Raw genomic sequence first — 144,179 nt, 5'->3', positions numbered from 1 at the left:
TAGATGATAGATAGATACTTTATTTATCCCGAAGAAAATTATTGTTTTGTCTGGTCAAGTTCATTTCATTTGTCAATTGCCTATGTGGTAATATCAGTTATTGATGAATGACTGTTCTTGATACAGTGCTGTCTGATGGAATTGAAGATCAGCTTTATTTACTAAAGATTTCTTGAATTATTTAATGATATTTTGCACTGTAGAAGGAGAAATATCCAAATCCCTTCCAATCTTTCTTTAAGGAACTTTTTTCTTTGAAGATTTTAATAATTTTCTCACACATTTGTTGACAAACAGGAGACCTTCTAGCCATCTTTGCTCCTCAAAGACTGTGAATGCTGCTTTTGTTTCAAATTACGGTTGCAATCACCTGTTTAACTCACATAATTATTTAGTTTTTTACCTCATTACTAGCCCTAAATAGCCCCTGTCCCAAATACTTTTGAAATGTGTTACAGACCTGAAATGCGGTAAATACAAACAATAATAAAGTGGTACCTTAAAACTTGATGTCAATTGGTTTTGGGAGTGGTGTAAAGTAGAATGTATTTTTTCCTATAAGGATGTATTGGAAACCTGTTAATGTGTTCCATGGTCCAGTGGAATCCTAATGTAAAATAATGTTGTTTTTGACACTTATACACTGAAATACAGTTGAAAACAGTTTAAAATCAATGAAGAATACAACAAAACCTGCATTTACCTTTACACTTTATTGTTTTCTTATGCTTCTTAATTGTTGAGATTCTTGATCTTGGAATATCATGTTCCTTAGCAAGTTAAGTAAAGGCGTATTCACATGAGAAGCGGTGCAATAGCTTTTGCACTGACTGGGCTGTTACAGTATTTCCTGTGGAGTGTGACAGTGAACAAAGCTTAATGTGACTTATTGTACTAAAACAATGAGCAAGGAATTTCATTAGTGGAGAGAAATTATGAGCAGTAATAATTAAGAGAGGATTAGTGTCGTTCTTTTAATACATAAGCGTTTTAGACTCTCTCAAAAAAAAGCTGATTCTTACAATTTCTCAGCACCCCGAGATATAACACAAGTTTTAAAGTGAAACAGCAGGAAATCTAGATAAACATGTGGAGCTTTCAGAGTGAATTTGATGGTTATTCCACACAAATGCAGATTCGTCTCATAGTCGCACTTTGATGACGTTTTACTGCACCCCTCAAGCCGAGCACTGAACAAAACAGCAGTTGCACACACGTTGAGTTTAAGGGTACAAATTTCTCAACAAAGGGCGTCAAAGATTTTGAGTTTATATGATGTCGAGTTACAAGGTACCACTGTATTTGCAATAAAATCAATGTAAAAAACACAATGTAAAAAACATTTTTTTATTTTCCATACTGTCCCAACTTATTCTGCATTTTATCTAAGAAATAAGGACATCATTATAATGTTTTAGTGATAAAGGAAATATACAAGTTTATAAAATAAAGAAAAGAAGTAACAGTGCAGTGCAACATAGTGCTAAAAATTAAAAGTGCAGGAGACCTAGATGCTCTAAATCAGGGGTGTCAAACTCATTTTCACCGAGGGCCACATCAGAATTATGGTGGCCCTCAAAGAGCCGATTGTAATGTATCCTGCTGTGATTGCAGTTTTGGACAGTATGTTGTTTTTCTTGGAGTCTAAATTCTGTGTTTGGTGTCAAAATGCCAAATTGATCCTGTATATGTATAATGTATATCTACGTACATTTATATTGTACTCCTTTACCACAGACACGGCCTCATAACACATAATATTTTCCTTCTGCATCAACTTTCTCTTCTTGTACATTTTGGGATTATTTGTAAATATTTCACAACATCATCTAGTGGCGGGATGCGGTCAATTTGCAGGTCACAAAATCGGCATGCATGGTGGGAGTTGCAGTTTATGTACGATTTTACAGTGTACTTTAAGAAAATTGTTCTTCTTTCTTTAAGAGTACACTGTGTGGATTTGACCCGCGGGCCTTGAGTTTGACACACGTGCTCTAAATTGACCCTAATGGTGAATGAGAATGTGTAATGTCCTACGACCGACTGCTTTTCTGTCCATGCTGCACCTTCATTTATTGATTAATTATTTTAGTGCATGTCAAACCATTAATCTAAGTACTATATATTTTTTGTAATTATCTGACACATGTAGACACACTCACTAATGCACTATTGTGACACTTTAAAAGAAGAGACAATAAGGACACCACCCATCAATCACAAACTCTTCAATCTGGAAACTGTCATGAATATATCTGTGCAACCTTGGATAACCATCAGTTAAGCCTATACACAGCTATTCAGGTCTCTCAAACATGTCACTGTGCGGACGTGACAAAGAGGCGACGCTTAACTCACATGTCCTCGGGCTTCAAACTTGGCTTTTTCCACTGATCACTCAAGGCTATTTGTTAAAAAAAATTAAAAACTAATTTACTGATGTTTACACTTGATCAGCTAATACAAGCTTATAGACAAGAGGCCTATTCCACATTTCTATTCTCGACTGATGATTATGTACTGTTTAATTTGTATATTTGTTTATTTAATTCTTGTAAGGATGGAGGTATAAGGCCACTGTCCAGTATAGGGTGCCACCCTGTGACCTTGTAAAAGAAAACCCATGAAAAATTGATGCGAGAAACATGAGCGTGCTGTTTTGTTTTGGCCATTTGAAAGCTCTTGGGGTCATAAATTATGTTCACTCATTCCTCCTCTCCTCCTCCTCCTCCTCCTTGAGGAGGGCAAGGGAATCCGAGGTAGGGAGCACTGCTTTGCGTTTAAGGTTTAGCGCCAAGGGCTCAGGTGACCGTACACTGATTTATATCGCAGCATATTGTAAGATACGGCGGGCCATATGCTGATAGAGTTTTACAGTCGAAACGAAAGCGATGAATGACCTCATCATTCTGCGCTATCCATCAAAACCGCAATAAAAGAACCTGAGCTGAGGGCAACGTGCAGAGGCACGGATGTCTGTCATCATCGCCGCTGAGGATTAGTCAACGTCAACTCTGCACCAGCTTGGATAATCCCCTAAATCCCACCAAGATATGAATGTGAAATACATTCAGCCTGCCACTAAAGCACTCTATCAATTAAAAATGTAAATGTATACCTTTACTTCAGAAATAATAAATACAAAATATTTACACGTAGATACAATTCTTTAATCTCATTTTAATTGGTAATTAAATATAATTTTCATTTGCATTCATTGCTTTTAACTTTAAATATTAACATATGAAAGTATATATTCATAAGCACTGGTTGCAAAGCTACATAAAACACATAATGCATATAATGCATAAAGCATATAATGTTTAGAGTGCAGTAACATTATGTGTTCATTAATAATCCTGTTTACGAAATGTATACAATTCAACTATTCGCAGAAGTCTTTTCCAATCCCAGTATATGCATGTAAGCACTAGAGTAAGCTTTAGGTTCAAAACAATAAAAAATAAAACCTTTAAGTAAATACAAAGGAAATTAAATAAACTAAGCTAAGCATTGTTAAAAACAGTGTGAAAATAATCCAACAAAAATGACAGTTTACACAGCTATAAACAACAGATTTAAAACACTTACATAGCTAATTTACTTAACACCACAGTCACACCTCTGATCAGCAGCCTAGATCCTGATGATTGTCTTTTCTGTTGTTCAGAGTTCTACACACGCAAACTCACACTACTGACCTCTGGCTGCCAGTCATAACGTAAGCCTATAAGAAAATCACTACAATAAATCCTCTAGATGCGAACCTTCAACTAACAAACTTTCAAAGATGTGAACATGTGAGTGCAATAAATTGCAAAATGTAAATTTGTGGCAGAATTTCATATTGTGCGACATCGCGGTAGGTTATTTTGCATCTTTGGTGCTTGGTGGCAGCAAGCAGATCGTTGTTATTGTTTATTCAAGCTCAGTTACATCTTTATCAAGAAGTGGCTGTGTTACCATTTAGGTACCAATTTTAAACCCTTGATGCCTGGAATTTTTGGACATGCATTTACATTACATTTTCAGCATTTAGCAGACACTTTTATCCAAAGCGACTTACAGTACTGTGACAGTATACAATCTAAGCAATTAAGTACCTTAACTACTAGGCTACAACTGCCCTGTATGTGAAACCCACTCAATATACAACTGGTTTGTATCTAGAGGACTTATTGTATAGACTTTATTAAAGCTAATTTTACATATGAGGCAGTGCATCAAGAATAACGTTGTCCATTCCTTTTTTGTTCTGTATGTCTAAGTTGAACTCACAATAACCATCACTTGAGCCTTTGATGATGGCTGTACAAGCATTTAAGAAATACCAGTATACTGTGTTCTGTAAAGGCCACAACAGGTAAAGACAAGGACCCCCACATAAACTTAGTGAGTCTAGTGAGTCGAGCTTTGGGATATCAATCATAAGGTTGAGAGTTCTAATCCCAGCTCTGCTATGCAGCCACTGTTGGGCTCTTGGGCAAGGCCCTTAACACTCTCTGCTCCAGGGTTGCTGTACAATGGCTGACCCTGCGCTCTGACCCCTGCTTCCAAACAAGCTAGGATATGCAGGAAAAACATTTTCGTTTTACTGTGCACTTGTATATGTATACATGACAAATAAAGCTATTCAAGTGAGTATTATTGTCATACTATTGCCATATCATATTATTGTCAACCATATACAGTGTGTACAGTACACAATAAAATAAAACAACGTTCCCCCAGGACCTGCAGGTGCTACAAATGACACAGAACTACAAGATACAACATAAAGCGTACATGTGCAAACGTTTGCAAGACAATACAGGGACAGTGCAGGACAAACAATGCAGACGACCAGCTGTTGTGCTACAGTGACAAAAACCAATACACAGTACTGTATTGGATGTATGGATGAATACGGTGTAGGAATACTGTATTTAAAGACAGTATGGTATACAGTAGTGTAAAAATTTAAACAAAACCCTTTAGCAGCAAATTCTATCAACAATAAAAAAAACTGCAAAGTTGCAGAGGGACATGTGTATGTATCTGTGTAAGTATTGTTTGGTCCACTTCAGCTTATCAAGTTGTGTGTGTGTTATCAATGCAGTGTCTGTTTATTAATGAGTATCATGGGTTGTGGAAAGAACCACTGCGGTACCTTTTTCCAAATGGCTGGGGGGTGAAGACTGTGTGTGGTGGCATTTACAATGCTAATGGCTTTGCAGATGCAGCATGTGGTACATTGCTAATAAGGTCCACCATGGTCATGTCATCTGCGGACTTGCATTGGTGCACAGTTGTATGTCAGGAAATTAATCAGCAATGGACTGAGCATACAGCCCTGAGGACATTTATTTCTGAGCAGACTGGTTAAAAGATTAACAACAAAATGTTGGTTGTAATATCCAGGCATACCCAGAAAGCATTGCTTATGCCCAGTGGTGGGGACAGTAAATTTGCAATTCCTGAACCTTTGTCTCTACAGAACTCACTTTACATTGTCCTACTTTTATACCTACAAGTATCTCACTGTGTATGTCAAAATCAAGTTTAGCCAAGCTAAGTGTTAAGTTGGCTTTGGCTAAGCAACTAAACACTAACTTTATTCACTTGCAGATCAATAAATTATGATATCATGACATATAGGTAAGCATTGCACTAGCACTGGACTCGACTGAAACGTAGTTAAAAATGTGGGGCATTGTACAAACCAAAGGTTATGACTATACTGGAGAAAATGGTCAGGCAGTCAGTGGAACTTGCCAGTGTTCCATTCAGCAAATGAATTTCACTGACATATTTAGCATAACCTAAGTTGTTAATACAATCCTCTATTCTTAGCAAAGGGTGAGAATTAGATATTATAGCTACATTAACTTTAGACTGCCATCAGATTTTATCTCCAAAAGACATGATAAACTCAATGCAACTGCCAAACCATGCTCAAGTGATTAACCTCCTAAGTACTTGAGACATGCTTATTTTGGCTCACAGATGTTGCTTAATAGGTTTAGCATCCTCTATATGCTGTCCCATATGAGTTTGGCTTAGGCATCTCTAAAAAGTGAAGGAAAATCACTGACTGAAGAAACATGTCCTCTCCCTTTTTTACAATGAGGTGTTTTAAGTAAGAAGGTAAAAGTACTAATACCATTAAGTTATAAAGATGGATGCTTAGAAAAGCTTGAGCATGCTCAAGAGCTCTGTAGCAACTCGACTCTTTTGCAGTCCCTGTATGGTGTTTCGATGAGTAAATTGTACTATGTTTATATATATATATATATATATATATATATATATATATATATATATACTGTATATATATATATATATATATATATATATATATATATATATATATATATATATACAGTGGGGGAAATAAGTATTTGATCCCCTGCTGATTTTGTAAGTTTACCCCCTTACAAAGACTTGAACAGTCTATAATTTTTATGGAAGGTTTATTTTAACAGAGAGAGACAGAATATCAACAAAAAATCCAGAAAAAAACATTAAATAAAAGTTATAAATTAATTTTTATTTAATTAAGGGAAATAAGTATTAGATCCCCTACCAACCAGCAAGAATTCTGACCCCCACAGACCGGTTATGTGCCCATGAGGCACACAAATTAGTCCTGTCCCTGTATAAAAGACTCCTGTCACAGAATCAGTTTCTTCCGTTCAAATCTCTCGACCACCATGGGCAAGACCAAAGAGCTATCAAAGGACGTCAGGGACAAGATTGTAGACCTGCACAAGGCTGGAATGGGCTACAAGACCATCAGCAAGAAGCTTGGTGAGAAAAAGACCACTGTTGGTGCGATAATTCGAAAATGGAAGAAATACAAGATCACAGTCAATCACCCTCGCTCTGGAGCTCCATGCAAGATCTCACCTGGTGGGGTAAGAATGATTCTGAGAAAGGTGAGGTCAGTCCAGAATTACACGGGAGGAGCTTGTCAATGATCTCAAGGGAGCTGGGAGCACAGTCACCAAGAAAACCATTAGTAACACACTTCGCCGTAATGGATTGAGATCCTGCAGTGCCCGCAAAGTCCCTTTGCTCAAGAAGGCTCATGTACAGGCCCGTCTGAAGTTTGCCAATGAACACCTGAATGATTCAGAGAAAGCTTGGGAGAATGTGATATGGTCAGATGAGACCAAAATTGAGCTCTTTGGCATCAACTCCACTCGCCGTGTTTGGAGGCAAAGAAATGCCCGGTGGGGATGGTGTTCTTGGGGTCATATCCAGCATTTCTCTGCTCCCAGCTCCCTTGAGATCATTGACAAGCTCCTCCCATGTAATTCTGGACTGACCTCACCTTTCTCAGAATCATTCTTACCCCACCAGGTGAGATCTTGCATGGAGCTCCAGAGTGAGGGTGATTGACTGTGATCTTGTATTTCTTCCATTTTCGAATTATCGCACCAACAGTGGTCTCTTTCTCACCAAGCTTCTTGCTGATGGTCTGATGGATTCCAGCCTTGTGCAGGTCTACAATCTTGTCCCTGACGTCCTTTGATAGCTCTTTGGTCTTGCCCATGGTGGTCGAGAGATTTGAACGGAAGAAACTGATTCTGTGACAGGAGTCTTTTATACAGGGACAGGACTAATTTGTGTGCCTCATGGGCACATAACCGGTCTGTGGGGGTCAGAATTCTTGCTGGTTGGTAGGGGATCAAATACTTATTTCCCTTAATTAAATACAAATTAATTTATAACTTTTATTTAATGTTTTTTTTCTGGATTTTTTTGTTGATATTCTGTCTCTCTCTGTTAAAATAAACCTTCCATAAAAATTATAGACTGTTCAAGTCTTTGTAAGGGGGTAAACTTACAAAATCAGCAGGGGATCAAATACTTATTTCCCCCACTGTATATATATACAGTGGGGTCAAAAAGTATTTAGTCAGCCACTGATTGTGCAAGTTCTCCTACTTAGAAAGATGAGAGAGGTCTGTAATTTTCATCATAGGTACACTTCAACTATGAGAGACAAAATGAGAAAAAAAATCCAGGAAATCACATTGTAGGATTTTTAAAGAATTTATTTGTAAATTATGGTGGAAAATAAGTATTTGGTCAATAACAAACAAGCAAGATTTCTGGCTCTCACAGACCTGTAACTTATTCTTTAAAAAGCTCCTCTGTCCTCCACTCGTTACCTGTATTAATGGCACCTGTTTGACGTCGTTATCTGTATAAAAGACACCTGTCCACAGCCTCAAACAGTCAGACTCCAAACTCAACCATGGCCAAGACCAAAGAGCTGTCGAAGGACACCAGGAAGAAAATTGTAGACCTGCACCAGGCTGGGAAGAGTGAATCTACAATAGGCAAGCAGGTTGGTGTGAATAAATCAACTGTGGGAGCAATTGTAAGAAAATGGAAGACATACAAGACCATTGATAATCTCCCTTGGGGTCAAGAGCTCATCCCGTGGGGTCAAAATGATCATGAGAACGGTGAGCAAAAATCCCAGAACTACACGGAGGGACCTGATGAATGACCTGCAGAGAGCTGGGACCAAAGTAACAAAGGCTACCATCAGTAACACACTACGCAGAGAGGGACTCAAATCCTGCAGTGCCAGGCGTGTCCCCCTGCTTAAGCCAGTACGTGTCCAGGCCCGTCTGAAGTTTGCCAGAGAGCATATGGATGATCCAGAAGAGGATTGGGAGAATATCATGTGGTCAGATGAAACCAAAATGGAACTTTTTGGTAAAAACTCAACTCGTCGTGTTTGGAGGAAGAAGAAGAACCCAAGAACACCATACCTACTGTGAAGCATGGGGGTGGAAACATCATGCTTTGGGGCTGTTTTTCTGCAAAGGGGACAGGACGACTGATCCGTGTTAAGGGAAGAATGAACGGGGCCATGTATCATGAGATTTTAAGCCAAAACCTCCTTCCATTAGTGAGAGCATTGAAGATGGAATGTGGCTGGGTCTTCTAGCATGACAATGATCCCAAACACACCGCTCCACGGAGTGGCTCCGTAAAAAGCATTTCAAGGTCCTGGAGTGGCCTAGCCAGTCTCCAGACCTCAACCCCATAGAAAATTTGTGGAGTCCGTGTTGCCCAGCGACAGCCCCAAAACATCACTGCTCTAGAGGAGATCTGCATGGAGGAATGGGCCAAAATACCAGCTACAGTGTGTGCAAACCTGGTCAAGACTTACAGGAAACGTTTGACCTCTGTCATTGCCAACAAAGGTTATGTTACAAAGTATTGAGTTGAACTTTTGTTATTGACCAAATACTTATTTTTCACCATAATTTACAAATAAATTCTTTAAAAATCCTACAATGTGATTTCCTGGATTTTTTTTCTCATTTTGTCTCTCATAGTTGAAGTGTAGCTATGATGAAAATTACAGACCTCTCTCATCTTTCTAAGTAGAAGAACAATCAGTGGCTGACTAAATACTTTTTGACCCCACTATATATATATACAGTGTATCACAAAAGTGAGTACACCCCTCACATTTCTGCAGATATTTAAGTATATCTTTTCATGGGACAACACTGACAAAATGACACTTTGACACAATGAAAAGTAGTCTGTGTGCAGCTTATATAACAGTGTAAATTGATTCTTCTCTCAAAAAAACTCAATATACAGCCATTAATGTCTAAACCACCGGCAACAAAAGTGAGTACACCCCTTAGTGAAAGTTCCTGAAGTGTCAATATTTTGTGTGGCCACCATTATTTTCCAGAACTGCCTTAACTCTCCTGGGAATGGAGTTTACCAGAGCTTCACAGGTTGCCACTGGAATGCTTTTCCACTCCTCCATGACGACATCACGGAGCTGGCAGATATTCGAGACTTTGCGCTCCTCCACCTTCCGCTTGAGGATGCCCCAAAGATGTTCTATTGGGTTTAGGTCTGGAGACATGCTTGGCCAGCCCATCACCTTTACCCTCAGCCTCTTCAATAAAGCAGTGGTCGTCTTAGAGGTGTGTTTGGGGTCATTATCATGCTGGAACACTGCCCTGCGACCCAGTTTCCGGAGGGAAGGGATCATGCTCTGCTTCAGTATTTCACAGTACATATTGGAGTTCATGTGTCCCTCAATGAAATGTAACTCCCCAACACCTGCTGCACTCATGCAGCCCCAGACCATGGCATTCCCACCACCATGCTTGACTGTAGGCATGACACACTTATCTTTGTACTCCTCACCTGATTGCCACCACACATGCTTGAGACAATCTTAACCAAACAAATTAATCTTGGTCTCATCAGACCATAGGACATGGTTCCAGTAATCCATGTCCTTTGTTGACATGTCTTCAGCAAACTGTTTGCGGGCTTTCTTGTGTAGAGACTTCAGAAGAGGCTTCCTTCTGGGGTGACAGCCATGCAGACCAATTTGATGTAGTGTGCGGCGTATGGTCTGAGCACTGATAGGCTGACCCCCCACCTTTTCAATCTCTGCAGCAATGCTGACAGCACTCCTGCGCCTATCTTTCAAAGACAGCAGTTGGATGTGACGCTGAGCACGTGCACTCAGCTTCTTTGGACGACCAACGCGAGGTCTGTTCTGAGTGGACCCTGCTCTTTTAAAACGCTGGACGATCTTGGCCACTGTGCTGCAGCTCAGTTTCAGGGTGTTGGCAATCTTCTTGTGGCTTTGGCCATCTTCATGTAGCGCAACAATTCGTCTTTTAAGATCCTCAGAGAGTTCTTTGCCATGAGGTGCCATGTTGCAACTTTCAGTGTCCAGTATGAGAGAGTGTGAGAGCTGTACTACTAAATTGAACACACCTGCTCCCTATGCACACCTGAGACCTAGTAACACTAACGAGTCACATGACATTTTGGAGGGAAAATGACAAGCAGTGCTCAATTTGGACATTTAGGGGTGTAGTCTCTTAGGGGTGTACTCACTTTTGTTGCCGGTGGTTTAGACATTAATGGCTGTATATTGAGTTATTTTGAGGGAAGAATAAATTTACACTGTTATATAAGCTGCACACAGACTACTTTTCATTGTGTAAAAGTGTCATTTTGTCAGTGTTGTCCCATGAAAAGATATACTTAAATATCTGCAGAAATGTGAGGGGTGTACTCACTTTTGTGATACACTGTATATATATTAGGGCTGTCAAACGATTAAATTTTTTAATCGCGATTAATCTCAGAATTTCATATAGTTAATCGCGATTAATCGCATTAAAAAAAATCTGTGTAAATGTTATAGAAAACAAGGATTTGTAAGTGAAATGTTACAATTAAAATGGTGAACACATTTTATGCTAAATGTACTGATGTTAAAAACTGCTGGGACAAGAGAAAACTGTAAGGGAGTTTTATTCACTCACATACTAGGCAGTAAATGTCAGATTGTAGGTTAGAATTTCTCCATCAGCAAACATTGTAGATCAGCGGTGCTTTAGGTGGGATAAGGCGTAGTTATTGTATCAGACTTGTCTGTGGTTGTATCGTGACGATGGTTTGATGGACGTTTCTACACGAAGTGAGTGTGTTTTGACCCTTTGGGGCTTCCATAGTTCATGAACTAACGTGCTCGACTCAGCTTTCCGGTATTCGGTACAGAAGAAGAAGTTAATTAAGTGTAATAAAGTGTTCTGCTCCCGACAACTTGTGAATATAGCGTGTATTTATTTCTTTATTATGCAAGTGCATCACTACCACGATCGGTTACATTATGTTAACAAACCGCAAATGAAAAACGGTGGCAAGTCCGACATTAAAACGTTTGTTCTACCAGTCAAGTGTCAACATGAACTAGAATTTGCGTTAATGGCACTAATTTTTTTAATCGCGTTAAATTGAGATTGCGTTAATGCGTTATTATCGCGTTAACTTCGACAGCCCTAATATATATATATATATATATATATATATATATATATATATATATACACGTATATATTATATATATGCCGATCAGCCATAACATTAAAACCACCTTCTTGTTTCTACACTCACTGTCCATTTTATCAGCTCCACTTATCACTTAGAAGCACTTTGTAGTTCTACATTTACTGACTTTAGTCCATCTGTTTCTCTACATACCTTTTTAGCCTGCTTTCACCCTGTTCCTCAATGGTCCGGACCCCCATAAGACCACCACAGAGCAGGTATTATTTAGGTGGTGGATCATTCTCAGCACTGCAGTGACACTGACATGGTGGTGGTGTGTTAGTATGTGTTGTGCTGGTATGAGTGGATCAGACACAGCAGCACTGTGTTTAAATACCATGTCCGCTCACTGTCCACTCTATTAGACACTCCTACCTAGTTTGTTCACCTTGTAGATGTAAAGTCAGAGACAATCGCACATCTATTGTTGCTGTTTGAGTTGGTCATCTTCTAGATCTTCATCAGTGGTCACAGGACACTGCCCACGGGGCGCTGTTGGCTGGATGTTTTTGGTTGGTGGACTATTCACAGTGTAGCTGTGACAGTTAGGTGTTTAAAAACTCCATTAGCACTGCTGTGTTTTATCCACTCATACCAGCACAACACACACTAACACACCACCACTATGTCAGTGTCACTGCAGTGCTGAGAATGATCCACCACCTAAATAATACCTGCTCTGTAGTGGTCCTGGGAGAGTCCTGACAGTTGAAAAACAGCATCAAAGGGGGCTAACGAAGCATGCAGAGAAACAGATGGACTACAGTCAGTAATTGTAGAACTACAAAGTGCTTCTATATGGTAAGTGGAGCTGATAAAATGGACAGTGAGTGTAGAAACAAGACGGTGGTTTTAATATTATGGCTGATCAGAATATATATACGTATATCCCATTTTCATTTCTTCATTCACCCCTAAAGTGAACATCATTTCCAAGCATCATTGGTTATGTCTATGTGAGTGTAAGTAGCTATCTAGCTATATTGCTTTCTAAGTTTCTAAATTAGATTGTGTCCACTGCATATTAACGAATGCTAACATCAGCTAGTTTCTAAGTTTAAATGAATAAATAAATGCCTATATTGTCATTGTATATAAAATACAAATACATTTTCTGTGTAACTCCCTGGAAGCATACATACACTGTCACAAACGCATACATACTAATGGTAACTACAATGGTAACTAAAACATACAACAATTAAGTCCTTAAAATATTTAGATGGTCTAAAAGTATGTAGAAAAGTATATAACACAAAGCATAAAAAATATATGCTATAGGTTTTGCATTTTGCACTTCAGTACAATTGTATTACAATGATGTTGAAGTGAGAGGGTAAGAGGGCAGTTTTTAATCAATTGAGCAATAGCACTTGGAAAAAAACAACTGTTACTCAGTGTGGAGGTGTATGTGTCCGAAGTTAGTTTTGCTAATTAACGACCATCTGGACTGTTGGTTTTTTTTACCTTTTTTGGGGTGTCCAAGTATTAATTAGGAGGATCAGACCCCCCAATTCCCCTCATAATTTGAACCATGCTGAAAACAGTATCAGGACTTCATCACCAGCTTTAAAAGAGTAAGGCCCTGCCTTTCTGTTACATTACTGTTTCATGGACCGCTGCGAGACAGACAACATTTGTCTGGCTAAGTAGCAAGCCTGGTGAAGCCATTCTCAGAATTCTCCATGATAGTCTAGGAAATTTGTATTAGGATAGGAGAGGTTAGACTAAACTGTTTCATTACAACCTTAAGTGGACCCTTAACTACATGAACACCAGTTCTGCAAGACTGAACCCCAACAATTCTGTCTGCAAGTAAAGCAAAATGAACTTTCTCATCCAAACTTCTTCCTGACTCATTAATTTTAATGACTGATGCCACCTTTTGACTGCACGCTGAGACTCAGCACGGTAAGGACTAGATACTTTGCAAGTTACTGACAAGGATTTTAGCACTTGTTTAAATACTGATTACCAGACTGTGACCTTGGTAAATAACCCACAAAGTTTCACATCATTTGCTCAAGTGGTTCACTGATTGCCAGAGTATAAAGTGGACTAGCTCGTATCTTACTGCTCGTATTGTACTCGCAAACGAGGCTCCGATACTAAACATCCGATACCTTGTGCCTAGTGCACGTTGCTGCATTAACGCAGGGATTTTCAACCTGTGGGGCGCGAGTGCCTGACCGGGGGGCGTGACATTACGAGATTTTTTTGACTTCTAAAACTAAAGCAATTTATTTTTCACCAACGGGAGACAGATTGAATTATTCTCACTGACCACGCTCACACGCACGTTTAATGTTATTTGATTGACAAAAAAAAAAAAAAAAACTTAAAATAGAGCTAACAGCGAAGATAACCGGTTACAAAAGCAGCGACCGCTGTTATAGGACGTGTTTGTGTTCAATACTCTGTTCACAGTGTCGATACAAGTGATTCAGGAGTCGACTCATTTTCAGCGCAGCATAAGTTTCTTTTCTGTCATCTCTCCGTGTTTACTGTTATAATAAATGATGCGGTTGTAAATAAACACCAACTACTACAGAACATTTTGTGTGACTCGCTTACCTTATAAAGCCAGTGATAGCTCAGTGGTTAAGGTACTGGACAAGTAAACAGAAGGTTGCCGGTTCAAGCCCCGCCACCACCAAGTTGCCACTGTTGGGTCCCTGAGCAAGGCCCTTAACCCTCAATTGCTCATCGTGTTGCGCTCATTGTGTAAGTCGCTTTGGATAAAAGTGTCTGATAAATGCTGAAAATGTACAGTGGGGTCAAAAAGTATTTAGTCAGCCACTGATTGTGCAGGTTCTCCTACTTAGAAAGATGAGAGAGGTCTGTAATTTTCATCATAGGTACACTTCAACTATGAGAGACAAAATGAGAAAAAAAAAATCCAGGAAATCACATTGTAGGATTTTTAAAGAATTTATTTGTAAATTATGGTGGAAAATAAGTATTTGGTCACCCACAAACAAGCAAGATTTCTGGCTCTCACAGACCTGTAACTTCTTCTTTAAGAAGCTCTTCTGTCCTCCACTCATTACCTGTATTAATGGCACCTGTTTGACCTTGTTATCTGTATAAAAGACACCTATCCACAGCCTCAAACAGTCAGACTCCAAACTCAACCATGGCCAAGACCAAAGAGCTGTCGAAGGACAACAGCAAGAAAATTGTAGACCTGCACCAGGCTGGGAAGAGTGACTCTACAATAGGCCAGCAGGTTGGTGTGAATAAATCAACTGTGGGAGCAATTGTAAGAAAATGGAAGACATACAAGACCATTGATAATCTCCCTTGGGGTCAAGATCTCATCTCGTGGGGTCAAAATGATCATGAGAACGGTGAGCAAAAATCCCAGAACTACACGGAGGGACCTGACGAATGACCTGCAGAGAGCTGGGACCAAAGTACAAAGGCTACCATCAGTAACACACTACGCAGAGAGGGACTCAAATCCTGCAGTGCCAGGCGTGTCCCCCTGATTAAGCCAGTACATGTCCAGGCCCGTCTGAAGTTTGCCAGAGAGCATATGGATGATCCAGAAGAGGATTGGGAGAATATCATGTGGTCAGATGAAACCAAAATGGAACTTTTTGGTAAAAACTCAACTCGTCGTGTTTGGAGGAAGAAGAAGAACCCAAGAACACCATACCTACGACAGCCCCAAAACATCACTGCTCTAGAGGAGATCTGCATGGAGGAATGGGCCAAAATACCAGCTACAGTGTGTGCAAACCTGGTGAAGACTTACAGGAAACGTTTGACCTCTGTCATTGCCAACAAAGGTTATGTTACAAAGTATTGAGTTGAACTTTTGTTATTGACCAAATACTTATTTTCCACCATAATTTACAAATAAATTCTTTAAAAATCCTACAATGTGATTTCCTGGATTTTTTTTCTTATTTTGTCTCTCATAGTTGAAGTGTACCTATGATGAAAATTACAGACCTCTCTCATCTTTCTAAGTAGGAGAACTTGCACAATCAGTGGCTGACTAAATACTTTTTGGCCCCACTGTATGTGCTGATAGAATCGGCTCAGATGGGATCGGACTGTATTATCTTTTTAAAGTAAATATTTCAATCAGCAGAATCGCATCGCATGTATGATGTGCACAACGTGTTTTTTTTTGTTTTTTTTTTACAATTAGTGATGGCAACCCAAGCAACTGTTCCACTGCACTATTTTACACTAAAAACTACACTATTCCATAATGCTCCAGATTGCATCATTCTAAATAGGCATAGGTAACGGTATCGGCGAGTACAAAAATACATGTACTTGCACTCGTACTCGGTTGGGAAAAAATGGTATCGATGCATCCCTAGTTTTGTTATACATAAATGTCCTGCCCATGAATTGTAATGGGATCTATTCAGCACCATTCAGAACTGTCAGTGACCACTTGTAAAAAAAATTAATCCATAATCAATTGCATCTCAGCTTCAGCCCATTGTGAGAGTGTGAGAGTGTGAGAGTGTGAGAGTTCTTAAATAGCTGTAAGTTGAGGGCAGCTCAGGTGGCGCAGCGCTAAAAATACACACTAGCACATCGGAGTTGGGATCTCGAATACATCGTATCGAATCTTAGCTCTGCCATTTGGCTGGGATGAGCAGCCACATGAACAACGATTGGCCTGTTGTTCATATAGGGGTGGGGTAGTGGTAAGCCGGATAGGGTCTCCTCATAGCTGATGCTACTACAACCTCTGTTGGCTAAATGATGGCGCCTGCACAGGGAATTGGAAGGAGTGTATTGATCAGGGTGTGTCTCTCCATACACAGAGCTGATCCGCATTAGCACTCACCTAGTGCAGGTAAAAAAATGCATACGTCTGCTGCCCATGTGTCAGAGGGAGTGTGGGTTAGCTTCATTCCCCCCCAATCAAAGCGGGGATCAGTGTTAGTGGAGAGGAAGTATGATGCAATCAGGCAATTGGACAAGCTAAAAGTCAGGAGAAAAAGGGGAGAAAATGCATAAACAAAATACAAAAAAAATAAATAAATAAATAACTGTAAGCTGTTCCGGTGATGGCACAGCAAAGCATCCACACACCAGCACAATGCCACCAGCATGTTTTACTTTTGGTAAAATGATTTCACTATAAAATGTTGCATTTGTGTTTCAACAAACAATAAAACATCCTTTCAAAAAGATCAAATTTTGATTCACTTCCCCAAAAGGTGAATTTTTTTGTGCCTTGGTGCTTTTTTACAACTGTTAGATGAGCAGTGATGTTTCTTTTTACAAGTAATGGTTTTAACACCCATCCACCCACTCCCAAACAGGTTTGTCCAGTCAATTTCAGATTATGAAATCGTGAACAATGACCTTACACTATAAAGATGCTTGTATAGGGGGCGTACATTCCTTCAGATGTATATCTTGGATTATTTGTGACTTTCTAGGGGCATTTTTGCTGATCCCAATTATTGGTACCCCTGGGTAGACTGACCACTGGTAGACTGGCATAGCATGACTGATATATTTGGACTCTTTCGGTGGAGATGACCATGGACTTCAGAAGGAGCCCCCCAACCCTGCCAGCACTCACCATCTTAGACAGAACTGTGATGGCTGTGGAGTCCTACAAGTTCCTGGGTACAATGATCTCCAAGGACCTGAATTGGGACAGCAACATCAACTCCAGCATCAAGAGGGCTCAGCAGAGGATGTACTTCCTGTACCAACTGAGGAAGTTCAACCTACCCCAAGAGCTGATGGTGCAGTTCTACACAGCCATCATAGAGTCTGTCATCACCACATCCATCACAGTGTGGGGCAGCTCAGCCACCAAACACGACACCAAAAGACTGTAGCTCATCATCAGGTCTTCAGAGAGGACCATTGGTGTAAAGCTGCCCACACTGCTGGACCTGCATGCCTCCAGAACCAGGAAGCGTGCAGGGAAAATCATCACTGACCCATCTCACCTTGGCCATCACCTGTTTCGGCGCCTTCCATCAGGCCGACGCTAGTCCCTGTAGTAGTATGCATTTTAGTATTGAGTATGTGACAAAAACAAACCACATGAACATGAACAAACAAGGTATTATTAACTTTTTAAATGTCATGTTAAAACTGCCAGCGTTGCATGACGAGCTAAGTACTCTACATAGCTAGCTCTGGTCGTGTACTGGAAATTTGGGCCGGACGGTCATCCCGGTATCATTTTGGTACCTACATGTACTGTAGTAGGCTGTTTTGAACACAGCCCATATGCTGTATTCAAATGGATCTTGAATAATGCTCAGGGGTACTGTCATTAAAAGTCCTAGTCTGTTATTACAAAGCTGAAAGCACATAATTAATTGAATGTAAATGAGTTAATACACCTTTTAGCAATGTGTTTGGCTGGAACACTTGAACTTAATGTTTAGGGGAGGTGTTGTCTTACTTTTTTACTTTTGGTCAGATATTAATGTTACACAAGATTCATCAGTTTAAGTCTTTAATGTCAAATCACTCCATCTGGGAATCAAACCCATGATTGAACTGAACCCAGGAACCCACAGATTTCCCTGAATATAAATAAACAACAAATATGTTTATGTAATATGTTTAATATCTAGTTTACTTTAGTGTTGGGAATATCATAAAATGTCCCAGTTTTTCAGAAAATCGGGTTTGTAATAAATGTTTTTAATGTTGAAATTATGTACTCATTTGAATTCTATTAAATGACTGCAACACCTGTTTAGTAAAGTGTGTTTAGCAAAGGTTTGTTGCGATATGTAAATATTTCAGTTTTTTATTGTTCATGGATTGTTTGCTATCTTGCTTTCCTATTGTTTTTTGCAAATACAGTGAAACCTTGATTTAACTGACCTCCGGATTTCAGACTAGAAAATCGAATGTCCGGTCCGATTGTTTAAAATTCCAGCAAGCAGCGTACCAAGACCAGTAGTTCAGTAATTGTCGCTAGCCCGCTCACATCTATCTGTTACGTGAGTGATAGGTTTTATTTTAATGGGAGGCTCGCTTTGTTCTCGCCTTTTTCTCTGTGTTTTACACTTAATTTTTGCGAGTTCTAGTGCTTAGTTATGCACCAGCTCTGCTCCAGTAGCCACCAGCAGTGCTACAGTCCTCAATATATGCTCACGGCAAAAAAAATACATCTTCTCCACCACACAAGAGAAAATGAAGTTTCTCCTCAGTAGCACAGTACACCAAAAAATTGTTTTTTATTTTTTCAACCCCCCCCCATTTTTCTCCCCTAATCTAGTCATGTCACATGCCCCCTCCGACACGTGCTCAGTACAGACTGCATTTTTTACCCGCACGAGTCGAGTTCATATATACCGATCAGCACTGTGCATGGAGAGCCACACCCTGATCAGCATTATTCCTCAGCCCTGTGCAGGTGGCATCAATCAGCCAGCAGGGGTCGTAATTGCACCAGTTATGAGGACCCATGATCCGGCTTGTCCCTGACCCTATGAACAACAGCCAATCGTTGTTCATGCAGCCACCCAGCCAGGTGGCAGAGCTGAGTTTTGATACGATGTATTCAAAAATCCAACTCTGGTGTGCTAGCGTACACTGTAAGCCCGGATAAATTCAATCTACTTAAAAAATTTTAGGAAACCGGTTGCCTTAAAAAAGTATAGTACAGTATAATGAAAACTTAATGTATAATGTATAATGAAAACTTGAGTTAGCATAACTTAAAACATTAGGTTATTACACCTAAAAGGCAAGTTGATTAAACTTTATTTTTTTTGTTATACCAACTGCTTTTCCCAATAATTCTACTTATTATCTTGAGCTCAATGGACAAAAATATTATGAGGGGAAATACTAAGATTTCTTCTGTGTTCATGTTAATTACGTTTTAAATATCAATTAGAAATGTTTATAGAAAAACAGACAGAATAATAAAATTCTTTTTCTTTATTTTACTTCAGAAGTATTTACTTAAAATACAACATGTCAAGAAAACATCTTAACAACTGTACAAACTGTATATAAAGTTCTGATGAAACACAAACAGCTCTTCACTGTAACCATGAACCTGTACTCAGTTTCACACAGCAAGCTGATTTCTTAACGTTTGGCTGCAGCTCTCTAAAACAAAACAAACATTAATACCATTCATTTAAGGATTAAAATAAAGCAAGCCAGCACACTCTTTGCTCTTTTATGAAGGCTAGCGTGCTAGCATGTAGCCTAAACACGGCAAATAAAGCAGCGCTGTTTTATTATTTATTTAGTGTCAACATTAAGATCATTTATTTTAAACAAAATTGTTAAGTAAATTAGATGAAAGATGAGATGAAAAAGTCCCATCAGACTGGTGTACATGCTACTCAAAAATAGCATAATGAGTAAGAAAATGTTCATCCATTTAGTTTAACAAAGGTTCCACTTCACAAAAGAAAAAGCCTTAAAAGAAGCCTTTGCAAAAAGCCTTAAAAGAAAAGTAAAATGTAATTTGCAACAATTAATTACTTACTTTACTTACACGTAAATGATGGGCGTTTTTCTGTTTAATTACCTTAACTTTTTTTTTTTAAGTTAATCTGATAGAAAAGTATTTTTTTTGTTTAGTAAACTTAATTCTTGTAGCACATTTAAATGTGTACTCAAATGAGTACAATGTACTCTGCATTTTATAGTAGAGCAAAAAAACTTAAATAATTTATGTATGTTGTACTAAAAATGTTTGATTAGATATAAAGTCCGGGCTTACAGTGTATTTTACCGCTGCGCCACCTGAGCGGCCTTGGTACACCAATTTTAATATTTATTTACAGGTTTCACATTACATATTTACATACCTATTTACGTTGTTTATTTTGCTGTTTATCGTATGTGCATGTTTAGCTTTTTTGTGGACCTGTGCTGTGTTTTTGTATATTTTCGCACCCCCTGAAACAAAAAATCATTGTTTTGGACAATCGCATTTTCTGGACCTGTGGTCCTGCCTTTTAGTCCGTTAAATCAAGGTTCCACTGTAATTTGATGCTAACTAGGTTAGAAATATGCAACCCTATTAACAAAAATGTTGGAATAGTAGATAAAATGCAAAAACTAATAGCAGAGAGTATTTTATGTGTTACTATTACTACTGTAATATTTTTTTTTAAATATAGTCTAATTTCTAATTTAATTCATGTAACAATGTTGGAACAGGACTGGGAAATAACTGTGAAAAGCTCATTAATATCAATAGATGACATCATCGCTACTGCCTAGATCAGTCAGCTTTTATAAAAAGCTCTATTAGTTCAAGTTAGCATAGATGACTATATCAAAAATCTCAATGTTATACTGCTAATCACCTCATTAACTTTTAATGTGTTTCCATACAGTACACTAAGCAGTAAAGTGCATTTCTCCAAACCACACATCCAAGCTTTCAGTGCTTTATGGTATAGCACAGATTCTGATTTACTGGTTGAGCTTGGAGCTATAACTGTTTTATTGAAGTAAGTGCAGATAGTGCACCTTGTCTCATTAACTTTTTTATGTTATAGTTAGCATTGATTTCCTATTTAAAGCCATGTTATGCTTTTTACTTGATAGTGAAACAGTAATAAAATACAACTAAATAACTGGATTCATGGCATTCTTTAAACTAATAATGCAAAAACATTTGGGACTGGGCTAATGCAACAAAACAGCCTATTTATGGTGACCAAACAAGCCTTTACCAGTCATGGTTTATAGTTATAGATTAATTTATTTTAAAATGCTTCACATAGCTGTAATTGTGTCATCAGCAAAAAAGACAAGGAGCAAATTAATTTATCCATTGTCTGTTTTACCACTGTTTTATTCTGCTCAGGGTTACGGTGGGTCTGATTTACAATGTGAAAGGTATAGGAAACACGCTGGATGGGTTGCCAGTCTATCACAAAGCAAAACACACAGGGTAATTCTAGTAGCTCCAATTAACCTGACTGCATGTCCTTGGACTGTGGGAGGAAACCAGAGCTCCCAGAGAAAACCCAGACAAGTGCAGGAAAAACATGCAAACTCCACAGAGAAAAGACCTGGACTGCTCCACCTGGAAATTGAACCCAGGACCCTCTTGTTGTAGGGCGACTGTGCTACTCATCATGCCACTGTGCCGGCCTGGGGGGGAAATTAAGAATCCAAAATTGATATCTCTGGCACAGACTGCAAGGGTTACTTTAACAGTTTGCAAAATGGAACAAGAAGGTTCCTGTGGGAGTTGTTTACAGTATAAGTGTATGGGGTTTTATGCATTATTTATTTGTGATGATGGATTATCTGTTTTTATAGCTGTTGGTAAAATACTAATGCTAAAATACTTAAAATAATTACCCTTTTACAATGTAGTAAATCATTTAATAGATTATTTCAGGTCAGGTGTTCCCAATTGTTTTGCCCAGTGACTCTATATAAAGGACTCAACATTTTTGTGGCTTCACCTCAAGTGCATTATATTCCAGTGTATTACCATAAAAGGATACATACTGTATATAACAGAATGTTAACTAAAGAACATGCTAAGTTAAATATTATTATTTAAGATTAAAAGTCATAATCAGTGCACATCAGTGCTGTTATTGTTGTTTGAATGTACTGAAAAACTAAAGGTTTTCAAATAGTGATGGACTGTGTAAGCTTTACATTATTCTAAATTATATGCACTATAAATGTAGTCAGATTGACTTGGCTTAGTGGCTATTTAAGAAACTTTTAAAAACTACTACAGAGAGTTTACAAAGCATCTTGTAACTGACTGTGACTGTTCTTGTCAGTACAAAGCTACAGAGTGGCACACCATTAAAGGTTTTAATTTCCCAAAATATGTCTTATGTGTTATATGTGTTAGAATGTCTGGGTCAATGTTTCAATGTGTAATTTGAAAAACACAGTCCAAATAAATAAATGTAGCATTTCTTAATTTGATAGTAGAGTCCTGACTGAGTGAAAATGGCATCCACTGAAGTAAAAACTATTACTGGCCAAAACTATTTGGACGCCTGACCATGAGCTTGTTGGACATCCTCATTTCAAAAACAAATAGTATTAAAATAGACCTCTATGTGATCTTTTCAGCTATAACAGCAGCCACTCGTCTGTGAAGGCTTCTCACAGGACTTTGAAGCATGTCTGTGGGAATTTATGTTCATTCAGTCAAAAGAGTTTGTATGACTGAGCACTGATATTGGTCAGGAAAGCCTCAGTTGATGTGCCAGTTCATTCCAAAGCTGTTCATCAGTGCTGAGGTCAGGGCACAGTGTAGAACGCACACTGTACCAGTGATGGGGACTCGAGTCCGAGTCGCACATAAGTTGCGCACACAGCGACTTCAGACTCGACTCGGACTCACAAAAAATGACTTGTGGACAGCTAAAGTCAGCAACATTAGTTACGTGTGACAATTGTGTCATTTTCTGCTCTCTAATAACGCTCCAGCCGTCTTAACCAACAACGCACGCAATGGGTAAATGTTCCAGCTTCCGGCAAAGTGATGAAGTGTCGCTCCCTACTTAAATTTTGAAATACGTAGTGCACTTCACAGTAACAGATAATGTGAATGGAACACGCCTACAGAATTGGCGTGTTCAGAACCACTTTCTGAACCAATCAGACCTTTTGATTGTAATTGTTAGTAAGAAATGCTGTTATTTGCATGTATTTAGTTTGCAGTGTCACACAGATGATTGTCAATGAAACACTTGATTGACTTTCTAACGGGTTCGTGTTTTACTTCACAACCGGGAAAAGTTTGGAGGGTTTTAATTATAAGCAGCTTTACAAAATAACGGATTCTATTCCTAATGGGACACACATTTATAAATTTAATAGCATCTGGAACAATGTAAGGTAAGCAGTATTATGAATTTTTTGCTGTGTTTGGGATTTTGGCCGCTGTGCCATAATTTGCAATGAAAACAAAACGTCAGTTTAAGCTTTTAACTGGTACCTAGGAAAGTAAAGGCACGAAGTAAAACGGCAAAATACAGTTGCTAATTTGTTGTTGTTTTTTATCTGAACTTTCAGATTATTTGTTTATTTCTATGATACACTCGCAATATATGTTTTGTGTTTATTATATTGACTCGTGACTTGACTCTGACTCGTATTTTGTGACTTGTGAACATCTCTGCACTTTAAATCAGGCTTTCCTTCATGTCTTTATAGAACTTGCTTTGAGCACAAGGCCAAAGTCACACTGAAACCAGAAAGAGCCTTCCCAAAACTATTGCTGCAAAATTCGAAGCATAATATTTCTTTTATATAATTGATTTGTTAAACCTGTTAGCAATTGATGTGTCTGGAGCGCATAATTTCAATAATTAGAAGGGGGATCCCAATATTTTTGTCCATATAGTGTAGCTAATAGTAGACAAGAAAATGTGTTAACTAACAGAGTTTTAAATTAGTCCCTACAAAAGTAGATACCAAGCATAAACGTCACAATATATCCACAAAAAGAAGCTAAGAAACTAAACGGTTTTAGTCTGGTGTAATTGAGATCATTAGTTTATTTCATGGTGCCCCCTACTGTGCACAACGTTTTATTACAAACCCACTTCACAGAAAGAGGAAACCTACACCGATCAGTCATAACATTAAAACCACCTCCTTGTTTCTACACTCACTGTCCATTTTATCAGCTCCACTTACCATATAGAAGCACTTTGTAGTTCTACAATTACTGACTGTAGTCCATCTGTTTCTCTGCATACTTTTTTTAGCTTGCTTTCACTCTGTTCTTCAATGGTCAGGACCACTACAGGACCCCCACAGAGCAGGTATTATTTGGGTGGTGGATGATTCTTAGCACTGCAGTGACAATGACATGGTGGTGGTGTGTTAGTGTGTGTTGTGCTGGTATGAGTGGATCAGACACAGCAGCGCTGCTGGAGTTTTTAAATGTCCACTCACTGTCCACTCTATTAGACACTCCTACCTAGTTGGTCCACCTAGATGTAGATGTAAAGTCTGAGAGACGATCGCTCATCTATTACTGCTGTTTGAGTTGGTCATCTTCTAGACCTTCATCAGGTGTCACAGGATGCTTCCCACAGGGCGCTGTTGGCTGGATATTTTTGGTTGGTGGACTATTCTCAGACCAGCAGTGACAGTGAGGTGTTTAAAAACTCCAGCAGCGCTGCTTTGTCTTATCCACTCATACGAGCACAACACACACTAACACACCACCACCATGTCAGTGTCACTGCAGTGCTGAGAATGATCCACAACCTAAATAATACCATTAAAGAACAGCATGAAAGATGGCTAACAAAGAGCAGAGAAACAGATGGACTACAGTCAGTAATTGTAGAACTACAAAGTGCTTCTATATGGTTTATGGTCTATATGAGAAAAAGAAAAAGAAAAATATATAATTAATAATTAATTAGTTTATTAATTTAGCTAGATCTGGTAAGTAGAGAAAAATTGCATGAATTATACTGAACCTCACAAACAGGCACATAGACAGGAACACAACACTAAAAGGCTGCTTATAAAGGACGACCTCCAGCTAAGCAAATCACTTAATTTACTAGGCTTAGAATTGTTATTAAGTGCTGTTTAAAGAGAAATGCACTTTCAGTTTTTTGTGCCTTCATGTCCTCTGCCGGCCAACATGGGGCATTACAATCTGGATTTGCAAATCCACTTTGAGATGTATTTAATTAAAAACAGCATAAAGACAATATATTTAATGTTTCAAAGAATTAAGTCTATTGTTTTTTTTTATATACCGTATATGCTAAAATGTGAATAATGCAACACATTGTTGGAACAACAACAACAATTGATTATGAACTGAAGACACCAGTTGTTGAAGTTTTGAATGTAGTACATCTACAGTTTGGGGTCTTGAATGTTGTCCAGTATTGCACTACATAATGCGATTTGATTTGCAATGGGAGACAGGTCTGGACTGCACTCTCTTTAAAACCTCACTTTTCTAGAGCCATAAACGTGGCTTGGCATTGTCTTGCTGAAAAAAGCAGATGCGTCTCTAAAATATGTCATCCAGATGGAAGTATAATTAGCTCCAAAATGTGTATGTATCCCTGAGCATTAATGGTGCCTGCACAGATATGCCAGTTAATCATGCCATTGGCACTAACTGACTTTTGAACTTTGCATTGGTAATTACTAGGATTGTCCGTTCTTTTTGAAGTGGAAAGCACACCTTTGAAAGATTGTTCCATCAGACCACAACACACATTCCTTGTTGCATTAGTCTATCTTAGACAAGCTTGAGCCTGGCTTGAGAGTTTATTTATGTTGATTTATGGCTTCTGCTTAACATAATAGTCTTAACATGTATTTTTAAATGCAGTGTCAAACTGTGTTTACTGACTAGAACTTTCTGGAAGTATTGCCATGCCCATGTGGTCATATTTTTTTACATAAGCACATCAATTTTCCTCGCTGTACCTCCTACAGATTCACAAGCAATCAAAATTGATTTTCGGCCTTGCCTTTTACCCATAGAGATTCATCCACCTTTTCTAAATCTTTCAATAATGTTACTGACTGTATATGGTGAAATCTCTAAATAACAAAAAACTGTCCAAAGAACATTGCTCTTAAAGTGTTGAATTTTCAAACAGATGCTTATACACAACTGAGCCTTGCATTAATTAAGCAAACTTCCCAGTCGTACATCCTTTCCCTAAAGCAGAAACTGACAGGAACAAAAAGTGAATTGGCATATAATGAGAGTTTGAGTAATGTTTGGTGTTAGTTTGTTCCATAATTCCATAATTACTACATTGCTTTGGGGTATTAAACAACAACATTGTTTATTTTGATAGATATTGACATAGTGTGAGTTTGAGGTGTTGACTTGGCCTCCAAATTCCCCAGATCTCAATTCAATCGAGCATCTGTGGGACGTGCTGGACAAACAAGTCCGATCCATGGAGGCCCCACCTCACAACTTACAGGAGTTAAAGGATCTGCTGCTGACATCTTGGTGCCAGATACCACAGCACACCTTCAGGAGTCTAGTGGACTCCATGCCTCGACAGGTCAGGGCTGTTTTGGCAGCTAAAGGGGGACCAACACAATATTAGGAAGGTGGCTATAATGTCATGCCTGAAAGCTATTTCGACAGAATGTGGCATTATCACAGTGTTAACGATAACCTCTATCATAGTACGCACATTTGGAACTGTTTTGACATAGTCTTCCATGAAAGAAATGTAGACCCCTAAGGGTTAGTGTGGTACAGTTTCGTAGCAGGTAGAACAGGTGCCGCCCGGTGGCATGCATCTTGTCCCTTTTCCACGTGACATGCCCATTTACCACTGCACGGTACCCTATAGTATGGTACTTTTTAAAATCCCTGGTCCCCCATTTTTTGTGGTTTTCTTTGCCTCGTGACATGTACTTACTGATGCAGACTCCGTGGGTGGAGCGAGAAACAGTGCAGACCATCGACTGGTCAAACACAATCTCCATCTTTAAAACCCAGCTGCAATCAATTTTATTAAAACGGTGTCATGAAAAGCTTTAAAATTGAACATTAAACACCACAAAAACAGAGGCAGGGCAAACCAAAAATTGTGTCTGGTAATAGTATTTGCTCTCAGATGCTGAGATAGAGACTGTCATCACAGCCTCACCTATAGTGAACTGCTCTATTATTAGGGTACTGTGCAAAAGGAAATAGGCTTAGTATGCGAATATAGTGAGTGAGTGGGCTATCTGCTGTCCAGTATTGTCCAGTGCTGTCATGTCCTGTATCCCTGCGTTATGTTCCAGGGTGCAGTAGTTACTAAAAGTAGAAAAAGTAAACAAATGGGGTATTTATAATAAATGCATGGTGGATTTGGGCTGAAACTTAATCACTCTATATTTAGAAAATAGTGCACTATGAAGCTTGCAGAAACCATTATTATATTCCCTATATAGTGCACGTATGTAGCCAGTAGGGAGAGATTTGAGATTCAGCATCGTACCGTCATTTTTGATCTTACAAACTATGTTTAGAAGCTATAGTGGATGGCAGGGAGTGACTCCTTCACGGTAGGTGGAGGTGTTGTTTCATTTACCCTTCTCCCTTTACAGTAGGGAAGAAGTGAACAACAACAACAAGCGCAGACATGTCTATAATGTGTTCATGTCGTCTGTTAGAACGTTACGTTATAAAGCTGAATTTTAGAGCGACATTGTTACTGTCGGTGCTGTGAGAGGATTCAGGATTAGTTACAGTGGGTGGAGCTTCTGGTGAGTGATGCGCTCTGCTTTAGCCATAATATGCGAAGCACCCGGCTAACTCGCTAACTGACTTCGTGACACGCCTAATATCAAATACTTGTAGCTTTTAAATTAATATTAGAATAAAATGATACATGTTTATGTACATTAATAAATAAATTGGGTCTTGGGAGGGCACTAACCTGCATTAACTTACTAGCTAATTTACTTAGTCATTTGTTTATTGGGGTGTTGCTTGCTAGCTAGGACAGTTATCAAGTGCAAATAGTTAACGTTTATATATAGCTAAACATGCATGCTAATACAGGTTTGTATATAAACGTTTATATATTTCAGTACTGTTTTATTTTTCTATTTACATTTTAATATGTGGTGTGGAATTGAGTGTTTATCAAACACTGTCTAGCTTAAATACATGAAGCCATAGAAACCCTGGACATTTTTCAGCATTTTTCCATTGTTAATCTGCTTAGAATGTAAGCAGTCATAAAAAGGTTTGTGCTGAAACGACCACTGACAGGTGAAGTGAATAACACTGATTATCTCTTCATCACGGCACCTGTTAGTGGGTTGGATATATTAGGCAGCAAGTGAACATTTTATCCTCAAAGTTGATGTGTTAGAAGCAGGAAAATGAACAAGTGTAAGGATCTGAGTGAGTTTGACAAGGGCCAAATTGTGATGGCTAGACGACTGGGTCAGAGCATCTCCAAAACTGCAGCTCTTGTGGGGTGTTCTCGGTCTGCAGTGGTCAATATCTATCAAAAGTGGTCCAAGGAAGGAACAGTTGTTAACCGGTGACAGGGTCATGGACGATCTACTTTAAATCAAATTACTGAAGAAGTTAATGCTGGTTCTGATAGAAAGGTGTCAGAATACACAGTGCATCACAGTTTGGTGCGTATGGGGCTGCATAGTCGCAGATCAGTCAGGGTACCCATCGCCAACAATGGGCACGTGAGCATCGGAACTCGACCACGGAGCAATGGAAGAAGGTGGTCTGGTCTGATGAATCACGTTTTCTTTTACATCACGTGGATGGCCGGGTGCGTGTGCGTCGCCTACCTGGGGAACACATGGCACCAGGATGCACTATGGGATGAAGGCAAGCCGGTGGAGGCAGTGTGATGCTTTGGACAATGTTCTGCTGGGAAACCTAGGGTCCTACCATTCATGTGGATGTTACTTTGACACGTACCACCTACCTAAGCATTGATGCAGACCATGTACACCCTTTCATGGAAACGGTAGTCCCTGATGGCTGTGGCCTCTTTCAGCAGGATAATGCACCCTGCCACAAAGCAAAAATGGTTCAGGAATGGTTTAAGGAGCACAACAATGAGTTTGAGGTGTTGACTTGGCCTCCAAATTCCCCAGATCTCAATCCAATCGAGCATCTGTGGGATGTGCTGGACAAACAAGTCCAATCCATGGAGGCCCCACCTCCTAACTTTATAAGTTAAAGGACCTGCTGCTAACATTTTGGTGCCAGATACAACAGCACACCTTCAGGAGTCTAGTGAAATCCATGCCTCGACAGGTCAGGGCTGTTTTGGCAGCAAAAGGGGGACCAACACAATATTAGGAAGGTGGTTATAATGTAATGCCTAATCAGTGTATAATTTACTGTCTTTACTTCAGAACTTTCTATAAAGGTCCAATGGTGTTTAAATAGATGGCACTTGGCAGGAATTTTAAACAGGAAAACTAATGAATGCATTTATGGTCAGATTACTTTCAATTCAGCGTTCAGCCCTAAACAGTAACAACAACAACAACAACAACAAATAAAATAGTTCATCAGTATAGATAGCATGACAGAATGTGGCACTATCACAGCGTTGACAATAACCTCTATCATAGTACACAGGCGGCACGGTGGCTTAGTGGGTAGCACTGTCGCCTCACCGAAAGAAGGGTTCGATCCCCAGGTAGGGCAGTCCGGGTCCTTTCTGTGCGGAGTTTGCATGTTCTCCCCATGTTGAATCTCAGACATTTTTGGTGATTTAATATGTCCGGGAAAAAGAAGACGTATGGTCATCCTAGTTTAAATCCTGTTTTTTTTTTGGAAGCCATGGAAGGAACTTCACTTTATTCTGCAGTTTGTCCAACTACTGTTGAATAATCTTAGGATGGGCATTATTATTCTATTTATTCTACCTGTATTAGGAAAGAACACACCATAGGATGTAAATGTCTAGGTTTTAAGTTTTTGTTTATTATATAAGCAAAAAAGCAACCACTGGTTCTGAAGTTCATAGGTGGCAGCACTTAAGGTGCTGGACTATTGATCAGATTATCACTGGTTCAAGCCTTACCGCTGCCAGGTTGCCACTGTTATGACCCTGAGCAAGGCTCAGCTGCTTGTGGTAAAAGCAAATGTCTACTAAATGCTATACATGTAAATATTTGCACATTTTAAAGCAGTGATTAAGATACTGAACTAACAGGTCTGTGAATTCATGATGTCAGTCACTCAGTAAACATCCTCACATCATCACTGACCCACCTCCATTTTTGACTATGGGCTTTTTTTTCTTCATGAGCTTTTTTCATGAGACAAACTGCTCCTGCTAATCCTTATGGCCGAACAGTTCCAGTTTTGATTTACCACTTCACAGAGCTGTGTCCCAGAGTTCTACAAGCCTATTCAAATTCCTTCTGGTGCATTTCCAAGCCCGGAGTGGCTAAGCGGGAGATTCGGGAGGATTCCCGATGGGCCGGCTCATGTCAATCTCGAGTTTGGGCCGGTTGGGAAAAGTAATTTTGACACTTATCTGTCTCTTATCTAATCTTCTTCTTGCATTAATTCTCCATTCATCTGACAGCGCAGCCCCTACATCGCAGTAGATTAGATGGGTTCTACCATCTGAGGGAATTCTCCCCTCCCAAATGTTTAAGTTGGTTTGGCCCATGAGGCGTCTTTTCTGGAGCGCCTGGCAAACCATCAGTCCATGGTGATGGAGGGCAGGAAGAGGCCAGGTGGAGCCGAAAAGGCCAGGTTAAAAAAAGCTGCCAAATGTGCCAAATGAACAGACCTGTTTTCCAGAGGACAGACCCCAGTTGCAGCCGGTAAAGAGAGATATGGAAATAATGTTGTATTGTCACTGTAAGGCTATTGCGCAACATTTGCAATGTCAACTTAGCGTAGTTTATTTTGTAGAACCCAATACACACCATTAATCACAAATATCCAGTTTCAAGCTGAAAATAATAAACATAATTTGAAGTGTAATATATTAAATAGCCTACCTCATTAATGGAATGTTTTTGTTCCGACGCTACTGTACTGATGATCCCGAGGAGGCCATGACTACTGAAGGGATAGGTAGATGATAGTCTAATAGAGTTATTTAAACTAACATAGTTATCTGTAATGTAAAATATAACGTAGAGAATATACATAATATACAGTGCCTTGCAAAAGTATTCAGCCCCCTTGAACTTTTCAACCTTTTGCCACATTTCAGGCTTTAAACATAAAGATATGAAATTGTAATTTTTTGTGAAGAATCAATAACAAGTGCGACACAATTGTGAAGTGGAACGAAATTTATTGGATATTTTAAACTTTTTTTAGAAATAAAAACCTGAAAAGTGGGGCGTGCAATATTATTCAGCCCCTTTACTTTCAGTGCAGCAAACTCACTCCAGAAGTTCAGTGGGGATCTCTGAATGATCCAATGTTGACCTAAATGACTGATGGTGATAAATAGAATCCACCTGTGTGTAATCAAGTCTCCGTATAAATGCACCTGCTCTGTGATAGTCTCAGAGTTCTGTTTAAAGCGCAGAGAGCATCATGAAGACCAAGAAACACACCAGGCAGGTCCGAGATACTGTTGTGGAGAAGTTTAAAGCCGGATTTGGATACAAAAAGATTTCCCAAGCTTTAAACATCTCAAGGAGCACTGTGCAAGCGATCATATTGAAATGAAGGGAGTATCAGACCACTGCAAATCTACCAAGACCCGGCCGTCCCTCTAAACTTTCAGCTCAAACAAGGAGAAGACTGATCAGAGATGCAGCCAAGAGGCCCATGATCACTCTGAATGAACTGCAGAGATCTACAGCTGAGGTGGGAGAATCTGTCCATAGGACAACAATCAGTCGTACACTGCACAAATCTGGCCTTTATGGAAGAGTGGCAAGAAGAAAGCCATTTCTCAAAGATATCTATAAAAAGTCACCTGGGAGACACACCAAGCATGTGGAAGAAGGTGCTCTGGTCAGATGAAACCAAAATCGAACTTTTTGGCCACAACGCAAAACGTTATGTTTGGCGTAAAAGCAACACAGCTCATCACCCTGAACACACCATCCCCACTGTCAAACATGGTGGTGGCAGCATCATGGTTTGGGCCTGCTTTTCTTCAGCAGGGACAGGGAAGATGGTTAAAATTGATGGGAAGATGGATGGAGCCAAATACAGGACCATTCTGGAAGAAAACCTGTTGCAGTCTGCAAAAGACCTGAGACTGGGACGGAGATTTATCTTCCAACAAGACAATGATCCAAAACATAAAGCAAAATCTACAATGGAATGGTTCACAAATAAACGTATCCAGGTGTTAGAATGGCCAAGTCAAAGTCCAGACCTGAATCCCATCGAGAATCTGTGGAAAGAGCTGAAAACTGCTGTTCACAAACGCTCTCCATCCAACCTCACTGAGCTCGAGCTGTTTTGCAAGGAAGAATGGGCAAAAATTTCAGTCTCTCGATGTGCAAAACTGATAGAGACATACCCCAAGCGACTTGCAGCTGTAATCGCAGCAAAAGGTGGCGCTACAAAGTATTAACGCAAGGGGGCTGAATAATATTGCACGCCCCACTTTTCAGTTTTTTATTTCTAAAAAAAGTTTAAAATATCCAATAAATTTCGTTCCACTTCACGATTGTGTCCCACTTGTTGTTGATTCTTCACAAAAAATTACAATTTCATATCTTTATGTTTAAAGCCTGAAATGTGGCAAAAGGTTGAAAAGTTCAAGGGGGCTGAATACTTTTGCAAGGCACTGTATGTTAAATTGTTCAGACATTCAGAAAGATGTCAGCACCATAGCCTAATTTATTTTAACAAATGGAGACAAATAGCCTAAATCACTATCAATTTTAAATTGTTAAAAAAAAAAAAAAAAAAAAAAAAAAAAATTCAAGCATGTTATTTTATTCAGCAAAATAGGCTAACCCTTAATGAAATGTTTTTTATAGCCTCAGAGCAGCAGATAAGCCATGTCTTATGTTTTTTATGTCACATTTTTTTTACCTTTTAAATCTTTATCTGATTTAAATTTGAATTAAACATGTTTAAGTGAAGTGTTTTCTGTTATATACCCAATAAAAAGGCATTGTAAGAGCTAGCTGCTGTTTCATTTATTCAAATTCTCCCTCCATGGAAAAATTGGGCCAGGTTTGGGCATGAAACTCCCGGGCTGAAAAAGAGGCCCACTCCGGCCCTGTGCATTTCCAACATGCACTTCCTGTTCTTAGTGGCACAAGTCATTGAGTCTCGCCCTGAGTTCCCTGGTTGTTAATTGATCTTCTTATGGTTGCCACTGACACATTCGTCAGAGTCTTCATCAGGGCATCCTGTTGGTCTTTTGTCCAACACAGGGTTTTTTTGCTATAATGATCAGATATTTTGGGTTTTCTGCCACATCCAGGCAGGTTTGCTGCTGGGTGGTGTGTATATAACACCAGTTAACCAAATTCACCTGAAATTTAGGTTTAATGTCACTAGTCAAATCCAGGCATGATTACCACCAGACTTGTTCAATTTAAACATCACTAAAATAGAAGCTGTGTGGTCTCAAAAAGCTGTGCACAGTGGCACATTGTTAAAGTCTCTTAAAGTCACTGAACTCTACCAGCAATTGCTAAGGCTCTGGGACTTCAGTGAACCACAATGAGAGCTATTATTCATATATTAACTTGGAACATTTTTTGGAACACTTTTTTTTCCAAAAATAATTTAATACTTCTTTAATCATTCTCAAAATAATAACTAAACTAATGCTGTCAAAAAGAGCTTACATTTACCAGCTGCATCTTTATTAATTGTGGTTAGCATGTTTAGTTAGTCCTAGGATTTAACTGTTTGCAACTGACTGTGCTTAAAATATGTATATCTAAATCAGTGGTGGGCAAACTTTTTGGCTCAAGGGCCACACTGTGCTTGAAAACTTGACAGACGGGCCGGGCCAGTAACAGATGAGGGGAGGGAACTAATATAAATAACATGTTACCTAATAAGGACAGATTACCTACCTACCTTATTCAATGCAAACGTGAAGAATGGATTTATATGTGTAGAGAAGTTAGACTGCTGTAGCGAAGACTGCATTTGTATCGCCTTTTTCCTGCAATACCCTGCGTTTCAGTTTATTCCACTAGATGGCGCACTTCAAACAATACCGTTTGAAGTGCGCCATCTAGTGGAATAAACTGAAACGCAGGGTATTGCAGGAAAAAGGCGATACAAATGCGGTCTTTAGGACAATTTTGTAAATACTCGACATTTTGGATCAAACAGCCGTAGTTTGTTTACCACTGGTCTAATGCTGAACTGGTTCCGCTCACAGTGTTTATATCTTTCTGTTCTATGTTACTGCTACGTTTGAATTGTTGCACCGGTTTTGTATAAATAAAATATAAATCTTGTTACTATGAAAGTCAGTGATGTGTTTTATATTGTAATGGGATGCTATATGATTGTCAGATAATCGTCAGCTAGTAATGATCAGTTAAGGAAATTGGCATCCCTAGCTTATCCAAACGACAGCATCCAAAGGACCTCAACAGCAACAGGCCGGTGTCACTGACTTGACTTCACATCTGATGAAGACGCTGAAGAGGCTGGTCCTTACCCATCTCCGCCCTCTGGTGAGCCCATCCATGGACCCTCTTCAGTTTGCCCATCAGCCTGGCGTCGGAGTGAATGATGCCATCATCTATCTGCTACACAGGGCTCTTTCTCACCTGGAGAAGCCTGGGAGCACTGTGAGAATCACCTTCTTCGATTTCTCCAGTGCTTTTAACATCATACAGGCAGGGCTCCTGAAGGACAAACTGGAACATGTTGGAGTGGACCTGTCAAACTGGATACTGGACTACCTCACCAACCGACCACAGTATGTGAGGGCACGGGTCTGTGTGTCTGATATGGTGGTCAGCAGCACAGGGGCCCCTCAGGGAACGGTCTTGGCACCGTTCCTCTTCAGAAGTTTTTTGATGACTCAGCAATTGTCGGACTCATAACTAATGACGAGGACATCTTATGCATCTTATGCATTCCATTCCATGCAAGATTACCTTTGCACCTTTTGCAGTTAATGAACCTCTCTTGTATAGGGTTTGTATTTCAAATGTTCTCACACTTTGGAATTTTTGATTGTACGCTTTTCTTAGTTGTACACAGTGCACAGAAGCCCATTGTGAATTTCTGGATTCGGTTAATGCTAGTTTAAACAAGACGACTCATCAGCGGTTTCACATTTAGCCTTCTTAGCCTCCTTGGTCATTAAGGAAGCACTTTTGTAAGTTGCTCTAGATAAGTGTCTGTAAAATTTGAATGTAAATGTAGTGTGGAGCAAACAATTAACAGATTAATCGCTACTAAAATTTTTGTTTATTTTTTTATTGATTTTGTCGAATCATTGTTGCAGCCCTAGACATTTGTGCAGAATTTACCACTTAAACCAAGCACAGATTCAAGCAGCAAAGGGTTAAGGGTTCAGAATGGTTCTTTGATAGCCTGGGATTTTTCAGTCTCTTGAGTTTCATCTGGCTCTTCACTGGCTTCATTATATACCACACTGCAGAACACTAGGGCTCATACACAAAAAATCTATGCAACGCCTGAATCCCTGAATCTCACTAAGATGTTTCTTGTCATTTACCATTTGCATTTGCAGTAAACAAAAGGACCGCACAATGATGGCAGCCAATTCACCCTATCTGCCCTTGAGGGAATTTTGCCCCCTGTACTACCTGCTGAACTCCATCCCTGCCAAAGTTCAGAAGGGCTTCCGCTCCGTCCTCGTCTATCTCACCGCGCTGGACAGCAGCAGCGACTACATTGCTGTGGGTAGCAGCATCGGCATGCTATACCTGTACTGTAGGAGAGTAAGCCAGATGAACAAGTACAACCTGGAGGTATGATCACACCTTCATTTATTCAAGTGGTTATGAACAATGTTGTGAGAAATATTTTTGCATGTTTGTTACACTACATAGATTTAGGCTTGCTTTTAAAATGTAATATGAGATGATGAGCATATAAAAAAACACAAACCATGGTTTTCCATCAGGCCTTTCATTTATTAAAGTGAATTGGTTATGTAAATGTTAATTACCACCTTTAACTTAACTACTGATTGTTCCACCAGACATTTTAGCCCTTTTCACATTAATACATGGTGTTCTAATTTAGCAGAGCTGGCACTTACCTAGCCTTGGTGTCAAGTCTAATTAAAAACAATAATTAAATTTGGTTTGTTAATGTAACAAGTAACATTGAGCAGGTGTGGCATAACGGTAAAAGCCACGCTGCTGGTAACAGCAGTACTCGAGTTCTGGGGTTCAAATCCCAGGCTCACAAATACAGAAGGTGCATGGTGTAACGTGGGGGGGCACATCAGTGCACCTTTAACCATCTTAAGCCTGGATTAATAGGAGGGTTGCGTCAGGAAGGGTGCCCGGCGTAAAAACTATTCCAAGTCAAATACGCAGACAAATGATCCAAAATGGTGACCCCTACTTTGAGCAGCCGAAAGGAATCATCATTTATTGAAGTAATTAAGAGGAGATCACTTTTTCATTCAGGGTCAACTGATAGATTTTGTGTTGCAGGTTATATTCAATTTTGTTTAAAGGTCTGAAACAATGGGTGCTCTGGTTATATGTTGGTTAAACATGCTAACCCACCACTGCTGAGATCTCAAGCTCTCGAGTATGAATAAAATCTCTGCTATCAGCCAGCCAGGTACCTACATTATTAACATGATGTTTGGGATTGGGCACGCCAAAGACGTTCCTCATTGTTGCTGCAATTGCAGCCTTTGCTGGCTGGACTATGGTGCCGGAATAGAGACTGAATAATGGAGATCAGGCCATGACTTTCAGTATGCAATACCAATTCCTTTGTGAACCGGCACCATTCAGGTAATAAGAAGCGGTTGACTACTACACACGTTGGAGGGGGAAGTGTTATGTCTGGCCCTTCTCGGCCTGCGTAGGGGTCTGGAGCATTAGAGGAGATACAACTAGAAAACTGGATATGACTAGATTGTTAGAAAAAGGCATAAATAGAAAAATAAAAATGATAGAGTAATAAAAGTATTTTTGTGTTTGACCTTAACAGGGGAAAAGCGAGGCCATCACTGTAGTGAAATTGCTGAGTTGTTTCGATGACCTGGTGGCGGTGGGTACAGCGTCAGGTCGGGTTGCTCTCTTTCAGCTGGTGTCACAACTGCCAGGACGGAATAAACAGGTATAAATCAGATAAATTTCTAAGTAGTTTGATTAACAGCAAATACAATATTATTATTCTGAATATGATGCCAAAGATGAACTAATCTGTGATTTTGAGGCTGATACTGAGTACCAGTTGAACACTTGCACAAAATGTAACAGTTATAATTGGTTTAGAAGAACCAAACTCTTGTAACAGTACTTCTTTTTAAACAATATGGCTGAACGTTTGTGCACACACTAAATTCTTATGTGCAAGTAGTTGCAACTCCATATTTTAGTTCTTGGTTTTAGAATAGAATGTCCATCAACCTCAAGGATAGGTGTCCACATACTTCTGGCCATTCAGTGTATTCATTTGTGATTAAAGACTTTTAAATAGCTAAATCTATATTGTTGTGTGTATACATATGAGCAATGCAATTATTTATGTATTTATTTAGCATTGTATTGAAAGGCACATGTGGGGAAACAATGGGGAGTTCAAATCCAGGCTCTGCTATGCTGCCACTGTTGTACCCTTGAGCAAGGCCCTTAAACCTGTCTGCTCCAGGGCCGCCGTACAATGGCCGACCCTGTGCTTTGACCCCAACCTCCAAACAAGCTGGGATATGTAGACAAAAGAATTTCATTGTACTGTACACATGTGTATATATACAGTATATATGACAAGTAAAGGCATTTTAGGCTCTCTGTAACAACCTGTTTATAGTAATGCTCTTTTGCATAGTCTGACTGAAGTATTCTGATCTGACCTTCTTAATGGTGTCTGCCTATGATTTTATTACATCACGTAAAAAGTCGGTCAGATTTACAGATTTCCATTTAGACTGGGTTTTGTCTTGCATGTGTGCCACTGTAAATACGATCTTGACTTTCCGTGGTCAGATAGAATTTTTATATTGAATTAGGTTGAGTCTTTCTTCTCTAATGTGAATTTTGCTTGCAGCTCAGACGTTTTGACGTTGTTGGCCTTCATAAGAGCACAGTGACGGCGTTAGCATGGAGCGCAAATGGCATGAAACTCTTCTCTGGTGATGATAAAGGCAGAGTGGTCTACTCAGCTGTGGACTTGGATCAGGTGAGATTTTTGAGCAGTTGTTTAGGATTTGTTTACACTAAATGTGGCAGTGACTTTTCTTTACTATCAGTGTAATCTGCTGTAGATTAATGGCTTGAATCATAAGAAAACATTATGTGAGACTTGTTGAAGGAGTTAAAGGTGTTGCTACCTGAATACCTATAGTACCTGAAGTGGTAAAACAGTTCAGCATTGTGCACAGATTGAAATCTCTTAACTATAATGCACAAATCCAACACACACACCTGACAACCCAGTTGCTATTACCTGATCTATTACCTCCTTCAGTTAAAGTGTTACAATTGCCGCCAGTCCTGTATAAATTCAGTATCCTTTTGCAATCTCTCTATTGCTCTGCTTAAATTCACACCTTTAACCTGTATAAGCACAATCAGTATAAAATTTATATTAAATTACGTTACTGTAAACAGGTTGTAAATCATTGTTTTTTAGGGGGTGTGTAACCCGGTGCTGCTGTTGGAGGAGCCATCAGCTATAGTTCAGCTGGAGTACAGTCAGAAAGTGCTTCTGGTTTCTACTACTCAGCGCTCTCTTCTGTTTAACACACAAGAGCAATCCTTACAGCAGCTGGGGACCAAACCTAGAAAAACGTAAGTTTGGGATAAAACACAAATTAATTCCTTGATTTGCCACTGATTGCATTGTATGTAAATGCGAGAAATCATAAATATTTGCAAAAGTGTTGGGTTGTTTGAGATGGTCTGTCACCCTGGGTGCACAGAGGTAATATGATGGGTGCAACCTTAGAAATAACTGGGGATTTGGCTGTGTTGTTCTTAATATATCAATAGACACATGTAAATTGTGCTTGTCTACTACTGCTGGAATCCAGGGTTTGAATCCCCAGCGGTTCTATCAGTTGGTCAGGCATATACATACAGACCTGATTGGCTATGTTATGCGTGTTCATGATAGATAATTTGCTGTCCTGACAACTACAGTAGTTATGAGCCTTAAAGTGCACAATGCTTTTTTCCAGAGACCTGGCACCGTTTTTTTTACTCTGAATGCCCTTTCCTGATGCAACCCTCCAATTTTTGTCTGGGCTTAGGAACAGCACTAAGAACGCATTGACAAGTGCACATCCCAATGGCTTGGCTTTTTTGACCAACCCATCATGTCTGTGCAGACACCTGACCAGCCGATGGCACCATTGAGATTTAAACCCTGCTTTCCCAAAGCTCAGCATTTGTGTATATTAATGCTGCGCTTCCCAAACCCATTACCCATACTAATCCACCAACGTCCACACAAAAAGATTCTGACTTGCTTTCAGCAACAAGAAGAATATTCCACTTCTCTTCATCCCACATTCATCTACTACTGGTTACTTTTTCTAAAAGCCTTTACCAGCATCTGTCTATTCTAATCTAATCTATATCTCATCTATCTTGATTTTAAACACTGCCATTTATCTGCTCTCTCGTTTCCCATTAGCAACGGCAAGTTCGGCGCCTGCTTTCAGCCAGCACTGTGCAAGCAGAGTGACCTGTTGGTCTATGCATCACGGCCTGCCCTTCGTCTCTGGAGAACAGACGTGCGAGGGCATGTGCAGGAGACGCATGTCCTCAAGCCACTCTTCAACCAGGATGTGCCTCAGTTTGAGCTCTTTCCCCGCTCAAGTCCCAACGGAGCCTACCGGCCCACAGACAGACAGCTGGGCCTGGTGAACTGCTTTCTCAAGGAGGGCTGGGTGCTCAGCTGGAACGAGTACAGCGTCTACATAGTGGACTCAACCAATCAGGTTTGTTTGGTTGGTTGGTTGTACCAATCAGGTACAGGGGTTTGTTTGGTTGGTTGGTTGTACCAATCAGGTACAGGGGTTTGTTTGTATCGTTGGTTGTACCAATCAGGTACAGGGGTTTGTTTGTTTGTTTGGTTGTACCAATCAGGTACAGCGGTTTGTTTGTATCGTTGGTTGTACCAATCAGGTACAGGGGTTTGTTTGTTTGGTTGGTTGTACCAATCAGGTACAGGGGTTTGTTTGGTTGGTTGGTTGTACCAATCAGGTACAGGGGTTTGTTTGTATCGTTGGTTGTACCAATCAGGTACAGGGGTTTGTTTGTTTGTTTGGTTGTACCAATCAGGTACAGCGGTTTGTTTGTATCGTTGGTTGTACCAATCAGGTACAGGGGTTTGTTTGGTTGGTTGGTTGTACCAATCAGGTACAGGGGTTTGTTTGGTTGGTTGGTTGTACCAATCAGGTACAGGGGTTTGTTTGTATCGTTGGTTGTACCAATCAGGTACAGGGGTTTGTTTGTTTGGTTGGTTGTACCAATCAGGTACAGGGGTTTGTTTGGTTGGTTGGTTGTACCAATCAGGTACAGGGGTTTGTTTGTATCATTGGTTGTACCAATCAGGTACAGGGGTTTGTTTGTTTGTTTGGTTGTACCAATCAGGTACAGGGGTTTGTTTGTATCATTGGTTGTACCAATCAGGTACATGGGTTTGTTTGTTTGTACCAATCAGGTACAGGGGTTTGTTTGTTTGGTTGGTTGTACCAATCAGGTACAGGGGTTTGTTTGTTTGGTTGGTTGTTCCAATCAGGTACAGGGGTTTGTTTGTTTGGTTGGTTGTACCAATCAGGTACAGGGGTTTGTTTGGTTGGTTGGTTTTTCCAGTCAGGTACAGGGGTTTGTTTGTTTGTTTGGTTTTTCCAATCAGGTACAGGGGTTTGTTTGTTTGTTTGGTTGTACCAATCAGGTACAGGGGTTTGTTTGTTTGTTTGGTTGTACCAATCAGGTACAGGGGTTTGTTTGTTTGGTTGGTTGTTCCAATCAGGTACAGGGGTTTGTTTGTTTGGTTGGTTGTACCAATCAGGTACAGGGGTTTGTTTGTTTGGTTGGTTTTTCCAATCAGGTACAGGGGTTTGTTTGTTTGTTTGGTTGTACCAATCAGGTACAGGGGTTTGTTTGTTTGGTTGGTTTTTCCAATCAGGTACAGGGGTTTGTTTGTTTGTTTGGTTGTACCAATCAGGTACAGGGGTTTGTTTGTTTGTTTGGTTGTACCAATCAGGTACAGGGGTTTGTTTGTTTGTTTGGTTGTACCAATCAGGTACAGGGGTTTGTTTGTTTGTTTGGTTGTACCAATCAGGTACAGGGGTTTGTTTGTTTGGTTGGTTGTACCAATCAGGTACAGGGGTTTGTTTGTTTGGTTGGTTGTTCCAATCAGGTACAGGGGTTTGTTTGGTTGTACCAATCAGGTACAGCGTTTTCTTTGGTTGTACCAATCAGGTACAGCGGTTTGTTTGTTTGGTTGGTTGTACCAATCAGGTACAGGGGTTTGGTTGGTTGTACCAATCAGGTACAGGGGTTTGTTTGTTTGGTTGGTTGTACCAATCAGGTACAGGGGTTTGTTTGTTTGGTTGGTTGTACCAATCAGGTACAGGGGTTTGTTTGTTTGGTTGGTTGTACCAATCAGGTACAGGGGTTTGTTTGTTTGGTTGGTTGTTCCAATCAGGTACAGGGGTTTGTTTGGTTGTACCAATCAGGTACAGCGTTTTCTTTGGTTGTACCAATCAGGTACAGCGGTTTGTTTGTTTGGTTGGTTGTACCAATCAGGTACAGGGGTTTGGTTGGTTGTACCAATCAGGTACAGGGGTTTGTTTGTTTGGTTGGTTGTACCAATCAGGTACAGGGGTTTGTTTGTTTGGTTGGTTGTTCCAATCAGGTACAGGGGTTTGTTTGTTTGGTTGGTTGTACCAATCAGGTACAGGGGTTTGTTTGTTTGGTTGGTTGTACCAATCAGGTACAGGGGTTTGTTTGTTTGGTTGGTTGTTCCAATCAGGTACAGGGGTTTGTTTGGTTGTACCAATCAGGTACAGGGGTTTGTTTGGTTGTACCAATCAGGTACAGCGGTTTGTTTGTTTGGTTGGTTGTACCAATCAGGTACAGGGGTTTGTTTGTTTGGTTGGTTGTACCAATCAGGTACAGGGGTTTGTTTGGTTGGTTGGTTGTTCCAATCAGGTACAGGGGTTTGTTTGTTTGGTTGGTTGTACCAATCAGGTACAGGGGTTTGTTTGGTTGGTTGGTTGTTCCAATCAGGTACAGGGGTTTGTTTGTTTGGTTGGTTGTACCAATCAGGGGGGTATTCCAGAAAGCGGGTTAAGTGATTAAACCGGGTAAGTTAACTCAGAATTAAGGAAAACTCGGGGTTTTCCGTTCCAGAAACCGAGATTAAAGAGAGCTTGTGTCAGTTACTATAGCAACTTACGCTCTGAAGCTAACCTGCTCGCTGGCAGGTTAACTTAAACCTAACCCGGGGTTACACACACTTTTCTCATGTAAGCCTGGTGTGTTCTTTCCTCCAGGATCCAGTGGATCCCGACGCGCTAATTATTCGAAGAGATCTTAATCGGAAACGAGTCATTAAACTCAGATTAGTCATTTCCCGATTAATTTCTCTGCGAACCTTTCCGTTTTTATCAGTCAGTCAATTCGGGGAGAGTGGGGACGGTTGCAACAAGGGGCAGTTGCAACATTATTAATCACAATATTAATAAAAAGGCTTGTTATAGCATTAATTATAACATTATGAATGGAATGTTATGGATTAATATAGAATACCTTTAACACACACACACAGTTTAGTAAGCTAAAATAATTTGTGGTTCAAATTAATTGTAGTAATTAACCCCAAACATGATTGTTACTTAAAACAGGGCCTATATATGTATATATACAATGACTGGAAACCCTATCTGTACACAAGAAAGTCTTTGCAAAATTATGTCAAAGAATTATTTTACTACATATCGATGAATGTTGCAACTGCCCTGTTATGGGTCTATTCAAGTATTATTTTTTACACATTTGCAATATTACACTTTGTGAATCAGCCCTCACTTCTTTGCAGACTTTATGCATTGCTCTCCGTTTTTTGTATGTTGGTCCATCCAAAAAGTATGCCTAGCATTGAAACTCTTGTTTGTCTGTAATAAACATCAAAGATGAATGCCACAGAATAACAGGTTTGTCTTTAATAATAAAGATAAAAACTGAAAAGTAATAAAAAAAATTGCTCTGCACCATCTTAAGGATTCCCAAGGGTTAGTGGCTGCATGGATGGAGCTCACATTCCCATTAAAGCACCAGCAGAAAATGAAAAGGATTAGGTGAACAACAGACAGAATATCCCTCCACGTACAGGTAGTGACCATTATCTTAAAAAATAAACAAATGTTTTAAATAAAACAGTGTAACATTTAATACACATTCTGCAACTTACTGTTCTCCATCAAGATCTTATGTGATGCTACCCACATTACAAATATTGAAGCCAAATGGTCAGGCTCTGTGCATGATCACTGAAAATAAAACAGTGCAACGAGTTAATTTCCTTGTCCTTATTCTTTAGTAAGAACATTTATATTTATACATCCTTCGCACTGACACCCATCTTAAATTCAAGCAACTAAATGTGTTCAACATATCCTGTACCTCTATAGGCCTCCCAGTATCATCCCACCTTGAGGCAGAGGAGATGGTTTCTCCATCATCCTTCAACAGTGTTTTTTTTTTTTATTAAAGAACATTATTTATACTCATCAGGATCTAGGGACATTTAGATCACTAACAATTGCAGGAGGCTCAAAACCACTCCACCAATCACTGGAGAGATGGCAATGAAAAGTTTTCAGACTGTACCAATGCAGTTCTTAATATTCCACAGTTTATGCACTACAAACTAATGATTTACATGTAATGAACATGCCATGAACATAGACAGTTTTTGTATTTTATTTTTATCTGCTGCTATGTGCATCTGATTCCACTTGGATTACACCTAGATTGAGTAAATGAAAGGGAAAAAACATGTAAAATCATGACAAACTGACATATTAAACATTTTGCTTCTGCTAAATGTTGAATTATGTTTCAACAAGTTTTTTTTATTGAATTTAAACTCACGCATTAACTCACATTTAACTAACTTTTTTTTTGCCATTTGCGACATCTTTTGTTACGGACGATGCTGTATTACTTTTACATTTAAAACATTTTCATGATCTGCACATGCAAACATTAAAATAAACAGTTCTATTGGTGTAAAATATTACGGACTACTTTTTCTTTCATTCACATCCATGATGAATCCACTTATCGACACTCCATTGAGAATGCCTGTTTAGAGTTTACCGTGAACGCGCTTCTGCTGGGTTCAATCTACTCAGAGTTGAGTAATCTAACCCTGAACCGCTTTTCTGGAACAGAAAACTCCGGTTATGATACGGTGAGATAAGTCAACTCGGAGTTCAGGGTTAAGCTTGAAGTTTGTTAAACCCGCTTTCTGGAATACCCCCCAGGTACAGGGGTTTGTTTGGTTGGTTGGTTGTACCAATCAGGTACAGGGGTTTGTTTGTTTGGTTGATTGTTCCTATCAGGTACAGGGGTTTGTTTGTTTGGTTGGTTGTACCAATCAGGTACAGGGGTTTGTTTGTTTGCTTTGTTGTTCCAATCAGGTACAGGGGTTTGTTTGTTTGTTTGTTTGTACCAATCAGGTACATGGGTTTGTTTGTTTGTTTGGTTGTACCAATCAGGTACATGGGTTTGTTTGTTTGGTTGGTTGTACCAATCAGGTACAGGGGTTTGTTTGGTTGGTTGGTTGTTCCAATCAGGTACAGGGGTTTGTTTGGTTGGTTGGTTGGTTGTTCCAATCAGGTACAGGGGTTTGATAACGGCGGTTGCATGTTTTGCTAAGATTTTCATTGTTTGGAGTGTCCAGAGTATCTGAGCAACAAGATTTGGTCATCAATAGCTCTAACCCAGCACCTATTGCATTGCTTGTACTTACATGGACACATTTTTTGGCAGCATGGCCTAGTCAGCCAATCATGTGAAAGCAGAGCAATGTCTAAATTCGTACCGCTTCAGTTAATATTCCTGTCAACATTAGCGTGGCAAAAATGTTTCGTTTATTGTGCACTATGTTCTCAATGTTATTCTTGTCACACATTAGAGTGGGCTTGTTAATAAAAGTGTATTCTTTAATCTTACCCTGGTTAATTCAAGGTCATCATCGGCGGGATGGAATGCTGTGGAGACATAGTGTCCGTGTCCTGCACAGAAAATGAGATCTTCATTTTAAAAGGGGACCGAGATATTATACGCATCTCCAACTGTCCTGAAGGATTAGTCACCAACAGTAAGATACTTTCATTGTTGTCATCATACTTTATTATTTTTGCACAGTTTATTGCAGACTTATCTGAAACATCACAGTTATTATATGATCAGGGTTAATAGTGACTTCTGTCCTTTGTTTATTTGCTAGATCTGCACTGTCAGTCGACCACACACTTAGTATTGTGTAATATATACATACAAGTATTAATAATTGGTAAATAATTAGAATTAAATATTTTATTCATGATTGTGTACACAGACAAGGCTTAACATTATGACCACTGACAGGTGAAGTGAATAACACTGATTATCTCTTCATCACGGCACCTGTTAGTGAGTGGGGTATATTAGGCAGCAACCGAACATTTTATTCTCAAAGTTGATGTGTTACAAGCAGGAAAAATGGAGCTGCAGCTCTTGTGGGGTGTTGGCTGCAAACTGCATGATTGGACACGCTGTATAGTAATAGCATGGATTAAATCCATTAACTCTATGTTTAAAGTCAACCAGCAATAAACTGGTTAAACCACAGAGAAATACCATGATCAGGTTAGTTGTCATGTTATTTCTTGTTGCCTGGGATTATGTGCAGTGCATACTAGATCATGTCTAGACATACTAAGACATTTGTTAGAATGAGAGGATGCTGTTTACGTGACCATATGAGTAATAACTTCAGAAATCAGTTGATGATTGATGATTCTTATTATGTCAACACTCAGCGACAGGACTGAAAAGTCACCACACGCTTTTCTCCCCTTCCCTCTCTCAGTGTCAGATCTGTCCTTCCGTCTGGCCTCCCCTCTCACCACCCCAACCATCCTGCTCCCTCCGAATGGCGCTGTGGAAATGGCTCAGCCAATCAGGACAATGGCCATCATCGCCGAGCCAGATCAGGAGCCGAAGCCGGATGAATGTGAGGAAGCGGAAGAAGAGGCCAAGGAGGCGCATGAGGAGTTCAGCCAGGCGCTGGAGGCACTAGAGGTGGCTGAGGAGGTTGAGAGCCAGAAGAAGTCCTCAGTGGACATGCGAAGCCGGAGCAGCTCCATCACGTCGTGGGAAAGCACACAGGGCACGTCGGATCTTTCCTCCAGCCGCTACAGCACCATCACGCAGGAGGACTTTCAGCAGGAGCTGGTGGTCAAACCAGTGAAGCTGAAGAGGAGAGGCAAGAGGATAAGGCACGGTGAGTGCAACAAGTTTATCTTAGCTCTGTTAAGCCATGTATACTGTACTTTGAATGGTTCCGCTACTGTACACAGCATTTACTGCCTTAGATCAATGATTTTCAAACTTTTTAATTGTTATATTGTATAAAAACATCCAGTAAGTGGCAGTTCTGCTGACAAAAACACAGATAATTAGAGAGGCTAGAAAAGAAAAGGCAGTAAAAAACTGTTTACAGCCATGCTGAGCAGAAAAGCATCTGAGAATGCACAATACATCTAACTTTAAAGCGGATATGCTACCACAGAAAACAACATTGTGTTCCACTCATGTCAGCCTTGAACTTGTGGCTTAGATGTTGTAGTCTGACAAGTGAAATTTGATTATATTGTCTGCTGTTGTCTTTAAATTTGATGCTCACTTCAATAACAAAATAAAGTAAATTATAGTGTGGTTTTTTGAGTTACCATTGGTTAAAGCAAGCTGTGATGTGCCAAATACCACACTCTATACCTCATTGTGTGCTAAAATATTTCTCCACTCCATTACCGGTGAGGTTACTATTTTGAGCACTCTTTAGTCTCTGTAATTACATGGAACATTAGTGCCCACCCCCTTCAACATTAACAATCCTGAGTGATTGTATGTGAGAGGCAGAACGACAAGCGACCCAACAGTCCAGATCACCACAAATCTCTGTGGTGGCAGGGGTGACCAGGCCTCACAAGTCCAAACCTCAGCACAGCCTGATGACCCAACGCATTGCCTTAATATCGTTCCAACGGGTGGGACAGAGCATAAGATCCACCAGACTACATCACTCCCTAGACCCTGAACCATGTACACAGTATACACATACAATATATACAGTGCAGATGAAAAACAGTACAATAAATACAAAAGACATTTCTAATCTAAATGTAATTGAGGGAGACAAGTACATGGCACTGAGTAAAAGATAGGTAAGATAATTTTGGCCATATAGTGTATATAACCCTAACAGGGCGGCACTGTGGCTAAGTGGGTAGCACTCTCGCCTCACAGCAAGAAGGTCCTGCATTCGATCCCCAGGTGGGGCGGTCCGGGTCCTTTCTGTGTGGACTTTGCATGTTCTCCCTGTGTCCATGTGGGTTTTCTCCAGGTGCTCCGGTTTCCTCCCACAGTCCAAAGACATGCAAGTGAGGTGAATTGAAGATACTAAATTGTCCATGAGTGTGTATTCAATATAAACTTGTGGACTGATGAACCTTGTGTAATGAGTAACTACCGTTCCTGTCATGAATGTAACCAAAGTGTAAAACATGACGTTAAAATTCTAATAAACAAACAAATATCACCCTAACATGAAAGTAAATAGTGTTACAGTCATCTTTAACCAATTTAAATCTGATATTTGACCACCATTAGTCAAGGGTTAACCATTGACTGACAAGCTTATAGTGTTCCGTGGAAATATGAAAAACATCACATCTTTTGTGTTTTACTTTCATGTCTACAAGGTGTCATGCTTTATTTGATGAAAAACAACTAGGATAGATTAGATGGACAAGATGTCCTGTCCAGGGTGTATTCTGCCTTGTGCCCAGTGTTTTTGGGTGGCACCAGATACACTATGATTTTTTAATTTCATTGACCACTTTATCTGGTCAGGATCATGATGGGTCTGTTTACACTAGGAAACACTGCTGTGAAGACCCTTTTTTGTAATATTTGGGTAGTTTTTCCTTACCGCCGTTGCTTATCAGGGTTTATTTGGGTTCTGGAATCTGTAAAGTTACTTAGAGACAATGTCTATTGTTAAAAGTGCTATACAAATAAATTATGATTGGCTGATTGATTGAAAGAAATAATGCATATTAGGGCTGCAACTAACGATTATTTTAGTAGTCGACTAATCTGGCGATTATTTTTTCGATTAGTCCACGATTATTTATGTCATACCCTCCATCTCTGCCTTAACGTAACCACAACTCTGCTTTGTAGTGTCTGCGTTCAGCTCGTTTCTTTGGGTTATTTTGGCTGAAATGCTCCTGAAATACTTTAGAAAGTTTCGGTCTCTCTAGCTTTGCCCCTCTGTCTTCATAAACTCCCCGCTGCGCCATGAAAGCGATGCTGCGCCTCCTGCAGTCACTTTAGTACGTTGCAATAATAACGACGCGTCGACAATAAAATTCCACGTCGACAAATTTTTATAGTCGACGTTATCGATTATGTCGACTAATCGTTGCAGCCCTAATGCATTTTTTTTTTTTTTTTTACAGAGAGCGGGAACTGTGTAAATGATCGCAGCAGCTGGTCAGAGAGCATGTTCAGCCAGGATGGTGCAGCCAGCGACGGCCTCTCCACACCTGCCAGTGCGCCACCCTCGGACCGAACCAGCCTCATGTGCAGCAGCCTGGACTTTCACAGCAACGGCTCGCCTGATCAAGAAGGCTCTGTCTGCATAGACCCCTTCAGCCCCGACACATATTTGATGCAAAACCTTCAAGAACCCTTACAAGTTCCCAACCAGGAGCTTAAAGAGCGGAAGAGCAGCGAGAGCCTCGTTAGCAAAACGGCAGATGACCTGCCGCCGTGCCCTACATCCCTCTGTCTACAAGACATGGACTCCCAGTCTGATGGTGATGTCATTAATGTTGAACAGAGTCAAGCACGTACAGCGGTCACACCAGACGTGGACATGTTGCTAGAGTGCACCTTCTCCTATGTTCATGCTGCTAACGAGGAGGCACCTGAGGCCGAAGCTGGACACGTATGTAATCCAGAGCTTCAACCTAAAGAAGATTTGGAAAAAGATTTTGACATGGATATAATGCAATATTCCATTAGGCCATTGGCTTACACCCCAGAGCCAGAGCCAGAACTATCACCCTCAAGTGATGAGGAGGACATATACGCACATGGTGTGCCATCCGCTGCTAGTGTGGGCGATGAGCTTAATACTCTAGGTGTTCAGAATACATGCTCAAACCAGACAGAGCAGGAGGACACACGGCTTCACAAAGCAGACCAGGTACGAGAGTGACCTGATCACAAACAATAATGCTATAGTTCTTAGATATGTGATTCAGAAATATTCAGACACACTTTGTCACACTCACTCATAATGCCTAAGTGAAAGTATGTTTTTTTTAAACTGTTATTTAAACTAATTAAGATCTTTTATTCATAAAAGCACAAAATACTAATTTGCACAGATTCTAAATCATGCCTCAAAGCACTACAATCATACACATCAGACCATCCTATCATTAAGCAATAGAACACGAAAGGGAGTGTGTTATCGCGAATAACATCACAGCCGTGATGTTATTTGCGATAACACACGACCTCAAGTGTTTTATTGCTTTTATACAACAGTTTTTACAAAATAAAGAAAGAAAATAAATCAAAGAAGCCCTGAATTTCATAATAAATATGCTTTAATATTGACAACACCTTCCGCCAAAAAGTAGTTCCACATCGAATATAAAGTTTAACACTACAAAGCAGACATCCCAAGCTGCAAAAACTCATTTCAGGGAGGTAAGAACAACAAGAAGAAAAAGGCAAGAACCTCCGAAGGGAAAAAAAGAAATAAAAAACCTCTCGCACACACCAAAGGATATGGGTGATAACTGAACTCTTAGGAGCTGCTAACCGGCTATTAAGCTAACTGTTCGCGTTACAAACACATTAATGTTCTCTACATAGTGCACTAGATTGTGTATCAGATCACGGATTTATGTTCCCTACATAGTGTGCTAGATTGTGTATCAGATCGTGGATTTATGTTCCCTACATAGTGCACTAGATTGTGTATCAGATCACGGATTTATGTTCCCTACATAGTGCACTAGATTGTGTATCAGATCGCGGATTTATGTTCCCTACACAGTGCGCTAGATTGTGTATCAGATCGCGGATTTATGTTCCCTACACAGATCGCTAGATTGTGTATCAGATCGCGGATTTATGTTCCCTACACAGTGCGCTAGATTGTGTATCAGATCGCGGATTTATGTTCCCTACACAGTGCGCTAGATTGTGTATCAGATCGCGGATTTATGTTCCCTACACAGTGCGCTAGATTGTGTATCAGATCGCGGATTTATGTTCCCTACACAGTGCGCTAGATTGTGTATCAGAGCGCGGATTTATGTTCCCTACACAGTGCGCTAGATTGTGTATCAGATCACGGATTTATGTTCCCTACACAGTGCGCTAGATTGTGTATCAGAGCGCGGATTTATGTTCCCTACACAGTGCGCTAGATTGTGTATCAGATCGCGGATTTATGTTCCCTACACAGTGCGCTAGATTGTGTATCAGATCGCGGCTTTATGTTCCCTACACAGTGCGCTAGATTGTGTATCAGATCACGGATTTATGTTCCCTACATAGTGCACTAGATTGTGTATCAGATCGCAGATTTATGTTCCCTACACAGTGCGCTAGATTGTGTATCAGATCGTGGATTTATGTTCCCTACACAGTGCGCTAGATTGTGTATCAGATCGCGGATTTATGTTCCCTACACAGTGCGCTAGATTGTGTATCAGATCGCGGATTTATGTTCCCTACACAGTGCGCTAGATTGTGTATCAGATCGCGGATTTATGTTCCCTACACAGTGCGCTAGATTGTGTATCAGATCACGGATTTATGTTCCCTACACAGTGCGCTAGATTGTGTATCAGATCGCGGATTTATGTTCCCTACACAGTGCGCTAGATTGTGTATCAGATCACGGATTTATGTTCCCTACACAGTGCGCTAGATTGTGTATCAGATCGCGGATTTATGTTCCCTACACAGTGCGCTAGATTGTATATCAGATAACGGATTTAAAATGCGATCGGGAAAAAAGTCTGTGTCGCCTGCGTGCGCATTTGTGTGCATGAAGCTTGTCGTTACTGGCAACACGTCAGCGGAGTAATACAGTTGTGGTGTGAAAAGGCCGTGCTGTTATCACAAATATCAGCACGGTTAGAACGCTTCTCAACCAATCAGATTGTAAGGTCGGAACTAACTGTTGTATCATTAGTAACATACAATGGACAATCAGCATTTTAACAGAGCAAGAATATGACATACAACTATGCTGGATACCAGGACACAGTGGAATTACAGGAAATGAAAAAGCAGACCAAGTAGTTAGAGGAAAAACAAGACAAAATACAACGAACATCAAAATCCCATCAACCGACTTAAAAGCATCAATAAATCTCTACATCAAAAGAAAATGGCAAAATGAATAGAATACCCAGCTCACCAATAAACTATATGAAATACACCCAAACGTTAATGCCAAGCCAAGAATTCACCAGGGACGACACATAGACCAGGTAATCGGCCACTCCAGAATAATCCACCAACACCTGATAAAAGGAGAAAACCCCACCAACTTGTGAAACCTGCCAAACACCTATATCAATAAAACACATCTTGATAGAATGCCCAAAATACACTAAAGAAAGAGAACAAGCACACATGCCAGAAACTATCAAAGAGACTCTCACACAAGACAACACAAGAAGACTTTTAACCTACCTTGCAACCATAAAAATAAAAATGAACATATAATATGGACCAAAATATGAAGACACATACATAATACCTATTACTGCCATTAAATGACACCAATGTGTTAAACATGGCATTAAAACTTAAATAAATAAATAATTCATAAAAGCAATTACAGCTGCAAGATTTCCTGGACGTTCTCTACATTTCACGCCAGGATTTGGGCAGTTTATTTCATTTTTCATGGCAGATCCTCTCAATATCTGTGAGACATCATGTATAGGTCCTCTCACATACTGTATGTTTGATGGGATTTAAGTCTAGGCCTTTGCTGGGCCACTCAAGGCCATTCACAGACTTTTATTTTAGACGTTTATTGTTGTCAGTGTTGTGATTTCATGGTTTACCGTTGCCCCAGTCTGAGTTTGATGTGCTCCAGAGGAGTTATTCTTTACAGATGTTTCTGTATTTGGCTGTATTCATTTGTCTCCTAATTCTTAGCAGTCTTCCTTTCCCTGTCATCGTAAAGCATGCCAATAGCATGATGCTAATACCAACATGTACACCGATCAGCCACAACATTAAAACCACCTTTTTGTTTCTACACACACTGTCCATTTTATTGGCTTCACTTACCATATAGAAGCACTTTGTAGTTCTACAGTTATTGACTGTAGTCCATCTGTTTCTCTGCATTCTTTGTTAGCCCCCTTTCATGCTGTTCTTCAATGGTCAGGACTCACCCAGGACCACTACAGAGCAGGTATTATTTAGGTGGTGGATCATTCTCAGCACTGCAGTGACACTGACATGGTGGTGGTGTGTTAGTGTGTGTTGTGCTGGTATGAGTGGATCAGACACAGCAGTGCTGCTGGAGTTTTTAAACACCTCACTGTCACTGCTGGACTGAGAATAGTCCACCAACCAAAAATATCCAGCCAACAGCGCCCCATGGGCAACGTCCTGTGACCACTGGTGAAGGTCTAGAAGATGACCAACTCCAACAGCAGCAATAGATATATAATATAGCGATCGTCTCTGACTTTACATCTACAAGGTGGACCAACTAGGTAGGAGTGTCTAATAGAGTGGACAGTGAGTGGACACAGTGTTTAAAAACTCCAGCAGTGCTGCTGTGTCTGATCCACTCATACACACCACCACCATGTCATCCACCACCTAAATACTGTAATACCTGCTCTGTGGTGGTCCTGGGGGGTTCCTGACCATTGAAGAACAGAGTGAAAGCAGGCTAACGAAAAGTATGTGGAGAAAAAGATGGACTACAGTCAGTAATTGTAGAACTACAAAGTGCTCCTATATGGTAAGTGAAGCTGATAAAATGGACAGTGAGTGTAGAAACAAGGAGGTGGTTTTAATGTTATGGCTGATCAATGTATTACCATAGAGATGGTGTTAGCCAGATAATGAGCAGGGCCTGTTTTTCACCAGGCATAGTGCTTGTTTGGTGTTCTGCACAGTTTTTTTTTTTTTTTTTATCATACCAGAACTATTTCCTCATGTGGCTCAGGTGGGTTGTCATGCTGCAGAGATGGTTGTTTGTCCAACAGACTCCTTCATCTCTGCTCATAACTTTTAGAGCTCTTTTAGAATGACCATTGGTCTCCATCTTGCCTTCCTGACCAAGGCCATTCTTGCCTGGATGCCTGATTTGGCTGGAGGGCCAAGGCTTGTAAGGTTTAAGGTTGTGTCTAGCTTCTTCCATTTCAATATTATTAAGGCCACTGTGGTCCTGAACTCAGTCCATGGCTATTGTTTTATGTCCTTGCCACAATTTGCCACACTGAGATGTACGTATCGGTTCCTGGACTTCATGGCTTGGTTTTTGTCCTGACAAAATTATGGGCCCTTCCAAAGTACTTTAATTGCATGAAAAGTTGGGACATTTTGTATAATGGAATAAAATTTTTTTAATACAAACTGAATACTGAATACTACTGAATTTTTATTTCACTGAGAAAATTACAAAAAAGTTTTCCAAGGTTCCCACTGACCAACTTAATTGTATTTTTTAGATATAAACTAACTAAAACTTGTACTCAGCTGACCACAACACACCTGTGAGTTGGAGTTTCAGGTTGCATTTCTTATCCGATTACTCGATTAATCGCTGGAATAATCGATTACAAAAATAATCGATAGTTGCAGCCCTAGTTGGATCCTTCTTTTAATGATGATACTCTCACCTGTTACCAATTCACCTTATTGTAAAATGTTTCAAAATTATGTAATCACATTTTGGCTTGCTTTGGGGAAAAACATATAAAATTCTCCATGCCACAGGCAAAAAGGACCATCCAGACTGTTATCAGAGAAAGATGCAAAAGCCAACACCTGTCATCAATTAAAAAGCATGTCATCAATTAAAAGTATGGTGGTGCACCAGAACCCATGACATGGGTGACTCGCATATGTGTGAAAGTGTTGTTGCTGGGGCGTATATTAGGGTTTTAGTCCATAATTATTTTAGCAAAACCGTGTCAGGCCTTGTTCTGCACACACTAACAACAGTGTGATCAAATAGACACAGAGTGTGTGTGCTTGACTGGCCTGTCTGCAGTCAAGATCTGTCTTTTGAATTAGGGGCTCATCTGGGATCCTGTTTAGTCACAGACTAGGGCATGAATAAATAAATACAAATGAGATGACATGTGTAAGGGGTACAAAGCAAACATAGTGTTCTCTAATGTAGTGTGCTAGAGCTGGAGGATTAAAGAATGAGACATTGTGCAGGTCTCTGGACCATTTACAGCTACTACTATTTAGCTCTAGCTGTCACTAGTGCCTCAGCTGTGTTATATTTCAATTGGACTTCTGTTTGAACCATTCCTGTTGTGATGATTTTCAGAGATCAGTATGTTTAAACACAGGTTGGTTTTAAATAATACTAAATTGGAGAAGCAGTGCACACTAACAATGCGTTCTCTGTTTTATTTCTTTGCTCTTCACACAGCTGGCTGAGAGCTGGATGGGCTACACTGGGCCGGGTTGTGGCATCCTTAGCCTGGTAGTGACGGAGCGGAATGTCTGGTGCCTGGATTTCAAAGGGATCCTGTACTGCACCAGCCTTGCCAACGGCACCCTGAGCTGGCAGAGGTTTGAGGAGAATGTCCAGCAGGTGGCATTGTCACCTTCAGGTAAGTACAGCAGCCTCTCAATGCCAAAATGAAAAGGAAAAAAAGTAAAGCAACTCACACCAACAGATTAGGCTAAACATGGTAAGTTGTGCTGATTCACTACCGCTTGGATCCAGGGTTCAAATTCCCAGCAGTGCTGTTGGTTGGTTGGGCGTCTACTTACAGACACGGAGGTTAAAGGATGGCTGAGACCCTGGGGTGTGTTTACAGCATTAAGTCCAGTGATTTTGGGAAAAGCCGTACTCAAAGCAGCCCTGACTAGGATTAAACTGTGGTAAAATATTATAATGATGTTTACTTAATGCTCATATTTTAATGAGACGCTATAAGCTCATTGGTTATCAGTTCAAAGGAATTGGCAAAACTTGCATTTCTAATGGGCAGGGTTAAACAGTCTTAATGAGGTACAAGCACCATGCAGGTGGATATGTTGGTATTTTAAATGTTAAAAAAAAAGAATAATTTACTTTCTTTTTTAATGTAGTTTGCTTACATACAAACAAAGGGAAGTTGATACCGAGGTTTTAGACAAGCTTATTTTTCTGGCATTAGTGTACTCTCTTCACATAGCAGGCACAATAAGATATAAACTGATAGCTGTTGAAAAGTTACATGAGATGACCTTGGTGGATAATCGTTTTGATTAAACAGTTAATTCTTTATTGGCCATCAGTTACATTGGATATGTAAGTCTACACACTTTGGTTAAAATGGCAGGTTTTTGTGGTGCATTTCAAATTCTGACCATATAATCATAAAAAAGCAAACTAAAATTGTTTGGAGCAGGGAAATAAAACTACAAAACTAAAATAATGTGGTTGCATAAGTGTGCACACCCTTCTTATAACTGGGATTTACCTGTTACTTACATTTAAACTCATGTCAAATTGTAGTTAGTGACACATGCTATCAATAAAAATGACTGATTAACCTTATATAAAGTTTAGCTGTTCTTAGTCGCCTCTTTCAGTAAAAGCTGCAGTCCATAAAGAGCTTACAAAGCATCGAAGTGATTTTATTGTTGGGGTATCAGTCAGAAGGAGAGTAGAAAAAAATTCAAGGCAGTACATGTATCATGGAACACAGTAAAGGCATTCATCAACAAGTGAATAAAACATGGCACAACAGTGACACTGCCTAGAAATCTGGTCCGGGAGGCGGCCAGAAGGCCTACAGTAACAACCCAGTTACATTTTAAAAAATCCTACATCATGTCAGCCAGAAGCATGTGGAAAAATGTGTTATAGTCTGATCAGACCAAGGTTGAACTTTATGCCCATAATTCCAAAAGGTATACACACAGTGAAGCATGGTGCTGGCTCAGGTTTTTCCTGAGCTGGAACTGGGTGGAGGAATTATAAACAGTTCCAAATATCAGCTTATTTTGGCACAAAACCTTCAGGCCTCCACTAAAAAGCTGACAATGAAGAGCAAGTTCACCTTTCAGCACAACTTTGACCCAAAGTATACACCGAATAGGCATAACATTATGACCACTGACAGGTGAAGTGAATAACACTGATTATCTCTTCATCACGGCACCTGTTAGTGGGTGGGATATATTAGGCAGCAAGTGAACATTTTATCCTCATAGTTGATGTGTTAGAAGCAGGAAAAATGGGCGAGCGTAAGGGTTTGAGCGAGTTTGACAAGGGCTAAATTGTGATGGCTAGATGACTGGGTCAGAGCATCTCCAAAACTGCAGCTCTTGTGGGGTGTTCCCGGTCTGCAGTGGTCAGTATCTATCAAAAGTAGTCCAAGGAAGGAACAGTGGTAAATCGGCGACATGGGCAGCCAAGGCTCATTGATGCGTGCAGGAAGCAAAGGCTGGCCCGTGTGGTCCGATCCAACAGACGAGCTACTGTAGCTTAAATTGCTGAAGAAGTTAATGCTGGTTCTGATAGAAAGGTGTCAGAATACACAGAGCATCACAGATGCAGGGCTGTTTTGGACCAACACAATATTAGTAAGGTGGTCATAATGTTATCCCTGACTGGTGTATCTCTACATTAACAGAGGATAGATTCAACAGAAAAAAAGATTTCGGAATGGCCCAGCCCAGGTCTAGACGTGACTCCAAATGAAAGAGGCTATGCACAGGAGATGCCCTTGCAATTGTACATATTTGAATTGCCTTTGCAAGGAAAAGTGGACAAAGATTGCTAAGATATGCCATACTAATAGACTCATAAATATACATAGAACAGTGGTAGCCTAATGAGTAGAACTTTGGGCTATCAATTGTAATCTTGTCGGTTTGAATCGTACAATGGCCCAGCTTCCAAACAATCTTCCAAAATCATTTTACATTACAGAAACCTGGCATTTTAACAGGAGTGTTTGGATTTTTTATATTTGTATGTAATTATATAGAAAGTACATACTGGTTTATCTACACCAGTAGTCTTTTGTTAGCATAATTACATTTCTGATTCATAATATTGTAGGCAACCAATGTTTTCTCATTGCACATTGTGTCTCCCTGTCTTTTATTTTAAGGCTCGTTGCTGTGGAAGGTAGAACAAAAGTCCATGGCCGCATATGCTTGTGGAAAAGTCACCATCAAGGGAAAAAGGCACTGGTACAAAGCCATGGATGAGACAGCCTTTGTGGCACTGAGTGATGATACTGCCTGGATCATACGCACCAGCGGAGACCTTTATCTCCAGACAGGTGAGGCATGATGGATATTCATTTTGAACAGTTGTCATCTAGTTGAATGTGTTTTAAACTCATTTGCTATTACATCAGATCCTTGATTTTACATCAGATGTTCCATAAAACAAGGTGAGATGATGCAGAGCTAATTATGCCTTATGTCACCACAATATTTGCAGAAAGGTTTCTAAAATTCATGTCCAATTTACTAAAACTGTAGCTAAAAGTGCAAACTGAGATGTAGCCAGTTGTAACTTGCAAGCTAAAAGATTTTTATTAAAACGCTCCACTGAAGTACATTGCTGCGCTAAACAACGAGCATTTGTTACAGATACATACCAGCTTAAAGAGCTTCATTATATACACTGACCAGCCATAACATTAAAACCACCTCCTTGTTTCTTCACTCACTGTCCATTTTATTAGCTCCACTTACCATATAGAAGCAATTTGTAGTTCTACAATTACTGACTGTAGTCCATCTGTTTCTCTGCATACTTTATTTTAGCCTGCTTTCACCCCCACAGGACCACAGCAGAGTAGGTATTATTTAGGTGGTGGTTCATTCTCAGCACTGAAGTGACACTGACATGGTGGTGGTGTGTTAGTGTGTGTTGTGCTGGTATGAGTGGTACTGTGTCCACTCACTGTCCACCCTATTAGACACTCCTACCTAGTTGGTCCACCTTGTAGATGTAAAGTCAGAGATAATCGCTCATCTATTGCTGCTGTTTGAGTTGGTCATCTTCTAGACCTTCATCAGTGGGCACAGGACGCTGCCCACGGGGCGCTGTTGGCTGGATGTTTTTGGCTGGTGGACTATTCTCAATCCAATAGTGACAGTGAGGTGTTTAAAAGCTCCATCAGCGCAACACACACTAACACACCACCACCATGTCAGTGTAACTGCAGTGCTCAAATATTACCTACTCTGTAGTGGTCCAGGGAAAGTCCTGAGTTCTGGCACTTTTTGCAGTCAGGTGCATCCTGTTTGCTTTAATTATCCCTGAGATGTGTCTAGAATTTAATTGGAGTCCACTAGTTGCAGTTTGAATTGATTAGACAAAGTTTGAATAGACACACAGCTGGAACAACAGTCATTTCACACTGCTTTGTCAGGACAAAAGACCAAGAGACCTCCGCCCAACAATTTGTGACAATACATTAAACAGGGCAAGGAGTATTTCAAGAGTCCACAGTGTTCTCATTCATTTTAAAACTGAAGAAGCATGTCACAGTCTTGAACGTTACTAGTTTGGGCATTTGGGGAAGAAGAGCCTTCATTGGTCAGGGATGTAAGAAGTGGCATGTAAAGCTCACTGACACCTTGAGGTGTTGGTCCGATAAGACAGGCACTGCTAATTACCTGGCTGATACATTTACATTTACATTTTCAGCATTTAGCAGACGCTTTTATCCAAAGCGACTTGCACAATGAGCTGAACACGATGAGCAATTGAGGGTTAAGGGCCTTGCTCAGGGACCCAACAGTGGCAACTTGGTGGTGGTGGGGCTTGAACTGGCAACCTTCTGTTTACTAGTCCAGTACCTTAACCACTGAGCTATCACTGGCACTGATACCATTTAATTATAGGGGTTAATTATAGGGATTGCTCATTTTTTTGTGATATAGGGTTGCTTCTCAGTATTTTGTGATATAGGGTTGCTTCTCAGTATAAGGGGCCAATTTCAGGTGCACAATCTGTTCAGACTGCTGTCAAATATAGGGCCCAATAAACTGTAATTATATTAACACCCTTAAAATCATGGGCGGCTCGGGTGATGCACCACCAAAGGGCGAAAGGGAAGAAATTTTTCTATCACATTCAACCAGTGTTAAACTAGCTGTGACTGTTCTGGACAGTCTGTCTTGCCTCTGAATATCGTAGTCCAATCAGCGTTGAGTTGTGGTCCGTACAGTACCGCCCCTTTTGGGCGATTTCAGTCTGATTGAAAATCGCCCCGATTGCTCTCATAGACTCTCATATTAAGGCACTTTTTTAAAACTGTAGGCACTGCAATACAATCTGTATGGGTTCCGGGAGGGCTCGCACTTACGTGCTTGCGTCACACGTAACCTGGTGTAGCGATCTCGTCACCGTGACTACCATTACCTCAGTTCGGAGCAACTCCATCGTGTCATTAAGGGAAATGCCATGTAGTCGTCGTAGTAATCAGGATAAATGAGCAACTAAAGAATTAGGGCCACCCAGACCAAATTTAAACATCAAGCAAGTATCTACAAAGGGGGGGGGGGGGGGGGGGGATCATATAAGTTACAAGTAAATTGCAAGTAAGTAATGTCATTTTTAAATTGTGAATGCACTTATTGTATCTCCCCAACTGTTTAATTGTACTTCTTTATTCATTGCACATCAGCCCCGATGCCAATCTTTATTCTGGATCTGCTGCACCTAAAATAAAATGCTGATGAAGACTGAATTAAACTGTTAGTGTGAAGGCTTTACTTCATTTTATGATTAATGGTAAAGCTGGTCTCTCTCCATGTTCAAAGTTATTTGTGAGGTCAACTGACAGATGACTTAAGATGTTAATTATTTAAGCTTTAATTTACCCATTGAACGGGTCACCTTGGCCATCATCGCAACAATTGTCAGTGAGACTTGCATAACTCAAGCACGGCAGCTCTCAGCCTGGACGTGCCAGCTGCCTCGCAGCTCTCTTTATGGAAATCCCCAGCTAAAGGTTTCTACTGTCACCCTTCAGCCCTAACCACATTACTGCTGTACGTGCACTACTGCAAGAATCAGCCCAACCCAGGAGGTGATATGTATGTCTAAACAATGCAGTGGTTTCAGGAAGTGTTCAGACATACTTAATTACTACTTAATTACTACTCAATTGTTGTGTGTGTGTGTGAACTGATTTTAAATGTATATACACCAATCAGGCATAACATTATAACCACCTTCCTAATATTACCTTTTACTGCCAAAACAGCCCTGACCCGTCGAGGCATAGACTCCACTAGACGCCTGAAAGTGTGCTGTGGTATCTGGCACCAAGCTGTTAGCATCAGATCCTTTAACTCCTGTAAGTTGTGACGTGGGGCCTCCATGGATCGGACTTGTTTGTCCAGCACATCCCACAGATGCTCGATTGGATTGAGATCTGGGGAATATGGAGACCAAGTCAAACCATTCCTGAACCATTTTTGCTTTGTGGCAGGGTGCATTATCCTGCTGAAAGAGGCCACAGCCATCAGGGAATACCGTCTCCATGAAAGGGTGTACATGGTCTGCATCAATGCTTAGGTAGGTGGTACGTGTCAAAGTAACATCCACATGGATGGCAGGACCCAGGGTTATCCAGCAGAACATTGCCCAAAGCATCACACTGCCCCCGCCGGCTTGCCTTCTTCCCATAGTGCATCCTGGTACCATGTGTTCCCCAGGTAAGTGACGCACACGCACCCGGTCATCCACGTGATGTAAAAGAAAACGTGAATCATCAGACCAGGCCACCTTCTTCCATTGCTCCGTGGTCCAGTTCCGATGCTCACATGCCCATTGTTGGCACTTTCAGCGGTAGACGGGGGTCAGCATGGGCACCCTGACTGGTCTGCGGCTATGCAGCCCCATACGCAACAAACATTTTAATACATCCCATATTCTAACATGCACAGTTGTTACAAAATAGAAACCACCACACACATGTTTGAAGGATGCCCTATTGTTTCGGCTCATGCTTTTGCTATGTGTGTGCATGTGTGTCAGGGCTCAGCGTGGACCGGCCGTGTGCAAGGTCAGTGAAAGTGGACTGTCCGTGTCCCATGGCACAGATAGCAGCACGGGGCAGTGTGGTGTGGGCACTCAGCGAGCACAGGGCTCTGTTCTACAGAGAAGGCCTCAGCAGCTACTGCGCAGAAGGTGAACAGTGGAAATATGACAAAGTCAGGTACCCGAAATTCATCTCGATCCTTTTTTTTAATGCTAACTGTAATAGTAAACCAACTGTATAAGTGCATTATGAGCCTGTAAATATTATTATTATGTATTTTGAAAATGTTGACCCAAAAAGCAACACTTGTATAGTATATACCATGGGTCTCCTCAAAAACCTAGTGATCTCTCTACATAGTCAGCATTTTACGTCATCCTACCCGCGCTCCCGAGCAGAAGGCAGTCTGAATTATTAGATACCTTAAAATGCTGCCTACTAAGGTGCCTGTAAACTGACTGAATAACGAGGGAGCATCCAAGGCTTCCTTAGCGGTGAAGACAATCCCAGCATTTTCTCTCCAAAGATTTCAAATATGGCAGACACAGTGGGAGATTTTAGCTGGTATGCTAGCGGGTTGTGCAGCCATAGCCTGAATATTCTGAGGCTGTGTTAGCTTAGTAAGCGAAAACTGCGGTGACGTAATCATCATAATCACTGTATAAGTAGTGTGTCTGAATAACCTGCTTTATAAAATCGGTGTCTCATTAGAATCCTCTTTATTGAGGCAGCTGCCTAGGTAGTCAGAAGGCAGCAAGGCAGCTCAATAGGTTTTCCGACAGACCCGATAACTATACTATACTAAATCTTATAATACTGCTTCTCAAACTGACACACAGACATGCACCACACTCCTACCTTGAACTCGAAATTAAAAGAAATGATGGGACTCATCTGGCCGCCTGGCACCTAAACAGACGTGAGTGGCTGTGTCTACGGAAGGTGGGAAGGTTTTGGCTGGTTTACGCGCCTACAAGAGGGGTTCCCAGATAGTACAGCAAGACTCTCCATATGCAATACTGCTGTCACTGTCTCTGGCAGGTGAAAAGATGTGGTCTTTTGGTGGACCTCAAGGTGGGGTCTGTATCAGAGAAGGAGGTACATACGGGGAATTGCATGTGACTAGACTGAGAGAAATTGGAAAAATGCAAAAATGACTTCAACTGTTTAGTAAGCATTTAGACTGATTACAATTCTAACTACTGAATGGACCAGTTTAGATGATGTCTTAAACCGGATGAACCTACGTCCAGGTTTTATTTTCTTTATCCCATCCGTTACTTTAAGTAGCACTTAATTATAATAATTATTTGTAAACACTTTACGAGTCACAGTATGACCTATGCAGGTTAGGGGACTGTAAAAGTGTGCATGCAGTGGTTACATTCATTAGCTACCATGTGAGATGTATTGTTCCCTAGATGTGCTGTGTTGAATAAATATTATACTGTTGTAAGAGAATGTAGTGTAATTAATTATGTATGTTTTAAGTAGTTTAAGTAATTAAGTAAGTACATGATTTATGACTATGTTTACACTGTAGAACCTGAGCTAGGGTCATAACAGCAATTATTTTTCCCAGAAGTCCAAACAGTTTTCCAACTAAGTAGGTGCACTATGTATCTACATTCAATAAACCTTGGTTTAGAAGTGAATTTCTGTGAAATTTGAAAGTATTAGTGTACTGCTTGCACCGCATTGTCATAGTTCAGGATGTACTTAACTGATTATCTCTTAGCTGATAACTTTTGAATATGCTCTAATAGTGCCTTGAGTGTCTTGTGAGCTAAAAATGACGTCTCTTGTAGCAAGGCTGTGATTAAATGTTCAGTCATCTAGCATGATTATTTTTGTATGTTTGTTTTCTGTGTGTGTGTGCGTGCACATGTGTTGTTGTCTATGCAGTGAAGGCCAGCATCTAGAACCCATCTGTATTGCTCTGGGTGAGAATAATACACTGTGGGCTCTGGATACCGTCGGCAGTCTGTGGTTCAGAACTGGGGTGACGGCTAAGAAGCCCCAGGGTGAAGACGAGCACTGGTGGCAGGTACACACATAGCACCATATAAATCCTTTAAGAACTAAAAACATACGTTGTGAAACAGTCTGTAGTCATGACAGCCAAACAAGGGCAAGTGGCATTGGCAAAAGGAACAGTGGACACAAGTTAAAGCTCAAGTCGCTGTGGCTTTCACACTACACGACTGATCGGCGATAGGGGGTTTCACACTACACCATCTATCACCAACTGGAATCACAGGCGAGCTTCTCTGGTCTTCCATACTACGTTTTGTCACAAAAACAAACGCGAGAAGTGACGAGGAGTTTAATGATACCACGTCCAAAAATGCACGTCAACAAGTAGCGAGCGATCAAAGTTGATGTGCAGCGGAAAATCAAGAGAGAAAAAAATGAATCCGAGTGGATTTGGCAACGTGACCAGCAGGGATTGTTTTGTTCTGTAGAGAGTTGGAGTTTAATTTTTTTGTAATGCAGTGTTGGTATTATGGTTTGGCTTGGGCGATAAGTTCACAAATATTGTAAAGCTTGTGTGTGTGCTGATGTATTCTGATAGAAACTATATTATCCCCCTCAACACACTCATTGCCAGTCGCAACCGACTGAGCCAGATATTCAACATGCTAGATATCTCCCCTCAGTCGCCGAGCCGCTCGGATCGAGTTGTTGAGTAGTTCACACGTAGCGATTGAGAGTCGAGTTTAGATCGCAGAGCGAACGCCGAGTTGCTCCCGAGCTGCCACATCTAGCGGCGACCAGTCGGCGAGCGGAAATCAGGGCAAAAATCATGTAGTGTGAACTAGGCATAAGCTGAAATGTATTATTTGAACCCCTTAAGGATCTGATCAATTTTACCATATTTTCCCCTTATCTGAACAGAATTAAACTATACAGTATGGCCAACCGTACTGGGACACCCCTTCTAATTTTTTAGTTCGTGTGTTTTAGAAACAACATGGAAAATATATGCTTTCAACCTAGCAGCAATAGTTTAGGGAATGCTGTGTTGTGTTCCAGCATGAAGTAAGGTCTATAAAGAGATAAAGAATAGCTCGGTTTAAAGAACCTCCACTGACCTGCACAGAGCCCTGACCTCAGCCTCACTGAACAGCTCTGGAATGAACTGGAACATCAGTTGAGGCTTTCTTGGCTGACAACAGTGCCCAGCCATAAAAATGCTCCTTTGACTGAATGGGCACAAATTCCTACATACATACATACCTTAAAGTCTTGTGAGAAGCCTTATCAGAAGAGTGGCTGTTGTTACAGCTGAAAAGATCACATAAAGGTCAGTCTATTTTTATACCCTTTGTTTTTGAAATGGGCTGTCCAACAAGCTCATGGTCAGGTGTCCAATTACTTTTGGCCATATAGTGTAAGTTTGGTGGACGCACAATCCCTGTCATTTAGGGTGAGGGATCCATGTTATAGTAAAAATCATTAGTTCCAGTGATTGCAGGCAATAAATTGGCACTGATGTCGGATGTGTGAGCCTGGCTCGCAATCAACATTCCGCTTCCTCCCAAAGCTTATACTGGGGTTAAGGTCAGTTGTTGTGTATGCCACTGGAGTTCCTGCGAACCTAACTGGTCGAGCCATGTCCCTATGGAATTATTGTCACAAAACTGGAAGCAGATAATGAATTTCTATACCTGTTAGCAATGAATGTAGCTGACACAACTAAAACCTGGTATTTAGAAAGGCTGTCTATATACATTTGGCTATATACACTAATTAGCCATAACATTAAAACCACCTCCTTGTTTCTACACACATTGTCTGTTTTATCAGCTCCACTTACCATATAGAAGCACTTTGTAGTTCTACAATTACTGACTGTAGTCCATCTGTTTCTCTGCATCTTCAGTGGGCAGGGTCACCACAGAGCAGGTATTATTTGGGTGGGGGATCATTCTCAGCACTGCAGTGACACTGACATGATGGTGGTGTGTTAGTGTGTGTTGTGCTGGTAGGAGTGGATCAGACACAGCAGCGCTGCTGGAGTTTTTAAATACCGTGTCCACTCACTGTCCACTCTATTAGACACTCCTACCTAGTTGGTCCACCTTGTAGATGTAAAGTCAGAGACGATCACTCATCTATTGCTGCTGTTTGAGTTGGTCATCTTCTAGACCTTCATCAGTGGTCACAGGATGCTGCCCATGGGGCGCTGTTGGCTGGATATATTTTCGGTTGGTGGACTTTTCTCAGTCCAGCAGTTACAGTGAGGTGTTTTAAAAACTCCAGCAGCGCTGCTGTGTCTGATCCACTCATACCAGCACAACACACACTAACACACCACCACCATGTCAGTGTCACTGCAGTGCTGAGAATGATCCACCACCTAAATAATACCTGCTCTGTAGTGGTCCTGGGAGAGTCCTGACCATTGAAGAGCAGGGTGAAAGGGGGCTAACAAAGCATGCAGAGAAACAGATGGACTACAGTCAGTAATTGTAGAACTACAAAGTTCTTCTATATGGTAAGTGGAGCTGATAAAATGGACAGTGAGTGTAGAAACAAGGAGGTCATTTTAATGTAATGGCTGTCCTCAAAACTGCCAAGGGTCAACCAAGGCATGTGCATTGATGTGATACACAAAGCAGAAATTAACATAATTTTTGCGGCGGAGAAATTTATGATGTGCTGCTACATAATCTGCATTATGCTTTGAAAAGTGGGTGTTTTTAAACCAGCTTTTATATCTAACGTGTAGTTTGAAAAATGTTAGTTTGATTTAATACGCCTCATAAATGAAAGTTAATGTTTAAAAATTCATTTAGTGGACAAAATCAGGTCCATCGTGCTCACAAAGCTGAATTTGCATCTGAAAATCTGGCGTGACGGAGCCTTCAGTGTCCTTTCAGGCACATTATGTGATGGTATAGCCTCAGCTGTTGGTATTCCCTCTTATTACCATTGTTCCATGCTGTAGCAGTCATGCAGCAGTGTAAATAAGAGGTAGCATATGTGATTTCAGACTAACCCGCCTGATCTCCTGTGTAGGTGAGCATCACGGACTATGTGGTGTTCGATCAAGGAGGTCTTTTCCAGACCTTGATCCAGGCTACCCAAAGTGTCGCTACGGCCACCAAGGCTCCGGTGGAAAGGGTGGCAGAGCGACTGCGTGTGGCATTCCTCTGGCAGCAGTCTCAGTGTCATCCCAGCCTGGTCAGCGCCAACCGCAGCGGTGTGTGGATTGCCTCAGGCCGTAACGACTTCCACGTGGCTAAGGGGAGCCTCGTTGGTACGAAATTATTATTATTATTTTTTTTTTCTGGCACCTGATAAACAGAAAATCTGATCACAGAGACCTGGGATGACTAAACTGGGTTTTACCAGGAGTTTACTGTTGTAGTAATTTTTGTTTTGTTTCTTTCTTCAGGAACCTACTGGAGGACAGTGGTACCAAGAGGGATAGCTTCAGTGACCAAGTGGGCATTTGTGTTTTCATCTGAAGTCCCAACCAAAGAGGGTACGTGCAAATGTTCTTACTGTTTCCACAGTATCTCCTTAAATTTACTTCAGTACACTATATGGCCAAAAGTATGTGGACACCTGATCATGAGCTGGTGGCCATCTCGTTCTAAAACCATGGGCATTCATTTGGAGTTGGCTACCAGAAAGTATTTCCTCAAGACTTGAGGTCAGACAGGGAGATCTCGTCCAATATCAGTGTCTGACCTCAGAAATGCTACTCTGGATAAATGGGCAGGAATTTCCACAGACACGCTTCAAAATCTTGTGGGAAGCCTTGAATCAGAATCAGAATTTAATTTAATGTATTTCGCCAGGTATGTTACACATACGAGGAATTTGCTTTGGTGATACACACAATAATACACATAATAGTCCACATAGCAGTACACACAATACACATAATAGTACAGACAATTACACATGTATGACATGTAACATAGAACATATTTAACGTACCCGACAGAACACGGACTGTTAACCAGTATTTACCAACATTTGCCCAAGAGAACAACTTTGGTTAAAAAGTGTTACAGCTCTGGGGAAAAAGCTGTTAGCGTGTCTGGATGTGTTTGTTTTTATTGTCAGAATTGTCAGAATAATCTAATGTCTAGTTCACGCTACACGATTTTCGCTGGCCGACTGGTCGACGCTAGATTTGCCGGCTCGGGAGCAACTCGGTGTTCGCTCGGCGATCGATCACTATGTGTAAACTACTCAACAACTCGATCCGAGCGACCGAAGGGAGATATCTAGCTTGTCAAATGTCTGGATTCGAGTTGCCCGACTGGCAATGGGTGCTATGTCGAACAGCCAATGAGAACGCAAGATACGGTGTGAGGGGAAACGCAGGGGAGAAGTTGTGAAAAGGTGGGACGGGCGTAATATAGTTTCTATTGGAATACATTGGCATACACACACAAGTTTACAGTATTTCTGACCTTATCGTTCTCTACAAAACATAACACCAATGCTGCATTGCAAAAAATATTTATTAACCTCCAACTCACTATAGAACAATCCATGCTGTTCCTATTTTTCCTCAACCAATGGGATAAGGTGACACAATGCACTAGCATGTCAAATAACATCTCCCTCCGTGTACCAACAATGGTTAAACTGTCCCTGACAAGCCCGCACTTGCAAAGTGTACAATTGTTTTATGTTTGCAAGTTTGGGCTTGTCAGGGACAGTTTAACCGTTTTGGTACACGGAGGGAGATGTTATTTGACATGCTAGTGTGTTGTGCCACTTCATCACATTGGTTTAAATGGCATGATGCTATCTGTGTTAGCTTAGTAAGTGAAACCTGATGTTATTGCTGTCTAAGTAGTGCATTCAAATAACCTGACTTATAAGTAGATGACTTATTAGAATCCTCTCTACTTAGGCAGCTGCCTATGTAGACAGTAAGACAGCAAGGCAGCTCACTAGGTTTTCCAACACACCCATGGTCTGTGCTTAGACTATTTGTTAGAGTGATTAAATTGAGACACTGGATAAAAAGAGCTAATTAATTAATTAATTAATTAATAAATACTAGGCCAAAACTACAAAAGAATGTCCGTCCATGTGTTGCAGGCTGCAGATTTAGAACCACCCTTTTCAAACACAAAACAAACCTGGTGGCAAAGCAGTGGAACATAGATTTTGGTTTTATTGAATGACCTCTGTATTACATGCCTCTGTAGGAAGTTATCTGTGGCTGGGCCAGAGCAGAAAAGACCTCTTCTGCGTCTGGGACCATGATCTGCAGATGCGCCCCCTCACCGTCCAGCTGCCTTCAGACGTCGAAATCATTCAGCTGTCAGCATGCAGAGACGCTCTGTGGATCCTGGACCAGCACGGCCGCGTCCACATCCGCACGCTCACCGCCAACTGTCCCGCCGGCCTGCACTGGACACCACTCGATCTCAGCCAGCTTGGTATGCACACTCACAGTCACACGCCTGAACACGTACGAGCTACGTCAATGGATCACGCGTGGGGCAAATTTAGATCTGCTCGATGCCAACGACAGTCCTGATAGCTGTGGTCATGAGAGGTTGTTTTGGTTTGTCAAGAGGAGAGTGGCTGTTTGTCCGGTGGCTTGTGTGATTTCTGTGATTGATGGTTAAATTCTGTGTCATGTTCTTTGGTATTACCTTTAGATACATCAGAAAAAGTTGGAACGGCATGGAAAATGCAAATAATAAAAAACACAGTTTCTTACATGTACTTTGACTTTTATTTGATTGCAGACAGGATGAACCTGAGATATTTCATGTTTTATCTGCTCAACTTCATTTCATTTATTAATAAACATCCATTCCTGCATTTCAGGCCTGCAACACATTCCAAAAAAAGTTGGGACAGTCAAGCATTTACCACTTTGTAATGTTGCCATTCCTTTTCACCACACTTAAAAGACGTTTTGGCACCGAGGAGACCAAGTGATTTAGTGTTTCAGCTTTTATTTTGTCCCATTCTTCCTGTAAACACGTTTTAAGATGTGCAACAGTACGGGGTCGTCGTTGTCGCATTTTTCATTTAAAAATTCACCACACATTCTCTATTGGGGACAGGTCAGGACTGAAGGCAGGCCAGTCCAGTACCCGTACCCTCTTCTTCCACAGCCATGCCTTTGTAATGTGTGCAGCATGTGGTTTTGCATTGTCTTGTTGAAAAATGCATGGACGTCCCTGGAAAAGATGACGTCTTGAAGGCAGCATATGTTGCTCGAAGATCTCAATGTACTTTTCTGCATTAATGCTGCCATCACAGAAGTGTAAATGACCTTTGCCGAGTTCACTGACACGACCCCATACCATGACAGACCCTGGCTTTTGGACTTGTTGCTGATAACTGGATGGTCCTTTTCGTCTTTGGTCCGGAGCACACAGCGACCATTCTTTCCAAAAAAGACCTGGAATGCTGATTCATCTGACCACAATACACGTTTCCACTGTGTGATGGTCCATCCTAGATGCCTCCAAGCCCAGAGAAGTTGACTCCACTTCTGGACATGGTTAACATAAGGCTTCTTTTTTGCACAGTAAAGTTTTAAGTGGCATTTGTGCATGTAACTCTGTATTGTAGAGCTTGACAAAGGTTTGCCAAAGTAATCCCTCACCCATGTGGTCATATCAGCTATTGTTGAGTGGCGGTTCTTGATGCAGTGCCGTCTGAGGAATTGAAGATCACGGGCATTTAGCTTAAGCTTGCGCCCTTGGCCTTTACGCACTGAAATTCCTCCTGATTCCTTGAATGGTTTAATGATATTATGCACTGTAGAGGGAGAAATATGCAAATCCCTTCCAATCTTTCTTTGAGGTTCATTGTTTTTAAACATTTCAATAATTTTCTCACACATTTGTTAACAAACTGGAGATCCTCTGATCATCTTTGATCATCAAAGACTCAGCCTTTCCTGGATGCTGCTTTTGTACCAAACCATGATTACAATCACCTGTTGACATCACCTGTTTGGAATCACATCATTATTTAGTATTTTAAAAAGGCTGTTCAGCCCTATCTGGCCCTATGGGGAAAGACACTTGCTATGGGGAAAGACACTTGCTCACTTAGCTACTAAATCAACTAGTTAACCAAATTCAGTTGAAAATGTAGTTCTATTCCACTAGTTACACCCAGGCATGATTACTGTCAGACCTGTTAAATCTGAACATCACTTTAAATAGAACCTGACTGGTAATGTGAAGCACTGAGCCACCATGCCACCCTTTTGGTTCCTTTGGATTTCAAAAAGCAGCACATGATGTGATGTTCTAGAGAGATTTAAATACAGATGCAAAAAAAAACAATCATTGAAAACCATTGCTACAACACCGGAACGCCACCAAACCACAATAAGAGCCATTAGCCAAAAGTGGAGAAAACTTGGAACAGTGGTGAACCTTCCTAGGGGTTGCTGGCATATTACAGTGATCCTGTCATCTTCTGGAATAATATTCTGTGGACTGATGAGTCAAATGTGAAGATGTTTGAAACACATGGGTCCTTTTACATCTGATATTAGGCTTAACACCATATTCCGCCATAAGAGCACCATTCCAACAGACAAACAGGGTGGTTGTATTATGGTGGTGATAAGCAGTCTGGGGCTGCTTTGCTTCTGCAAGACCATAAATTCTGCTCTATCAGGAAATCGTAAGGTAGAATGTTTGCCTGTCAGTTCCAGACCTAAAGCTCGAGTGCAGTAGGGTTGTGCAGCAGGAATATTATCTGAAGCACACAAGCAAGTCCACCTCTTAATGTAGCTGAATTAAAACAATTATGCAAAGAAGAGTGGGCCAAATGAAGTCTCACCACAAGTTATCTCTCACCCCTGATTGCAGTTATTACCGCTGAGGGAGGGCACAACCAGCGTGATATACACCAATCAGCCATAACATTAAAACCACCTCCTTGTTTCTACACGCATAGTCCATTTTATCAGCTCCACTTACCATATAGAAGCACTGTGTAGTTCTACAATTACTGACTGTAGTCCATCTGTTTCTCTGCATACTTTTTAGCCCCCTTTTATGCTGTTCTTCAATGGTCAGGACCACCACAGAGTAGATATTATTTAGGTGGTGGATCATTCTCAGCACTGCAGTGACACTGACATGGTGGTGGTGTGTTAGTGTGTGTTGTGCTGGTATGAGTGGATAAGACACAGCAAAACACCTCTCTGTCACTGCTGGACTGAGAGTAGTCCACCAACCAAAAATAAACAGCCAACAGCACCCCATGGGCAGCATCCTTTGACCACTGATGAAGGTCTAGAAGATGAGCAACTCAAACAGCAGCAATAGATGAGCGATCATCTCTGACTTTACATCTACAAGGTGGACCAACTAGGTAGGAGTGTCTAATAGAGTGGGCAGTGAGTGGACAAGGTATTTAAAAACTCCAGCAGCGCTGCTGTGTCTTATCCGCTCATACCAGCACAACACACACTATTGTTTGTTTGTTTGTTTATTAGGATTTTAACGTCATGTTTTACACTTTGGTTACATTTATGACAGGAACGGTAGTTACTCATCACACAAGGTTCATCAGTTCACAAGGTTATATCGAACACAGTCATGGACAATTTTGTATCTCCAATTCACCTCACTTGCATGTTTTTGGACTGTGGGAGGAAACCGGAGCACCCGGAGGAAACCCACGCGGACACGGGCAGCACACATTAACACACCACCACCATGTCAGTGTCACTAAATAATACCTGCTCTGTGGTGGTCCTGGGAGAGTCCTGACCATTGAAGGGCAGCATGAAAGGGGGCTAAGAAAGTATGTAGAAAAACAGATGGACTACAGTTAGTAATTGTAGAACTACAAAGTGCTCCTGTATGGTAAGTGGAGCTGATAAAATGGACAGTGTGTGTAGAAACAAGGAGGTGGCTTTAATGTTATGGCTGATCGATGTAGGTTTTGAATAAATCTTAATCTTTAATAAATGGAATAATTATTTAAAAGCTGCATTTTGTGTTTGCTCATGTTGTCTTTATCGCTTATTAAAATCAGTTGGGCTATCCAAAACATTTAAACGTGGCATGGGCAAAAATAGAAGACGTTGGATGAGGGGCAAATACTTTTTCACAGCACTGTGGGGCTTAAAGATTTGAAGGAATTGGTGTGTTTTTAAACCCTAAAGCTTTTGTAGTAGATAGAATGGCATTAAAGTTCTGTTTTCTAATTAGTAAGTGGACATTTAACTGCCGCTTTCAGTTTGCATGTAAAAACTTGAAGCACTGGTTCCATGTTTGGTGTCTGTTAAGGCTGGGTCATGCATTCCTTACTGCACACTTCGGTTTCCACCCCTCTAAGGTTGCTTGTTGCCAGTCGAATGCCATATGGCGCTGCCCAGCTTTTGCTGTGTTTGCAGATCCAAACAGCTCAAAAACACAGCACACTATTACCTCACTAATACTTTGACTTGTTTTTCGGTTGTGGAGTTTTTACACCTCAGGGTGTCGAGTGGGATTCCATGTCAGCCGTGCAGAGGCAGGGTTTCGTGTATCAGCAGCACATGCCATCGTGGGTAGTGTTTATATTTTTATACGAGCAGGTGCTTCTTACATAACACCAACGAGTCCTGCAGGCAAAGTGTCAGAGTTCAACATAGCAAATAAGCAAATCAGATCTGCTGGTGTTGAGCAACAGCCAAAGGAGTCTAGTAGTAGAACTTAGCTTTTAACAGCCTTTTACTGTCAGATTTTTTAAAGGCTTTTTTTATCTAAATTGACCACCCCCAAAAATCTTAATACATTTTCTTGTACTGTGAAAAGAACTTAAAAGTCATGTACTTGCAACACAGTTGAAGTTTAAGTGCAGTTTTTATAATATTTAATGAACATTTATATTAAAAAAATGTCGTCAAAGATATTAACCTTTTCCTGACCCGAACTAAAATGTCATTGCAATCTTTCAGCCAGTACAGCTGACCATAACATTAAAACCACCTCCTTGTTTTTACACTCACTGTCCATTTTATCAGCTTTACTTAACATATAGGAGCACTTTGTAGTTCTACAATTACTGAATGTAGTCCATCTATTTCTCTACATGCTTTGTTAGCCCCCTTTCATGCTGTTCTTCAATGGTCAGGACCCCCACAGGACCACCACAGAGCAGGTATTATTTAAATGGTGGGTCATTCTCAGCACTGCAGTGACACTGATATTGTGGTGGTGTGTTAGTGTGTGTTATGCTGGTATGAGTGGATCAGACACAGCAGTGCTGCTGGAGTTTTTAAACACCTCACTGTCACTGCTGGACTGTGGGCAGCGTCCTGTGACCACTGATGAAGGTCTCGAGGATGACCAACTCAAACAGCAGCAATAGATGAGCGATCGTCTCTGACTTTACATCTACAAGGTGAACCAACTAGGTAGGAGTGTCTACTAGAGTGGACACGGTAATTAAAAACTCCAGCAGCGCTGCTGTGTCTGATCCGCTCATACCAGCACAACACACACTAACACACCACCACCATGTCAGTGTCACTGCAGTGCTGAGAATAATCCACCACCCTGTGGGGGTCCTGACTATTAAGAAACAGGGTGAAAGCAGGTTAAAAAGGCATGCGGAGAAAAAGATGGACTACAGTCAGTAATTGTAGAACTACAAAGTGCTTCTATATGGTAAGTGGAGCTGATAAAATGGACAGCGTGTGTAGAAACAAGGAGGTGGTTTTAATGTTATGGCTGATCAGTGTAGATAAACTATCTGGAGCATAATACTGGCTTGTTTTTTGAAGGCACAGTACAGACTACAGAGAGATGATTTTTAAAAAACAGGGTCAGGGTCATCCATAAGCCATATCGATCAATAACAATATCTTTTGGTAATTTATTGGAATTTCTGTGGGCAGGTGTAAAAGTTTTGGAGGCGTAAAGATATCATTAAATAAAGCTAACCATGCATTTACTCTGGTGTACTCTAGTACTTTTGCAGGGCCAGACTTTTTGAGAAGTCTGGAAAAACCAAATTATTTGATGTTCTTTAGGAAAACAAAAGTGATGCAAAAAGTTTTGCCTTGTTTTTTACATTAGTGCAATGTTAAACATACACACTATGTAGCACATAGTCGATACCGTCCTCCTTTTACAACCATAGATGCTGCGTAAACAATGCAGTTAGTTATATTGTGTCTTGCAAGTGTTACTCAAACATACTGGCAACCCGTAGTAGCTAATACTGTGCAAAAATGAAGGAGTGCTTATGTTTAAAGGAAATCAGTAGGGCTTCCAGGAAACCATTTGCATTAAATGAAAGCTAACAGCCAAACAAATTCAGTCCATCCCGTCGGGTTTGATTAAAGGTCAGTTTGAACCACTACTGGTTTTGCAACTTGGCATAAGGCAAGGCCTCATGTGTCAATATAAATATTTAAGGGAGGGGTAAAGCAAGTTTTAAAAAGTGCAGTTCATTACATAGTTTCACTAATTCCTTTAGGCTAACCTGTAGGTGTGTTAAAACCATCTTAAATCTGTTGTGTCTAGTCTAACTCATGTAATAACATGAATAACAAATAATATAATTCATCTGCCTCACTAAAACAAGTTTTAACCCCACTCTCCTACATAATACACATAATACGCCTCATAATACACATACTGCACATAATAATATACACATACTACACACCATAATACATACTACTCATCATAATACATACTACACTTCATAATACATAATACACATAATACTTATCATAACACACAATTCACATAATAATATACACATACTACACACCATAATACATACTACTCATACTACTCATCATCATACATACTACACATCATAATACATAATACATATAATACTTATCATAATACACATACTACACAGCATAATACACATACTACACACCATAATACATACTACTCATCATCATACATACTACACATCATAATACACATAATACTTACCATAATACACATACTACACAGCATAATACACATACTACACACCATAATACATACTACTCATACTACTCATCATAATACATACTACACACCATAATACATACTACACATAATACTAATCATAACACACATTGCACATAATAATGTACACATACTACACACCATAATACATACTACTCATACTACTCATCATAATACATACTACTCATACTACTCATCATACTACTCATACTACTCATCATAATACATACTGCACACCATAATACATACTACACATAATACTTATCATAACACACATTGCACATAATAATATACACATACTACACACCATAATACATACTACTCATACTACTCATCATAATACATACTACTCATACTACTCATCATACTACTCATACTACTCATCATAATACATACTACTCATACTACTCATCATAATACACATACTACACACCATAATACATACTACTCATACTATTCATCATAATACATAATACACATAATACTTATCATAATACACACACTGCACATCATAATATACACATACTACACACCATAATACATACTACTCATACTACTCATCATAATACATACTACTCATACTACTCATCATAATACACATACTGCACATCATAATTTACATCATACTACACATCACAATACACATACTACACATCATAATACACAATACACATACTACACACCATAATACATACTACACATACTACACACCATAATACATACTACACATACTATTCATCATAATACATACTACACATCATAATACATAATACACATAATACTTATCATAACACACTTTGCACATAATAATATGCACATACTACACACCATAATACATACTACTCATACTACTCATCATAATACATAATACTTATCATAATACACACTACTCATACTACTCATCATAATACATACTACACATCGTAATACATAATACACATAAGACTTATCATAATACATACTACTCATACTACTCATCATAATACATACTACACACCATAATAAATTCTACTCATCATAATACGCCTCATACACATACTACTCATCATAATACACATACTACACATCATAATACACATAATACGCATCATAATACATTCTACTCATCATAATACACATCATAATACACATACTACACACCATAATACATACTACACATCATAATACATACTACACATCATAATACATAATACACACCATAATACATAATACACAAACCACACATCATAATACATACTACTCATCATAATACACATACTACACATCATAATACACAATACACATAATACGCATCATAATACATTCTACTCATCATAATACACATCATAATACACATACTACACACCATAATACATACTACACACCATAATACATACTACACATCATAATACATACTACACATCATACTACACATCATAACACACATACTACACGCCATAATACATACTACACATCATAATACACATCATAATACACATACTACACACCATAATTCATACTACACATCATAATACACATCATAATACATAATACACAAACCACACATCATAATACATAATACACGTCATAGTACACATACTACTCATCATAATACACAATACAGATATATGTAGAATGTAGATTAAAAATACTTGAATCTATTGTGTCTAGTCTAACTTAAGTAATAACATTACTATTCAGTATTCCATGTATTATATGTTATTCCACTTGCATGGATTTACACCAGGTGATTAATATTATATTATTATATTATTCACTATAACAAGGTTTGACCCCCTCTCCTGCAGTGTGTGGTGTTTGTTGACAGGGGGTGTAACTGCATGTTTCAGTCTGTAGTGCTGAATGCAGTAGGGGTGCAAATAGACTGAGTCATGTGATGGGAGCAGCTGTAGTCTTGCCTCTTTTGGATATGTATATATAGTCAGGAGAAACATGAGCATGCACCACTTGAGAGTGCAGGATTGTTTTTAGAATGCACACGGACGGTCAGTACGTGGGGTTTCCTTCCTACCTAGTACATTTTATGGCATTATGACATAGTTGTTGGGGAAATTTGTACTACACAGCTCGTCATTGTTAAGGTTGCGGTGGGTCTGGTGACAAACGAAAATACTGGGTAAGGGCGCCAAATCTATTGCAGTGCGACAAGCATGCTGACAGTCCACAAGTTGGGTGAAATATTCTGATTTACTAGAAGTCTAAATAGAAAGGATGTAGTTCAGCAGCATGGTGTTGGTTTAAAGTAAGACAATACGAAACAGATCTTAGAACAAAGTGCTTTACACAGCCAGCAAGGGTGTGTCCCAAAACAAGAACAAAATCTTACACTATGCTAGCAACTAGTCAGGTCACTGGCATGTGCTTTGTGTTAGTGTTCTGTTATGTTAGTATGATTGTTTGAAAAATTACTATTTATTGTTTGTGTGTTAGGGGGATTGTCGTCATTGTTACAGTAAGCTTTTTCCATTTGCCAATATAACAAAAAGCAGCAGCAGGGGTCATGAATTGCAGTATCAATCTCACCTGCCAGCCTTTAGGATCGGCCGGTGGGGGCGGGGGGGCATGTCACACACATTAACAATAGAAAAACGTCACGGATAGTTGTAAAATTAAACTACAGACCTTTAGGGATTAATATAAGTCACCTTTGAACATCATACTACCCATCATAATACACATACTACACATTATAATATACTGTACATACTGCACATCATAATACACATACTATTCATCATAATACACTTTTATTTGATTGCAGACAGGATGAACCTGAGATATTTCATGTTTTATCTGCTCAACTTCATTTCATTTATTAATAAACATCCATTCCTGCATTTCAGGCCTGCAACACATTCCAAAAAAAGTTGGGACAGTCAAGCATTTACCACTTTGTAATGTTGCCATTCCTTTTCACCACACTTAAAAGACATTTTGGCACCGAGGAGACCAAGTGATTTAGTGTTTCAGCTTTTATTTTGTCCCATTCTTCCTGCAAACACGTCTTAAGATGTGCAACAGTACAGGGTCATCGTTGTCACATTTTCATTTCAAAATTCTCCACACATTCTCTATTGTGGACAGGTCAGGACTGCAGGCAGGCCAGTCCAGTACTCGTACCCTCTTCTTCCTCAGCCATGCCTTTGTAATGTGTGCAGCATGTGGTTTTGCATCGTCTTGTTGAAAAATGCATGGACGTCCCTGGAAAAGATGACGTCTTGAAGGCAGCACATGTTGCTCTAAGATCTCAATGTACTTTTCTGCATTAATGCTGCCATCACAGAAGTGTAAATGACCTTTGCCAGGGGCACTGACACAGCCCCATACCATGACAGACCCTGGCTTTTGGAGTTGTTGCTGATAACAGTCTGGATGGTCCTATTCATCTTTGGTCCGGAGCACACAGCATCCATTTCCAAAAAAGAAGAGAAGTCGACGCCGCTTCTGGACATGGTTAACATAAGGCTTCTTTTTTGCACAGTAAAGGTTTAAGTAGCATTTGTGCATGTAACTCTGTATTGTAGTGCTTAACAAAGGTTTGCCAAAGTAATCTCTCACCCATGTGGTTATATCAGCTATTGTTGAGTGGCGGTTCTTGATGCAGTGCCGTCTGAGGGATCAAAGATCACAGGCGTTCAGCTTAAGCTTGCACCCTTGGCCTTTACACACTGAAATTCCTCCTGATTCCTTGAATGGTTTAATGATATTATGCACTGTAGAGGGAGAAATATGGAAATCCCTTCCAGTCTTTCTCTGAGGTTCATTGTTTTTAAACGTAATTTTCTCACACATTTGTCGACAAACTGGAGATCCTCTGATCATCTTTGCTCATCAATGACTCAGCCTTTCCTGGATGCTGCTTTTGTACCAAACCATGATTACAATCACCTGTTGACATCACCTGTTTGGAATCACATCATTATTTAATTTTTTCACCTCATTACTAGCCCCCATGCCAACTTTGGTTGGAATGTGTTTCAGGCCTGAATTGCAGGAATGGATGTATATTAACAAATGAAATGAAGTTGAGCAGATAAAACATGAAATATCTTGGGTTCAAACTGTCTGCAATCAAATAAAAGTCAAATTAAATGTAAGGAACACTGCATATTTATTTTATTTGCATTTTCTATACTGTCTCAGCTTTTTCTGATTTGGGGTTGTAGATAGTGTACATAGATGAGCGTACATGTTCAAAGTGTAGTTAAGAAAAACTTCATTCAAATTAAGTTGCATTGTTTTATAGTTTTAGAATTCGTTGTCATTCAAACCAAGCTGTACTCTAGTATTTAAGTTTATTGCAGCGCTAAATCACGTAAATCGTGTTTTTACCACAGCTAAGATCATGCTAAGATGTTTAAGTGTTTTTAAGCACTCAGCTAAGTGTGCATAAGTTTTATAGGTCAAAGGCCCAAGGTCACTTGAATGATAACATTTTCCTTATTTATGAAGTACTTAACAAACTGCAGTTATATTGATCTGCATTACAACATTTCAGTCCACATTCACTATGATATGTTAAGGGATGTTGTTGAGAACTAAATGAAAATTCAGTGAATTCATAGTTAGCAGTATTATCTGCAAACTGACATATAAATAACACACTTCTTAATCTAATCCTTGACTAGAACAGATTATTGGATATAAAACAGAAAGTAGATCTGCATAGCATCATATCGTTGTATGACTAGAGTTGCTATCATGCTGTGATAAGGACTTTGTAAAGCTTTATCTGTATGACTGTTAAACGTAAGCAGTCATATCAGGGCAAATGTGGATAAATCACCGGCCTATGTGCCTAGGACATGCAGACTATGTTTCTGGGCTATCAGTGTTATGTTTGTTTTTGTCCAAGTGACTTAGTGAGCTGCTGATATGACAGTGTTTTTAAATCAGAGAGAAGAAATACTTCTAGTTAAAATTAGAATTTTAAGTGATGATTTTGATGAGTATAGCAAAGACAAACTTGAGTCGGTAGTTACATTTTTGTAATGTGAAGGTGCCAAAGTCAAAATATATTCAGATAAAAGTACAAATCAATAAGTAGTGTGGTAAGTAACAAACCTCTGTCAGCAAGTCTTCATGGATTACGTCTTTACAAATGTTACTCACCTTGATTTGGGCAGTTTATCCCATTCTTTATTGCTGATCATTTACATTTCTGTCAGATTGGATGATAAGCATCTGTGAACAACCTTCTTCAGTTTTCTCCACAGGTGTTCACGTCTGGACCTTGACTGACCATTTCAAAATCATAAATTAGGGCACGTATATATTTGATTGCAGTCAGGATGAACCTAAAATATTTCATGTTTTATCTGCTCAACTTTATTTCATTTATTAATAAACATCCATTCCTGCATTTCAGTCATCAAAAAGTTGGGACAGTAAAGCATTTACCACTTTGTAATGTTGCCATTCCTTTTCACCACACTTAAGACATTTTGGCACCGAGGAGACCAAGTGATTTAGTGTTTCAGCTTTTATTTTGTCTCATTCTTCCTGCAAACACGTCTTAAGATGTGCAACAGTACGGGGTCGTGGTCACATTTTTCGTTTCAAAATTCTCCACACATTCTCTATTGGGGACAGGTCAGGACTGCAGGCAGGCCAGTCCACTACCTGTACCCTATTCTTCCACAGCCATGCCTTCCAAGACCTGGAATGCTGATTCTTCTGACCACGATACAATTTCCACGTTTTTTGTGATGGTCCATCCTAGATGCCTCAGAATCCTGAGAAGTTGACGCCGCTTCTGGACATGGTTAACATCAGGCTTCTTTTTTGCACAGTAAAGGTTTAAGTGGCATTTGTGCATGTAACTCTGTATTGTAGTGCTTGACAAAGGTTTGCCAAAGTAATCCCTCACCCATGTGGTTATATCAGCTATTGTTGAGTGGCGGTTCTTGATGCAGTGTCGTCTGAGGGGTCAAAGATTGAAGAAATGCAGGAATGGAGGTATATTAACAAATTAAATGAAGTTGAGCAGATAAAACATGAATTTTTTTGGGGTCAAACTGTCTGCAATCAAATAACAGTCAAAGTAAATGTAAGGAACACTGTGTTTTTATTTTATTTGCATTTACCATACTGTCCCAACATTTTTTGATTTGGGGTTGTAGTTGGCCATCCAGCCCCTAGCGTGAAACGGTGAAAGCCCAGACTTGAACCTCATCAACCATCTGAAGAGAACTAAAGATGGCAGGTTACAGAAACTTGTTATTCAATTTGGCAGAGTTTATGTTTACTGTCAAGTTTCTACGCAACCAAAACTATATACCTGGACAGGCAGGTACTTGCTTCATAAGCTAGCTCAGGAATTTGTATGTACAACCTTGTAAATAGGATTATTTTTATGTTAGAGTCCATGTATTATACAACAATGTACTGATATTTATAAATGAACATGAATTTTGTAATTTGAAGTATATCAATATAATTTATATTAGTAATGTTATGTTCAATCAGTATTGGGTTACTTTTGTTTTTGTTATTTAATTTACTTCCACCACATACACCGATCAGCCATAACATTAAAACCACCTCTTGTTTCTACACTCACTTTCCATTTTTTCAGCTCCACTTACTTACTTTGTAGTTCTACAATTACTGACTGTAGTCCATCTGTTTCTCTGCATGCTTTGTTAGCCCCCTTTCATGCTGTTCTTCAATGGTCAGGACTCTCCCAGGACCACTACAGAGCAGGTATTATTTAGGTGGTGGATCATTCTGCAGTGACACTGACATGGTGGTGGTGTGTTAGTGTGCGTTGTGCTGGTATGAGTGGATCAGACACAGCAGTGCTGATGGAGTTTTTAAACACCTCACTGTAACTGCTAGACTGAGAATAGTCCACCAACCAAAAATATCCAGCCAACAACACCCTGTGGGCAGCGTCCTGTGACCACTGATGAAGGTCTAGAACAGAGGTGTCAAACTCACGGCCCGCGGGCCAGATCCGGCCCGCCACGTCATTTTATGTGGCCCGCGAGAGCTTAAACGACTGTATGATTGTTGTGATGGTTCGAGTCGTTACAGAGATGCGCTTATAATTTAGTGGGAGTCTTGCGCCTTTAAATAAATGTTACTTACTTACTTACTGCGCCTTTAAACGGCAACCGGTGGCATCGTAGTCATGGCAACTAACTTTGACCTTCACTGAGAAGCCATGTGACTTTTACGGCAAAAGAACGCGGGGTAGCGTAGTCAGTAACATAAACAATAATAAATAAATGCAAATTATTATCTTGCAATATAATACCAAAGCATCGTCTGTAGGTAGTGGTGTTTATATTCTCAGTGGTTTGTAAATGTTTAGTGAGTATATCACAGCGTTTTAGTTACAAATTCACTGTAATTAAATACAATTGTTACTGTTACTATAGCAATTAGTATCTTTACACAAAATGCTAACTCCTTAGCACTATTTTACGTTTGGTTAAATCTCATATTGTACCAGATGTAACACTTGACTACAGCCGTGTGCTTGTACTGTATTAAGTTCTTTATTGTTTTTATTGTTTGTATTTTTACTTCATTCTGGTGCACACAGTGTATCACACAGCTGGGAAGCAAATAAAACCGACTGTATTCTGAAGGGAGCTGTCTGTCTGTCTGTCTGTCTGTCTAGCTGAGAAAGGGGGATAAACTATTAGTGAGGGCAGAATGATTGTCTTAAAATACACTGTAAAATCCTACATAAATGCTTATTTTGTGACCTGCAAAATCACCAGTAGATGATGTTAAGAAATATTTACACATAATCTCAAAATGTACAAAAATTAAGCAGAAGGAGGAAATGTAATGAAAGTGAAAACAAGTTTGTACTTCAGGAAGAAAAACCGGTGCGTAATGACTCGTGTTATGAGGCTGTGTCTCTGGTAAAGGAGGACAGTATAAATGCATAATTCAGCCTCCAAGGAAAACAACAGACTGCAATCACAGCAGGATACGTTACAATCGGCCCTTTGAGGGCCACCATAATGCTGATGTGGCCCTCGGTGAAAATGAGTTTGACACCCCTGGTCTAGAAGATGAGCAACTCAAACAGCAGCAATAGATGAGCGATCGTCTCTGACTTTACCTCTACAAGGTGGACCAACTAGGTAGGAGTGTCTAATAGAGTGGACAGTGAGTGGACATGGTGTTTAAAAACTCCAGCAGTGTTTCTGTGTCTGATCCACTCATACCAGCACAACACACACTAACACACCACCACCATGTCAGTGTCACTGCAGTGCTGAGAATCATCCACCACCTAAATAATACCTGCTCTGTGGTGGTCCTGTGGGGGTCCTGACCATTGAAGAACAGGGTGAAAGCAGGCCAAAAAAGATATGTAGAGAAACAGATGGACTACAGTCAGTAATTGTGGAACAAAAAGTGCTCCTATATGGTAAGTGGAGCTGATGAAATGGACAGTGAGTGTAGAAACAAGAAGGTGGTCATGATGTTATGGTTGATCGGTGTATAACCCGCAACTTTCTGATTACTAGTCCAGTACCTTTACCAACCAGTAGTGTCTCTAGAGTGTCCAAACAGACCAGTGACACTGCCAGTCTCTTGACTGCTTTACAACGAAATGACTTTTTATTAATCCTGTTTGTTTTTAATGTTTTAATGTATTTAATTTTACTGCTAAATAGTATTCAGAAGTACACATCCTTTTTGTGGATAACTATAGCCATTATACCAGGTTTCATTTTTTTCCCCTTTATCTCCCCAATGTAGTCACCTCCAATTCCCAACTGTAAATCCGGTGCTGCTTGCACAACCCCCAATTGATCAATCAGATGTGTCTTATCTGCGTCCGCTTTTTTCACCTGCTAGTGTTGGGCTCGCTAACAGAACCATATCGTATACGGAGGGACACGTTACAGTCCATGTGAAACCACCTCCCACAGGCACCCAGATCCGTACTGGAGATCAAATATCACAGCAGCAGTGAGAGAAGTCCTCATTCCAACCTTTCCTTCCTCAGACATGGTGTTCAAACACTCTGCATTAAGTTGAAACACTCTGCAATGGTGTGCTAGCACATTAGACCAATCTGTTTATTTTCTGCCCTTCCTCTGTTAGATGGTTTAATGACCAGTTCAGGTTGAAATGTCAAATTTCACAGAGCAAGAGTTCATTCAGAATAGCTGCTAAAACAGCAAGGCATTAAAATGGCATAATTCTGAATACACAATCTGTCTGAGTTTTTGTTGGAGTAAACACTTTAGGTTACATTTCATACTGTATATTCGTATTCACCAAGTCGATATTTAGAATTATTTATAGATTATAATTTCACAATATGTTGGTGATGACCTAGTGTTTAATATGGTGCTTGTATAATTTTTTTTCTTTACAGGGCGTGTGAGGCTTCTGAGCTTTTCCTGTGGTAGTCAGAACGTGTGGGCATGTGACGCCAGTGGTATAGTCTATTTTCGAGTGGGAACACAACCTCTAAACCCCAGCATGATGCTCCCAGCCTGGATCTGTATCGACTCTCCCGAGCAGGTAAACATTAAGTATAAATACAAACCAGATACACTGATCAGGCATAACATTAAAACCACCTCCTTGTTTCTGGGCCTGTGGTAGCCTAGTGGGTAGGGCTTTGGGCTATCAACCGGAAGATTGGCGGTTCAAATCCAGGCTCTGCTATGTAGCCACTGTTGGGTCCTTGAGCAAGGCCCTTAACCCTGTCTGCTCCAGGGGCGCCGTAAGTTGGCTGACCCTGCGCTCTGACCCCAGCTTCCAACACCAGCTGGGATATGCGAAGAAAGAATTTCATTGTACTGTACATCTGTATATGTATATATGACAAATAAAGGATATCTTTCTTTCTTTCTACACTCACTGTCCATTTTATCAGCTCCACTTACCATATAGAAGCATTTTGTAGTACAATTACTGACTGTAGTACATCTGTTTCTCTACATACTTTTTAGCCTGGTTTTACCATGTTCTTCAATGGTCAGGACCCCCACAGAGCAGGTATTATTTAGGTGGTGGATGATTCTCAGCACTGCAGTGACACTGACATGGTGGTGGTGTGTTAGTGTGTGTTGTGCTGGTATGAGTGAATCAGACACAGCAGCGCTGCTGGAGTTTTTAAATACCGTGTCCACTCACTGTCCACTCTATTAGACACTCCTACCTAGTTGGTCCACCTTGTAGATGCAAAGTCAGAGACGACCTCTCATCTATTGCTGCTGTTTGAGTTGGTCATCTTCTAGACCTTCATCAGTGGTCACAGGACGCTGCCCACAGGGCATTGTTGGCTGGATATTTTTGGTTGGTGGACTATTCTCAGTCCAGCAGTGACACTGAGGTGTTTAAAAACTCCAGCAGTGCTGCTGTGTCTTATCCACTTATACCAGCACAACACACACTAACACACCACCACCATGTCAGTGTCACTGCAGTGCTGAGAATGACCCACCACCCAAATAATACCTGCTCTGTGGGGGTCCTGACCATTGAAGAACAGCATGAAAGGGGGCTAACAAAGCATGCAGAGAAAAAGATGGACTACAGTCAGTAATTGTAGACCTACAAAGTGCTTCTACATGGTAAGTGGAGCTGATAAAATGGACAGTGAGTGTAGAAACAAGGAGGTGGTTTTAATGTTATGGCTGATCGGTGTATTACAATTACAGCAATTGACACTGAGATTTTTAACATTCATTCATTTTTATGTTTTAGTCGTGGTGGGTCTGGCATCTTTGTAATCACGGGGTGCAGTGTAGAATTGCACCCCAGACAGGACACCCAATTTATCCCAGGGCCTCAGCTTACCACACCACACAATGTTAATCATGTCTGGATGTAGACAGCACCACTGGGGTTTCAAACCCTGCATTTAGCAGTGTGCTAGCAGAATTTACCCCTGCACCATCCGAGTGCCCCACTGAGCTATAAATAACCTAACAAACTACTCTTAAACTTAATCATGGTGTTATAATGAGCAAAACAGCTAATATTAACATGAACAATGTGGAAGAAATGCCTTTACTGCATTAGGTTGTTTCTTGCTGATTTATAAAAAATATGTGCACGAAAATGCACGTGATAGATCAAAGTTAATTGTCACCTGTGAAATTTAAAAAACAAAATAATGTTGCACTTTTAGACAAAGGATTAAGTAATTACACATAAAATAAGATCATCCAAATACCAGGAAATGAAGTTAAACCTCATTAACATGTAACCTTTTCCTGTCTTACGGGGAGCCCCGCTGGCCCAGACTTAAATAGTTGGCCCATTGGGGGAACTCCCTACATATTTTTCTATAGGCCGTTATGCTAATAACGCAAGTTAGCTACAACCCCAAATCAGAACAAGTTAGGACAGCAAGAAAAAGCAAATAATAAAAAAAAAAAACACAGAGTTTCTTACATTTACTTTGACTTTTATTTGACGTCAGACAGGATGAACCTGAGATATTTCATGTTTTATCTGATCAACTTCATTTCATTTATTAATAAACATCCATTCCTGCATTTCAGGCCTGCAACACATTCCAAAAAAAGTTGGGACAGTGAAGCATTTACCACTTTGTAATGTTGCCATTCCTTTTCACCACACTTAAAAGAGGTTTGGCACCAAGGAGACCAAGTGATTTAGTGTTTCAGCTTTTATTTTGTCCCATTCTTCCTGCAAACACGTCTTAAGATGTGCAACAGTACGGGGTCGTCCACACATTCTCTATTGGGGACAGGTCAGGAGTGCAGGCAGGCCAGTCCAGTACTCGTACTCTCTTCATCTGCAGCCATGCCTTTGTAATGAGTGCAGCATGTGGTTTTGCATTGTCTTGTTGAAAAATGCATGAACGTCCCTGGTCTTGAAGGCAGCACATGTTGCTCTAAGATCTCAGTGTACTTTTCTGCATTAATGCTGCCATCACAGAAGTGTAAATGACCTTTGCCGAGGGCACTGACACAGCCCCACACCATGACAGACCCTGGCTTTTGGACTTGTTGCTGATAACAGTCTGGATGGTCCTTTTCGTCTTTGGTCCGGAGCACATGGCGTCCATTTTTTCCAAGAAATATCTGAAATGCCTCCGATCCCAGAGAAGTCGACGCCGCTTCTGGACATGGTTAACATAAGGCTTCTTTTTTGCACAGTAAAGTTTTAAGTGGCATTTGTGCATGTAACTCTGTATTGTAGTGCTTGACAAAGGTTTGCCAAAGTAATCCCTCATCCATGTGGTCATATCAGCTATTGTTGAGTGGCGGTTCTTGATGCAGTGCCGTCTGAGGGTTCGAAGATCACGGGTGTTCAGCTTAAGCTTGCACCCTTGGTGTTTACACAATTAAATTCCTCCTGATTTCTTGAATGGTTTAATGATATTATGCACTGTAGAGGGAGAAACATGCAAATCCCTTCCAATCTTTCTCTGAGGTACATTGTTTTTAAACATTTTAATCATTTTCTCACACATTTGTTGACAAACTGGAGATCCTCTGATCATCTTTGCTCTTCAAAGACTCAGCCTTTCCTGGGTGACAATTGCCTGTTGACATCACCTGTTTGGGATTACATCATTACTAGCCTTAAATGAAATGAAATGAAGTAGAGCAGACAAAACATGAAATATCTCAGGTTCATTCTGTCTGCAATTAAATAAAAGACAAAGTAAATGTAAGGAACACTGCATTTTTATTGTATTTGCACTTGTCATACTGTCCCAACTTTTTCTGATTTGGGGTTGTAATTTAATAAAGTGTTGTTTTTTTTTATTACAAATCATATATTCAGCCTGGAAAGCTAAATGTTTGAACTATACATACATTTCCAACTTTTTTAGTATATGGTACTAATGAAAAGCACATTTGTGAAAGTGGACATGTCAATTTTTTTGTACCAAAGGTCAGATTTCACTGAGTCTTATCTTTTCTTTTGAAGCACAGGCTCAAACAACTTTGACCAGGTAGAATTGATCTATTCATCAGTAGCTCATTTCAGTTAATACATTTGTAGCCATTGTTTACTAGACTGAATACTGACAGTTTCTAAAATTCACATACAAGACTCATATAAATTGTTTTGCTGATTATGTGAATGGGCGGCACGGTGGGTTAGTGGGTAGCACTGTCACCTCACAGCTAGGAGGTCCTGAGGTTCGATCCCCAGGCGGGGCGGTCCGGGTCCTTTCTGTGCTTAGTTTGCATGTTCTCCCTGTGTGTCTGCGTGGGTTTCCTCCAGGTGCTCCGGTTTCCAGGTGCATGCAGTCAGGTTAATTGGAGACACTGAATTGCCCTATAAATGAATGGGTGTGTGTGTGTGTGTGTGTATGTGTATCTGCCCTGCGATGGACTGGCGTCCCGCCCAGGGTGTTACTGTGTGCCTTGCGGCCATTGAAAAGCTGGGATAGCCTCCACAAGCGACCCCCCCCCGTGACCCTAATTGGATAAGCAGATAAGAAAATGAATGAATAAATGATTATGTGAATTGTAAGGAAAACCATTTGTATTCAATTAAAAGAAAATTACTGTTAAGTAATTAATTTTATTTCTATTTTGAACAGTGTTATGTGGTTTGGGTTGCCATTTCTGCTTCCAACACACTGAAGCACAAAAGCAGTCGTAGCGAAGTTAAACTCTGACTTCTTGGCATAAAGTGGCGTTCCTTAAATTGTGTGTTCCTGAGGAATAAGTAATACATGTAGTTCACACAACAGAGGGTGAATCCGTTCCAGCGTTTCAGTTTCCTTGTGTGTCAATCCGACTAGTGAATAAAAAGAAAATAATAGTAAGATTAAAGCATTTACATTTAGCAGACGCTCTTATCCAGAGCGACTTACAGAAGTGCTTCCATAGTAAACACGACCTTACTCTAGTTTATGTAGACAACAGTCCAAGAATACAAATCTACTGAAACCCTGTTAGAACCAAATGTTTCTTTTTAATCCATGAAATAAATAAGAGCATTAGAAATTTACATTTTTAATCGTCACACGTTGTCTCTTTGTGTTTTGTTCTTTTGAGCAGCCTGTTGGTGTACACTTGGTGCGTGTTCAGACCAGCCCTAACGACCACATGCTGTGGGCTTTGGACAACAGGGGCAACGTGCACGTGCGCACTGGCATTACCGAGGAGATGCCAGTGGGGACGGCCTGGGAGCACATTCCTGGTATACCCTCTATATGCATTTTATAATAGGACTTTGTTTTGCTTTTGTTATCTAATTTACCTTCAGTGTATCTGTCCATTTTAAATGTACAAACACAATGGGCTTTAAAGTTGTCCTTTTATATATAAAAAAAGAATGTTTTTATAGGCACAAATAACATTATAAAGATATGAATAACATTAGCATTTGTTACAAAGCTGTTGATAGCATTGAATTGATAGTTAAAAAAAAAAAAATGTAATGCTTTAATTCTTAAAGGTTATTATTAAAGCCCTACCTAATTCAGGGCCATGAAAATCATGTCACAGACCGTAAAATGAGCCTTTTATGAGGTTTGTGTTTTGTGGTTTAACGTTTTTCCATTCAAAAAGTGCCACACGTTTACTACTACGTTCACTCATAATTTGCACTATGAGGCGGTTCTAATATAACCGAGCATCTTTAGTGTTTGCTGAGTTTGTAAAGAAAGAAATAATCTGTACACACACAAACTATCAGCAGCGTAATACAAGGCGCAACACAGATTACAGAGAGATGATCACGTGTGTAGAGAAGCACACTTTTCCATTGATTATGGAATCCCCAATGAGACTAAATGCACTCAATACATAAACACATACATCAAACATTTTCAGCACACTACACCACAGAAAAGTCTGTTACACTAGCAGTCCTACGGCAATTCAGTTACCAATCAGTCACTATGTCAATATGTCGTAGTCTAAAGCAGCTAAAAACACGACTCAGGTAACTGAGTTTGGAAAACTCCCAACCAATTCTGTGGACACAGAACACATACGAGTATTTTCAAACATGAAGCCCCGCACTGTTGCTTTATGTTTTAGGTTTAAATTCAACTACTAAGGTAGGCTGTTCTGTGTATTGTAGCTTCCATTTATTCTACCATTCATTTACATTTTCGGCATTTAGCAGACGCCTTAATCCAAAGCGACTTACATTACAGTTACAGTATACAGTTTGAGCAATTGAGGCTTAAGGGCCTTGCTCAAGGGACCAACAGCAGCAACCTGGCAGCTGTGAGGCTTGATCCAGTGACCTTCTGATTACTAGTTCAGTACCTTAACCACTAGGCTACAGCTTGCCCTAACAATGTGTTATTTATGTGTTAATGTGTTATTTAATGACTGCCTACACAAAATGTGGCACTTTTCTTTAAAAATCCACCCTCTGATGAACTTGCTATTTTAATATCCTCTTCTTTCTCCGAACATGGCAAGCTAAATTATTCTTCCAATTCTGTAGTATTATTTATTATTTGTACATTGTACTTTTGTACATTTTGTACTATCATGTGTGCCGTGTTGGAGCTAAGAGGATTACAGTGCAGTTCATGGCTTATTGTTCAGTGTAACTATTGTTTCTGTTTCTGTTTGAGGTAGTCCAGCAGCTTTCAGACACAACAGCGCTGATGGAGTTTTTAAATACCGTGTCCACTCACTGTTCACTCTGACACTCCTACCTAGTTGGGCCACCATGTAGATGTAAAGTCAGAGACGATCGCTCATCTATTGCTGCTGTTTGAGTTGGTCATCTTGTAGACCTTCATCAGTGGTCACAGGACCCACGGAGCGCTGTTGACTGCATAATTTTGGTAGGTGGACTATTCTCAGTCCAGCAGTGACAGTGAGGTGTTTAAAAACTCCAGCAGTACTGCTGTGTCTGATTCACTCATACCAGCACAACACACACTAACACACCACCACCATGTCAGTGTCACTGCAGTGCTGAGAATGATCCACCACCCAAATAATACCTGCTCTGTAGTCGTCCCGGGAGAGTCCTGACCATTGAAGAACAGGGTGAAAGCAGGCTAAAAAAGATACAGTGGGGCCAAAAAGTATTTAGTCAGCCACTGATTGTGCAAGTTCTCTTACTTAGAAAGATGAGAGAGGTCTGTAATTTTCGTCATAGGTACACTTCAACTATGAGAGACAAAATGAGAAAAAAAATCCAGGAAATCACATTGTAGGATTTTTAAAGAATTTATTTGTAAATTATGGTGGAAAATAAGTATTTGGTCAATAACAAAAGTCCAACTCAATACTTTGTAACATAAACTTTGTTGGCAATAACAGAGGTCAAACGTTTCCTGTAAGTCTTCACCAGGTTTGCACACACTGTAGCTGGTATTTTGGCCTATTCCTCCATGCAGATCTCCTCTAGAGCAGTGATGTTTTGGGGCTGTCGCTGGGCAACACGGACTTTCAACTCCCTCCACAAATTTTCTATGGGGTTGAGGTCTGGAGACTGGCTAGGCCACTCCAGGACCTTGAAATGCTTTTTACGGAGCCACTCCTTCGTTGCCCGAGCGGTGTGTTTGGGATCATTGTCATGCTGGAAGACCCAGCCACGTTCCATCTTCAATGCTCTCACTGATGGAAGGAGGTTTTGGCTTAAAATCTCACGATACATGGCCCCGTTCATTCTTCCCTTAACACGGATCAGTCGTCCTGTCCCCTTTGCAGAAAAACAGCCCCAAAGCATGATGTTTCCACCCCCATGCTTCACAGTAGGTATGGTGTTCTTGGGATGCAACTCCAAACACGACGAGTTGAGTTTTTACCAAAAAGTTCCATTTTGGTTTCATCTGACCACATGATATTCTCCCAATCCTCTTCTGGATCATCCATATGCTCTCTGGCAAACTTCAGACGGGCCTGGACACGTACTGGCTTAAGCAGGGGGACACGCCTGGCACTGCAGGATTTGAGTCCCTCTCGGCGTAGAGTCTTTGTTACTTTGGTCCCAGCTCTCTGCAGGTCATTCATCAGGTCCCTCCGTGTAGTTCTGGGATTTTTTGCTCACCGTTCACATGATCATTTTGTCCCCACGGGATGAGATCTTGTGTGGGGTCCCAGATTGAGGGAGATTATCAATGGTCTTGTATGTCTTCCATTTTCTTACAATTGCTCCCACAGTTGATTTTATTCACACCAACCTGCTTGCCTATTGTAGATTCACTCTTCCCAGCCTGGTGCAGGTCTACAATTTTCTTCCTGGTGTCCTTCGACAGCTCTTTGGTCTTAGCCATGGTTGAGTTTGGAGTCTGACTGTTTGAGGCTGTGGACAGGTGTCTTTTATACAGATAACGAGGTCAAACAGGTGCCATTAATACAGGTAACGAGTGGAGGACAGAAGAGCTTCTTAATGAAGAAGTTACAGGTCTGTGAGAGCCAGAAATCTTGCTTGTTTGTGGGTGACCAAATACTTATTTTCCACCATAATTTACAAATAAATTCTTTAAAAATCCTGCAATGTGATTTCCTGGATTTCTTTTCTCATTTTGTCTCTCATAGTTGAAGTGTACCTATGATGAAAATTACAGACCTCTCTCATCTTTCTAAGTAGGAGAACTTGCACAATCAGTGGCTGACTAAATACTTTTTGGCCCCACTGTATGTAGAGAAACAGATGGACTACAGTCAGTAATTGTAGAACTACAAAGTGCTTCTATATGGTAAGTGGAGCTGATAAAATGGACAGTGAGTGTAGAAACAAGGAGGTGGTTTTAATGTTATGGCTGATCGGTGTATTTTAGAATGAATGGAGACGTTTGCCTCAGAATATATGTATCTTACTGACTGAATCCTTATTTTCCTTTTTTTTTTTTTACATAGCTCTGTTTTGCTTTAGAAATAGCTAAATATTCAATCATGCTGAAGTGAATATATGCACAAAAAGTATATTAAATAGCAAGACAAGTAGCTAAATCCTCTTACCTTTTATGTTTCTATTTGTTTAGAGCTCCTAAAAGTGTGTTTTCTGTACTGTTCAAGCTGAGAAGGTTTGTCCCTATTGTAGGGGATGCCTCAATGCCTCAATGATTGGTTCAAACCTGGATTGTTGGGTTGTTGGCTAGAATAGTTTCTGAATTCTAAGAACAATATAACATATGGATGGCTGGCTGGATGGATGGATGGATGGATGGATGGATAGATAGACACTGTAGATTTTCTCTCACTCTTAAAAAGCTGTGCTCAAGTCTGTAAACCATGTAGCATATTTAAATGGGTCCAAGTGTTACACCTGCACAGTTTTTGGGAATACCTTTTTCTATATCAGTAATTAAATACTTGTGTGATGCCCTGATAATGCATTGACACAGGTATATTGTGTATTTTGACACTTCTAATTATTAACTATGCATGAATACGTAGCACTGAGACATTAGCTGTATTGCCATTGGTTGGTCCCAGTTTAATCTCATAAAAGTGTAACAAAGTCTCTCTTTGCTGCAGGCCTCCAGGTCAGTCAACTAGTGCTGAGCTCTAGAACCGCATGGGTGCGCTGTGCCAATGGCGAGGTGGCTCGACGATACGGCATTTCAGAAAAGAACCCAGCTGGAGATTACTGGAAGAAGGTACCAGGCCTAGCAAACTGGCTGGCAGGTAAGATTTTTGATGGTTGAAAACAAACAGTTTAGAAGATATTATTCAGTCACTGAGACCATGATTACAACTACTGTGTTGCAATAACATGTATTTACAAAAAAAGTGTATGAATTCAGAAGAAGAATGCCTGTAGTTGTATGTACTGTACTGTACAGCACCCCTGAAGTCATGCTCAAGGGCCCAACAGTGGCTGCATAGCAGAGGCTGGATTTGAACTGACAATTTTCAGATTGATAGCCAAAAGTCAAGTCAAATTTATTTATTTAGCGCTTTTTACCATAGACATCCTCTTAAAGCAACTTTACAGAGTCCAGGACCAACAGACCAAAAATCCCTGTTGAGCAAGCCAAGGGCGACAGTGGCAAGGAAAAATTTGCTTAAAATACAGGAAGAAACCTTGAGAGGAACCAGACCTGGAGGATAATTTGATTAAATAGGATTTACACAAAACATACAAACAAAAAATTTAATTAAACTAAAAGTTATAACTAGCACAAAAATAATAATAATGTAAACAATTGGAATTCTTCATTATTCAGTCCAGTCTGTGATAAAGCCCGTAGTGAGTTCTGGACATTTTTGGTGCAAACATGCCAGGTGTCCGTTATATCTAGTAGGAGCAGCATTGTTGGCACTGCAGTCTCGACTTGCAGGATTCAACCTCGGGTGGGTAAACAGGTTTCCATCAGAACCACCTCAGGGTAAAACAACAGAAAATGTAGTTAAAATTTTGTATTTACAAAAAAGTGTATGAATTCAGTAAAAAATTTAATTAACAAGTTATAATTGTACTTTGTATATGAAGGTAGCATAACGTTAAATAATTTATTTTATTAATAATATACAAACAAAAAGACCATAGGTCTTATTCAGTATTCAAAACGGGCCAACTTAGAAAAAGGATGGATTGTACTAAACCTCACCCCCCATATGAAGCCTGTAGCATCTTAATTAACCATTAAGCTTTGTAACTCTACCTAATTGTAGATATATTTAACATATGCAATAAGTGAGCACTTTTTAGATACACATTTCTGGTTTATACATATATTGGTTATTTTATAAGCTACACCTAACATTCAGATGAAATTTATGGGTATACAATTACAGACTGTAATACTGCCTATCTGTTGTATTGTTACTGCTGTTACTGTTACTGCTGGACTGAGATATTTACCCTGCACTGTCAGAAACATTTCAGCATAAAGCTTCTTTGTTGCAGTGACTCCGACAGATGAGCTCTGGGCCGTTACCCCAGCTGGTGCTCTCACTCAGCGCCTCACTAAGACCCTACTGCACAGCGCTGGTAAAAATCCCACAAACACAGGCTCTGCGAGTGGGGAGGAACTGGAGGAGGAATGGGAGGTGATCTAAACCGTTAGCTGAAACACTGCTTCTTGTATAAATGGTTCTGTTTATTAGTTGCTGAGCACTTTACACTTTTTGTTTTATATTGTGTGTACAGAGGTGAAAGGGATTAAGTGTACAGGACCTTTAAAGGTTGGGTTTTGTAGAACAGTCTCAGCAGGGTGTACATGTTTTAACTGTCTCAATGCACCTTGTAACATGCATATTTGTTTTATTAACTGGTTCAACCAAATTGTATTTGATTTTTAATGTGAAGCTTCTTGGTACATTAATCTAGGATTTTTTTTAATTTTGTAAGGAAAAAATTCTGGTCTGCACCAGTGCACTTGGTCAGGAGTGGAATGTAACACAGATTAGTTTACTGTGAGCTAGGTTAGTATCTGTAACACCCTAAATCTATGGTTATTAGGAGTATCACTGTTTAATTACGGCCCTGTGTTCACTGAACTGACTTTTTAAATCGTTTCTTCATGCGTTCAGAAAAGCCCAAATTTTATTAAGCTAGCTAAAGTTCACACTACTCGACTTTCCAAGTCATCAGGTCGCTGTACAGTTCACACTACACGACTAGATCTCTTGTAATCGGGAGTCTTTCAAGTCGGTGTGGCTTTTACACTACACGACTGATCGGTGATAGGGGGTTTCACACTACACCATCTATCACCAACTGGAATCACAGGCGAGCTTCTCTGGTCTCCCAAACTACGTTTTGTCACGAAAACACACGCAAGAGGTGACGAGGGGTTTACTGATACCATGTCCAAACATTCGCGTTAACAAGTAGCGAGCGATCAAAGTTTGTGCACTGATGTGCAGCGTAAAATCAAGGAGAAAAAATAAATTAACCTGAGTGGATTTGGCAACGCGAACAGCTTGGATTGTTCTACAGTGAGTTGGAGGTTAATAAATATTTTTTGCAATGCATCGTTGATGTTATGTTTTGTAGAGAACGATAAGGTCAGAAATACTGTAAAACTTGAGTGTGTGTCCCTGTCCCACCTTTTTACACTCCCCTGCGTTTCCCCTCACCCCGTATCTTGCGTTCTCATTGGCTGTTCGACACCGTGCACATTGCCAGTTGGCCAACTCATATCCAGATATCTAGCAAGCTAGATAACTATCTTCAGGCGAGTGCTCGGCGAGCCGTTCGGATCGAGTCATTGAACAGTTCACACATAGCGATTGAGAGACGAGTTTCGGTCGTCGAGAGAACGCCAAGTTGCCCCCGAGCCGGCAAATCTAGCGTCGTCCAGTCGGTGAGCGAAAATCATGCAGTGTGAACTAGGCATAAGGTGTGTATCCTAAATCCAGACTTGCTTATTTTGCAGGCTAGAACTGATGTAACTGGCATTACAGTATCAATAATTGTATAACCCACACTACACATAATTACCTGCTTTTTATTAATGAGTGAATAATCGTTTTTAATCAAGCTTTTTGAACAAAGCACGTTTTATCTAAGGATCCTTAGTTTTCTATTAATATTAGTGCTGCCGATTGAGCAGAGAAGGAATTATTGGACCATGTAAATTGTCAAGAGGTCAAACAGCAAATGCTACGTAAAAGCACAGCATTATTTCATTATCATTCATTACAGACGTTTTTGATTTTAATAAATACCAGTAACTAAATTCAGTTCACTCACTCACTTTCTTAACCGCATATGTTGTGAATTTCCCCACTGTGGGACTAATAAAGGATTATCTTATCTTATCCAATTAGGGTCGCGGGGGTTGTGCTGGAGCCTATCCCAGCTTTTCAATGGGCGCAAGGCACACAGTAACACCCTGGACGGAGCGCCAGTCCATCGCAGGGCAGGCACACATACACACACCCGTTAATCTATGGGGCAATTCAGTGTCTCCAATGAACCTGACTGCATGTTTTTGGACTGTGGGAGGAAACCGAAGCTCCCGTAGGAAACCCACGCAGACATGCAAAAGAGAACATGCAAACTCCACACAGAAAGGACCTGGACCGCCCGTCTGGGGATTGAAACCCAGGACCTTCTTGCTGTGAGGCGACAGTGCTACCCACCGTGAAACCCTAAATGAAATTCAAAATAAACAATTAGTCAGATGTATTTACAGTAGTCATATTTGTGATTTATTCTGACAAAAGTGCAAAGAAAACATTGTTTTCACTGGCCAATGCCATTTTGTAAATATTAACACATTTAGAAACACTGAATTGATGTAGGACTCTTTTTCTCTTTGCTTAATAGACTTTCAGTTTGCATTTCTTGATGTAGCATTTGACTGTTTGAAGTGACAACAATTTTTAGAAGTACCTCCAGGTCCAGCTGATTTGTTGTTTTCTCATTCAGGGTTCCAAGGTCACACATATTCACTGGTGTGGTGGTTCCTGACCTTGCCCTGTACAGACTGAGATTTCTCTAGATTTCCTGAATCTTTTCACAGTATTAAGTATAGTAGATGGTAAAAGTTTATTATTTGTATTATTCGTAATATTGCATTAAGAAATGTTCTTTTTAAACTGACTGACTAGTCTCTTATGAGGTTTGCCTCAAAGTGTTGAACCAGGACCCATCTTTGTTTGCAATAAGTAAGCCTGAGGTGGAACCTCTTTTATATCCAATCATGATGACTTTACCTGTTACCAATTCACCTACTTATTGTAGAATGTTTCAAAATGGTAATATTCTATGAACGTTTCACGTTATTTTGCCCGTCCCAATGTTGAGTGTGTTTCAGGCATTAGAATCAAAAATCAAATATTTACAAAATACAATGAACTCTTGTCAGCCAAGAACCACAAAAGTGGTTTCTTTGTACTTTTGTCAGTTAAATGAAGATAAAGACAATTAAGACAGTTAACAAATCACAGATTTGTGTTTACATTGCATTTTACAAAATGTCCTAGTTTAGCATTAGCCCTCAAAGGCTTAAGTGACTTCTGTGAAACAGTGCCCAGATCCACTTTTACTAGAATATAAAGCAAACATTAATGTAGATTAGCATGCTTGTTGATACACAAGGCTGTAAAAGGGACACAGACTGTAGTCAGTTCATTAGTAAAGCTTTTATATAGGGAACTGTGTAAAGAATGTTTGTAAATAACACTGGTTAAATACTTGACAGTAAAGGTATATTATTATTTGGTACTGATCTGAACTTATCGGATAGTTAGCCTGTACTCTTACTATGATCTGTTCATCATAGTAAGAAGCGGGATTTATATATAATTAATAAATGTACACAGACAGTTTAAATCTTAACTTATAAAATGTAAAAATCACTTGTAGTGTGTAACTTGTTCAATTCATGCTGGTAAATAAGCAACAGCTATGAGCTCAGTGGGGGGGGGGGGGGGGGGCATAGCAGAAAATGCTTTCTGTAGTTGACTTAATTAACTGATTATCTAATTCAATATATTAACAATAGCAAGCCAGACAAATTACATTATTATTATACACCGATCAGCCATAACATTAAAACCACCTCATGGTTTCTACACTCACTGTCCATTTTATCAGCTCCACTTACCATATAGAAGCACTTTGTAGTTCTACAATTACTGACTGTAGATATGTTTCTCTGCATGCTTTGTTAGCCCCCTTTCATGTTGTTCTCCAATGGCCAGGACCACCACAGAGCAGGTATTATTTGGGTGTTGGGTCATTCTCAGTACTGCAGTGACGCTAACATGGTGGTGGTGTGTTAGTGTGTGTCGTGCTGGTATGAGTGGATCAGACACAGCAGCGCTGCTGGAGTTTTTAAATACCGTGTCCACTCACTGTCCACTCTATTAGACACTCCTATCTAGTTGGTCCACCTTGTAGAGGTCAAGTCAGAGACGATCGCTCATCTATTGCTGCTGTTTGCGTTGGCCATCTTCTAGACCTTCATCAGTGGTCACAGGATGCTGCCCATGGGGCGCTGTTGCCTGGATATTTTTGGTTGGTGGACTGTTCTCAGTCCAGTAAATAATACCTGCTCTGTGGTGGTCCTGTGGGGGTTCTGACCATTGAAGAACAGGGTGAAAGCAGGCTAAAAAAGTATGTAGAGAAATAAATGGACTACAGTAATTGTAGAACTACAAAGTGCTGCTATATGGTAAGTGGAGCTGATAAAATGGACAGTGAGTGTAGAAACAATGAGGTGGTTTTAATGTTATGGCTGATGGGTGTATTCACATAATGCTGTTTAACGGTTGGGATTGTGTGTTCAGAAATCATCAGAAGGAGGATGAGGTGGGGGGTCAAGAGTTTGTTTACTTTTCTTTTAAGTGCTGTTGAGAAGGTCTTACACTACACTGCTGTTTCATTTACGCTGTATTTTAATGCTGAATAGGCATTTTCATGTAACTCTATTACAGTTGTATTTGGAAATATTCAACCCCCCTCATCTTAAATTGTGTCACAGTGATGTATAAAGAATTGAATGAAAATCTACATACAGAGGAATAATACTGATTTATTGATTTATTTTGTCCTGTTAGTCTATTGCAGTAACACATGGCTTTATCTTCTTGTCCTGATCAGATTGTTAAGGCCTCTAGATAACATTTTGGGCTTTCTCCTGCAGCCAGGCAGCTTTGGTGCTGCACCACAAGTTTGGAACGTCTGGACAGTACTCCCAATGCTGTCTCTAGTAGTGTTTTTTGGAATATCTTCTTCTACCTATTGTCCTTTTGCTTTAATTAAAAGATCTCATCTCTCAGCTATTGTGACGACTTCTTAGTTTTTAAGATGGTTGCAACATACCTCGAACACTTTAATCTCTGGGTGGTGTTTGTGTAACACATCTCAGGAGAAGTAAATTAAGGGTTGTTATTGAGTCACAATGGTTTAATCATGTTGTAACCCAACTTTTGATCATACAGACAAGCAGTAGGTTTTAAGATCAGCTGTATTATGTAAGGGTTGATTAACTGAGACATGCCTGTATTAACAAAATACTCTAAATTACACAATCCATTTTCTTTGTGTATTTGCTGCATCATTCAGCTGAAATACTTCAATTAAAGCAAAGTCTCCCACTGTAGAAATCCTTATTTTCTTTAAGGGGTTGATTATTTCAGATTGAAACTGTAAAGAATGCACCTTAGTATTGACTAAATACACTGATCAGCCATAACATTAAAACCACCTCCTTGTTTCTACACTCACTGTCCATTTTATCAGCTCCACTTACCATATAGAAGCACTTTGTAGTTCTACAATTACTGACTGTAGTCCATCTGTTTCTCTGCATGCTTTGTTAGCCCCCTTTCCTGCTGTTCTTCAATGGTCAGGACTCTCCCAGCACCACTACAGGGTAGGTATTATATGGGTGGTGGATCATTCTCAGCACTGCAGTGACACTGACATGGTGGTGGTGTGTTAGTGTGTGTTTTGCTGGTACATAGCAGCGCTGCTGGAGTTTTTAAACACCTCACTGTCACTGCTGGACTGAGAATAGTCCACCAACCAAAAATATATCCAGCCAACAGCGCCCCATGGGCAGCGTCCTGTGACCACTGATGAAGGTCTAGAATATGACCAACTCAAACAGCAGCAATAGATGAGCGATCGTCTCTGACTTTACATCTACAAGGTGGACCAACTAGGTAGGAGTGTCTGCTAGAGTGGACAGTGAGTGGACACAGTATTTAAAAACTCCAGCAGCGCTGCTGTGTCTGATCCACTCATACCAGCACAACACACACTAACACACCACCACCATGTCAGTGTCACTGCTGTGCTGAGAATGATCCACCACCTAAATAATACCTGCTCTGTAGTGGTCCTGTGGAGGTCCTGACCAATGAAGAACAGGGTGAAAGCAGGTTAAAACAGTATGTAGAGAAACAGATGGACTACAGTCAGTAATTGTAGAACTTCAAAGTGCTTCTATATGGTAAAAGAAGCTGATAAAATGGACAGTGTAGAAACAAGGAGGTGGTTTTAATGTTATGTCTGATCGGTGTATGTGTGTGTTATAGCTAAATAATTAAGAGGTCGGGAAATGGTCTTTTTTGTTTGTTTCTCTTACAAGCATTCACTTTGTGATACTTCTGTACTTTATGACTAGACACTTCAGAACTATTAATATGAAAATATTTAAATGTTTGTGACATATTGCCAATAATCTGGACCTCTCGATCTATCCTGCACGCTTCTTCTCTGACCAAAATACTGTTTGTGAATGTAAAATAGGATTGACATTTAACCCTATATGAAATATGGGTATGAATTAATCATCACTGATGTCATTAACTGCTGCTGTTATCACTCTATGAATAGTCTTTATCAACTTCCAGAATTAAAAATCTTTACCAAAAGGGTTTGTGTCATTATTAACTGCAGCAGTACGTTTTGGTTAACCGTTTTGCCTAATCTTGTAAGGGCTATGCCATAAAACAAGCCAAAAGAAGGTGGTGCTAAGGGTGCTATCAGGGAAAACTATATATCTTGGCAATTAAACTCACAGAAGCTTAGTAAGGAAATTTGTCTTTTTCAATCACTGTCACAAGTCTGCCAAATTCTGCCCGGGACCACTACTATCAACGGACCCCCACTTTTAAGTAAATTTTATATTTACTGATTCGTGTGTAACTGCAGTCATTTTAGGTTTTTCACTCTGGAACTAATAAGCAATTAATTAAATAAGTTACATTTACATTTATTAAACACAAAGAAATACACTGATCAGCCATTTGTTTCTACACTCACTGTGCATTTTATCAGCTCCACTTGCAATATAGAAGCACTTTGTAGTTCTACAATTACTGACTGTAGTCCATCTGTTTCTCTGCATACTTTTTTTAGCCTGCTTTCACCCTTTCACCTTTCACCACAGGACCACCACAGAGCAGGTATTATTTAGGTGGATGATTCACAACATTGCAATGACAATGACATGGTGGTGGTGTGTTAGGGTGTGTTGTGCTGGTATGAGTGGATCACACACAGCAGCGCTCCTGGAGTTTTTCAATACCGTGTCCACTCGCTGTCCACTCTATTAGACACTGCTACCTATTTGGTCCACCTTGTAGATGTAAAGTCAGAGACGGTCGCTCATCTATTACTGCTGTTTGAGTTGGTCATCTTCTAGACCTTCATCAGTGGTCACAGGACAATGCCCACAGGGCGCTGTTGGCTGGATATTTTTGGTTGGTGGATTATTCTCAGTCCAGCAGGGACAGTGAGGTGTTTAAAAACTCAATTAGCATTGCTGTGTCTTATCCACTCATACCAGCAGAACACACACTAACACACCACCCAAATAATACCTACTCTGAGTCCTGACCATTGAAGAACAGCATGAAAGGGGGCTAACAAAGCATGCAGAGAAACAGATGGACTACAGTCAGTAATTGTAGAACTACAAAGTGCTCCTGATAAAAGCTGATAAAATGGACAGTGAGTGTAGAAACAAGGAGGTGGTGTTAATGTTAAGTCTGATAACAATAAAATTAATAATTATTAATTATTTATTGAATGATTAATGAACTATCTGTTTGCACAGGTTTTGGATTAGTGTGTGGTGTCTATTTTTTCTGTATAATTGTATACTTCTATATCAAATATACAGAAACCAGTGGATTCAGTAAATTTGTAGACCCCTTGACATTTTGCACACTTTATTGGCTTATAGATGTAATTTCAAAGTAATACAGTGTAATTTTTTACCCATTAGTTTACACTTACTCATCCATTATAAAACTGAACATGTTTTTTAAAAATAAATTAAACATCAAAAACTGAAGTAACCTTTTCAGACCATTTGTTTTGACACTCCCGATTGTGGTGCATCTGATTTCCATAAATTAATCTTGGAATGTGTCTAAAACTCAATTGAACTGCAACTGTTGCATTGACAGAGGTGTAACAAAATCTGGCAACATGACCTGCAGATGGTTTGAAAACTCATAGCAGTTAATATGTATATTAAATAATATGCACTTCAAATTGCCTGGCTAATCCTTTCTTTAGGGCAGGGATAAAAAGACTGGTAAGAACTGAGGGACGGATTAATGCAGGCAAATACGAAAAACAAAAATTCCAGAGCACAATCAAGCTCGGTCTGGACTAGCACTTTTCGGTGGCTAAAACGACACGGGTGACTTCGGGGCAAGTCCCTAAATGTCCTTGAGTGACCCAGCCAAAGCTCAGACCTAAACTCTATCAAACATATGTTTAAAAACCTGAAGAACAGTTTACAGACGCACGCTATATACTCTGACTGCGGATAAGAGAACCTGCCAAAAAAAATAGAATAAACTGCCCAAATCCAGATGTGCCAGACTTTTAGACTCGTACATTTTCATTTGTGGCATTTAGCAGATGCTTTTATATAAAGCAATTTAGGGTTGCTCAAGGGCCCAACAGTGGCAACCTGGCAGTGGTGAGGCTTGAACCAGCGACTTTTTGATTGCTAGTCCAGTACCTTAACTATTAAGCTACAACAGCCCTAGTGTTTAAAAACATCAAGAGATTCAAATACCTTTTGAAACTACTGTGGTAATTATTAGCTGTTTTGAAGTTTTTTAAGAAAATGTTCAGTCTTTGTGTTGTTGTAATTGTTGATTATAATTGAAAGATTAATTATCACTTCTTTACACTGTGTGGGTGTGTGTGTGTGTGTGTGTGGGTGGGAGGAAAACAGTTGTAGGAAAACAGCTGCCACCATTGTAGTGAGAAGCATGGCCATAAACAGCACACCTTACACTTTGGTTTCCATACACCATCAAAGAACATGCAGTAGGTATGTTGGCTAAATTGTCAGCTCTGAGTAAATGTGAAACTGATAAGAGTGCATATCCTTGCTATGAATTAGCGCCCTGTCCAGAGATGCTCTCACCAAGACTGATCAGGATTAAGCGGTGAGTAAAACCTGATACATGGGTGTGGTACAAGTACATGTAATGAATGCTAGACTTTCTTTCTCTGAAGCAGGTTAGCTCTGAAGAGCAAGTCATGCTGTGATTATTCTGGATTGCTGGATGTTCACCTCTGCGATACAGTTAAGCTTTAAATCCAGAAGTTAAGTCCATAAACTACAAATCATCTGTATACAAAAAAAAGTCCAGTTTTGTTAATGACAGGCTGGTGTGGCTGCAGGTTCTTATACAAACCAGGGAGGAACTTCAACTGACAACTCATCACTAGTCTAAAAAAACCAACTGCCGAGATACGCAGCCACACTACTATGAATGGTAGGTAGGTTCGTGGTAAAGGTTTGAAAATGTCATTGTATTTTCTTCACTGTGCTCAAAATGAGTTCCATAACAAAGAGGTTTGACAGGTTTGATGTGTATTTTAAATACCGTGTCCACTCACTGTCCACTCTATTAGACACTCCTACCTAGTTGGTTCACCTTGTAGACAAAGTCAAATATGATCTGCTGTTTGAGTTGGTCATCTTTGAGATCTTCATCAGTGGTCACAGGATGCTGCCCAAGGGGCGCTATTGGCTGGATATTTTTGGTTGGTGGACTATTCTCAGTCCAGCAGTGACAGTGAGGTGTTTAAAAACTCCAGCAGCGCTGCTGTGTCTTATCCACTCAACACACACTAACACACCTCGACTATGTCATTGTCACTGCAGTGCTGAAAACGATCCACCACCCAAATAATACCTGCTCTGTAGTGGTCCTGGGAGAGTCCTGACCATTAAAGAACAGCATGAAAGGGGGCTAACAAAGCATGCAGAGAAACAGATGGACTCCAGATGGTAAGTAATTGTAGCACTTCAAAGTGCTCCTATATGGTAAGTGGCGCTGATAAAATGGACAGTGAGTGTAGAAACAAGGAGGTGGTTTTAATGTTATGGCTGATTGGTGTATGTTTAACCTTACAAATGCTTCTTTGACTGAATTTGGCACAAATTCCAACAGACACAGTTTACAGTTCTGTGAAAAGCCTTTCCTGAACAGTTGAGGCAGTTTAACAACTCTGTAGTTCTTATGGTTTGATGTTAAAATCTGATGTTTAACAAACTCATGGTTAGGTGTTCACATACTTTTGGCCATAGTGTAAGTATTACCTTTTTATAACAAAGGCTGATAGAGCAGGAAAATGGAAGGTAGGATTTGGAATGGGAAGTCCAACAAGCTAATAGTCACTTGCACACATTTTCGGCATACAGCGTATCCATTCAGTAATCCTGTCTGAAATCATCTGCATATATTGACCCCTATTTATTTATTTCTATTTTATTTATGCATTTTCTCTAGCGTAGTCAATTTGTCTTCCACTGCTGGGGGATCCCTGATTGCAGTTGATAAGGGTATATTGCTGCTCACGCCTCCTCCGACCCACACGCAGCCCTTAGCGGAACCCTTTTTCACCTATGCACTCTGCACAGGCGCCTCTATCTGCTAATCAGGGTCCTTACACAGCGTTTAAAGACCCGACCCACATAGTCCGGTCATCCCGCCCTATTAGAACCGTGTCTGCTGCAGGCACTACCAATTATGCCCGCTAAATGGCGCCCAGCCGAACGGTGGCACCGCCGAGTTCAGAATCTCGGTTCTGGTGTGCTAGCGGAATATTGACCCCTATTTATTAAAATTGCATACAAATCTTGCACAGCCTCTAAAATTATGAACAAACTACTTTATGACTGATTAATAAAACTGTAAGAGTATTAGAGTTGAATGTTTAGATAATGGTTTTATAAACCAATCATATATCGAATGATCTTGTAATGTTTTTATCAGGTATAAAAAATTTTATTTGCAAAAGAGTCTATTGCACTAAATGAGTTAAAGTAATTCGTCATTGCTTTGACCTTCATTAAAATGAAGACTATTGCAAAAATAGAATTTTATTTAATATTAAATATTCTTAACATCTTTCTTTTTATAGCATAAAAATATTCACATATTTACAGTGCATAGGTAGTGCATTTACACTGGTATATTTCATCAACCCGTAAACATATATAAAAAGTGACTGATTTAAAGATTTCACACAAATATAGAGTAACATCATAGCCTCACACTGCCCTACCATAACTTAAAAGCTATACAAGCGTTTAATAGGCTGCCCTTATTTAATTGCCAGTGTCAGTATTTGGCCTAATTAATGGCTTAATACTATAAAAAATCAATACATATCAAATATTTTAAACATGATCCACTAAGCTATTTTATGCTATTAATGTTTGTGATTTTTTTTCTTATGACATGGAAACATAGCAATCAAACTGTTACTATTACACCTTAAATGTTTGCAGTTATCTTGCAGAGTCAGTTTGGTAACTGTAATGTTATAAGTACTGGATTAGTATCAATCTACACTTGGACTGCTGGTATCTGAACTAATTAGATAAAAAGGAATAGATACATCCCTGGTTTGCAACTTCATATTTTCCAAAATAAAAGCTGGTTGGTGCTTGTCTTAAAAATTACAAACCTGGTCATTTCCTAGGACAGCACTACAAACGTCCGGCACAATGCCTGGACGGACACGTATTTGTCCTCATTTGGAAGCTAACCAAATGCTTGTAATGATCATAATTAATTTCCCTGCCTTGGTTTAGGAACATGTAAAAAAAATACTTGTATTTTATTGGTCCTCACACTGTCTGTGAGGACGTCCAGTACTGAAATGCTAGTTAATTACTAAGTTGTAGTAACTGTTCATGCTGTCAACATGCCAAAATGAAAAACAACGTACAGTTCACCACCTTGTCATTTAGAGAAGTAGGAAAGATGAATTTCATGCTTTTTGTACTAAAGTATCACAGCTAGACTCTTAATGTGGTGAGTAGAGCGTTCATTAATATTGCAATTTTCTACTTCATTTGGTTGCATCACAATTATAACAATTAGAGTTCATTTGTGTGCTGCAGACACTATCCTGACTACCCACTGTCATGTCCTCCTGTTTGCAGTCTGGTGTCCTTTTTGGGGGTAATGGGAGCCACCCTGTGTATAAATCGTGGCTCCCTAATGCATCAGAGTTCTGGACTGTGTCCCAGTTTATGTTTTTTACAGGACACGTGGGGGGGGGGGGGGGGGGGGGTACAGTACACTCACTGAGTACAGTCCACTCAGTGCCCTTGAGTACACCTTAATCTTGGTGCAGTCTGAAATCGGGCGGTCGGAGAAAGTCAGGCAGGGATGCACGCTGCTCTGCAGGAACGCGGTGTGTTACTGTGCGCATGCTCTGTACGAACAGAGACGGTGGAGAGTTCCCGGAGAGCCACTGGAAGGCTTGCTCCCCGACGAGCTGTGTCCACAGTCCAGGCTTCTCCTGCAGCTCAGTGCGCATGCGGAAACTCAGAGTGGGCATGAATAACACCAGGTAGCCCAGGCACACTCTCTTAGTGCGCATGTCCATTTCGCTCTGATTGATTTGTTGAAGCAGGCAGTCCAGAGGCGTGTCCCCGTCGTAGTCCGTTACGTAAGGGCACGCGCCGTGTCCTAGCAACAACAACAAACATTCAGGTCGCGCTAAGTCGCACGCCAGGTGCAGCGCGGTCTTGCCTTTGTCAGCGTGAGGGCAACCGCGACTGTTTAACAGCAGCCTTTTTTCGGTTTCTTCCGCAAACTTTTCGGTGGTGTCCATTATCATTTCCAGGATGTTCGTGCGGTTGTAGCGGACCGCGACGGCGAAGTGCGGCGGCGGGGAGGCCGCGCAGCAGCGGAAACTCGCGCTCGGGATGTCGAGCGCGTGCACGGAGAAGCGCTGGAGCAGGTAGCGCGCGTACTGCTGGTGGTCGTGGACCAGGGCGTACAGGAGCGCTTCAGAAGGCGAAAACGCGCATGCGCGACCCTCCTCCTCCCAGTGAAACGCCTCGGTTGCGCGTATGTCCTCCAGCAGCCAGACCGGCAGCAGGTCCCGAACAGACTGGTAGAAAGCGAGCGAGGTGCGCTGGCACTTCTTTTCAGATTTGTAATCCGGCCGACGCTCGTACATTCCCACATCCAGTGGCATCTTTACTTTCTATGAAGATTGTTCTGAAATGTTTGGGAGTTTTGACTTTGTCACTGAAACATCTGCAAGGTATTTAGACTGTAGAGTTTAAAGTTGGTCAGCACACACACGCACAGCCTGGTTACTTTACTGTCTATTCTTTAAAAAAAAAAAACAATCAGAAGAGGATTTTCTAGTGCCTCCGCCGTCAAAGCCTGCTTTACGCTCCCAACTCAGTTTATATATTCACTATATGCTACTGCACGTTTCTCATTGGCTGCTGGTGTTTAACGTCATGCAGATATGACGTCAGGATAGTCCGAATGGACTGCAGTGTTCCCATATAGAGAACAGCACAGCAGCAATAAGACAAGACACCTCTCTCAAGTTATTTACTCATACTGAAAGTGTACACAAGTGGAAAAAGGGAATGACACAAAGTGATACTATTCACTGGTTTTGTGAAAGAGCTTTGGTGCTTCTTGAATTATATCTGACTCCTTTTCCCTCCCTGCATAAGGTTTGTTTTTTAGAGAGCACTGTTTCATGTACTTTGCTGCAGTATGTGTATTTTCTCATCCCATTACTTAACCCTTTGAAGCCTAAACTACCAAAACATTGCCCAAAAATTTGTGGAATTCATAATGGATAAAATGCATAAAACGACATTTTACTGATATTTGCCTTAAATGCCTGCTGTATCTAATTTGATACACACATATTCAACCCGATTTTACAACAAAATAAATTATGAAATATCAAGTACTAATAAGTTAAATTAATCCACTAAATATAATGAGGGAAGATGTAGCCTAGTGGTTAAGGTACTGGATTAGTAATCAAAAGGTTCCTGGATCAAGCCCCATCACCCAGGTTACCACTGTTGGGCCCTTGAGCAAGGCCCTTAACCCTCAATTGCTTAGGCAATATACTGTCACAACTGTAAGTCGCTTTGGATAAAAGCGTCTGCGAAATGCAGAAAATGTAAATACGTTTTTCTAATGAAGGATCAGTAATTTTGCAAAATTGGTTAAAACATCCATGCAAAACAACAGGGGGCCAATGCTTGATGATAGCTCCTCTGGTTGGGGCAGAAGACATTTATCTAATTGTACACAAAGCTTTTCAGGAAAACAAATGACCTACTGGTGATGTAGAGGTCTCTAAAAGTCATGTATCAAATATGATAAACTTGGCATTAAGTTAGGGTTAAATTTATAATAGCCAAGAAAGGAAACCAGAAAATCCAAAAACCTATATGGACTCAGGAAGACTATTAAATTATAATAGACAATTAGTAAAATTACTGTATGTTGCTATTCAATGTAGTAAATGATTTCACCAAAATAGACATGGCTTTATTACTTGTATACTAATAAGAAAACTATTTAGTATTATGTATTGTTTAATTTTATGATAAGCAAGATAAATTAAATGATTTCATAAAAATAAGACGCCACACTCCACATGTTTCCTACATACATACATTCTTGCAGACGAATACAGAAAAAGAACAAAATTGTTACATGACTAAGTGGGTCAAATACAAGAGCAGCACATCTCCAATCAATAAATCATAAAAATAACAAATCTCTGTAGTATTGACTGGAAATAATATATAGATGTGGATCGATAACTTAATGGAACCATAAATGCTGCTTTCTAATTGGCAGAATCTCAAAGAATAGATTACCAAAATGTCTCTATGCTATGTGAAAGGTTGATGTCCAGTTTTTAAGTGTTTGGTTGCTAAAGGTGGCACAGCCAGTAATTAATTTTAGGAAGGCATGGAAGTATTTATAATTTAAGAAAAATGTATAATGCCCAATCTGGAATGTAAACAGATAACATAATATAGAGATAGAGCAGAGAGATCACATAATATGAGCACATTGTAACTCCCAGTTCAGATTGTAACATTGTGTAACATTGTCTTCATGTAGATGAGTGTGAGTGTGCGCTCAATAGGGGTGAGTGACCGAGAGATAAAATGTTACGGATGGCACTTGTAGTAAATCGTGGTGTGATGTTGAAGAGCACCCACACCTACAGTGTATCACAAAAGTGAGTACACCCCTCACATTTCTGCAAATATTTCATTATATCTTTTCATGGGACAACACTATAGACATGAAACTTGGATATAACTTAGAGTAGTCAGTGTACAGCTTGTATAGCAGTGTAGATTTACTGTCTTCTGAAAATAACTCAACACACAGCCATTAATGTCTAAATAGCTGGCAACATAAGTGAGTACACCCCACAGTGAACATGTCCAAATTGTGCCCAAATGTGTCGTTGTCCCTCCCTGGTGTCATGTGTCAAGGTCCCAGGTGTAAATGGGGAGCAGGACTGTTAAATTTGGTGTTTTGGGTACAATTCTCTCATACTGGCCACTGGATATTCAACATGGCACCTCATGGCAAAGAACTCTCTGAGGATGTGAGAAATAGAATTGTTGCTCTCCACAAAGATGGCCTGGGCTATAAGAAGATTGCTAACACCCTGAAACTGAGCTACAGCATGGTGGCCAAGGTCATACAGCGGTTTTCCAGGACAGGTTCCACTCGGAACAGGCTTCGCCAGGGTCGACCAAAGAAGTTGAGTCCACGTGTTCGGCGTCATATCCAGAGGTTGGCTTTAAAAAATAGACACATGAGTGCTGCCAGCATTGCTGCAGAGGTTGAAGACGTGGGAGGTCAGCCTGTCAAGTGGAAGGTGGAGGAGTTCAAGGTGTCTAACATCCACCAGCTCCGTGATGTCATCATGGAGGAGTGGAAGAGGATTCCAGTAGCAACCTGTGCAGCTCTGGTGAATTCCATGCCCAGGAGGGTTAAGGCAGTGCTGGATAATAATGGTGGTCACACAAAATATTGACACTTTGGGCACAATTTGGACATGTTCACTGTGGGGTGTACTCACTTACTGTATGTTGCCAGCCATTTAGACATTAATGGCTGTGTGTTGAGTTATTTTCAGAAGACAGTAAATCTACACTGCTATACAAGCTGTACACTGACTACTCTAAGTTATATCCAAGTTTTATTTCTATAGTGTTGTCCCATGAAAAGATATAATAAAATATTTGCAGAAATGTGAGGGGTGTACTCACTTTTGTGATACACTGTATGCCTGGCCTGTGTTGTAATATGAGCTGTATTATCAGTGCCAAGCACATACAGTACATTCAGATCATTCAGCATATCAACATCCCTCTGCGTAAACACCCCTGACTGGATAAAAAGTTATAATCAGATCAGTATATAAAATAATATATAACATAGATTTTATATGAACTTTGAGGCCGAATTTGGAAAATGCACCTTCTTCATAAACAAGGTCCATTGAGACATGGTTTGACGTGTTTGGTGTTGACATCCAGTCGATTGCACAGGCCACTAAACACCTTTGGGATGAATTGAAGTGTTGATTGTGAGCCGAGCCTTCTTGTCAGACATCAGTGGATGACCTCACAAATGTTCTTTTGTCTAAATGGGTACACGATCCATAGACACACCCCAAAGACTTGTGGAGAGGCGTCATAGAAGAGTGGAGGAGGTTGTAGCTGCAAAGCCATGTGCAGGCAGTGTGGAAACATGGATCCTAAGGATCTGGGTTTTAACCCAAAACCATGCAAGTGAAGGATTGGCCACATTATATTGCTTCAAGATGTAAGTTAGTGGCAATTGTTAGTGGGATTAACATAAAATTCTATTCTTCAAAATGTTTTTAGGGATCCAAGCATCCAGTGTGTGAGGGACATGCTTACAAGGCTCAGCAATTGTTCTTCTCATTTGTGATTAAAACCTAACCCTCTATTTACTAGCAAAATCTTCTGAGCCAATTATGTACTCATGTATGTAATTATAAAGATATTATAATACAATCAAGACCAACAATTGTATTCAAAACAACGTACATGCACCCATTTTAGGACTAATTGCAGTCTTAAACTAGCGTTCTCTGCCTTTGAGTGAAGAACCACTTATCAATCTATTATGACAACTACATCTTCATCCAGCCATCAGCTGTAAATTATGAAAGCATAACTTTTGAAAGTTATGAATCAATGGTTAAAGAGAGTTGACCTTTCAGGAGAATATTTACCTTATCACTATACACGCCAACAACGCCACCTTGTGGAAAAATAACATAAATAAATAAAAATAGGATGAAAATCCTGAGTTAGTTCACACGAGTTTTTATATTAAAATTACTGTGACCTTTGGTAAAGGTGACAGGTGAAAATGATCGTTAAGAGCCTTTGTTGTTATTTAGCTTACAATCTTTTACTAAAATAATTATTTTAAAGATCTAACTAGTTCAATTCCATGTTTTGTTAATTATAAAACATTCACTGTAATATTCTCAACAGAAAGCGAATGCCAATATAGAATCTCAATGGTAGTTGTAGTAGTAATTATAACAATTTTAAATTAACAGTATTATTTGTTCCATAACATATGTATTGTTAAAACATTTCTCCAATATGTAAAAATATACAATAACTGCATTACAAATAGCAGAATTGTTATTTGCTGATTAGGATGTTAACATATTTTCACTTAGAAAAAAAGCAAAATATGAAATATGACCTTCGCATTAGACTAAAACAGTGCTGAGACTTCTTCTGTAATGCTTAAGAAACTTGGAGAAAACAGATCAGGAAAATTGACAGCACTCCTAAATACAAACTTTTTTTTGCTTCTCATATGTGAACTTCCCATTTTAGCTTACACCACAGGTTGTTAGAAGAAGAAGAAGATATACTTTATTTGTCATATATACATATACAGTTGTACAGTACAATGAAATTCTTTCTTCGCATATCCCAGCTTGTTTTGGGAGCTAGGGTCAGAGCGTAGGGTCAGTTACCTTACAGCGCCCCTGGAGCAGACAGGGTTAAGGGTCTTGCTCAAGGACCCAACAGTGGCTGCATAGCAGAGCCTGGATTTGAACCGCCAATCTTCCGGTTGATAGCCCAAAGCTCTACCCTCTAGGTTACCACTGTCCGTAAACAGGGATGGCCATGGCAAAGGCTTAATTTAAACATTAACATTTTCGGCATTTAGCAGATGCCTTTATCCAAAGCGACTTACATTACAGTTACAGTATACAATCTGAGCAACTGAGGGTTAAGGGCCTTGCTCAAGGGCCCAACAGCAGCAACCTACACTGTAACAAATTTCTGTAGTTTTTACAGTATTACTACTGTAAAATGATAAAATTCTTACTGTAGAACCTGTACACAGCATTTTACTGTAGATCTGCAAAGGATTATGGTCAAGATTCAGTGGTGGGCGAATTCTACAGTAAGCATATTTCTGCTGTGAATCACAATACGGTAAGTTTAAGCGGGATTTTTCTTTTTCTGTCAGTTTAAACAATAATCCGTCTTTGGTAATAGTACAGTTTGCATTATATCTAACACAAATATTAGTTTTTTTTATCACTCAGACAGAAAGACATCTTTATATCATCAGTAACAGGTACAGAAATTAGAATTACTTGATAATAGTCACCTACTCTTTTAAAACGCTATTAAGACAGAAAGCAAGCTAGCTCGCTAAACATAGAACTAATCGGCCAGTTGATAAACAACTAGCTAATGGTCTAGCCAAAAGTGATACACTAGAGAGCCAGCGTGCATAACATTAACAAAACAGGTAAGAATTTTAAACAGCACATTTTGAATAGTAGAATGTGTTTATTAATGTAATATCTCTAATGGGAGGTTAGGAATTAACAAAACTGTCATAGTCTCCAGTCTTGTATATAAATTTCTACAGCAGTAACAGTAATTCCTTGTTTTATCTTTACAGTGCAGGAAAGAAAACTTTAGCCCAAGATGTGGATTCTAGCAAATGTAAAACAAAGCACTCGCACATTTTTATGGTTTTGTTTAGAACAGCAGTGTTTACAAAAATATGAATTTATTTATTTAATTATCTATGTATTTTCAAAAACATGTTTTAAAATGTTGAAATTCAATAAATGATTTTTTGTTACAGTGTCTTAATTTTTACAGTGTATAGTTATTTTTCGAATATTATTTTAGTGTTAAATGCTGTAATGCCTTTAAAGTAGTCTGATATTTGCTGTAATTAAAAGACTGCATTACTGTGATAACAATTACAGTAAAGTGATTACTGCTGTATTAGGTTACAGTAATGTGAAATTACTGTAATAAGAGCTACAGTACTGTGATTATTACTGTAATAAATATTACAGTACTTTATAGTTACTGTAATTAAATTTGCAGTATGTGTACTGTAAATTGTATTACAGCAACTTACCGGCTAATTGCTGCCAGCAAGTTACTGTACATTTCACAGTCTCCTTTTTACAGTGTAGCAGTGGTGGGGCTTGAACCAGCAACCTTTGGATTACTAGTCCTGTGCCTTAACCACCAGGCTACGGCTAAACCAGTTTTGTGTAATTTGGAAACATGTTTGGAATTGAATCCTGATGTAATATCTAACCACAACATTTTTAAGTTTTATTTAAAATCTAATGGTTATTTATAGACTTCATGATCCCATGTAACACAGTTACCAGGACCTTTGGAGAAATGGTGGCTGAAACAGGACAGAGACTCCACCATACATAACGGTGGGGTTTAGGCTCTATTGTGTATCCATTCTTTTTTTTTACACAAAACTAATGTTAACTGGTCCTTAATTCATCTAACTATAAATCCCAGTTTTAGTCATCCCAGTAATTAATGTTTTAATGTTTTTTTGTGACACCAATTGCAGATTTGATTATTTGATTATACCCAGTGTTTGTGAGGGCAAAATACATGAACTCCTTTTCCAGGCAACTTTATTATAGTCAACTTAATTTTTTCCCCATGTTGAGAAATGATTTAAATGTTGGAACTTTGAGTTCACATATTTCAGCCACACTCAGTTTGTAGTAAATTAAATAAAACACATTATACTTCCAGATTGGTGGCAACAGTTTGAGGAAGGCCCTGTCATGTTCTGGCATGACTCTGTCCTTGTGCACAAAGCAAGGTCTTTAATGACATGGGGTCAAGTGTTAAGTTTCATGTGTAGGCACTACAGTGGACTGCACAGAGCCCTGACCTCAGACCCCTTTGGGTGGGCACATATTTCCACAGACACACTCGGAAATGTTGTGGAAAGGCTTTTTCAGAAGGGTGGAGGCTGTTACAGTAGCAAAGGGGGAGGGACTTTATATTAATTACATTATGTAAGGGGTGGCATGGTGGCTTAGTGGGTAGCACTGTCGGCTCACAACAAGAAGTTTTGATTCCCAGGTGGAGCGGTCTGGGTCCCCTCTGTGTGAGTTTGCATGTTCTCCCCATGTCTGCGTGCTTTTTCTCCGGGAGCTCCGTTTTCCTCCCACAGTCCAAAAACATGCAAGTGAGGTGAATTGGGGATACAAAATTGTCCATGACTGTGTTTGACATGAAGACTTGAACTGATGAATCTTGTGTAATGAGTAACTACTGTTCCTGTCATGAATGTAACCAAAGTGTGTAAAAGATGACATTAAAATCCTAATAAATAAATTAATAACATTAGATAGATAGATAGATAGATAGATAGATAGATAGATAGATAGACAGACAGACAGACAGACAGACAGACAGACAGACAGACAGACAGACAGACAGACAGATGCTTTATTTATCCCGTGGGAAATTATTGAATTAGACTAGCTTATGGATTTCTTTGCAGAATTATGTACACATTTTACTTTAGCATTAAAGTAAAAGCATGTCTTTTCATTGACAGCTGTACCCTTTCATTGACAGCATTGACCTTTTTTGCATATTTAAATGCCTACACTCCAGCCTCTTCTTGTCTTGTCTTAGTTTGGACATATTCACCTTCTGTGTACTAGGTGACCTCTGCTGGCTGCACAACACCCACATTGGCAGCTACAGGACAGCTATAGAACACTTACCTTCTTAGACACTTCTGGAATCACACTTGTCAACGGCGTATTCTTAAAGATCTCCAGCACACGCAGGATCATGCTATCCTCCGACCTTCATGTTTTTCTGATGCTTCATGCTAGTCATGATTTGACACTAAGTAAGCCCTCTTTGCTTAGAAGAACTATTTGATTACTGACATATTAGGTCTGATGCCATATTTCCTGCAAAACTTAAGTACAACCATATTTATAATAGGTTAACCATGGCTGCAAATGTATAATCCTAAACAAGCTTCTAGTGAGTACATTAAATCCATCTGAGTGGCTTCAGAGCAGAAAGACTTAAGAAATGTCTAAGTCTGATGCATTATCTTTAATTTGAGCCATGGAAGCCCTACTGTTTGTCCATACCATATGCCATAGCTGCCACATCCTCTGGCATTAGTGAATCTTGGGCTGCCCAGCTACTTGTCTGGGGTTTGTGGCCCTCCTTGGATCACTGTCAAAGGGTATACACCACAGATGCCTGTGTGCACCCCTTGCTGTTTCAGAGATTCATCAATTCGTTTGTCTGATCATAACAAATTGGCCCTTATCGGAGTCACTCAGATCTTTATACCTGCCTATATGTGCTACATTCAACATGTATACCACCAGTAACTACCATCAGCCCAACATATAATATATCCTTGACTGTGACATTGTTGGCAGCTGTTATGAAATAGGCATATAGAGGTGGGGTATAGAAAAAGATGATGGTGGTATACTGTTTAATGCAACCCATGATCACAGTACATATTTAGAAATGCTTAACCCCCCCATCATACATATTCTACTCAATAGCTTTGCATAATGTTAGTATCTGTCATTGTTCCCATTAGTTGTTGATATGACAGGAATGTTTAAGAAACAGGAATCTTAAGGGTAGATCTGCCCCCACAAATGTTTAGGTCATGGCTACGGCCTTGGTTTAATATCAGCTGTGTAACTGTGGTTCCTTTATATATTCATTGTCTGTTTTAACACCGCTTTATTCTGTTTAGGGTTGCGGTGGATCAAATTCACTAGGCAAAAGGTAGGAAAATGCCCTGGACAGGTCACCAGTCCATCACAGGGCAAGCACACACCCACTCATACTTTATGGGTACTCCAGTTAACCTGAGTGCATGTCTTTAGACTGTGTTAACAAACCTGAGCACCTGGAGGACCCAGAGGAAACCCACACAGATACGTGGAGAACATGCAAACTCCACACAGAGAGGACCTACACCACTCCACCTGGGAATTTAAGGTGACAGTGCTACCCACTGAGCCACTGTGCCACCTGATTGAATTCTTCTTGCTATTTATTTTGTTTAACATATTAAAGACTTTAAGAGATGCTTTGTTGTCATTTCAGCTATACACAAGTACATACTGAAATGAAACAATGTTCCTCCAAGACCAGGGTGCAACATAAACAAAAGTGCAAGACAATTCAATACACAGTGCAGATAAAAAACAGTACCATAAATACAACAAAAATGGTACTGAGTAAATGATAGGTGAGGTAAAAAACCTACTCTGATACACAGCGTAGGTTTTTTTTTTTTATAGCAGCACAGATATAAAAAGGGTAAGGTGCAAAAATGCAACATTGTGCATATTTTGTAGTTCTACAATTACTGACTGTAGTCCATCTGTTTCTCTGCATGCTTTGTTAGCCCCCTTTCAAGCTGTTCTTCAATGGTCAGGACTCTCCCAGGACCACTACAGAGCAGGTATTATTTGGGTGGTGGATCATTCTCAGCACTGCAGTGACACTGACATGGTGGTGGTGTGTTAGTGTGTGTTGTGCTGGTATGAGTGGATAAGACACAGCAATGCTGATGAAGTCTTTAAACACCTCACTGTCACTGCTGGACTGAGAATAGTCCACCAACCAAAAATATCCAGCCAACAGCGCCCTGTGGGCAGCGTCCTGTGACCACTGATGAAGGTCTAGAAGATGACCAACTCAAACAGCAGCAATAGATGAGCGATCATCTCTGACTTTACATCTACAAGGTGGACCAACTAGGTAGGAGTGTCTAATAGAGTGGACAGTGAGTGGACACGGAAACTTCAGCAGCACTGCTGTCTGATCCACTCATACCAGCACAACACACACTAACACACCACCACCATGTCAGTGTCACTGCAGTGCTGAGAATGACCCACCACCTAAATAATACCTGCTCTGTGGGGGTCCTGACTATTGAAGAACAGGGTGAAAGCAGACTAAAAAAGGACTGCAGTCAGAAATTGTAGAACTGCAAAATGCTTCTATATGGTAAGTGGACAGTAAGTGTAGAAACGAGGTGATTTTAATGTTATGTCTGATCAGTATATATATATATATATATATATATATATATATATATATATATATATATATATATATATATTCTCACTTTATGGTCGCAGAAGCTTCAAATGAATGTTAATTCAATGGATTAAAACTGTGTTCAATTAAAATAAAATGTAGTGATATAAGACGTGTATTTAGAAGGTTGTTTTTAAGCAAAATATTGCAAATGGACAGTGTTCTTTGGCTCCCTCCCCCATTACTTTTCCTGCTGTTTTGCATCAGTAGGTGAGTGAGTGAGTGAGTGAGTGAGGACTGTGTTCATTCATTGCATTGAGTGAGTGAGTGAGTGAGTGAAGTAGTGTGGAAGTGCACTTATTCAAGTTCCCTACTGCAGCTGAACACAGCGTCTCACTTCTACAGAGTTACGTTTTATTACAAAGCCGCGTTTTCGCCTCATCTCACCCGAGCCGCTGGAACGGAGGAAAGTAATATTCTACCTGTGCAGCGCTGACATGTTTAAAGTCGGCTTTAACAGTCATATAAAATATTAGCATTAGTCGATGCTATTTGTGCTAGCTTTGAGCAATGCACTAAGCTAGCCGTTGGTCGGCTAGCTAATCCGTTTACTTCCATAGACTTCCACTACTGTATTTATAGCAGTTCGACTCGGGCTGATTTTTTACAGCTAATGTTTTAGCATGCGTGCATGGTAGTTTTTGGCCTTCATATCTCGATGCATTCAGGTCGTTTTGGAGCACTTTGAGCAAACTGGGACATTTTAGACTTGAAATAGGTAGAACTGTGTGTTTGACAACGGAGGCCGCACATTAGCATCGGTGTGTAACACTGCTTTAGGTTAGCCTGTTAGCACTGTGCGCGTGTGCGTGTGCGCGGTGAAAAGTTTTCAGCGATGCCTGCGATGTTGGAAAAAAGCACAGCGGAGATCTCAGGGAAAAGAAGAGGCCGACATTCTGTCAACAACCCCAACAAAAGTTTCACCTCAAACGGTAACAGTAATAATTCTTGGGAGGAAGGAAGTACGCCTTCATCAAGTGATGACGAGCATGGTAAGTCATGGTGAGGTGGTAGCCTCGCTCAGCCAATCTAACTTCATACACTTTGCAGCTCGCTATTAATTTTATTCATTGTGACTTTTATGTTCATAAGGTGCAGGAGGGATGAGAGTGGGCTCACAGTATCAGGCAGTGGTTCCAGATTATGATCCAGGTAAACTGAAGTCGTTGTTTTAATGCTTCAACAATAGAGCAGGTTAAAGGCTGGGGTAGCCTCGAACACCGTCCGTTGTTTAACTAGTTTTCTCCACTTGCATAAGATCTGCATTGCACACACTTCTCAATCTGAACTGATGTAATAGCACTTTAAAAGTAAAATAACCAGCGATCTTAATTATAAAAACTATTCTAGTAATGCATATTTATTTATTTATAACAAATACCTGGCAAAAACAGAAGTGACAAGTTTGTTTTATATTTTGACTTATTGCATATTGTTTTATGTTAAGCCTACATAAAGGTGTTCTCAGATATTATCTGTATTTAAGTTTTTGAACAAGATCTGTTGTGGAACTAAAACACAAATTTTAAATATTTGCTTAATATTATAAAATATTCTAAAATTAATATGTTGTTTTATTGATTATTATTTTGTTTAAATTTCAGGTAGTACACCTGTACTATAGTCTTAAACAAAGTTTGAAATCTTCTTTTTAAATGTGATGTATGTGGGGGTAGGTGAAAAGTGAAACACCTCTCTAACTGTAACTGTTATTATTATTTTTCTTATCATGTATTTTTCAATTTTATAATGTTGTTCGGGTGGCACAGTGGTGATTTGTGCTAGGGTTCGAATCCCTAAACCCCAGCGGGTGGGGGAGGAGAACACGCCACAGGCAAGACATTTTAGAGAAAGACATCCTGTATGGGTTGTGTTACTACGCTGTGCACATTGACTGGATAAACCGGACCCACTGCAAACCTGACTAGGATAAAGTGGTGGTAAAACATGGAAATGTCATGTGAAAAAATGAAAGTTCTATATTGAAATCAACAGATCTGTTGCCCTTTACTCCAGCAGATATGTCACTATATTTACTCTTTATATGTTCTTATAAACACTTAATGAAAAAGGAGCTTGACTGAAGTGAGGAGGGCAACGGTACATATAACTGTACTGGTTACTATCATTAGGTTAGTTGTAAACAGCATGTATCTGGTAGAAATACAATCTGACAATTAACACTTTGTCATACAAAATGTGTGATGATATTTAAAGTAACATTAATCAACTAACCATTGAAAGAAGACTAAGATTTTGTTTACAACTGCAGAAGCAGCAAAGAGGAACAGTGATTGCAAGCGTAATGCCACAGCTAGCCAACACCTTACAGGGTATTTACTAAAAGTAAAGCCACAAAAATAACATTAAGTGCAAATTCCTCTGATTGAGCCTCATTCAGAACCTTATATTAAAGGTCATTGGGTATAATAGAAGATGCATAATTTATGATAAAGAGCACAAAACCAGGACCTCTGCATTTTAGTTAACATCCTTTATAGGAATTGAACTTCTGCTCATTTTAATGCACAATTACTGTAAGTTTGCAGAGTATTTGCTGATAAACATCATATGTTGTAATTGCATTTTTGTGAGTTTATTAAATACATAGATAGAAATAGCATGCTGAAATTTGCAAAGGAAAAAAACCCAACAACATACAGTGTATCACAAAAGTGAGTACACCCCTCACATTTCTGCAAATATTTCATTATATCTTTTCATGGGACAACACTATAGACATGAAACTTGGATATAACTTAGAGTAGTCAGTGTACAACTTGTATAGCAGTGTAGATTTACTGTCTTCTGAAAATAACTCAACACACAGCCATTAATGTCTAAATAGTTGGCAACATAAGTGAGTACACCCCACAGTGAACATGTCCAAGTTGTGCCCAAATGTGTCGTTGTCCCTCCCTGGTGTCATGTGTCAAGGTCCCAGGTGTAAATGGGGAGCAAGGCTGTTAAATTTGGTGTTTTGGGTACAATTCTCTCATACTGGCCACTGGATATTCAACATGGCACCTCATGGCAAAGAACTCTCTGAGGATGTGAGAAATAGAATTGTTGCTCTCCACAAAGATGGCCTGGGCTATAAGAAGATTGCTAACACCCTGAAACTGAGCTACAGCATAGTGGCCAAGGTCATACAGCGGTTTTCCAGGACAGGTTCCACTCGGAACAGGCTTCGCCAGGGTCGACCAAAGAAGTTGAGTCCACGTGTTCGGCGTCATATCCAGAGGTTGGCTTTAAAAAATAGGATCAGTGTATTCTGTATTTACATGTTGAATGCTGTGGGCCTGATTGCTTTTCATATGTGTCCTTTCATGCTCATTCATAATTTGTTTGATTATTGCTGCAGTGATAAATAAGTCTGGTGCATTGGGAACCAATGGGAACCGGGTTGTATAAAATTACACTATTTTCTTGTGCATAGTATATGTGACTATTGCTTTCTCTTTCGCCTGACAGAAGTGGCCAAGGCAAGCCAAGAGAGAGAGAATCTGGGGATGCTGGTATGGATTCCCAACCAGAACTTGCCAGAGTCTAAATGTAAGTATTTTCATTTATTTAGACTGGCAAATTTAACTAGCAAAACTCATCATAATCATACACTTTGGCCTGTCAGACGTCTACACAGACCTTATTGGCTATTTGGGGGGTGGGCAAAGTTATTCTGTTAATTAAAGACATTGTTCACAAATTATTTACAAAAATTAAAACTGCCAAGTGTAAAAATGTAGTAAGTAATGGGGTTTTTATACAGAACAATTTTTTTACTGGTTATTCAGGGTATAGAGGAGTAGTAAAATGTGTGACATTAACTGGAAGAACCTGAGAAGAGTATAAGGAATTAACTCCAAGTTCTTTAGAGTCAAAATAGACCAGCTGATTATGATGAGGAAAAGAGAAAAAACATGGCGCTTGTGCTCTTAACTACTGCTCTTGACAATCTGAGTTTTTAAATTAAAATTCATAAATGTGCCGACTTTATTTATTCACAGCAAGAAGGTCGGGGTGGTCCTTTCTGGTTGGAGTTTGTTAGATATAATCTTGTGTAATGAGTAACTACCGTTTCTGTCATGGTGTTTGTTTGTTTATTAGGATTTTAACGTCATGTTTTACACTTTGGTTATATTCATGACAGGAACGGTAGTTACTCATTACACAAGGTTCATCAGTCCACAAGGTTATATCAAACACAGTCATGGACAATTTAGTATCTCCAATTCACCTCACTTGCACGTCTTTGTACTGTGGGAGGAAACCGGAGCACCCGGAGGAAACCCACGCGGGCACGGGAAGAACATGCAAACTCCACACAGAAAGAACCCGGACCGCCCCACCTGGGGATCGAACCCAGGACGTTCTTGCTTTGAGGCGACGGTGCTACCCACTTAGCCACCGTGCTGCCTTCCTGTCACAAATGTAACCAGAAGTGTAAGACATGACGTTAAAATCCTAATAAACAAACAAACAATAAAGATCTGTAAATTAGTTTTTCTGCAGATTTAGGGCTGTACAGTATCCCTTGCTTTTTTCCTGTTTGATTAGAAGGGATTGTTCACACAGTTTCTGATAAAGTGTCACTCATGCAAGAAATTTAAGTAGTTAAATTAAAAACGAATTAAAAATGATTTAATATGTTAAAGTACAATAGTGGTTGTAAGCAGCTTTGTTTGAAACTAGGCATTTTAAATGTTTTTGTTTGTTTCTCATAGTGGACGAGTATATTGCAATAGCCAAAGAAAAACATGGGTACAATATGGAGCAGGTAAACTACTTCTATTTTTGGTGTAATGTAGATAATTTTTGTTTATCTTTGTTACATTTTGACTGTTGCCTTGATCTATTTTGGTAATTTTTATTTTATTTAACAGGCGTTGGGTATGCTCTTCTGGCACAAACACAACATAGAAAAGTCTTTAGCAGATCTTCCTAACTTCACTCCTTTTCCTGATGAGTGGACAGTGGAGGACAGAGTGCTCTTTGAACAGGGCTTCAGCTTTCACGGCAAGACTTTCCATCGTATTCAACAAATGGTAAGCCACAGAACCTGTTAGGACATTGCACATATTAAAAAGCCAAGCTTAGTTGTTGCTGGTCTAGAGATTTGCATAGATTCAAATCATTTGTACCCTTATCCAGATAGTAACTACAAATGAGGAATACAGTTCAGTGCAAAACCATTCCTAGTGATTTTTGATTTTTAAATAAATTCTGTTTGTGTTACTGAGATTAGTCATCAGATTAAAAGTATATATTAAAAACAACCAGCAAACAGATGTGCAGATGTAAGCACATAAGTAAATGGATGGGCGCAGGTAGTTATTGCAGTTAAGAGGATCTAAAAGCTGCTTGAAGTAGATGTAAAGAGGTTAAAGGGGAAAGAGCCTGTATATCATATTTATTATATATTGTTAGCTAGACAGTTACACCGATCAGCCATAACTTTAAAACCACATCCTTGTATCTACACTTTTTATTAGCTCCACTTACCATATAGAAGCACTTTGTAGTTCTACAATTACTGACTGTAGTCCATCTGTTTCTCTGAATGCTTTGTTAGCCCCCTTTTATGCTGTTCTTCAATGGTCAGGACTCTCCCAGGACCACTACAGAGCAGGTATTATTTAGGTGGTGGATCATTCTCAGCACTGCAGTAACACCGACATGGTGGTGGTGTGTTCGTGTGTGTTGTGCTGGTATGAGTGGATAAGATACAGCAATGCTGATGGAGTTTTTAAATACCTCACTGTCCCTGCTGGACTGAGAATAATCCACCAACCAAAAACTTCAAGCCAACAGCGCCCCATAGGCAGGGTCCTGTGACCATTGATGAAGGTCTAAAAGATGACCAACTGAAATAGCAGCTATAGATGAGTGATCATCCCTTTATATCTACAAATTGAACCAACTAGGTATGAATGTCTAATAGAGTGGACAGTGAGTGGACACGGTATTTAAAAACGCCAGCAGTGCTGCTGTGTCTGATCCACTCATACCAGCACAACACACACTAACACACCACCACCATGTCAGTGTCACTGCAGTGCTGAGAATGACCCACCCCATAAATAATACCTGCTCTGTGGTGGCCCTGTGGGGGTCCTGACTAGGGCTGGGCGATATGGATCAAAAATAATATCTCAATATATTTTAGCTGAATGGCGATATACGATATATATCTTGATATTTTTTTCATTTCCATAAGGTAATAACAACAAGACACTTCTGAGACAAAGCTACATGTTCCAAATACTAAATACCAAAAATGTTTACAGGCACTTTTATTAATATTCATGCTGGGAAAGCTTCACACAGGAACTATTTTTCCTTAAAAAAAAAAAAAAAAGAGCTATTCTAAGAAAAAGTTTGTTGTTTTCTAACGTCTCGCCTGTTGTGTAATGTGAATTACAAATATATTGTCTGGCCCTTTAAGAATGTTAAGTGCACTATAGGGCGCAGGGAGCGAGTGTGTAGGGAATATATTAGAATTGTGCTTATGTTCTTCTGTTGTTTTGCACTGAGCTTGTATGACATTAAAAGTAGCGTCCAGGGCTCTAGAGTGCGACCAATTTGGTCGCACATGCGACCTAATTTCTCAATGGTGCGACTGAAAAAAACCTGAGGTCGCACCAGTGCGACCAGCCGCTCGAGGGAAACAAAAGTCTCTGTGACTCTGAAAGTCTCCGGTGCAACAACAGACACACATTAGATCCATATCTAATCATGTCTATATGTCTAATGCCTAGTTCACACTACACGACTGAATCTTTTGCACTCGGGAGTCTTTCAGTCGGTGTGTAATTCACACTACACGACTAATCGGTGATAGGGGGTTTCACACTACACGATCTATCACCAACTGGAATCGCAGGCGAGCTTCTCTGGTCTCCTTTTTTTTTCTTCTTTACAAAAACACACGTGAGAAGTGACGAGAGGTTTAATGATACCACGTCCAAAAATGCACGTCAACAAGTAGTAGAGATCAAAGTGTGCGCTGATGTGCAGCGTAAAATCAAAAAGGAAAAATAAATTTGGCAACACGAACAGTATAGATGGTTCTATAGTGAGTTGGAGGTTAATTAATAATTTTGTAATGCAGTGTGGGTATTATGTTTTGTAGAGGATCAAATCAGAAATACTGTAAAACGTGCGTGTGCCAGTGTATTCTTATATAAACTATATTAATTAAGCCCCTGTCCCAGTGTTTACAACCTCTCCTGCGTTTCCCCTCACACCGTATCCTGTGTTCTCATTGGCTGTTCGACATGTCACTCATTCCCAGTCGCACATCTGAGATCAGATATCTGACATGCTAGAAAACTCAATCCAGTCCAATCCAATCCAGTGGTCGGCGAGCCGGTCGGATCGAGTTGTTCAGTAGTTCACGCTTAGCGACCGAGAGCCGAGTTCTGATCGCCGAGCGAACGCCGAGTTGCTCCCGAGCCGGAAAATCAAGCGCCGACCAGTCGTCGAGCGAAAATCAGGGCAAAAATCGTGTAGTGTGAACTAGGCATAACCAATCAGAGATAGTGAAGGGCGGGACCAGCGTCTTCAACAGTGGGCGTTACACAGCGAAAGTTAAGAGTAGTAATATCATGGCGGAGTGTGTAGAATATGTGTGAGCATATGTGCTGCTGTTACAGATGTTGGTTTTTATGTCAAAACATCAATCAAATATCGGTGATAAGAAGACGTGACGTGTTTGTCTCAGTTGTTGTTTTCTTTAGTTCACTGAGGTGAGAAGAGTTTTGCGCTTCGCTTTCACCGCGACTCTCGGCGCAAATAACCGATTTGCTCAGCGCTCGACTCGAGAGATAAAACATCATTAAAGTTCCATAATACAAACAAACATCTGTGTGAAGTAACGTCAAATCCAGTCTAACAGCTCCACATGTATCTGTGTTTAGCTGGATTTACTTCACGTGTGGTGTTTATATTTCACGTTAAGCATTGTTTGTTCTGTCCGGGTTACTTTTACCACGTCATATCACACAGTTCATCTTTTAAGGCACTTTAAAAATATCTGCAGCAAACTGACTCAAAATGTAATAATGTCATGTAGCCTATGTTAATAATATGCGTCTCGTTACTGCATTAACCATATGTAATATTCTTATCATTAAATGAGATTTGAAGCCCTTAAAACACTTGCACTTTTAATTTAGATTTTCTTTTTATTTCATTTATCTTGAGTTTAAATTTCAGCTCAGTGAAGCACTTTAATCACCAACACTTTTTCAGTAAGTTACCTTTCTTGTAGAATTGTGCTTCAAATAAAGAACTTTATGTTGACCAGATTGTTAGTTAATCATTTACAAGGCAATATTGCCTATATGGACAGCGAATAAAAACAAAAAGTGAACCTCAAGGTAAAACTGAGGTGTTAAATGTGATGCGGTCGAAAATTTGGGTGCACCAAACTTTTGTGCTGGTGCACCTAAGAAAAAAAGTTAGTCTAGAGCCCTGTGCGTTCTCCTTAAACCCCCCACTCAGATGTTTGGACTTTATACATTGTTTTACATCAGTCACCACAACATTAACATTTGCATTATTATTATTTTTATACCGTATAGAACTCAATTCTGTAATACAGGTATAATTAATCGTTCATGTTACTGTGTAACTATTACAACATTTAATGCATTTTAATCAGCGTTCTGCTTTATGCACTATTATTATTTAACAGCTTTATTTGTTGTTTAATTGCTGTTTGCTCCTTGTTTACTGCAGAGTTAGTTCATGCAATTTTATTCATGTTTGGATGTTTATTGGCCAACAGCAAGAAATAATATAATAGAAGATAAATAAATAAATGACGTGTCGGATGTCGGGCGATCATCCAGTATAAACTAACACGACCACGTACAACATCCAGTACAGAACTCACTCCCCATAATGTTTGATTTTTACAGATAGAGCAAATATCTATACATGCACATCACATATACAAACACACGTCAGAACAACAGGAGATGCATCGTTACGTTATTATTACTTTCTCAACACGTGCATACACTGTTTATATATAAAGTAAATACGTGCATGTCAGCGCGTGCATGCGCTTGTGTTTGTTTATTTCTGTTTTCCAATATTGGTTTTTAAAACGAATAACGACTCGTTTTCTTGTTTTTCAACTTTGGGATTTGAAGTGAAAAACGAATGACCAAAGGTACACGGAGCTGGAACCTTTTGTCTGGACTTGTTTTCGACATTCTCTACAGAATACATTATTCTGCTGCTCATCTGATACTTCTCCACCACTGAATCCGAACCATCTACAAATATTGAGCCATTATTATTCTTTTTACTAAGCAGCTCCTCCACCGTCTCCATGCTGTCATGGGAGTTTTACTTACAGAAATGTGTTCTGAGGGCAGAAAGTATTGGCGGTGGGGCGGGGCAAGTTGTGTTCAGTGAGGGAGAGAGGCGGGGCAGGTGAACATGTGCAGAGACAAACTGGGAGAGGAGAAAGACGAACTGTCGGATCTAATTGGAACGCAACATCTATATCGATATATGCGATATTGTCTTATCTTATATCGCGTATGAAACTATATCGATATTTTATAAAATCTCGATATATCGCCCAGCCCTAGTCCTGACCATTGAAGAACAGGGTAAAAGCACACTAAAAAGTATGTAGAGAAACAGATGGACTACAGTCAGTAATTGTAGAACTACAAAGTGCTCCTATATGGTAAGTGGAGCTGATAAAATGGACAGTGAGTGTAGAAACAAGGAGGTGGTTTTAATGTTATGGCTGATCAGTCTATATATTACTTTAAGTTGGAGGCAAATGTTAAACTGTAATTTTATTATTTTCATATTATCTTCATTATAAGTGTTTGTTGCTTGTAATGACACATTAGTAAAACCTTACACAATAAATTACTTGTCAGTACATTCCATTAAAAATTTGTAATATGTACATTTTTGTACATAGATATATTAGATATATTGTATAAAATGCTGAAAACATTTGGTGGTCCTGAAATCAATTAAATACAGTTATAATAAATCATGCACATATTTTTATTCATTAATAGTTGTTAGTTGCTTTGGTTACTTGTGAATTATCTTGGCTTTGTGACACACCTGCTGGATACTGATGTTACGGTTTGTGTTTTTTCCAGCTTCCAGACAAGTCTATTGCAAGCCTGGTTCGATTTTATTATTCATGGAAGAAAACACGAAGCAAAACCAGCGTGATGGACCGTCATGCACGCAAGCAGAAGAGAGATCGTGAGGAGAGGTCAGCCTTTTAAGAAAAATTGATTGTCTGGAGCACAGTGCATAGAATCATACAGATACATATCAAGAGCTTTAGTCAGAGTTTAATTTAAATCTCAGTTTTGGGAAAATGTGATAAAAAGGTACCCTCTTCTTCTGCAGCCATGCTTTTGTAATGTGTGCAGCATGTGGTTTTGCATTGTCTTGTTGAAAAATGCATGAATGTCCCTGGAAAAGATGACGTCTTGAAGGCAGCATATGTTGCTCTAAGATCTCCGTGTACTTTTGTGCATTAATGCTGAAGTATAAATTACCTTTGCCAAGGGCATTGACACAGCCCCATACCATGACAGACCCTGGCTTTTGGACTTGTTTCTGATAACAAGTCTGGATGATCCTTTTTGTCTTTGGTCCGGAGCACACAGTGTCCATTTTTTCCAAAAAAAGACCTGGAATGCTGATTCATCTGACCACAATACATGTTTTCACTGTGTGATGGTCCATCCTAGATGCTTTAGAGCTCAGAGAAGTTGAAGCAGCTTCTGGACATGGTTAACATAAGGTTTCTTTTTTGCACAGTAAAGCTTTAAGTGGCATTTGTGCATGTAACTCTGTATTGTAGTGCTTGACAAATGTTTGTCAAAGTAATCCCTCACCCATGTGGTTATATCAGCTATTGTTGAGTGGCGGTTCTTGATGCAGTGCCGTCTAAGAGATCGAAGATCACGGGTGTTCAGCTTAAGCTTGCACTCTTGGCCTTTACACACTGAAATTCCTCTCGATTCCTTGAATGGTTTAATGATATTATGCACTGTAGAGGGAGAAATATGCATATCCCTTCCAATCTTTCTTTGAGGTACATTGTTTTAAACATTTCAATCATTTTCTCACACATTTGTTGATAAACTGGAGATCCTCTGATCATCTTTGCTCATCAAAGACTCAGTCTTTCCTGGATGCTGCTTTTGTACCAAACCATATATAGGAATAACATCATTATTTAGCCTTTTCTCCTCATTACTAGCCCTAAATTGCTCCCGTCCCAACTTTTTAGGAATGTGTTGCAGGCCTGAAATGCAGGAATGCAGTTAATGTTTATTAACAAATGAGAAATCTTGGGTTTAAACAGTCTGCAGTCAAATAAAAGACAATGTAAATGTAAGGAACATTTCATTTTTCTTTTATTTGCATTTTCCATACAGTCCCAACTTTTCACACCAGCGGATATCCTTTACGCACAGCTTTGTTCACTATGAGAAAGAACACTTCTGGATAGATTTAGAATGTGCTGAATGAAGAGCCAGTGATTCCAGCAAAAATAAGGTTAAAAGAAGTTATGTAGTAGTGTTTTGAAAGACTGGGGGTTGGTGAAGTTATGTAAAGGGGGAGTGCAGTTTGTTAAAATAATCAAAGAGAAGTATGATGTACATATGACAGTAAGCGTACACAACTGTCAGCAGTTAATCAGTGTCGGAGAAATGTCTTGGTACCAAAACATTTTAATTGATTTTTGCTTAAAGGGGTCCTTGGCTTCATACAGTTCAAGAGCCAATTATCTAAAACCAATTTTCTAGATGGCAAACAAGGCAAAAAGACACAAACATTTTACAATAGCCTACTGGAAAAAGTCCCACATACTGATAAATCATAGTTTGGGATTATGGTAGTTACAGAAGGTTTATATAAGGAGAAGAACAGGAAAGAGATTTAATATCACAGCAGGCTATTAAAACAGTGCAGCATGGTCATGGGAAAATTGAAGTCAGTGTGTTTTGCTTTTAATTTGTGCACCTATCAATCAACTATAAGCTGACAGGGGAAGCATCACTCCATTTCTCAGACACACACTATACCATCTGATTTGGATCATTGTAAAAAAAAAAAAAAAAAAAAAAAAAAAAAAAAAAGGAATCATACTACTCATTCAGTCTGGTCATGAGATTATCTTTGTGATATGGTGAAGTCATGCAGAGAGAACATGAGTTTGCACAAACTTGTGGAGTCCATGCCAGCCCAAGCTTATGCTGTGATTACAGCAATCGAGGGCACGTACCAAATCCTGTGTGAACATTCATTCATTGATTATATTATCAAGCACACTCCTGACCCCCACTGACCAGGTGATCGGGTGGTGGACCATTCTCAGCACTGCACTGACACTAATATTGTACTAACATGTTAGTGTGTGTTATTTTGGCATAGCAGGTGCAGCAGTGTTTTGGGGATTTTTAAAATGCTGTTTAAACTTACCGGCCTCATTATTAGGAACACAAGCTGTGAGTGGATCAGGCACAGCAGTGCTGCTGGAGTTTTTAAATACTGTTTCCACTCACTGTCCACTCTATTAGACACTCCTACCTAGTTGGTCCACCTTGTAGATGTAAAGTCAGAGACGATGGCTCATCTATTGCTGCTGTTTGAGTTGGTCATCTTATAGACCCTCATCAGTGGTCACAGGACACTGCCCACAGGGTGCTGTTGGCTGGATATATTTTAGGTTGGTGGACTATTCTCAGTCCAGCAGTGACAGTGACTCCATCAGCATTTCTGTGTCTTATCGAATCATACCAGCACAACACACACTAACACACCACCACTACAAAGTGCTTCTATATGGTAAGTGGAGCTGATAAAATGAACAGTGTGTGTAGAAACAAGGAGGTGGTTTTAATGTTATGGCTGGTCGGTGTATTTGGGGGGTGGTACTAATGTTATGCCCTGTGTGTTTAATTCATTGTTAGTTGTAGCCGCAGTTTAAAACTTTTTATCTTGCTTTTTAGTGATGAGGCTGAAGAGACGAGCTGCATCTCTCCAGCTGATGGAGAATTAGAGCCAAAAAAAGAAGAGAAAAAAGAGGTTAGATTTTAGGTTGCATATTCAAAATGAGTCATTTACTAGTTCTTTACAATTCTCTAAATTAGCAAAAAGTAATTGTACTAATTTAATTGTATTAATATAATCTAAATGCTATAAACAATTTTAATCCAGTGTCATTTTCTTTATTTAAAAAAAAAAATGTTATATTGAATGTATTTTGTCAGCTTTATTATTAGATTAGATGCTTTATAATTTGCCTTTGTGGAGTGTGTTCAAAAGAGTAATGTTTGCACGTTCTTTATTGTTCCCCACAGAGGAGGTGTTAACATTTTTTAAATGAGATAATCAACAAAACAGAATTAAAACCATTTGCACAAGACTTTACTCTGACACCCAGTTAAATTAATAAAGACTTTAATATATAATATATACAAATTGTCCTAGTGCTGTGTGTTTCACTGCTTATTTTGTATTTAATTTTGATGTGTGCTTTTTGGCTCTCTCTTTGTATTTTTCTGGGAAGTGAACTTGAGATTGTGTACATGCTTGGCCGAGTCATTAACCTTTGATCGTCTCATGCAGAAGCTGTGCTTTTTTGTACATGTTTAATCTGGGTGCAGTATTTCTGTTATTAAACCCTATTTCCCCCCCCTCAGGGCTCATCTGGACTTCAGAAACAGGATACAGTTGTTCAAAAGGTACCATCACATAGTTAAAAGCTTTCAATTCCATGTGTTTGCCATTACTTTTACTTAATACTGTAGGCCTGTTTAAATTGCAAGTGGTTTTCTCATTGTTTTTGATAAAGGTAAAACTGCAGTCCATTTTGGCAAACCAGTATATTAGTGCTGCTAGTGTAAGCTCCCAGTTCTCAGGATCCCTTTATTTCCTGAAATACCCATATTTATTCATTATGAACAGAATCATACTTAGTCATATACATACATACACACCCTTTCTATGTTTGTTTGTTTGTTTATTAGGATTTTAATGTCATGTTTTACACTTTGGTTACATTCATGACAGGAACGGTAGTTACTCATTACACAAGTGTCATCAGTTCACAAGGTTATATCGACCACAGTGGACAAACTAGTATCTCCAATTCACCTCACTTGCATGTCTTTGGACTGTGGGAGGAAACCGGAGCACCCGGAGTAAACCCACGCAGACACAGGGAGAACATGCAAACTCCACACAGAAAGGACCTGTACCGCCCTCTCTCTCTCTCTCTCTCTCTCTCTCTCTCTCTCTCTCTCTCTAGATAGATAGATAGATAGATAGATAGATAGATAGATAGATAGATAGATAGATAGATAGATAGATAGATAAGCTGTTGTACATAGAAAGCATAGTACAAGTGCATATAAGTCATGCTAAACAACTGTAAACTTGTTATAAGAGTGTGGACATAATGTACACTAGTTTTGGAAAAACAGCAATAAGTGTCATTAAAAACTACACAGCACATCATAAAGTTTGTCTTTCGTTAATGGACAGAATCCTAGATCTGTATTAGGTATTATGTTGATGTGTATACATTTGAATTAAAATAACAAGAAGTCTCCATACAAAGAAAAAATATTTACTGATATATTCAAGCAATTTTAAGAACATAGATTATGTTGACTTTAAATGAAAACATCTAGTTCTCTTGACAACTGATGACCTGACTTTGTTTTAAACCCTCTTCAGCCAGCACCTCCCACAGACAAACCACTTCACATTAAAAAAGAAGCACAGGGTTCAAGAAGCCACAACCGGGCCAAAAGAAAGCCACCTAAAGGCATGCACCTGCACCGAAGCGATGTGACAGCTGTTTCGAGCAGCGGCCCGGCTGCAACCGGCATCCTCAGGCAACTGGACATGGAGCTCATCACCATTAAACGACAGGTCTGTGCTGTGCGGGCTGTGTTAATTTTGATAATGTTAAAAGATGATGGTGTAAATGCTAGTGCTTGTCTAAGCAACTTTTCTTTATACCTTTTTGCAGATCCAGAGCATCAAACAGAGCAACAGCGCCCTGAGAGAGGTGCTCAGTACTGGAGTGGAGGAGTTCCGACCTGCTGAGGTAATCCCTTTATCTAGTTACTATCAGTATAATATGTCATAACTGATATGCATATCTTTACCAAAAAAAAACACCAATTCTTTTAACAAATTATTGACTTTCATTAGTTAAAGTAATAGTCTTACTAGGGCGGGATCATCTCTGTCAAGAATCTGAAGTGCTGCTATTTTTATTTTGCTAAAACAAGGAAAATGAATAACCAAAAAAGAGACTAAAAGTCTATTTTAAAAAGTGCAATCTAACCTTTTCTAACAATATTGTTATACAATCCTGACATGTTTTACTATGTGAACCAGTCAACGTTTTATTGCATAGGCTTGATGTATGGCTTTCTCTTTCATTACAAAGTTGCAGCATTTCAAGACAGCAGTTTTCCCAAGTAATTCCAGACCCATGTGACTATATTTATCACTGTAACATGATGGTTTCTCATACGGTGTGATCTGAGGGCTCAAATGTCACACACCTCAAACGGGGGTTTCTGAACCTGCCTTACACTGGCCGAGATCTCTTGGAATTCTCTGACTCACAATATTAAGTTCAGTACAAGGAACATTTTAATCTAAGACATTTAAAGTACTGTGGTTTTAAATATAAAAATGGAAAAACAAGGTAATGATTATGTACAAAAATAGACAGTCTGTTTCAAAATGTGACCTTTTTTTTAACAGTGTTGCTGTATGAACCAGCCCTGTTCTTTCTGTTAATATAATGTAATGTTTTAATAGGTGAATCAGAAGTTCAATACACGCTGGACTACAGAGGAGCAGCTTCTTGCTGTCCAAGGTAAATTTATCATTTAGCTCCACATTTATCAGTCCTGCCTCAAGGCAAAACTAACCCTCACCCTCCTGTGGGTATCTGGCTGGTAAGTGTTTTGATGTGTTTACAAATATCTAGCTGCCCAGGGTTACATTGTTTTTCTCTCTCTTCCTTTTTTCAGCTATAAGAAAATATGGAAGGGATTTTCAGGCCATTTCCGATGTCATCGGCAACAAGTCAGTGGTGCAGGTCAAGAACTTTTTCGTAAACTACCGTCGCCGCTTCAACCTGGACGAGGTACTTCAGGAGTGGGAGGCTGAGCACGGTGTGGAATCTTCTAAAAGTTCAGAGGAGGAGAAGATGGAGGTGTCATCTGAAGAGGGCACCACCACTCCTGTTCCACCTGAGGACCAGAAGGAGGTCTGAGGTTTTAAAATCAAGACAAAAAAATTCATAGCCTACAGTTAATATGTCCTAGTGTTTAAACTGTTTCTGTTAGAAGTTTTGTGACACTTAGTCTTGGACTTTGTAAAACAGCAATGAGGGATCAGAGCAACGTGATTGTGATCTAATTCTGTAAGAGTTTGTAGTTTTCCTACTGTTAGTTCCTAGTAGTGCAGAATGAGGCATGGTTGTCTCTAAACGTCTGTGTAGTTTAGTTCAATTCAATTTCTATTACTGTCAATCTCAAACCTTTACTGTGGGCTCCTGTCAAACCCCAGCATTTCATGTAATAGAATTACTTTTTACATAACTGGTTTTTGACAAAAATACAAAGTAAAGATACTTTTTACTGACCAACTTTTTTTGTAAACATTTGCAAATGTATAATTTTTGAAATGATGTCTTTAACACCATCAAAAAAGTGGGGACAGACATGTTTACCACCATTACATCAGCTTTCTTTTAATTACACTTATTAATCATTTAGGAACTAAGGATACTAATTGTTGCAATTTTATATATTTATACAATTTTATATACATTGTGTTTTTCTCCCAATTTAGTGTAGTCAATTTGTCTTCTGCTGCTGGGGGATCCCCGATTTTTTTGCAGTTGATGAGGGTATATTGCTGCTCACGCCTCCTCCGACCTGCGTGCAACCCTTAGCGGAACCCTTTTCCACCCATGCACTCTGCACATCTGCCTCTATCCATCTCTATCTAGTCCTTACACAGCGTTTGAAGACCCCGCCCACATATTCCGTCCATCCCTCCCTGCAGGCACTGCCAATTATGCCCGCTAGATGGCGCCCGGTCGACCGGTGGCAACAACAAGTTTCGAAACGAGGAGTTCAGAATTTCGGCGCTGGTGTGCTAGCGGAATATCCTGCTGTGCCACCTGGGTGCCTAATTGTTGCAATTTTACTCGCTGAATTTTTGTCCATTCTCGCTTGCAAAGCCACAGTGTTGTAGTTCATGCAAAATGAGGCATTGCTTTGCTGAAACAACCTTGGACTTTCCCCTTCATGCTAGCTTATTCCTCTCTAAAATTCTAATATATGCCGTTGTACCTAAATAGTACCTTCACACTGATACACCCCCCCATACTATGTTAAATATTCTTAAGAGAATATACCAGAGCAAATGTAAATAATGATTCAAAAATCACTGACACTAATTGTTTGATAATGATGATAAATATGTAAAAACATAAGATTAATTGTGGTCATTTGAGGTCATCACAACTATCTTAAATTATTGTGATTTGGCAGGTAAAAAGGTTATTTTAACAGGCCTTATAACAGTTTAACTAAATTTGGCTTGTTTAAGAAATGCCTCAGTCTCTTATATTGATTTTTTTCTTTTCTTTTTAAGGAACCCACAGAAACACAGACCGCCTCTGCTTCCTGAGTGCCCACACATTGGTCAGGTGATTGCTCCCTCTATATAAGCAGACCAGCTGATGCCGTGCTGTTGCAAAAGAGGCACTGGGTTATACAGACTCTTCCTACTCGTTGTTTTTTTTGTTTTGTTTGTTTTTGTTTTTTTTCTCCTTTAACCCAGCTGAGCTTCAGGAATCTTTTACATCCCACCAAATGATAGCGCAAACATCAACTGGTCTATTAAAAGGAATAAGGACTGTTTTAACTTCTGTACTCACTGCCAGCAGGAAGTAGAGTCTCTTTATCAGGTTAATGTGGTGCCTGGTGCTCCAAGCACTAATTCATTTAATTGTCAGAAACTTTAAGAACGTTGGACTGATTCTCATTAAACACAAAGAAAAGCTGGATTTCTGCTCCATGTGAGCAAATCTCAGTCTGCCTCATGTTCCACTAGTTGCTCCTCAATTCATATAGTTATCAGATTTACTATGTTTGATTTTGGATGCAGTGCTATCATGGTTTTATTTTTCTTTCTGTCTTATTTATTTGCTTAAATCGTTTTCTTTAGAATGATCATTTTTCAGTGCTGGAAGTTTGTTCTAAGGATTTTGGAATTGGAACACCTGAATCTTTTTCCTGTCAGTCCATCTAGTCAGTCAGCATGTTGGTAGATGACCTATCTTAACACGTATACTCACTGCAAATAGCTTTAATTAGTGTTCTGCCAAATTCCGACAGATTACCTCTGCATGTCATGAGTACCATCACTGCTTGATTGCTTTAGCTTGCATACTTTTGCCAGTCACACACACAGTGGTGTGCTGCAGAACCAAACAAGTAAAGTAAAACCATACATCTTCACCACTGTACTTATATAATATGGATTTTGTGTGGTGCTCGGGCGGTGCAGCTGTAAACCACGCTAGCCCACCAGTGCTGGTATTTTAAGCTCTCGAGTTCATATCTCAGCTCTGCTGTCAGCCGGCCGGGCACCCACACAGACATACAATTGGCTGTTTGTCTTTGTTGAGGAAGGGATAAGGGCTGAAGCGGGGTTCCTTTCAACCAAGCAGGTACGACCTTTGCTTCATAGGGGTGGCTGATCATGGATGGCAGTGTGTGGCTCCACACGTGATAGAGCAGTCTGTGAGAAAGATCAGCGGCTGTGCACGTGTTGGAATGGGGCACGTGATGGCTGCACCCCTTGATCGGCAGCAACAAGCTAAGCCCCGATTGGCCATGACTAGATTGGGTGAAAAGTGTGTGGGGGGTGTGGGATTGATCAAATAAATAACCACCAAGAATGTACATCTGTGCACATGCATTTCTTTGCAGAATTTTCCAAACTGTGATTTTGTGGTTGCATCTGGCCTGTCGGACCAACACAGTTGATTTTATTGGCACAACTGTGACCATTTAAAGGCGGTGGCGTGTCTGGGATGCTGTCCTGTTCATTTACAGTGTGAAATCTAGTGATTCTTAACGTTTTTGATAGCTGGAGCAAACTGGTGGACTCATGGGTCACACTAATATAGCAATGTTGGATATAGCAATATTGGACCCAAAGTACATAGGTACCTCAGAACCCTTACTCTGACCTCTTGTATGGACGTCAAACTGTAAAATAAGAGAATACACATTGCTCACTCCACACACAGGGATTATGTATGAAGCAGGAGTTCGAATAAGCGTAAAAGTGATTTATTTAAATTAAGCAAATTGGATATTTTATCAGTATATTCTAACAAAGACATTGTAATTCCTCATTGAAACTGTACAGAACCCTGATTCATGGAAACACGATTGCATATCCAAAACTATAGACATTCATTTGGAATTGGTCTCCCGTTTTATAGCCTCTTCTCTTTTAGGAAGTCTTTCTACTAGATTTTATAAAACTGACCCATGTTCCAGTTTCTCAGGGGTCTGTGTAATGCAGTCAAGATGTTCCAGACCGGACTTTTTAAGCCTTGCTTGTGAATAAGAACTATCCATGTCCATGCTAAAACAGGACAGTCCAATCCACGAACAGTTGTTGGACGTGTACTGTTACGAACGTGTAGAGTTTGATTGTATGCTGCAAAGGATTATTTTACTGGAACTGAGAAACCTAATCCAAACCTCACAAACAAAGCTGGACCATCACCACCAAACCTTACAGTTTCCCTGGGTCTACTGAAGCCAGATTCATTCTGCCAGGTGTTGATGGTGGAATCTTCACTGCACAGCAGCGGTTCATTGGGTTTTGTTCGTATGATTGGGCAGGTAGATCACCAAACTGGTGGAGTCCGGTCCCTGTTGGGCATTTGTAAGTTTTATGGTGATGGGCTCTTGGCATTCCACGTGCACTCTTCTGTCATAAAAAAACAATTCATAAACCTCTCCATATAAAGTTCTTATAATAACAAGTTTGCAGTGCAAATGCATGTTTGTTTTGGCTCCAAATGTTTAGTTTTCAATGGAGGAAGCAAACCAGATTTTTTAATTATTATTTTTATTATTATAGGATGTTTGGTTTATTGTTTTTTTTGTTTGTTTGTTTTAATGGACTTTTAAAATGTGACCCTGTATATAGTGGTCTGATTCTACTCATAATAATCCTTTAAGTAATATAATGTATTAAGGTAGGTGCCTAATAATGGTTCTCCCCTGAATGGTAAGGGTTGTATGAACATTGATATAGAAATATAATGTTTATTATAGATGGTAAATAAGTACCATCCCATGTAAGAGTAATAAGGGTTAAATGCTTTTTTCCTGTGTGTTCCTTGGGTTTTAATAATATGTAGTAGGCTAAGGCCTGCATGCATGGGAAATTTGGCGTAAACGCCAGTCGAATGAGTGATATGAGGGAATGTATACATTACAGCTGTTTCCATATTTCCTTAAAAGCACTACAGATGTAACACATTGTACTGATTTTAATTTAAAGAAATCAGTTCTGTGTAATCCTGAGGTCATTTTATTTTTGCCACATTAACATTTGTTTTGTTTACTGTACCACAATGTCAGACTGTTGAGGTTTTTTGTTTGTATTGTGCATCTTTCTTTCTCTCTCTCTGTGTGTGTGTGTGTGTGTGTGTGTGTGTGTGTACGTGTACAGGGTGTGTGTTCTATAGCCATTACCTATCTTGCCCAGATATAATGCATTTGTCTCATTTAGCCATATAATAAATCAATAAGGTTTAATCAAATTCATGTATGTGCATTATTATTTTGAATTATCTTTTGTGTTCGGGTGCCATAAAAGAGTATTCATCCTTTGTCTTTTTTTTTCTGTAGTATTTTTGTTATATTTATTTATTTCAGATATTTTTTTTCTGAAATATTTTTTTTCATTTTCTCCCCCTCTCCCTTTTTAGCGTGTCCAATTACCCAATTGCGTCATGCTTTTTCTCCACCAATGCCAATCCCTGCTCTGATTGAGGAGAACGAAGCGAACCCACGCCCCCTCCGACATGTGGGCAGCATGCCGTATGCATCTTATCACCTACACTTTGACGAGTGCAGTGCAGCTCAGCGTTGTGTACGGAGAGACACACCCTGAGATCACTCTTTTTCTCATCTCTGTGCAGGCGCCATCAATCAGCCACCAGAGGTCGTAATTGCACCAGTTATGAGAGAGACCCCATCCGGCTTAGTCCCGCCCATTTCTGAACAACAGGCCAATCGTTGTTCATGTGGCCGCTCAGCCTTAGCCAGCAGTCAGAGCTGAGATTCGATACGATGTATTCGAGATCCCAGCTCTGGTTCCAGCGTGTGTTTTTACCGTTGCGCCACCTGAGAGACCTCAGATCTTTAATCTAATTTTAGATCCATAGAAGATCTAACTTGCTGTGAAAATGGTTTGACATTGGCTTAGAGTGTGTGTGCTTGACTGGCCTGTCAGCAGTCCATATCTGTTTCCTATTGAAAATGAATGGTGCATCATCATGAGGAGAATCGTGCAATGGCGACCACGAACTGTTGAGCAGCTGAAGTTTTGTATACTGCAATAATGGGTAGAAATTTACTTGTGAAACTGCAGTTGTCAAATGTAAATATGAATGGAATCCCGCTATTAGTTTAAAACTTGTTTAAAAGACTTTTTTGCTTTTTATTGCATTTTTAGAAAATGGACTGATGAGGGAAGAATTGAACTTCAAGTAGAACAGCATGCACTATGTCTGGCAAAAAACAGCACTACATATCACCTGACTCATACTATACCTGCAGCGAAACATGGTGGTCATGCTCTGTGAGTACTGAAAGTGTGGTAAGAAATGAGGGACTGATAAATTCTCCCAAATACAGAAATATCCTTTAACTAAACCTGTTCTGAAGTGCAATCAACCTCAGACTTGGTGAGAATTCACCTTTCAACACAACAATGACCCAAAGGATACAGCCAAAACAACATTACAGGGTGTCCCTACAGTCTGGACACATAGGCAAAATGCATAATTTTAGTACATTATTCAATATATATATACAGTGGTAATCAAAAAAATAGCAGTCCAACACCATTAACCTGATAAATCACTGTTTTTAGTAGAAATGCTATTTCTACATGCAAAAAATTTACTTGAAAGTGTAGTAGAGTATTGAAAACAAACCCAACAATTAGGACATGCATATGCCGTTCATTCTGAGTAATTGAAGCATTGATTGAAAGGGGCTTGTTCAAAATAATAGCAGTGAGGAGTTCAATTGGTGAAGTCATTCATTCTGCAGAAGAACGGGTGTCAATTTTGGCCCTTATTTAAGGTAGGAGGGTGGCAAATGTTGCACATGTTGGTCATAGCGCATTTCCCTCTGAAATACTGGGTAAAATGGGTCCAGACATTGTTCTGATGAACAGCGTACTTTGATTAAAAAGTTGATTTTAGAGGGAAAAAACATACAGAGAAGTGCAGCAAATGATAGGCTGCTCAGCTAAAATGATCTCAAATGCCTTAAAGTGACAACCAAAACCTGAAGGAAGCGTGGAACTACTGTTTGAATGGATCAAAGAATAGCCAGAATGGCAAAGGTTCAGCCAGTGATCACCTCCAGAAAGATCAAGGAACATCTGAAGTTACCAGTGAGTACAGAAGATGATTAAGTGAAGCCAATTTACCAGCAAGAATTCCTTGCAAAGTCCCGTTGTTAAGAAAAAGACAAGTCCTGAATGGGTTCAAATTTCCCAAAGAACACATTGACTGGTCCAAAGAGAAATGGCTCAACATTGTGGACTGGTGAAAGCAAAATTGTTCTTTTTGGGTCAAGTGGCCATAGACAGTATGTCAGATGACCCTCGAGCACTGAATTCGAGCCAAAGTACACTGTGAAGACAGTAAAGCATGGTGGTACAAAACTATGATATGAGGATGTTTTTCATATCATGGTGTTACGTCTATTTATCACATACGAGGGATCATGGATCAGTTTAAATACATCAGAATACTTGAGGAGATCATGTTGCCCTATGTCGAAGAAGAAATGCCCTTAAAATGGGTGTTTTAACATGACAATGACCCCAAACATCTTGGTTACAGACAAACAAGATTGAGGTAATAGAGTGGCCAGCCCAATCCCCTGACTTCAGTCCCATAGAGAACTTGTGGGCTGACATCTGAAACGCGTTTTTTTGAGGCAAAACCCAAAATTGCAGAAGAACTGTGGAATGTCGTCTAATCATCCTGGACTGGAATACCTGTTCAGAGGTGCCAGAAGTTGGTCGACTCCATGCAACACAGATCTTGGAAACAATTGTTATGCCACTTAATATTAGTTCAGTAATTTAAAGTAAAGTGAAACCTCAAACATTTTCAGTTTATAGATACATTTTTTTAGTTTTTAAAGAAAAATGCTGGCACTGCTATTTTTTTTGAACAGCCTAATATTCATTTTTCTTAACTTTCTGTAAAGGATTAACACAAACTGGCTAAATGTTGTTAATGTTTTGATTTAGAATTAAAAGTGTAGTATTTTCAGTGCATTTGCATTTATGGAAATAAAAGTTATTATAATGATTTTGTGCTTTATTAACTTTTTTAAAATCACTGCTATTTTTTTGAACACTACTGTATATACCGATCAGCCATAACATTAAAACCACCTCCATGTTCTACACTCATTGTACACTCACATTTGATCAGCTCCACTTACCATATAGGAGCACTTTGTAGTTCTACAATTACTGACTGTAGTCCATCTGATTCTCTACATACTTTTAACCTGCTTTCACCCTGTTCTTCAATGGTCAGGTCCACTACAGAGTAGGTATTATTTAGGTGGTGGATCATTCTCAGCACTGCATTGACACTGACACGGTGGTTGTGTGTTTGTGTGTGTTGTGCTGGTATGAGTGAATCAGACACAGCAGCGCTGCTGGAGTTTTTAAACACCGTGTCCACTCACTGTCCACTCTATTAGACACTCCTACCTAGTTGGTCCACCTTGTAGATGTAAAGTCAGAGACGATCGCTCATCTATTGCTGCTGTTTGAGTTGGTCATCTTTTAGACCATCAGTGGTCACAGGACGCTGCCCATGGAGCGCTTTTGGCTGGATGTTTTTGGTTGGTGGACTATTCTCAGTCCAGCAGTGACAGTGAGGTGTTTAAAAACTTCATCAGCGCTGCTGTGTCTGATCCACTCACACCAGCACAACACACACTAACACACCACCAGTGAGTGTCCACCACACCGTCAGTGTCACTGCAGTGCTGACAATGATCCACCACCCAAATAATACCTTCTCTGTGGGGTCCTGACCATTGAAGAACAGAGTGAAAGCAGGCTAAAAAAAAGTATGTAGAGAAACAGATGGACTACAGTTAGTAATTGTAGAACTACAAAGTGGAGGTGGTTTTAATGGTGTGTGTGTGTGTGTGTGTGTGTGTGTGTGTGTGTGTGTGTGTGTGTGTGTGCGTGTGTGTGTGCGTGTGTGTGTGAGAGATTAATAAACCTGTCTAAGACCTTCACTGTACTAACTCGTTTTCTTTAGGTGAGAGAGAAACTTTGTGTACTTCACCGTTTAAAAATGATACTTTATTTAAACATTTTTCAAAAGTTTAAACCCTTAGTACTTTATACAAAATCATATCAAATTATTATGATTATGCAGTTGTTATAACAGGCCAACAACTGATCTATCCTCCACCCATCTGAAGTTATTACTCATCTTTAAGGATTTCAGTCCTGTGAGGTTTTGTTTATGCAGCATTTATACACAAGTTACCCAGTTAGGAAACTTTTGTAGACAGTCCAGTAAGTCAAGTTTCTTGGGTTTTTGGTTCGTACTGGCAATGGAGCACTACAGGTTGTGCTACTCAGATATTCTTATATAATTACACATTAATAAAGGCTGCTTCTTGAGTAAAAGACTGAGACTAAGTGATCAACCACTTTTTTAGTTTTATATTCAGTACTTCCAGCACATAAATCCACTTTGTAATTAGACACGTCTTTGCA

The 144,179-nt window shown here is 39.8% G+C and overlaps 3 protein-coding genes across 3 annotated transcripts; 2 read left to right on the top strand and 1 right to left on the bottom strand.

Moving 5' to 3' along the window:
- Positions 1 to 27,960: 27,960 nt before the first annotated feature.
- On the top strand, positions 27,961 to 96,763 carry tecpr2 (tectonin beta-propeller repeat containing 2). The gene is made up of 20 exons (XM_063007030.1): positions 27,961 to 28,080; positions 35,985 to 36,225; positions 37,433 to 37,561; positions 38,492 to 38,623; positions 39,077 to 39,234; positions 40,082 to 40,388; positions 45,655 to 45,787; positions 46,541 to 46,954; positions 49,197 to 49,948; positions 55,415 to 55,598; positions 58,098 to 58,271; positions 61,994 to 62,174; positions 63,903 to 64,044; positions 67,023 to 67,263; positions 67,402 to 67,491; positions 69,185 to 69,418; positions 85,290 to 85,438; positions 89,920 to 90,061; positions 94,321 to 94,470; positions 95,696 to 96,763. Exons 2-20 carry the CDS (start codon positions 36,004 to 36,006, stop codon positions 95,845 to 95,847), a joined length of 4,086 nt encoding a protein of 1,361 aa, XP_062863100.1. The 5' UTR covers positions 27,961 to 28,080; positions 35,985 to 36,003; the 3' UTR covers positions 95,848 to 96,763.
- An 11,006-nt stretch (positions 96,764 to 107,769) lies between these two features.
- Positions 107,770 to 108,906, bottom strand: ankrd9 (ankyrin repeat domain 9). Its single transcript, XM_063007464.1, has one exon. It carries the CDS (start codon positions 108,731 to 108,733, stop codon positions 107,867 to 107,869), a length of 867 nt encoding a protein of 288 aa, XP_062863534.1. The 5' UTR covers positions 108,734 to 108,906; the 3' UTR covers positions 107,770 to 107,866.
- Positions 108,907 to 119,565: 10,659 nt separating this feature from the next.
- rcor1 (REST corepressor 1) lies at positions 119,566 to 137,132 on the top strand. Its single transcript, XM_063007229.1, has 13 exons — positions 119,566 to 120,019; positions 120,120 to 120,179; positions 122,502 to 122,582; positions 123,752 to 123,804; positions 123,911 to 124,072; positions 129,173 to 129,291; positions 132,050 to 132,125; positions 132,743 to 132,784; positions 133,782 to 133,979; positions 134,080 to 134,157; positions 134,886 to 134,943; positions 135,101 to 135,339; positions 136,737 to 137,132. The coding sequence occupies exons 1-13, from the start codon at positions 119,863 to 119,865 to the stop codon at positions 136,770 to 136,772; spliced, it is 1,359 nt and encodes a 452-aa protein (XP_062863299.1). The 5' UTR covers positions 119,566 to 119,862; the 3' UTR covers positions 136,773 to 137,132.
- Positions 137,133 to 144,179: the final 7,047 nt, after the last annotated feature.

This window comes from Trichomycterus rosablanca, chromosome 13 (genome assembly GCF_030014385.1).
Source record: "Trichomycterus rosablanca isolate fTriRos1 chromosome 13, fTriRos1.hap1, whole genome shotgun sequence".
NCBI lineage: Eukaryota > Metazoa > Chordata > Actinopteri > Siluriformes > Trichomycteridae > Trichomycterus > Trichomycterus rosablanca.
This window is presented reverse-complemented; position numbering and strand designations above follow the sequence as displayed.

Coding starts and splice junctions, on each gene's coding strand:
- tecpr2 (XM_063007030.1), top strand. CDS start 36,004: ATGATGGCAGCCAATTCACCCTATCTGCCCTTGAGGGAATTTTGCCCC. Junction 39,235..40,081: donor GGGACCAAACCTAGAAAAAC/GTAAGTTTGGGA, acceptor GTTTCCCATTAG/CAACGGCAAGTTCGGCGCCT. Junction 46,955..49,196: donor AGGCAAGAGGATAAGGCACG/GTGAGTGCAACA, acceptor TTTTTTTTACAG/AGAGCGGGAACTGTGTAAAT.
- ankrd9 (XM_063007464.1), bottom strand. CDS start 108,733: ATGCCACTGGATGTGGGAATGTACGAGCGTCGGCCGGATTACAAATCT.
- rcor1 (XM_063007229.1), top strand. CDS start 119,863: ATGCCTGCGATGTTGGAAAAAAGCACAGCGGAGATCTCAGGGAAAAGA. Junction 134,944..135,100: donor GCAGCTTCTTGCTGTCCAAG/GTAAATTTATCA, acceptor TCCTTTTTTCAG/CTATAAGAAAATATGGAAGG. Junction 135,340..136,736: donor CACCTGAGGACCAGAAGGAG/GTCTGAGGTTTT, acceptor TTTCTTTTTAAG/GAACCCACAGAAACACAGAC.